Source organism: Cornus florida, unplaced genomic scaffold, assembly GCF_030987335.1.
Source record: "Cornus florida cultivar Cherokee Brave unplaced genomic scaffold, ASM3098733v1 CherokeeBrave_3.0.0_Hap2_Chr10, whole genome shotgun sequence".
Lineage (NCBI taxonomy): Eukaryota > Viridiplantae > Streptophyta > Magnoliopsida > Cornales > Cornaceae > Cornus > Cornus florida.
In genome coordinates this window covers 89,280,405-89,424,583 of record NW_026775580.1, presented here as the reverse complement: position 1 = coordinate 89,424,583, position 144,179 = coordinate 89,280,405, and the positions used below count along the sequence as shown (strand labels likewise).

Here is a 144,179-nt window from a genome sequence, read left to right as displayed (position 1 = left end):
GCAAACTGCAACAAGGGTTAGCCAGAAACGGTTCTACCCAAAATAACACTATTGAATGCAAAGCTATAAAATTGAGATTACGTTGTCATTAGTACTGAAAGTGCTACATTTCCCTTTGAAATATATGTTGCAACATTTGATGCCTGGCCTCCAGGGCAGCAAGAAACCAAAATAAGACCAGTTGCAAGTGGTGCAGATAGTTTTAGAGTCTGCAAATCAAAGATATAAGAGTTAGCAATTTTAGCTTAGGACATTTTCAAAGCAAGACTCTAGAACATTTCATTTTTCATTAAAAAAATTGCATATTAAACTACAATACTGTATTATTAATAACAGAATAATTAAGGTGGAAAAATAATACCATGCCAATAATGGAGGGCTTATTTAAGTATACAAAATCATAACAACTCAAACCAAAGTTCCCCTGGAATCTACCAGTCATGAAGGTTTTCCACTCTATTATTTGTTGGATCACCAGAGATAGAGCATTTAAGGAAGTAATGAAGAAATGAGACATAACAAAGTTAAACAAGTTGATGAAAGCATACCATTGCAATAAAGAAGCCCAAAACTGGTTTTATAATGTATTGAGCAAGAAATCCTACACCAACCTGTGACCAAAAAAAAATTAAATAGCTATGTTAAATATAAAAAAGAGTTCATCATATTAGCAGTTTTATTAGCTTATATATGAATGATTTTCTATTTACAGTCCATGGGTTCCTTAGACATCGTCTGAAATCTTCAAATTTCAATGTCAATCCCATCGAAAGCATCAGGAAACCCAAGCCAACAGTGAAAAGGTCTGTTTCTAACCAAGTTACCTGAAAGAACATCCAAAACTTCAAGTAGTTAAGCAACACTGGATTTGTAGTTCATCAAAATAGCAGAAATAGACTGACAAAGTTACCGCAGCAGGCTTATAGATGCCAATAACGGTACCCAATATGACCTGTAAAAGTAATCAGATTTAAAACATGTAACTTCTCATTAATAGAAAAAAAAGAAAAGAAATTATGGATGCAAATTGAAGTATGCATACAGATAAAGTACAAAAAGGGCAAAAAAAAAAAAAAAAAAATGGACTAGAAAGAAATCCAACTGTTCTAAAGAAACACAAAACATACCCAAACAGGAAAAAGGGTCGTCAATGTTTCAATTATTCTCTCAAATTGGCTCATTCCACTAGGGCTGCTACTGGGAAAATCTCCAGGTACATTTGTTGCTGCCTTGCACAGAACTTCTGAATTCCTAGTTATAGCAGAAAACAAAGGATTGTCATGATTAAAATGGGTGTTTGTGAAAAATTAAAAAGAAGAAAAAAAGAAAAAGAACTGTCATTTTTCTTAGATTGAGGGTATTATGCGAGAAAGAAGCATTTAGGAAGTACAATGCATTGGAGAGACAAAAGGAAAAAAGAAAAGGATCCCACATTCCCACATTTAAAATAAAAATAAATAAAAAAACTCTAAACTGCTTAATAAAGTGAAATTTTAAGAGACAGATAACGTGGATTCATCTACCTCTCTGCTAGAGCAAAACAAACAATTTATTCATACTGTGCAAATAATATCTAGACAAATCATACAAAAATACTGTTAAAAATGCAATCAACCAACCACTGACACTGAGAGAGCTTGGGGACTTCTTTTCTGGGGTTGGGGGAAATTGGTCGTTTTCTAAACACAAAGAATCTATGTATTACATTAGTAACATTACAAAAGAAACAGGAGATGTTCTCCCTTCAATCCTATGCTTCTTCAAAAGTTAACATACATGGACACAGTGGCTCAATTCCATCATTATTTAAGTATGTTATGTGGCCATGATCCAGTGGAAATTGTGGAATAAGATTCTGCCAAAGTTTCTCTTACACAATCAAATTGACAGCACATAAGACTAATTGTGACAATATATACAATTTTATCAGCAAAAAATATATATATATATAAATAAATAAATAAAGTTCTATAAACATGCATAGGTATAATAGAGAAACAACTACACGTGCATGTGTGTATAAGCTTCCTCTAGTGAAGTAGTTGATATAAGAACATACCGAGAGGGTTGAATAATTGGGGATGAGGTTGAGAGAGCAGCAATTGGACTCCGTGGCTTATTTTGGATTGCCAAACGTCTCTCATTCTCGGGCACACAAAACCCACCTCTTATATCTAAGAAATTCGCATAAAACAAAGAAACAGAGTGAGAAAGTGATGAACGCGTCCCTATCTACAATAAATTTCAGATACCTAAAAAGGCAATCAAAGCAGTCCTGAAAACGAATAATTTGAATATTAGAAGGCAAAATAACACGAACCCATATGCCAAAACAAATAAATAAAAGAAACAAAGTAAAAATTAAGTTAAAAAAATTGAAAATTCAATACATACGCAAATCGGTTTGAGACCTTCTTGGTGTAAAACAAGTGTTTGGCCTGTAAATGGCATCACAGGGCCACAATCTACAATCTTTGGCGACAAATCGAGATATAGACGCCATTAAATATGGGATCGAGCAAATGAGTGGATAGGGTTTTTAGTTCAGACAGTATCAAACATAAGTTGGAGATAGAGAGTGAGAAAAGATAAGCAGAAGCTGAGATGGATGTGGTGGTCGTGGAAAACAATGAACCACGCGCCTAATCCAGAATTAAAGAAGCTCCTTCTTCTGCAAATTCATAAATAAAAAGGGTTTGCGTCGTTTCTGAGGACTGAAAATCTGTAATCTATCATAGACCTCCCACACGTCCTCGGCTGTAACCGTCAACCAAGAAATCATAAGTAGGCACCTAAGATTATTCTGATGCATTTGTGATTATAAGTTCCCTTCTGTGCCGTTGGATTTGAATAAAAGGCCAAGGTCAACTACATCTTATTGGATTGTTTATCGTGTGTAATTTGTGAGGTTAAATTCCATAATATTTTACATAAATAAAAATTAATTTTAAAAAAATAATATTTGAGTTCATAAGTTAAATTATGTTAATTCTTAAAATTTTGAACATTATTCAGTAACTTAATTGATAGAATCTCTAATTTTTTAAACAATAAAAACATGATTTTTTTTTTTATTTTATAAATATTTTTGCTTTTTTATTTGTGGTCTTAATATTGAATATATATGCCAAGTCAATTTCAAATTTTTTATTCAATTTTTTCTTTTTCTTTTTTCAAATTTCATGAATCTTTGCAGATTTTTGGGTAATTAATAAACTGAAGTATGAAGAACAAAGGAAAATGACAAGTGGAAGTGAGTTGGACCTATCATTCAATTTCTTTGATAAAGACAGAGAAACCCCGGATTGGCTCTTACTCATTTTCTTATCCTATCCACTATATAATGCTATGGTTGCTCTGAATGGGAGGGTAATGTAAGCTGTGAATGGTCTCAATTTGAAGCTTGTCACACTTCATTTATTCATTCTCAGGTCTCAATTATCATGCTCTGTATATTTATGTGTAATGTGTTTAGGACTTTTCAAGTTCTCTCTTTTCAACTGCCACTAGATCATGACATTGCAACCAACATGGTCTTTATCTTTTTAAAATAGTATAGTAAGATACTAAATTCAGAAGAGGATTAATCTTTTTTAAAATGATGTCATTTATTGTTCCAGTAAGATATCAAATCTCGACTTTTGTTTAAACGGTTGAAGTACAAATAGACTCTAAATCAAATCAACTTATATGGATCGGTTAAAATTGCATCATATTAGTCTTTGATGCATATGCATTGTAAATTTGTGAATTGTTATAATATACTACAATGTAGTGTTAGTACACCAATACAATTCATTTCAAACAAAATCTATATTATTCATGTTATATATTAATGCTACATATTAAATATTAATAAAAAATATATTTTTCAGATATAATGGGATTCGATACAATTTAAAATATAATATGAGTTAATTAGAAAAATAATACAAAACTAAAAATACAAAAATTACAAACGTCTAGTTTTAAGCTCCAAATTAATTATTTTACTCATGATTATATGGATAAAATGACAAAAAAATATTACTTATATATATAATAATTGTATTATATTACTATTTTTTTTACATATTCATGTTGTACTTGTATCTAATTTTTTTTATCTTATCACTGTATTCGTATCGGGTCGTACTTGTGTCCCACATCGTACCTCCTAGATGAGAAATATCTAGAGAGAGAGAGTGGTTGAAATTGTTGTTGTTGTTGTTGTTTATTTATTTATTTATTATATTATTATTTGTGAGAAATAGAAGGAAGAGAGAGTTTTCCCAAGGATAAAACAATAGAGGTTATTTTTGTCTTTAAAATTTACTCTTTTAATGTGCTTACGCGTGGGAAATTTTATATGAATAAGGAAGAATGTACAAAGGAAGAAGCCCAACAGGAAATTAGGCCCAAAAGTAACCGTCAAATACAGTAATGGACCAACCGTTCCAAGAATCAAAGCCCAAATCCAAAATACTCGTATTAAGAGCTCAGAGGAGCGAACCGTATCCATGATGGAGTGCGTCACTAGATGTATATGCAAGCAACCACAGCGTATATATACAGATGATCTTATATACATATATATATATATATATATATATATATATATATCTTATACACGCTCGTCCCAATATACATGTTTGTATGGGAAATGTAACTTTTTATGATAGCGGAGTTTTAATAATTTTTTATTATATAAGAGTGAAGTTTCAAATATGTCCTTACTAAAAGATAAAATAGTGCTTCGTAATTAGTGTAGTTGTTTAATTAAAAGGATAGTTTGAGAATGTTATAAAAAATAGTATATTTAATTTTGGAATGGGCCATATTTTTTGGGATATCTCAAAATAAAAAGATGGAAAACTATTTTGGAATGAAGGGAATATATGTATATATATATATATATATATATATATATATATATGTTTTAATGTTTGATTGAATTTGAAATATGGAGTGTTGAGTGACATCCGAGCTCTCCTTCACTTAGCAAGTAATCCTAACACCTGAAGTAAATAAACTTTTTTGTGACACTCAAACCAGTAACTAAATTACATTGCCAAATGAAACAACTCAACGACAAACATCCAAGAAAGAATGTTCATTCTCATCGTCTTCCAAATACTATCTTCCAAAATTAACCACTCTTATGTGATGAGCCCATAGCTAAATAGAACAAACCACAACAGCCAAATTGTTGTAACATACAAAAGAAAAAACAAGAAGAAAAAAAAAAAAAATGGTGACAAATATTACATCCCCCAAATTTTAAAAATTAATGGCCTCTCATTTTCTTCTTCACTAAAACGAAAAATCAATTTCAGAACAAAATCTAACCAGTGAACTAGTTACCATATGCCACATAGAGTATAAAATTTGAATCCCCATCCCCATCCCCATCCCCATACCCATCAATGGCTATCATGCAGGGGAAGCAATTCTGATGATTGCTTTGAGCGACAAGGTGGACAAACTTAGCCCTACAAAAGGTTTTGTGACGCGTGCGCTCGCTATTAATTGGCTAGTATACATATTGAGTGATGCTATGATGTTTGAATCGATTTTTTTGATGACTCTAATAAACATTATTCAACGTTATGAAATTTTATAATATTCTGGAATACCATGCCTCTGGGTTTTTAGTCGTTGAATCATTTATTGGTGGATCGCAACAATACGTTCTGGAAGATCCGAACTACAGTACTGTACTCGGGTATTCTAGATGGTTGAAATTGTGTGTGGCTGCTCAAATTTATGAGGAGTTGAAAACAGTTGCAAAACCTACATATACCAGCAAAATTAATGCACATATAGCGGTCAAAATGGCAACCATTTGTGCATGATGTAAAAATATTTCAGGACATGGGATAGATTTGGTACAACCACAACTAACTGGCATTTATGTGAGGCTGAAAAGTTGACCACAATTGTTTGTGTACACACTTCCTTACTTCATCTCTCTCCATTCGTTGGTGGCATTTAAATGTGACAGCTAAATAGTTTCATTTTGCAACAACCTTTCTTTTATCTCATCTAAGGGACCAAATTGTACCTATTTGTTGACTTGTAGGAGTACTATAAATGAATAAATATAGTGTCTCCTTCAAATGAACTAATGGAGTCAACAGCCGTGGAAGCCACTGCAATCGCCCTTCAATGCTAGCTCTGGGGAGCATTCAAACCATTGTCTGCCTCTTTCCTTCATTCAGACCTTGATCAAAATATATCATTCGTATATATATATATATATATATACTCACATGTATTTAATATAGTGGACAGAGGCTACAAACCAATAATTGGGTAGAACAATGTGTTTTGGTCTTCTACTTCTACCATATTTTTAAGGAAGTCATTTTGTAGCAAGTTTTTCATTAGGTGAAGACTGATTTTTGGAGGACATAAGTTGACCTGCAAATGAATGGAGTTGGGGCTCGATTATTTAAAGTTTGAACCCCATCCAGGGATGGAGCCGGTGTATGTTTAGAGGGAGCACGTGTCCCCTCTGGCCTAGCCTCGCTTATTATAATATATATATTAAATTTATTCATAAAGTTTTTATTTTCTAAAATTATCTATTAAATTTTGTATTTCTCTCTCTCTTTTTTTTTATTCTTTAAACTCGTTTAGTTTCTTTTTAAAAAAGTTTAAATTTCTTTTTTTGAATCAAACTCTAATTTCTTCCACTTTCAAAATATTCTCATTTTTTTTTCCCTTTTAAATTTTTTGTTAACTATTTATCTTTATTAAATTACTTATTGATTGATATATTATTTTGAGTAATTTTTTTTCTTTGTCTCTTGATTTATAGAATCTATATTTATTTTCGTGATTATTAATTTTTTTTTTTTTTTTCTTCACACTATGCCACCTTGAATTAAATTTCTGGCTCCGCCCCAGACCCCATCCAACTTGTTTGTTAATCAAATGGGTTGAGTTCAAGTTCAATTTTAAATTAAGCTCGTTTAATTAATAAATGGATCAATCTAGTACGATATAAAGTACGGCTTGTACAGTTTTAGGAACATAAACTCGTGTAAGCTCATTTATATTTATAAACATTAGTTCATTTAGCCTTTTATGACTATGAGCTTTAAAAAAACCTACACAATTTCAAGCTGATCCGAATTCAAACTAAATTCACAGATGACCATCAAGCCGAGTTATAACAATCTAAAGATTAGTTGGATTTGATACACCTGCAGGCCAAGGTGCAACACAAATTATGCTCGAACTAAATCATCTATGAATCTCTCTCTCAGTATTTATTTAGCTTGGGCTTAAATCTATAGATTTTTAATCCAATTGACGATGGTTCTTGCTAATTAATGCTCAAAAGTCTCAAAAGATGGTATAAATTATATCACATCACCGCAGCTAACAGAGTTATTTATAGTTGTCTTATCATTCGTGATGATGATGTTTAAAGCCAATTAAGTTGACCTATTCATGTTCATAGCGTGTGGGACATTATATATCTATATCTATATAGCATTGTGATGATAAAGAATAAAATCATGATAGCTTGTTTGTGGTGTACATATATTCAATTTTAGTTTACTTGAAACTTTATAGTAGTCTTTATTTTTTTTTTAGCTTGATGCATGATTGGAATGGGACTACTCTTTCCACCACAGCAGGGACCATTTTTCTTCATTGAAGCTTCTCTCTCAAGCTCCAAAAGCGACCCTTCTTAGATATTATTATCACGCAACATCATAATATATATGTGGAATTTTAATTTGTAACCAAAAAAAAAAAAAAGTGAAAAAGAGAGAAGAAAAATGTGAATACAAACAACCGAGTGAGCGCTTTATATATATATATATATATATATATTTCGGCCATGGAATAATGATGATAAGTCCACCAGGCTAGTTGTCATTCCATGGACCGAGTCTGATACGCAATGGCCGGCTCACCAATTGTTCAATCTCTGACATATATATTGTTCCGGCTTCAAAATTCCTTAGCCTTTTAATTTAATTTAAGATTGTGGATGTGTCAATTCATAATGAATTAATTAATTATTCTATATTCTAATTGTTGCATTTTAATGCAAGAATGAATTACTCAACCTCCTTTCGGTTTCCTAACTATTTTATGGTTTTAAAATCGAAAGTAATGTGTTTTATTTCAATGGTTGACTGTGTAATTCAGTAGTATTTTGTTCAGCTCCCGTCAATAGTGAATGTTAAAAAAAAAAAAATAAAGCACATAAATATGAACAAAATGACCAGATTCTTTTTACATCATCAATCTTGTGGTCAAAAGTAAACTCAAATTCATGTTACATTATTCACACTCAAACTTGGTTGGGGTATTCAAAAAAAATTTAACTTATTCAAGTGTATTGAATTTAAAAATATTTTCAGTGTCGTTAATTGACTTCTTGCAATTTTTTATTTTTTATTTTAACTGAAATGCTTTTGACGGGTCCAGAAAAACACATGCTGTAATAGTGTGGGGGAGATAAAAGACAAAGAAGAAGAAAATGAATGAAGATCCTACCTACCCAGCTAATAAAAAAAAGGAAAATTTTAATACGCAAAATGATGGGGAGCCACTAAAAAGGAACAGAAGATAAATACAAATTAAACAGAAAAAATGTTAAATCTGACACTAATTCTTGACGGATTGTGCTATTCATTTGATAAAATTATAGAAGTTTTATTTAGTTTGTAATTCTGAAAACAGTTTTTTATTTTTAAAAAATTAAAAATAGACTACTCTATAAAAAAAAAATTCTATTTGATTCAATTTTTTAAAAGTTCAGTTGTAAAAAAACCTAATTTTTCTTTAAAAATTATTTTTTATTCTCTAAATTCTTAAGAACTGTTTTTAAAATTATAAACCAAACAAATCCTAAAAATCTCAATGTTCTTCACTTTCTCCACTTGCCAACTCGTGAATGTGGTGTATATATTCAACCAAATTTAACCCCGCATTGCCATATGTAACTACATTCTGATGACATTGTTAGCAGTCAAAGTTGTATAAAGTTGTTCTTTAGACTAATATTTTAAAGCTTGTTTACCCAAAATAATTATAATAATAAATAAATAAATTTCAAACCATTGGTAGGGTAAATACATATATAGATATATATATATGGTAGAAAACTTGAATAAAAAAGTTTTTAGCTATTTAAATCACAACCAATCTCACATGGTTTCGCCAAATAATGATGTGAACAACACTGTAGGAGGTACCGTCTGATAGAATCATTGGCCCAATTTTGACGATAGGGGATATATTTTCATTTGAATATGTAGCCGTTTCATATATATATATATTTTTGAAGGCTCATTTTAAACAAAATTCATGTTATTCATACTTTATAATAATGCTACATATTAAATAGGAATTAAAAATATATTTGTAATAGTTTAAATGAATTTTTTAGACCAAAATATTTTTGATTTGTTGTATGTTTTATTTTATTTTATATAATGTTGATAAACTATTATGCAATAGATATTTATATTATTATATACCATGTCTATTGACTCTATATTACATTATATGAAAATATTATATTACAATTAATTTATAAAGTTATATTATAATTAATATATAACTTTATAATACATTATATATTTTATTACATAAAAATATACTATTTAACATTTATCTATTTATAATAATATACTACTCCTTATATGTTAAATATAAGATAATAATGTTGTCCATATTGGTGAAAGCATTTTTATTATAGTATATTTTATTTTTGTACTTATGTATTAAGTATTATTAAGATTTGTGATTTTAAATTGAATATTGCATTTTATTATGATGTATTGGAGATTGTTAATATTTGTAAAATTAATGAATTGTATAAATTGTCCATATCTCAAGACTTTTTGGTACTAATGATAAAACTAAAAATGAAATAGAATTTTAAAAACTATTGTGCACATATTACAACAAATATTCATATGTTCTATTAAACACTGTTGTCTATTTACTTTCGCTTTACTTTTTCAAAAGTTACCAAATACAATATACACTTTTAACTTTCTATTTAGGACTAAGAGATGAGACCATCTTTGTCCATGTCTATTGATAGCTATTAGCTAATTAAGAGATTCACAGTCTACTATTATTATTTTAAATTGACCATCCTTGGTACAAAAAAATAAAATAAAATAAAATAAAAAATAAAAAATGACCATCCAAATGTTTTTGCTCAAACTTGATGAACCTAATTTCTGTGTGGGCGTTACTGTGGTATTCAAAGGAGCAAGAATTATTCTAGTAAGCACACTTATGGTAGAAGATAAGTATATATATAATAAATATTTAATACTCTCTTCCTCTCATAATAAATTTCTAGATTTAAATAATTGTTTCAATTCAAAATTTATTATACTATATTTTATAATATTATTAATTTAAGTTTTGAACCAACATAAAAATAATTAAATGTAAAACATCACATTATGTGAATTCACTATAAATAGATTTGGTAATTCATTTATTATTAATATAATAAAAAATATTAAAACTTACATTTTAAAAATTTAAATTTATAAAAAGTGACATTTAAAAAGCAAGGAGGGGGAGTTGTATCAGCCTTTTCTTATAAAAACTTGTTTTTCTCTATATTTAGGAAAAAAATTATTTACAATATTTTAAAGACCTTTAAATAAATGTATGCATATAAATATTTAAATCAGAAAAACGTTTTCAGCCAGCACAACAGCACAAGAGCTTCTGTTTTTTCAGCTTTTTCACTTTTTGAGTGACCTCGTGATACCATCATCGATCTCTTACAAAACCTATCGTCTTTCTCTCTCCCACTCACAGTACCCTCAACCTCTTTCTCTCTCTAAAATCCCTCCCCCCCCCCCCCCCCCCCCCTCTCTCATGGCTTCTCACGGCCCGACTACTTTTGGGTCCGTCCGAAATCGCCACCACAAAGCACCACCCCAAGCCCACAAATAGAAACAAAGTTAGGGAGTACAAAATACATCAATGGCAGTGTTTTTAAAATCTGAGATTCTTGTTTCTGCTTTGTTCTCAGTTACACTTCTGTTGCTATTGAATCAGCGGGTCAACTCGGAGCCGACTGACGACAAGCGAGCCCTCCTTGCGTTTATCTCACAGACCCCTCACGAGAATCGCATCCAATGGAACGCCTCCGACTCGGCTTGCAATTGGGTCGGTGTCGAATGCGACGCCAATCGCTCCTTTGTCTACTCACTCCGGCTTCCGGGCGTTGGCCTTGTGGGTCAGATTCCGGCGAACACAATTGGAAAACTCACTCAGCTCCGAGTACTTAGTCTACGCTCTAACCGTCTAATCGGTCAGATTCCCTCTGATTTCTCCAATCTAAAGCTTCTCCGTAGTCTCTACCTCCAGAACAACCAGTTATCCGGCGAGTTCCCAACCACCGTCACCGAGTTAACTCGGTTGGCCCGTCTAGATCTCTCCACCAACAACTTCACCGGAACAATACCATTCGCCGTCAACAATCTAACCCAGTTAACCAAACTTTTCCTGGAAAACAATGGGTTTTCCGGTCAGCTGCCGAGCATCAATCAACAAAGCTTAGTGGACTTCAATGTCTCAAACAACCATCTCAACGGTTCAATCCCTGGAACCCTATCGAAATTCCCTGCATCTGCATTCACCGGAAACTTCAATCTCTGCGGCGCACCATTGCCGCCGTGTAATCCGTTCTTTCCTTCACCAGCCCCGTCACCGTCTTCAATTGCGCCACCACAAAAACCAACAAGCAAGAAATCCAAAAAGCTTTCGACGGCGGCCATTATAGGTATCTCCGTCGGTTCAGCTTTCATACTACTCCTGTTATTACTAATTCTCATCCTCTTCTTGCGAAAGAAGCAACGCCGGCGAACGACTTCAAAATCCCCTAAGCCGCCGGCGACGGCGCGGTCCGTAGCGGCGGCGACGGAAATGGGGACATCGTCGTCGAAGGAAGACATCACGGGGTCAGCAGAAGCAGAGAGAAACAAATTGGTGTTCTTCAATGGTGGGGTTTACAGTTTCGATTTGGAGGATCTGTTGAGGGCTTCGGCGGAAGTGTTGGGCAAAGGGAGCGTTGGGACGTCGTACAAGGCGGTGTTGGAGGAGGGCACGACGGTGGTGGTGAAGAGACTGAAGGATGTGGTTGTGGGCAAGAAAGAGTTCGAAAGCCAAATGGATGTTTTGGGGAAAATTAAGCATGAAAATGTAGTGCCTTTGAGAGCATTCTACTACTCCAAGGATGAGAAGTTACTTGTCTGTGATTTCATGCCTGCTGGTAGCTTATCTGCTCTTCTTCACGGTATGATTCTCTTCTAAATATATATATATATATATGTATGGCGTTTTTATGTGAATTGTTGCAACATTTTTTAGGTTTGTTATTGAATTTTTTACAATAATGAAACTTTAGAATTTATGAATTTGTAGTATATGTTGAAGCTTGTTATATTTTAGTAGAGTATGGTAAGGCCAGATGTTACTAACCAGGGCAGAATGCCCAAGCTCCTCTGTTAATTGTTGAAGCTGAACACTCAAAAGGGCGTGAAATGCGCACTCTGGCGCATGAAATTGGATGGAGTATATTTATACACAGAACACCAACATATCACAATGATTCACTGCCGACATTATTTTTTTGTTCCTTTTTGAGTTTTGAATGATGGAGATGAAACAACTTTTCCAATTAATCTTAAGCTATTGCTGCTAATACCTAGCTCTCTATTTGTTTTGTTTTTCCTAATTTACCCGTCAGTTGTTCGGCAATTATCTACTTTAAAACCAAGCAACTGTTCTTTTCAGACCTCTTTGATGATTATTTTGACTTTTCACAAAAGATTTTATTTATGTATTGCCATTTTTTAGTATAGTATAATAGTGGTGACCGGAATTGGCGGTGAATGTTTGCAGGGAGCAGAGGATCAGGCCGTACACCACTAGACTGGGACAACCGGATGAGAATAGCTTTGAGCGCCGCAAGGGGTTTGGCTCACCTACACGTGTCTGGAAAAGTGGTCCACGGCGACATAAAATCTTCCAACGTCCTCCTCCGCCAGCAGGACCACGACGCCTGCGTATCGGACTTCGGCCTCAACGCGCTCTTCGGCGCGTCCACGTCAACCAACCGCGTCGCCGGCTACCGTGCGCCGGAGGTGGTGGAAACCCGTAAGGTGACCTTCAAGTCGGACGTGTACAGTTTCGGCGTGTTGTTGTTGGAGTTGTTGACCGGTAAGGCGCCGAATCAGGCGTCCCTGGGTGAGGAAGGGATTGATCTGCCGAGGTGGGTCCAGTCGGTGGTGCGAGAGGAATGGACGGCTGAGGTTTTTGATGTGGAGCTGATGAGGTATCAGAACATTGAGGAAGAGATGGTGCAGCTGTTGCAGATCGCCATGGCGTGTGTCTCCACCGTCCCGGATCAGAGACCCGCCATGCCGGACGTGGTCCGAATGATCGAAGACATGAATAGGGGTGAGACTGATGATGGTCTACGGCAGTCGTCTGATGAGCCGTCAAAAGGATCGGACGGCCATACGCCGCCCCAGGAGTCAAGGACCCCACCTCGTGCAAGCACATAGTAGAGAAAATTCATTTTAATAAAATAAAAGAAAAAGAGAAGAAAATTTGATGGGTCCTCCTTAAAGTTCGCAAATGGAAAAAAATGCTGGCTAATTGAAGGGGTCCTGTCATTTTTTTAAAAAAAAATTTCATTTCATTTTATTTATTTTTGTTTTTATTTATTTAAACAGTGCAGTGATTTTTTTTAGCGGGTTGCATTGGGTTTTGAATTTTTTGTTTTGGGGGGAGTTGTATGGGGAAGGAGAAGAGAGTTCCATGAACTTATTGGAATTTGACTAATTGAAGGATTTAGTTTTGTTTATTTAATTATTTATAGATATAGATATAGATATTTTATTAGTTAGGATACAAATCTCTTGTGTTTGGCTTATCTTTGTATCAAATCAGTAGGTATGATATTTATAATCAGAAACGGCCAAGTCTAAATTAAAAATTCGGAGGACTTGTCTTTATTATGATTCTCAGATCATGAGGAAGGTAGGTGTTGCAAGGAATTTGTTACCTTTGATATTAGTAGACTCAGTGGAGAGGAAGTTCAGATGCGTTCCGAAGTAGGACAGAGTGGTCCACAACAAATTTTGGATGACTCAAATTTAGTGAGTGTAATTTGTCTTATATTTGTACACCCATTACCTGTAATTTCCTCCTTTCATAAGACAATATGAGATGAAGAAGATGAAGATATGGTAATAAGTAACAAATGTAGGGGCATTTGAGGGAATAAATTCGTCAGTTTGTAGAGAGAGAGAGAGAGAGAGAGAGAATGGGAAACAGGCTGGGCGGCTTTTTGGGTGAGTAATAGCTTTCATATATGTAAGGGACAAATAAAGGGGGCAGAGTCCTTTGACTGATGTCAGTCATGTGGATGTGTGTCAGGCCCCGGATTCTGTGCCTCTGCTTTACGACTCTCTAGACCCTTCCATTTGTGCTCCCAGCCCCGGTAATTACAAGACACATGTTTGTTCGTGTATTTTTTTTATATATTTTTTCTTGTTAAACTTACAACACAAACTGCATCCGTTTTATTTCGGGAAATTATTAAATAATCTTAGTTGATTCATATTTGATAGACCAATTAAATTTTAGATTATGTATAATTTTTCCTTTTACTCCCTCTATTCTAATATATATGTCCTGCTTTGGGAATTTAATTTTTTATGATAGTGAAATTTTAATAATTTTTTATATTGATAAGAGTGAAATTTCGAATATACTTTTTCTAAAAAATAAAATAGTGTTTTTTGATTACAGTTGTTTAGTTAAAAAGATAATTTGAAAATGTTCTAAAAAATAATACATTCTATTTTGAAATGGGATATGTTTTTTGGAAATATTCTAAAATGAAAAGATGAACAACTATTTTGAGATGGAGGGAGTAACTAAAATTAAAAAAATTATTACATTTCAAATTCTAATCGACTCCAACCATATGCTTTAGTCCAAAATCATGAATATCTTTTGAATTGAACTATTTTTTTGGAAATAGATTACTCCAGCATGTAAGCACTCATGTATTCTAAATTAATATTGAATTGAGTAATGACATAAGATATGACTAAACAAATTGATTTTATAAAACATTTAAATAATAAACATTGGATATGTTTGTGAAGTGCAGCTGATATCACTCTTGTTCTGTTTTTTTTTCCTTCCTATTTCCTTTGGTAATTTTTTAATGTCATCCGAAACACCATTTTCTTATTAATAATCCCCTCAAGACTACGACAATATAAACTCTATGTAATCACATTTAATTTTCAAGATTATACATATATGATGTTATATTTATGTATTTGTTACATAAAAAAAAAATATTTTTTTTTAGTAGATCATATCGATATTTGTCAAAGTCTAATATACGGCGTTACAAATACAACAGTGCAATTAAGCTTCCTTTTGAAGATTTTATGTGGAACAGTGGTAGTGTAAGAGGATGTTTCTGAAGGTTTTTTATTTTGTGCCATAATGGGGCTTGTACTACGTGGCTTCAGTTCCATTGTCAAAAGACAAATTCACCCTTTATATTCGACTACTGCATATGATATAGGTTTTGGTGCACCGAAAGTGAACTGTAGTAACACTTTTGGTCGGACTCAAATTGGGGTTGTGATATTTAGCTAATTAATTAAGGCCCTTAAAACCAACCGTCTCATTCACTTGACTGAGAAATCCTAATTCAATCAACATCCTCCTCACCGTCTAAAACCTTTGGATCCATAGACATATTATTAGCTTTTCAACCTTTATTAATTACTACTATCTCTTTCTTTGGTGGGACTTTTGATAGCACAAGCTTTAGATATATGGGAATGTCTTAAAAATAAACACACTCAAATTGACAATATCTATAATGGCCCACCCACCCACATGTAGCCCACTATATATATATGGATTTATGTCCTGCCATTCATATAATACAACCTATTGATGCAATTAAAGAAAGTTCTGAAAATTATTGGATGACGAAAAATAAATAAAAAACCCAAAAAAGGCAATGATGTTACTGGCATTGGCAGCTCAAATTAATCATTTGGTGGTCCATCAAAGATACGGGTTTAGCATTGGATGCTCCAATTGATTCTTGGTATCTTCTTTTGAAGTGTGTTTTCTATGTTAAAAAAGGTTATGAACTTCCTATGTGGTTTCAACTTTCAACTACTAACATTATTTCCAAGAACAATTGAACCAAACTTTACCCTTTTTAAAGTTCAGTTCTTTAATCAACTCTTGTCGGTTAGATTTATATATGCTTTTCATGCATGAGCATAATGGTCATTTCATAATATGGGCTTGGGCTTTGAGGATTGGATGGTTCTCCTTTTGGGCTCACACTTGTACGATTTGATGCTTTGTTGTTAAGCTTTTTTTGGGCTTCTGTACGTTCCACATCTGTTGGTGTCATCCACCTCATACAAAATTTTAGTCATATGAGAAAACAGTTGACAAGCTTATAGTTCAGACAGCTTTAGTCTTGTTTGCTTTCCTTCTAAGTTTGGATTTCAATTTATATAATTATGCTTATAATTAATCGCGTGGTTATAAATTAGAATTCAATCTTGGAAGGAAAGATGGTTATAAATTATATATATACATCATCAATACCTTGAAGAATTTTCAGATTGATATTGTTAATCATGTATTGTTTGCGTTGGATCTGATATTTTGATATTCGGATAAAGCCATTTTATATGAACTTGTGAGGGATATTATCAACACCAGCCAGATGATTTGATTGGAAGAGGTTATATGTTGGAGCCTGATTGGAGACCAATTGAAGTTCCATCATGTCATGTCTTTGATTGCGTCAATTCAAATAATTCATGTGTCTCATTTCATGATATCAACTTTTGTAAATTTCAATTGCAATTCTTCATGTTTGAACAGATGAATGTAGTTTATCCTACATTCAATTTTACTTAAAAGATTAAACTTTTTAACAACTTGCGTTTGTAGTCCAACGGTTAGGATAATTGCCTTCCAAGCAATAGACCCGGGTTCGACTCCCGGCAAACGCAAATCATAATTTTTTAAGATATTTTTGGAAGTGCAATTTCAAGTTGTCAACTGAATCCTTTATTAAGCTTAGAACACAATTTTACAACCACAAACTAAAGAGAGCTACAAATGCCAACTACATTACTTTTGCAAACAAACACATTACACCTTCGAGTCATTGGATCACTCGAAAAGCAGCCTTTCATGCAAGTCGGACTTCAGGACCAGATCCTCACACTCCTCCGGCTTCACTGTCTTGTGGAAACATTTCTGATTGTTGCATTTCTGCTGAAAATATACTTTCACTGCAAGTACTAACATCGTGGTTGCAACTGTAATGTGACCAAGCTTAGAGTACAAGTCCAAACTCAAGTATTGAAATTCGTTGTCATTGTTTTGAGAATTTGGAATAGGATCTCTCACATAGTCGTACACGTGTAACAAGACTCTCACCATTTTGAAGCCCAAGTAGTATGATTTTCTCAGTGGCTTACCTTGGATGTGCCACAAAATGTTACCTACAATTTGTGGAAGTAAGAAGAAATCCTGAACTAGGCCAGAATAGTTGTCCAACACTATTGACCATTTTAGCGGCTTCTTGATATTATTATCTGCATACCAATAGTTTTTAAATGCTTGACTTGCATGCAGTTCACGAATGACACGAAAAATTGAAAAGCCAATTATATGAATTGTGGAGGTGATGAGGAAAACCAGTTTATCACTAGGAATTCGGGTTTTCCCTGTATTATCATGAGCAAGTTGTCTGCTGCGAGATTCCCATACTTTCTGATAAAGTTTGACAGTCATGACCAATGCAACTAGCAGAAGAGTCTCGATAGCATAGTCAAGTACCTAAAACCAATTGAACTTCTCAAAGTTATACGTTTCGGTTCCACAGTAGCAATGCGCTTTCCATTTGAACAGAACTTCATCACCAGTGATAAGTGGAATGATGTAGCTTAGAGCATGGACACCAAGCATGACAAGAGATGTGTAAGCAGTGAGATGTCCCTAGTTTCTGGTGTAAAGTGATTGGCTTAATGTGCAGAGAATTGCAATTGTTAGCAGCAGAATCCGAAGCAAACTCTCAAATCCTTTTCGGAATACTACATCATCCAGCTTCTTTTTGTAAGATACCAGAAAGGTATCAAGGTTGATTGGGCTAAGAAAGAGAGGATCTTCCTCATTCCTTTTGCTGATGATGGAGACTTTGATTTTTGGATTTAATAGCCAACGTGCATTTCTGGGTGGATACTTTATCTTGACTTCAATCAGACAATCCATTCCTCCTTCAAGCTTTGTGGCATTGTATATGAACTTTTGAAAAGATCGGAAATCCCTGCAACCAATTACATACATTTCTCCAACAGTTGCATCATATAAACCCTCGAACCTCACAGAAAGACTGTTGACGTGTTGGCTAGTAATGCTGAGATGCCCTGAAATTTCGATTGGTCCAGCATTAGAATAAACTGGTTTTCCAATCTCATGTTTCTCTTCATGTAGATGGGGCCAGTTACGTCCACATGATGATCCCAAAGAGAGTACCTCTATTTCAACAAATATCATAGATGTCTGAGCATTTAGTAGTGTGTGTGGTACAGCACAAAGATGATAAGAGAGTACATCTGATAGAAAAGAGAAACTGGTTTCACCATTACCCTTTGGTGATGGATACCGAAGAAATGACTTCTTAAACATGGTTCCCAATTTGGAAGGTTTGCTTCTCTTTTGAAACTGACTTGCCTGCATAATCTTTGAATAGTTGTATGAGTATTTTAAGTCTCTGCTCCAATGCAAATTATTCGAAAAATATTTAAGACTTGCTGTTATGTCAAATATTAGAGAAGTATGCGAGTCTGTCTCATTGATGCTAGATATGGTCCCCAACACCATACTTCATTGCTTAATAGAGAAAGTAAGAGGAATTGACAAGCAGATATGATAACTGCATCTTTCTGAAGGAGCACCAACTTGGCCAAGACAACCAACCATGCAGAGTTGCCCATCTGAAGAATGCCATATTCCCTCTGCAGAAAGTGTCATGCTTGACAGACCAGTCCTCTCAGCTTCCCTGTGCCTATATTCGCTTGAACTAAATACTCGAAAAACAGCAGATACACTTGCAGTTTTCATCTCATTTTCATCAATTCCTGCCTCACAATGAAGGTTCTGAATGATTAGCTTGAAGTGGTTGAAGTTCTCATCAGTGGCCTCGATCTTCCTATCAAGAACAAATGGGCCCAGCTTACAATGATAATCTTTCCAGCCAATACATTCCAAATTTGGCATAAAGTTAAAAATATCATTCAACTCCACATCCCTAAGCTTTTCACACAATCCATCTCCTTTAAACATCTTCACCTCTTCATCGACCAAATTGTCTCGATGTGGATATGGACTGCAATCTTTTGAGAGGAGATCTTCAGCCCCAAACTGGTAATTTGAGTAGCTTACCAACTGTGAAGATATGTGGATTTTGTCAAAGTATGTGAGATTCCACTTCTGGTTCAAGCTATGCATTTCACCGCAGATAACTCTAGTGCTTAAAGTGAAGGTCTTGGGGTACCGGAGAACAAGCATGATTTGATCATCTTTTACAAGGGCGGGCTCAAATTTGTACCCATATCTATATTCACCATATTCATTCATAGATTCCAATGAATCAACAAATTGACTTGAAGTAGGCATTGTTGCATTCCCCAACAAACACATCAAGCGCTCTCCTCCATTATCCTCGGTTTCAATATATATCCCTTCGAAGAGAATAGTGAGACGAGAGACCCCTTATGCCAAAGAAAATTTTGGGGACCATTGATAAGGTTTGGATGAATACAAGCTCTTTCTAGTTATAGCAATTTCCAATGCACCACTGACACTAACAGTGTTTTTAGCTCTACGAACTGGATCCACATTCATGACCCAGAAAGAGACTAATTTCAGGGGAGCCCCATACCCAAAAAGGTTTCTTGGCATTTCATGACTATCGAATGGCATCAATGGTGCTCCAGCCGACTCCTGGTACCAATCACCATTCAAGAAGAAGAGCTCTTTTCTTAATCTATCGCCCCTGTTGTCATCAGCTTCCAACTCAGAGGCTGATGATAAAATAAAACCACACTGCTTTTCTATCTCAGCAAAGCGACTATATGTGTATGTTATCGAAGGATCATCTGGAACTTCAAAATCCATGTACGAAGATGCAAGCCTAAAGATGAATACCAGCAACCACAGTGTCCATAGATGAAGCACTAATGGTAGAATTTCCATCACTATTCACTGTGGTGGACCCTTATCCTCTGGAACAATGTTGGCTATGAAAATGATCTTCTATGGCAACAGATAAGCGACTGTAAAAGAAAAAGTGTAATTTTTTTTTCGGAAAAATAAAAATCTGAATACCATGATATATACGGGAAGCAAACTGTAAGTCTGTATAATTTTCATTGAAAATCTTATATAACATCAATCACTATGACTGACCTGGAAGCACCTTTTCTGTTCTGATCTCTGTCTCTTGAGATGAAAGTTGAATTTGCCTACCAAAAAAAAAAAATTGAAAGTTGAATTCGGAACTCTCAAGAAAAATTGTTATGCTGGAACAATTGTATTCATCTCGAGCATAAAAGCGAAATCAAACAGCATGTAAAAAAAAGGAGAGCGCACACACAGAGATAGACACAGAGAGAGAGTTATGATTAAAGTCACAAGAGACTGAGTTTTTTACTCTGAAATGTTACCTGAATAACAAACTAGGGAGAACATGCATGAATTCATTGAATCCTTTTAGATGGTCAAGCATTTCAAGCTATGGTGAATCATTAAATAAAAAAAACAAAACAAAACAAAAAATAGAGAAGAAAAGATGCAGATCACATACTTGCCGTGAAAAAACTCAATCAACATTATCATAATAGCTGAATATGAATTACCTTTAGTAATATCATTTATTATTATTATTATTATATTTCACACGCATCCACCACTATATATTTCCTTCATCCATTTCCAGGCTTTTTGATCTTACAGTAAAATGATTATTTTATTTCCAACATGCTTGGTTACTAAAATGGATTAGTAATAGTGTTGACTATCTGATTCAACAATGATGGGATAATCACTGCATACTAGAGCAAAATTTGGATCATAGGTCATCATAGAATAGTAGTATAATGAAAAGGAATCTGGTGAATTTCAAGGAAACTTGGGTAGGTCAACGGCTGGCCAGCTGGTTGAAACTAACATGGAAGTGTAAGATTATTTATTTAACTGTTGGCCCACATGATTTGGACATGTAACATATTACTTGGTGGATAAGTAAATAGATATCAATTAATATTATTTATTTTTGGTCAACTTATAATTACCTTTTTGGTAATTACTTAATGGAGAAGCGTTTTCCTTTCTTATTCCTTACTTTGATGGAAAGTAGAATTATGTTACTATAAGGAAAACTGGTCCTCTCTCTGCCTTTATAAAAGTGCATATACTCCATCAATTATGTACAATTAATGATACAACACGTAAAAGTTTTAGGTGTACAAAAGGCCAAGAGAGAGAAACCAGTTTCCACCTTTGCCTGTTGATCAGAGTTGCAGATTAGTTCGTGATTAAAGGATCTAGAAGTTGGATTTAATCTCAACAAGGTTTGATATCATGAATCGAGGTATTTATATCTAACTATTTATTTATGCATTATAGATATGTGAACATCATAAAGTTCTAAGATTATGGGATTCATGTTTATTTGTGATGAATGGTTTAATACGAATAATTATAGTTTACATGTGGTATCAGAGCTAACGGTTTAGGAACTCATTATTTTTCATTAAAGTTGCATAAATAATATGTATAATTTTAAAATTAAATGATTATATAATCCATTATTTTAGAATCGTATGTTTAGATCAGTCCGTGTGGTTTTTGGGTTTAGGTACCTCAATTTCTGAGCCAAAATTGAATTATGAAAGTTGGTTACTGATACATAGTTTACATATGTGTAATAGTACAAACGTATGCATAATGTGTGTAAGACAAACAACTTCAATGCTTTAGGTTACTGATTTTCGTGCATGACTAATAAAGAACATTGAATTAAAATAATAATAATAATAATAGCATTTGTCTTGTTATTGTTTTATAGAAACAGTAAGTTGTGAAAGGATTACAAAGACTCATTATTATTATTATTTAAAAATAAATAAATATATAAAGTTTGTGTATTTATTTATTTTATTAAAGAGGCTTAAATTATTGTTATAAGTATTTGTCCAATGATTTGAAGATTCTGATTTTAATTTAAAATAAATTAAAATTAAAGTTATTGAATACATAAAATATATGTATTGATTTATTTATTTTAGGAATTTGAATTTCTAGAATAATTTATGAGTTTAGAAATTTAATCTAATAAATTAGACATGCAAATAACTTGTTGTTTCGTACCCAAACATACATACATATTGTAGAATCAATTTTAAATTGATTCAATTATGATCTTTAAGTCTGAAAATAAAATAATATATTTTATTATGTATATAAAATAAAAAGATATTTTCTATGAAATTTCGGACTATTAAGTTTTTGAGATCGAAGTTGCTTAAACTTTAATCGACAATTATGAGTATGTGTGTATAATGTTAAATGGGTAAATTAATAATTAATTAATTACTAGTTAATTTAATATTCATATTATGTGTGGGTTAGTAGCTACCAAAGTGGCCTAACCATAATGGTCGATGAATATTAATTTTAGTAGTAAATATAACTTAATGATGAATTAATTACTGTCTAATTTAATATTCATATTATGTGAAGATTGGTAGCTACTAAAGTGGCCCAATCATAATGATTGATGAATATTAATTTTTGTAATAGACATAATTAATCATAAATTAGTTACTAACTAATTTAATATTTATATTATGTAAAGGTTGGTAGCTACCAAAGTGGCCTAACTATAATAGTTGATGAATATTAATTTTAGTAGTAAACATAATTGCAATATTTCATGAATTATGATGCTTATAATTTTTTGTGATATTCATGAATATTGATTTTATTTAATTATGAGAAATAATTCCTCAAAGGGAATTGATTTTCAAGTGATTAAATAAAAATTAAAGGGTCGTATGTATTTTTTTTTTAATTAGGTAAATATAGGATATCCAAAGGTAACTTATTTGTTTAATTAAATAATGTATCACCAATAAATGTATACATATAAATACATATAAGCATCATTATTAGTATTTTATAGTTACCACCCAAAGGGGTACTATAGTTATACATTGTATTTATATTTTTAAATTATACATACGTGTTATTAACTCAAAGCATTATTGTTGTTAAGATTTTATCTTATTATATTTGTTTTATTACATCCCTTAATGTGCATGCTACATCTGTTCTGATTCTCAATATGACTAACTTCTCATAATGAAATGAGTAAGTTGAGTTCAAAATTTAGATATGTTAAATCTTGATTTAGCATTTTAAATTGAGAAACCTACTGTTATTACTGATAAAGACAGCGAGTGAGAAATTTTTTTCCATAAAGCTTGGGAGATATTGAACAGATTAAGCATTATAGTTATGCGAATAGTTGTTTTCCATAATTATAGTGCTAAGGAATATTTTGACAAGAAGAATGTTTTCGTATTATAAATAAATATCTAAAACGAAAATTATTAATTGATATCACTACTATGCATTTTTGTTGGTACTCTTACCATGTATGGGTATGTTCTTAGGATGACTAATGTTGCTACCAAATTAAGAACCTTATAGATGATTATGGATAAGAATTTTCTTATTCAATTTATCTCAATTTTTGTCTACTTAGTATGGGTCATTTCGAATTAACACTATTAAGACAAGTGGAAAATAAAATAATTGACCATTATGTTAATTTAGGAGGAGACAAAGCTTAAGCAGCAGGTAATCATTATATTCATCTGATGACTCAAGAAGCTAGAAAGAAATTTGGGAATAAGTCAGAAAAGGCATTAAGTGAGCAATACCCAAAATTACAAGATTTAGGTCAATCTACTAAAAGAAAGTAATGTAATAATGAAAAAGTGTCATTAATGTATTGAACACTTTTAGAAAGATTACTATATAAAGAATGATTCGAAAAAGAAAAGTACGCTTTTGGTTTTTGTATATTGCGAATTACTTGTTGAAATTCTTTTTAATACATGATATGTTGACTTAAGTACTAATATTTATGTTTCTAATAGATGCAAGAATTTTTTATGGCCTAAACCACAAATTCAAATAAGAATTTCTTATTTATGATAATTGGAAAAAAGTTTTGTTAAAACCATTGTGACACTATGTTTAATGTTAGACAATGGATTTTATTTAAATTATTTTAAAATTTTTATGTTTATTCAATTTCCCATAATTTGATTTTATTTCAAAAAACTTTATGTTAATGGTTTTTCATTTAAATTTGGTAATGATATTTATTTAAGAAATTATAATTTGTGAGTTATGGCATTATTGTTGATGATTTCTGTAAATTCAAATTTGATGGTTTATTTATTAAAATCCTTTTGATCTTGTATCATAGTGTTAGAATTAAGCGTAGCTCAATTAATAAAAAATTTATCTTTAGCATAAAAGACTAGGTCAATATCTAGTGAAAGGTTAGGAAAATTAGTAAAGGATGTGATTCTTCTGAATCTAAACTTTACTGATTTTGATGTGTGTGTAAATTGTATTAAGGGTAGACAAACTAAACGCACAAAGAAATGAGTTACAATAAGTACATAGCTTCTTGAAATTATTTGTAAACCTTCTGATGTTCCATTTTTTGGAGGAGAAAAGTATTTTATCGCCTTTATAGTTGATTTTTCACGTTATGGATATATCTATTTGTTGTATGAAAAATCTCAAACAGTGGGTACTCTTGAAATATACATAAATAAGGTTGAAAAACAACTAGATAGAAAGTGAAAATCATAAAATCATATAGAGGTGGTGAATATTATGTAAAGTTTGATGAAACATGTTAATACTTTAACCGTTTGTTAAACTCCTTGAAATGTATGCCATTTGTGTTCAATACACTTTATTATATATGCCACAATAGAAGCATGTAGCTATAAGGCGTAATCGTACTCTTATGGAATTGGTTAGGAGTCTGTTAAGTAATTCCTCGTTACCCATAATTTTGTGGCTATTAAGTAATCTAAAGGGTACAAGTTTTACTATCCGAAATATAGTACGATAATTATTGAAACCGGTAATGTCAGATTCATTAAAAATGGTTAAATCAGTGGGAGTGATAAAAATAAGAATTTGATCATTTCAGAAGTTAGGGTACAAATATCTTTATCCATAACTTATAAGGAAATAATTATTCCTTCAGTTGTTGAACCGTATAACAACGAAGAATAATTAAATGATCAACAACTCTATAATAAGATTGTCACCAATGAATAGATTGTAGAAAAATCATAAGGAATAACATTAAGACGATCTCAAAGAGAAAGAAGATCTGTTATTCCGGATGACTATGTGATACATCTGCAAGAATCTGTGTAATGAATGAAGAGATTATAAAAAAACCTTCTCTCTAGTATTTAAGAAGGAATCTTTTAAAATATCATGGCATTAATAACTTATTATGATTTAGAGTTACATCAAATGGATGTGAATACAATTTTTATGAATAGGAGTTTATAAGAGGAAATCCATATGAAACAACTTGAAGACTTCATATTAGAAGGTAAAGAATTCATGGTCCGTAAACTTAAGATGTCAATATATGGATTTAAACAAACTTCCTAACAATGGTATATTAAGTTTAATGATACCATTTTTTTCTTTTGGTTTTAAGAAAAACACTGTTGATCAGTGTATATACTAGAAGGTTAGTGTGAGTAAGTTTATATTTCTGATTCTATATATTGATGATATTTTAATTGTTAGTAGTTATCTTAATTTATTATATGAAACTAAAAGTTATCTCTAAGAACTTTGAAATGAAATATATGGATGAGGCATCCTATGTGATAGGAATAGAAATATTTCATTATAGATCACATTGATTTGTTTTTAGAATTATCTCATAAAGCATATATTAAAAGAGTTCTAGAAGATTTGGTTGGAGGAACAATATTATGAAAAAGTGCAAAGTAATTTATGATTACTTTGTCTATTATAAAATTTTAATTTGTAGCATGCTTTGAGGCTATAATTTATGATTGCAGAATTTATTTCAGGACTTGGAGTTATGGGTACCGTTTTCAGATTGCTGAAAATTTATGCTGCAATTGTTGATCTTCTTGTATGAAAAATGATAGGTATTCTAAAGTTGAAATACTTTATCATTATAAGCACACAACTTATGATTGCAATCCATTAATGAATGGACTACCATCCAAGACATTTATAGAACATGTTGAAAGAATGGATCTTAAATGTAGTCAATGATGATTATTTTTAAATTGTGGATTGCTTAAATAGTGCTTATATATATTTGACATTTTGCGCTGATTAAATGTGTTTATGATATTTCCTATTAATTAATGTACATGTACGTATTGCTTTAATAAGTGGTAATAGGAATAGTCTTGGAAAAGACATTATTGTTAGATCATTATTGATACTTCTCATTTATAGACTATGTTGAATAGATTACTAGTGTTGTGGTACATGGAAGGGACTGTGTCATTTAAGGATATATAACCGCCCTGACTCGCATTGGTAATTTATTTACCATGGTATTTATGATGACCAATTTAATGAGTTAATCTGATTTATAGTGCACATTAATGATTATTTTACTAAACCACTACAAAAATTATCATATGTGCCAAGTGGGAGAATGTAAGATTATTTATTTAATTGTGGCCCACATGATTTGGACATGTGACATATTACTTGGTGGGTAAGTAAATAGATATCAATTAATATTATTTATTTTTGGTCAACTTATAATTACTTATTGGAGAAGTGTTTTCCTTTCTTATTCCTTATTTTGATGGAAAGTAGAATTATGTTACTATAAGGAAAACTGGTCCTCTCTCTGCCTTTATAAAAGTGCATATATTCCATCAATTATGTACAATTAATGATACAATACGTAAAAGTTTTATGTGTACAAAAGGCCAAGAGAGAGAAACCAGTTTCCACCTTTGCCTGTTGATCAGAGTTGCAGATTAGTTCGTGGTTAAAGGATCTAGATTTTGGATTTAATCTCAACAAGGTTTGACATCATGAATCGAGATATTTATATCTAACTATTTATTTATGCATTATAGATATGTGAACATCATGAAGTTCTAAGATTATGGGATTCATGTTTATTTGTGATGAATGGTTTAACACGAATAATTATAGTTTATAGGAAGATGAGTTGTTCTCTTCTATATAGCTTTACTAATAACTTGGAAGGAATTTCAACTCTATCAGTATGTGAATATGCAATAGGAAATGCATACAAAAGTTATAGTTTATGAGATGAGTTTCTACTAAATATACTTGAGATTTTGGTTCCAAGCAACCACATTTCTTTTGCGCATTGTATCAAACAGTTTAGATACCAGATCATATCTGGAAAAACCAGAATTAAAACAATTCAATTCATCTTCTGTTGAGTAGACACAAATAACGAACATGTTTAAGAGAATATCACACACAATTCTTCTGGGATAGAAATGAAAACATAAAATATTGCAATTCATAGATTTTTGTCTTAAAGTTGCAGAGTTCGTCTCTGGCTTTGAGAGAGGGAGAGAGAGCGTGTACTAAGTAACGAGTGTAACGAGCCCAATATATTTTGGGTAAATTCGAGTTATCTTCATTTATTTCACTTAAACCTCAATATACAAACTTAAAGGTTGACCAGCCATTTTGGTTAAGCTTATTATACCTAAATATCACGAATTCTTTAAAATTATGTTTAATTTTATAATTTTTGACTTTCAGATGTATATGCACAAGGAACCAGAAATTAAATCTAGAGGGGCACAGTTTAAAAATAATAATAATAATAATAAACATGACAATAAATATAAATAGGAAAAAATTAGTTAAAAAATAATACATGGTATAAGAAAGATAAATAGTTGACTAAAATTAAAAAAAGGAAAGAAAAATGAGAGAAAGGGAAAAAAAATGAGAGTTGGTTTCAAAAAGGAAAATGTTACTTTTTTTTTAAGAAAATTAATTGAATTTAAAGAGCAAAAGAGAAAAGAAATAAAAACTTGAGATAATTTTATATGAATCAACTTTTTTAGGAGGGGGCATTATATGAATTAACATTTTTTTAGGAGGGGCATTATATGAATTTTTTTCATTTTAATATAGAAAAAATATATATTTAGTATATATATATATATATATATATATATATATATATATATATATATAATAGGCCCCCGGGTCGCAAAATTTGTTGACAGTATTATGTAAATGACTTGTAAGAATTGAAAACAAGAGTATATGCATATACTAAGGCTCCGTTTGTTTTGATGTAAAATATCTTTTTTTAAAAAATATATATATATTTTTCAACTAAAATATTTTTTTATTTTTACTTTGTCGGTGTTTGGTAAAGGTATACGTCGAGGTTGCGGTCAAGTCCATCGGGTGGGGAATGTAAAATAACTTGTCGAAAATTGATGAATAATTTATTTTTATTAAATTTTAAATTTTTTAAAAATTTTTTTTTTTTTATAAATATTTTACGACAACCAAACACCAAAAAATAAAAAAAATTATTTTTTAAAAAATATTTTACGACAAAACAAACGAAGCCTAAAGACAAACATTTTAAGAAAAACTTACCAATAAGTTGTATATAGTTTCAATACGACCATCAGATCATCTTATCAATTTGGATGGCAATTCTTGGTGTTTTAACACATGAATATTATGCTAAAAAAATACTTCCGTATATAGATCATAGCATTTTCTATAAAACATAAGATTACCTTCCAAGAAAAATACCCGAGTTCGACTCCTGTTAAATGCAACTCCACAACAATCTGCACTACAAGTATAGGGAATGTCAGATACCACAAGACCTTTTGAAATTGTAATTTCGAGTTGTCAACTGAATCCTTTATTAAGCTTAGAACACACACATACAACCACAAACTAAAGAGAACTACAAAGGCCAACTACATTACTAATTTACTAATGCAAACAAACACATTACAAAATGGCCAGAAAATTTTCAAGTAAATAACTAGAATCACTTCACAAAACCATGTTCATGGTTGTAAGCTCAGGCTTCAAGCCATTGGATCACTCGGAGAGAATCCTTCCATTAAAGTTAGACTTAAGGCCCAGATCCTCACATTCCTCCAGTTTCACTGCCTCGCAACATTTCTGATAGTTGGATTTCTGCTGAAAATATACTATCACTGAAAGTACCAACACCATGCTTCCAACTGTAATGTGACCAAGCTTAGAGTAGAAGTCCAAACTCAGGTCCTGAAATTCATCGTCGTTGTTCTGATAATTTGGAATAGGATCTCTCACATAGTCGTTCATGTGTAACAAGACTCTCACCATTGTAAAGCCCAAGTAATATGATTTTCTCAGAGGCTTACCTTGGATGTGCCACAAAGTGTTACCTACAATTTGTGGAAGCAAGAAGAAATCCTGAAGCAGGCCAGAATAGTTGTCCAACACTACTGACCATTTTTGCAGCTTCTTGATATTACCATTCCCGTACCTATAGTTTCCAGACTGAATAAATGCCCGATTTGCAGGCACTTCACAAGTGAGACAGAAAATAGAAAACCCAATCATATGAATGGCAACGGTGACCAGGAAAACCAGTTTATCACTTGGGATTCGGGTTTTCCCTATATTAGCTTGAGCAAATTGTCTGCTGCGAGATTCCCGTACTTTGTTATAAAGTTTGATGGTTATAAGCCATGTAACTAGCCGAAGAATCTCAATAGCAGAGTCAAGTAACTGAAAATAGAACTTCTCAAAGTTAAACACTCCAGTTCCGTAATACTCATACGCCTTCCATTTGAACAGAACTTCATGACCACTGAGCACTGGAATGATGTAGCTGAGAACATGAACACCAAGCATGACAAGAGATGTATAAGCAGTGAGATGCCCCTTGTTTCTGGTGTAAAGTGATTGGCTTAATGTGCAGAGAACTGCAATTGTTAGCAGCAAAATCCGAAGTGCATTCTCAAAACCTTTTCGAAATACAACATCGTCCAGCTTCACAGTATAAGAAACCAGAAAGGTGTCAAGGTTAATTGGGCTAAGATAAAGAGGATCTTCCTCATTCCTTTTGCTGATGATGGAGACTTTGATTTTTGGATTTAATAGCCAACATGCATTTGTGGGTGGATACTTTATCTTGACTTCAATCAGACAATCCATTCCTCCTTCAAGATTTGTGGCATTGTATATGAACTTTTGAAAAGATTGGAAATCCCTACAACCAATTAGATACATTTCTCCAACAAGAGTGTTATATAAACCCTCAAACCTCAGAGAAAGACTGTTGGCGTGTTGGCTAGTAATACTGAGATGCCCTGAAATTTCAATTTCCAGAATTAGAATAGACTGGTTTTTTAATCTCATGTTTCTCTTCATGTAGATGGGGCCAATAACGTCCGCATGATGAACCCAAAGATACTACCTCTATTTTGACAAATGTCCTAGATGTCTGAGCATTTAGTAATGTCTGTGGTACAGCACAAAGACGATTAGAGAGCGCATCTGAGAGAAAAGTGAAACTTGCTTCGTCATTACCCTTTGGTGATGGATACTGAAGAAATGAGTTCCTAAGGATGGTTCCCAATATGGAGGGCTTGCTTCTCTTCTGAAACTGACTTGCCTGCATAATCTTAGAATATCTGTAGGAGCATTTTAAGTTTCTACTCCAATGCAGATTATTTGAAAAATATTTAAGACTTGCTGCTATATCAAACATTAGAGAAGTATGTGAGTCTGTCTCATTGATGCTAGATATGGTCCCAAACACCATACTTCGTTGCTTAATAGAGAAAGTAAGAGGAATGTACAAGCAGATACGATAACTGCATCTTTCTGACCGACCACCAACTTGGCCAAGACAACCAACCATACAGAGTTGCCCATCTGAAGAATGCCATATTCCCTCTGCAGAAAGTGTCATGCTTGACAGACCTGTCCTCTCAGCTTCCCTGTGCCAATATTTGCTTGAACTAAATACTTGAAAAACAGCAGATACCCTTGCAGTTTTCATCTCATTTTCATCAATTCTTGCCTCACAATGAAGGTTCTGAATGATAAGCTTGAACTGGTTGAAGTCCTCATCAGAGGCCTCAATCTTCCTATCAAGAACAAATGGGCCTAGCTTACCATGACAATCTTTCCAGCCAATACATTCCAAATTTGGCATAATGTTAAAAATATCATTCAACTCCACATCCATAAGCTTTTCACACAATCCATCTCCTGTAAACATTTTCACATCTTCCATGACCAAATTGTCTTGATGTGGATATGGACTGCAAGCTTTTGACAGGAGATTTACAGCCCCGAACTGGTAATTCGAGTAGCTTACCAACTGTGAAGATATGTGGATTTTATCGAAGTATGTGAGATTCCATTTCTGGTTCATGCTTTGCATTTCACCACTGATAACTCTAGCGCTTAAAGTGAAGGCCTTGGGGTACCGAAGAACAAGCATGATTTGATCATCTTGTACAAGGGTGGGCTCATATTTGTACCCACGCCTATATTCACCATATTCATGCATAGATTCCAATGAATCAACAAATTGACTTGAAGTAGGCATTGTTGCATTCCCCAACAAACACATCAAGTGCTTTCCTCCATTATCCTCAGTCTCAATATATATCCCTTCAAAGAGAATAGTGAGACTAGAGATCCCTCGTGCCGTATAAAATTTTGGGGACCATTGATAAGGTTTGGACGAGTACAAGCTTCTTCTAGTTTTGGCAATTTCCAATGCACCACTGATACTAATCGCATTTTTAGCTCTACAAACTGGATCCACGTCCATGATCCAGAAAGAGACTAATTTCATGGGAGGCCCTGGCATGTCATGAACACCAAATGGCATAAATGGTGCTCCACCCGACTCCTGGTACCAATCTCCATTCAAGAAGAAGTGCTCTTTTCTTAATCTGTCGCCCCTGTTATCATCAGGTTCTAACTCAGAGGCTGATGATAAAATAGAACCACACTGCTTTTCTATCTCAGCACAGCGATTGTATGTGTACATTATCGAAGGATTATCTGGAGCTTCAAAATCCACGTATGAAGATGCAAGCCTAAAGATGAACATCAGCAACCACAGCGTCTGAAAATGAAGCACAAAAGGTAGAATTTCCATCACTGTGGTGGAGACCCTTATCCTCTGGAACAATGTTGGCTATGAAAATGAACTTCTATGGTAACAAATAAGAAACTGCACAAAGAAAAAGTAGGATTTTTTTTCTCATTAAAAAAAAAAGAAAAAAAAAGAAAAAGAAAAAAAAAAGAGTAGGAATTTTACAAATACAAGAAGCAATGAACTCGAATGGATCCAAATGAACTAGTTTTCTAATGTTCATTCTCAACAGATTACCAGAGGAAATATATGGGTTGCAATCTTTAAGTCTATATAATTTCAATTTAAATTCTGAAATAACTTCAATCATTAAGACAGACCTGGAAGCACTTTTTCTGTTCCGATTTGTGTCTCTTGAGGATGAAAATTGAATGGAACAATTGTTTATATCTTGAGCATAAAAAATAAAAAATAAAAAAACAATAGCATATATAAGGAAGGAAGGAAGGAAGGAAGGAGAGAGAGTAATTACCAAAGTCACAAGAGACTCAGTTTTTTTTTTTTTTTTTTTTACTTTGAAATGTAATCTGAATAACAAACTAGGGAGAACATGCATGAATTCATTGAATTATTTTAGATGGTCAAGCATCTCAAGCTATGGCGAATCAAGCATCTCAAGCTATGGTGAAGAAGAAGAAGAAGAAGAAGAAGAAGAAGAAGAAGAAGAAGAAGAGAAGAAATTAAAAAACGATGCAGATCACATGGCTAAAAAATTACTCAATCAACATTATTATGATAGCTGATGATCTGCCTGTTTTTATCTTACAGTAAAATGAATTTTTTATTTCCAACATGCTTTGGTACTAAAATGGATTATTGTATTACCAATAGAAAAGTGTTGACTATCTGATTCAACAGTGATGGAATATGCACTGCATGCTAGAGCAAAATTTGGATCATGGGTCATCATATAATTGTAGTGTAATGAAAAGGAATCTCTTGGATTTCAAGGAAACTTGGGTATGTCAACGGCTGGCCAGCCGACCGAATAAGTTGGAGACATGCTTTGAATTTTATAATTGGTTGAAACTAACATGGAAGATGAGTTGTTCTGTTCTATATAGCTCTACTAATAACTTGGAATGAATTTCAAACTCTATCAGTGGTATGTGATTTTAACTGAAATGGGAAATGCATACAGAAGTTATATAGCTTATGATATGAGCTTCTACTACTATATTCTTAAAGGGTATTGATTTGCAATAAAAACCTAGATACGATGCATTTTTTTTGAAGATTGTTACATAGTGAAAAATATTAAAAATTGACAAGCAAGAATGGCATATAATGTCTAAGAAGAATTTTCCTTACTAATAAGCGCAATGCAGAAGGAAAAAGACAAAGCAATTTTGGTTCCAAGCCACCACATTTCTTTTGCGCATTTCATCAAACAGTTTAGGTACCAGATATTATATCTGGAAAATTCAGATTTGAAACAATTCAATTAACTTCTGTTGAGATCACAGAAATAGGGGACATGTTTGAGAGTATATGGCACATAATTCCTCTGTGATAGAAATGGAAACGTAAAATCTGGCGCATGGATTTTTCGTCTAAAAGTTTAGAGTTTCGTCTCAGGCATTGAGTGTGTGTGTGTGTAATAAAGTAGCGAGTACAACATAACAAGCCCAAAGAGACTATATTGGATGTTTCTGATCCCGAGTCCAAAGACTAAAACTAGAGCATATTAATGAGTTACTACTGAACCAGATATGGGCTAGGCCCTGCCTTAGAGTGTTTTTTTCTTCTTCTTTTTTTTCTTTCTAGTTTTCATGAATGCTTCTGCTCCCGCTATTATTTAGTTTATTTTTGTTGGCATAATGGCATTTAATGTGTGAATACTTTTTAACTGTGTATTATAAAATGGTGAGCTCAAATATGATTGTTGGCTGCAATTCAAACTTATTTATCTGTGTGAGAGATTTTTTTTTTTTTGGATCAATTAGAGATGTTTTATTTTCTTTTTGGGTAAGAAGAGGTACAAAATCGAAAATATAAAGACCATAACTTGGCATGCATGTCTGAGTTACGTTATTTCAAAATGAAGGAAAAATAAAGTGTTATTTAATTTGAGATTGTCATTTCATAATTTACCTTTTCATGAAAACAGAGAGCACATAGCGATCAACATTTAAAGTAGACTTATCAATAAAACCATGATATCTTCTTATCAATTCCAATGTCAAATCTTCATATGGCAATGGACATTAAAAAAAAAAAAGTTCTTAAAGAATTTTCCTACTTTTATCATATATAAAATTTCCTTCTTTTGTTTCTCAAACTTGTCAGTATAAAGTTGGAACACAAACACATAAGAAAACTACTGAATTCTTTGGAAAAATTACTCCCTCACCTGAATTCTTTGGGAAAATTACTCCCCCTTAATCACCACACACAAATATAAAAGGAGTGATGATAAAGTAAACAAGCACAAATTCACAAGACAATAGTTATACGTGGTTCGGCAAAATACACTTACGTCCACAGAGAGCCAGATTTTCACTAGAGATTGTAAACCGTAAAATAAATCACTCACAAGGAAATACTAATTTCTAAACAACAAATCTCTCACTACACAAAGTGTCCTCTCAAATACAATGAGAGTAAAAAATCTAGAACAAAAGTTTTTTCCACACCCACTAATTTTCTCACCTTAGAGCTCTTTGCACTCTCACACTTTGAGCCTTGAGGCCTCTTGCTATTTATAGGCAGAGGCACTCAACATGTACCGTAACTTGGGCAGAAAATATAGCATACAATCCCTGACTTTACCCCATCTGCTGCCATTTATATTTGTACAGAGGCAGCAGCAATTGGGACAGCAAGCTATAAGCCATAAAAGTAAACTTTTCATTTTGTTGAATTATTAGCCAACAATTCCAACATTCTTTAAGTACTAAGTTTGGCTACCTAGATTCATTGCTTGGTCTTTCCAAGTGTAAAAAACGGAAGCTTTAGTCATGCAAAACTCCTCATTTTTATCTTCTATTTTCCAATCCCTACTTGGAGCCATTGAATCAACAATCTACACTACTAGAATCAGATACCATGAGACCTTTTGAAGTGCAATTTCGAGTTGTCAACTGAATCCTTTATTAAGCTTAGAACATACTCGTACAAGCACAAACTAAAGAGGGCTACAAAAGCCAACTACATTACTAATGCAAACAAATACATTACAAAATGACCACAAGTTATTTGACAACCATGTTGAGGGTTGTAAGCGCAGGCTTCGAGTCAATGGATCACTCGGGGAGCAGACTTTCATGCAAGTCAGACTTCAGGCCCAGATCCTCGCACTCCTCTGGCTTCTCTGTCTGACAGTGCTTCTGATAGTTAGATTTCTGTTGAAAATATACTATCACTGAAAGTACCAACACCATGGTTGCAACCGTAATGTGACCAAGCTTAGAGTACAAGTCCAAACTCAAGTCCTGAAATTCATAGTTGATGTGTTGATCATTTGGAATACGATCTCTCACATAGTCGTACATATGTAACAAGATTCTCACCATCGTAAAGCCCAAGTAGTATGATTTTCTCAGAGGCTTACCTTGGATGTGCCACAAAGTGTTGCCTACAATTTGTGGAAGCAAGAAGAAATCATGAACTAGGCCAGAATACTTGTCCAACAATATTAACCATTTTCGCAACTTTCTGATATTATTTTCAGCGCACATACAGTTTCCAGGCTGAATAAAAGCTTGACTTGCATGCATTTCACAAATGACACAAAAAATGGAAAATCCAATTATATGAATGGCGAAGGTGATGAGGAAAACCAGTTTATCACTTGGGATTCGGGTTTTCCCTATATTACCATGAGCAAGTTATCTGCTGCGAGATTCCAATACTTTCTCATAAAGTTTGACAGTTATGAGCAATGCAATTAGCAGAAGAGTCTTGATAGCAAAGTCAAGTACCTCAAACCAGTAGAACTTCTCAAAGTTGTACACTTCGGTTCCATAATAATACCTGTACGCCTTCCAGTTGAACAGAACTTCAACACTAGTGATCAGTGGAATGGTGTAGCCGAGAGCGTGGACACCAAGCATGACAAGAGATGTATAAGCAGTGTGATGTCCCTTATTTCTGGTGTAAAGTGATTGGCATAATGTGCATAGAATTGCAACTGTTAGCAGCAGAATCCGAAGCACACTCTCAAATCCTTTTCCAAATATTACATCATCCTGCTTTGTTTCATAAGAACCCAGAAAGCTGTCAAGGTTGATTGGGCTAAGATAGAGAGGATCTGCCTCATTCCTTTTGCCGATGACAGAGACTTTGATTTTTGGATTTGATAGCCAACGTGCATTTCTGGGTGGATACTTTATCTTGACTTCAATCAGACAATCCATTCCTCCTTCAAGCTTTGTGGCATTGTTTATGAACTTCTGAAAAGATCGAGAATCCCTGCAACCAATTAGATACATTTCTCCAACAATAGTGTTATATAAACCCTCAAACCTCAGAGAAAGACTGTTGGACTGTTGACTAGTAAAGCTGAGATGCCCTGAAATTTCGATTGTTCCTGCATTAGAATAGACTGGTTTTCCAATCTCATGTTTCTCTTCATGTACATGGGACCAATAACGTCCGCATGATGAACCCAAAGAGAGTACCATTATTTCAACACATGTCTGAGCATTTAGTAGTTTGCGTGATTCAGCACAAAGATGATACGAGAGCACATCTGATAGAAAAGAGAAACTGGCTTCATCATTACCCTTTGGTGATGGATACAGAAGAAACGACTTCCTAAAAATAGTACTCAATTTGGAGGGCTCGCTTCTCTTTTGAAACTGACTTGCCTGCATAATCTTTGAATAATTGTATGAGCATTTTAAGTTTCTGCTCCAATACAAAATATTCGAAAAATGTTTAGGATGCGCTGCTATGTCAAACATTAGAGAAGGATGCAAGTCTGTCTCATTGATGCTAGATATGGTCCCAAACACCATACTTCGGTGCTTAATAGAGAAAGTAAGAGAAATGTACAAGCAGATACGATAATTGCTTCTGTCTGAAGGAGCACCAACTTGGCCAAGACAAACAACCATGCAGAGCTGCCCATCTGACGAATGCCATATTCCCTCTGCAGAAAGTGCCATATTCCCTTTCCCTTTGTTCGCTTGAACTAAATACTCGAAAAACAGCAGCTACCCTTGCAGCTTTCATCTCATTTTCATCATTTTCTGGCTCACAAAGAAGGTTCTGGATGATGAGCTTGAAGTGGTTGAAGTCCCCATTACCGGCCTCAATATTCCTATCTAGAACAAACAGCCCTAGCTTACCATGATAATCTTCCAAGCCAATACATTCCGAATTTGGCATAAGGTTAAAAATCTCATTCAACACCACACCCCTAAGCAATTTACACAATCCATCTCTTTAAACATCTTCACCTTGTCAACAACCAAATTATCTTGATGTGGATATGGACTGCAAGCTTTTGACAAGAGATCTTCAGCCCCAAACTGGTAATGTGAGTTGTTTCCCAACTGAGAAGATATGTGGATTTTATCAAAGTACGTAAGATTCCACTTCTGGTTCAAGCTTTGCATTTCACCATGGATATCTCTGGTTCTTAAAGTGAAGGTTTTGGGGTACTGGAGAACAAGCAAGATTTGATCATCTTTTACAAGGGGGGACTTGTTTTTGTACCCGAAACTATATTCATGACCATATTCATTCATAGATTCCAATGGATCGACAAATTGACTTGAAGTAGGCATTTTTGCATTCCCCAACAAACACATCAAGCGTTCTCCTCCATTATCCTCGGTTTCAATATATATCCCTTCAAAGAGAATAGTAAGGCTAGAGATCCCTTGTGTCATATAGAAATTTGGGGACCATTGATAAGGTTTGGATGAGTACAAGCGACTTCTAGTTATGGCAATTTCCAATGCAGCACTGACACTAACCGTGTGTTTAGCTCTACGAACTGGATCCACATTCATGACCCTGAAAGAGACTTATTTCAGGGGAGACCCATTGCCAAGACTGTTGCTTGGCGTGTCACAGTCATCAAATGGCATCAGTGGTGCTCCGCCTGACTCCTGGTACCAATCTCCATTCAAGAAGAAGAGCTCTTTTTTAATTCTGTCGCCCCTGTTATCATCAGGTTCTAACTCAGAGGCCAATGATAATATAAAACCACACTGCTTTTCTATCTCGGAAAAGCGACTGTATGTGTATGTTATCGAAGGATTATCTGAACCTTTAAAATCCTTGTATGAAGATGCAAGCCCAAAGATGAATACCAGCAACCACAGTGTCCATAGGTAAAGCACTAAAGGTAGATTTTCCATCACTGTGGTGGACCCTTATCCTCTGGAACAATGTTGGCTATGAAAATGAGCTTCAATGGTAACAGATAATCAACTGTGAAAAAGAAAAAGTGGGAATTTAAAAAATTCAGGAAACAATGAACTCCTATTGCTCCAAATGAACTAGTTTTCTAATGTTCTTTCTCAACAGATTACCAGGAAATATACAGGCAGCAAACTGTAATTCTATATAATTTCAATTGAAAATCTGAAATAACTTCAATAATTAAGACTGACCTGGAAGCACCTTTTCTGTTCTGATTTCCCTCTTGCGTTGAAAATTGAATTTGCCTATCGAAAAATAAATAAATAAATTGGAAGTTGAATTTGGAAATGTAAAGAAAAAATTGTTATGCTGGAGCAATTGTATTTATCTTGTGCATTAACGCAAAAACAAATAGCATGTATAATATGGAAAAAGAGAGAGAGTTATTACCGAAGTCACAAGAGACTCTCTGTTTTTTTACTTTGAAATGTTGTCTGAATGACAAACTAGGGAGAGCATGCATGAATTCATTGAATCCTTTTAGAAGGTCAATCAGCTCAAGCTAGCTCTGGCGAATCATTTAACAGAAGAAGAAGAAGAAGAAGAAGAAAAGATGCAGATCACATGGCCAAAAAATTACTCGATCAACATTATCATAATAGCTGATGGTCCTATAGTGATTATGAATTACCTTTAGTAATTCCCTTTTTTTTATTTATTTAAATTATATTTCACACATCCTGCACTGTGAATCTTTGCATGTTCCATTCATACTTTTCCAGTCTGTTTTTATATACAGTAAAATAATTATTTTATTTCCAACCTGCTTGGTTACTCAAATAGTCAAATAGATACTGTAGATGGGATATGTATTAAATACTAGAGCAAGAGTTGGATGATGGGTCATCATAGAATTGTATAATGAAAAAGAATCTGTTGAATTTCAAGGAAACTTGGGTAGGTCAACGGCTGGCCAGCTGGTCGAATACCTTGGAGATCTGCTCTGAATCTTAAGTGGTTAAAACTAACATGGAAGATGAGTTTTTCTATATAGCTCTACTAATAACTAGTACAGAATTTGAACTCTTATCAGTGTGTGATTTTAACGGCAATAGGAAATGCATGCAAAAGTTATAGTTCATAATATGAGTTTCTACTACTAATCTACTATATTCTTAAAGGGTATTGATTTGCAATAAAAACCTAGATAAAAAGAGACAAAAAAGAATGACATTTAATGTTTCAGAATAAATTTCATCACTAATTCTGTAATAATCGCAATGCAGAAGGAAAAAAGACCTGAGATTTTAGTTCCAAGCAACCACATTTCTTTTGCGCATTGTATCGAACAGTTTGGGTACCAGATATCATATCTGAAAAAAAAATAAGAATTTAAACAATTCAATTCATCTTCTGCTAAGCTTACACAAACAGCGAACATGTTTAAGAGCATGATGCACATAATTCTTCTGAAATAGAGATGGAAACGTAAAAAATGGCAGACACAGATTTTCGTCTCAGGCTTTGAGAGAGAGAGAAATACGTACAAGTATGAGAATTAAGAAGCCCAAACCATTTATCTAAAGCTTAATTCTTGGCCCAGTATACGAACCCATTTCAATTTCTTGGGCCTCATGTTTCTGATCCAGAGTCCAAACTAGGGCATTTTGACAAGACGTTGCTGTACCAGATCTGGGCTTCAGCTCTCTCTGGGAATGATTTCATTTTCTGTCTTTTGCCGGTTCAAGCAATTAGGCACCCACTCACAATATGCAAAAACGAGAGATGAAGATGTAAACTATACAATGAGATAAAATTTAAATGGGCCCGTTAAATATTTCTTACAATCTTCTTTTCGGAAAATAAATATCTAACTCACTCCGCTCTAAATTTATCAGAATCTGAACTTTCAATCTTTTACTTGGGGAGGGAAAGAAGATACATGCACTCATATAATGTTCTTGTTTTTTCTTTTAATTATAATAATAATTAATTAATTCTTAATTAGTTGTCTACAATTTATAGAATTTCAACTTGCAATTCAAACTTAAATATCTTCGGAGCTTTGTAAATTATTTATTTGTTTTAATAAAATATCTTGAAAGCCTCCATAGTCCAATGTATCCTATCGATCTTGGAGTGCTATCTAAACTTCGATCATCTGCATTTACTAATCTAACATTTAAATTTTGAAAAATATTTTCTTTATTTATTTTTCTTTTTGTTTTGAGAGATGTTGAGAGTGAACTTTTTCAAATTTTAAAGCGAAAAGTTTGCGAGTATTGGTGTATAAAACAAAATAGTCATCCACGATCAGAAATGGATAGATAAATCATAAATAGAAACTATAGGTCAACAATTATAATAGATAATCATAACATATATTCGACCTTATAATCATAGCAATATGGACCACTAAAAATTAGTACTTGGAACCTAATGGGCTACAATGTTGAAAGATACTGATTTATAAGTATTAGACCAATGTAGTAGTGACGCGTTATGAGTATATATATATGGGGTGAGATTGGTTTAATAATGGATACTATTAGGTCAACAGTGGCATAAACTTAAAGTTTGTAGCTTTCTAAATTCGTGTCTTCAACAATACTCTAAATGTGGTCTTTCTAAGAAGCTATCTTTTACCAAGAGGCCGACCAAAGTGATTCTAATTCCATCCCCACTCTCTCATGCTTCAGATGCTATATGCTTCTTCGAGGTCAAAACTTATTTTATAATTTTTCAAAAAAATTTCGTTGATTTTACTTATATATATATATATATATATATATATATATAGTTAGGAGTGGTACAATAACATATAATTAATTTGGGAGTTTCTCGTAACCAGCTTTGGATTGGATATTTATCAATCGTGCAGTTTCAAATAGGTGCTTTTGATTTAAAATTAGAAATAATTAAGTTGAAGCTAGAAGCAATCGTCTTCATTGGGAGACAATTTTTTTGGATCTTTGGGGATTAGTCAAGATGCGTGAAGAGCTCCTGACACCCTAGATTAATTTAAAAAAAACTTTGAATAAATCCAAATCCAACAAACTGTATCGATGCTCCCAAATGTAACATTAATAAAATTGTTGTCATTCATTAGAAATAATTAAGTTGAAGCTAGACGCAAATTGTCAAGATGCGTGAAGAGCTCCTGACACCCTAGATTAATTTTAAAAAAACCTTTGAATAAATCCAAATCCAACAAACCGTATCGATGCTCCCAAATGAAACATTAATAAAATTGTTGTGGAAATGATCGATAACATTAGATTCAGATTTAAGGGGCTAATTAATAGGGTTTATTTATCATTGATCAATTAATGTGAATTACACAACTACTTATTTATTGTCCTAGGTTTAGTTGGATAAGATCATATAAAGGAGGAACTATGGAATACACAACTAATTTGGTAAAACATTATTTTCTTCAAATTTTCAAATATAATATATACTCTATATATATTTCCTGATCATAGTTTAAAGAGAAGAAGAATATTATAAAAACCATCAACTTTAGAAAAGCTTCACTAAGTAGGATAGGTAGGATAAGCATCCGAATAATTCAAAATTCAAAGCTATATATATATATATACATCAATCATCGACATATAATCAAGTTCTGATGGCAAAGTGCGAATTTATCCTACATGAGTTAGAGGATTTAGTAGAACAATCAGTTCCTCATCATGCATCAAAAAATACTGCCAGTTCATGATTCTCATCAAAAGAAACCTTACTGCCCGTAAATGTACCTATCATTAGCTTTCCGTAAAGCCTAAATTAAGCATATTTCATATCCTGCAAATTAAAGGCCATCCATTTTTTTTCTTCTCACTTTATATATATTAGTCTTTGATTTGATGATCGAGTTGAATGGAATTCTGAAAATAAAAATTCATGGACTTGACCTAATGAGATAGAAGAAGATGGTTTTGGCATTTGGATGGATAAAGAAGAATAGAATCTTGCATTTCTTATCCTTGTTTTTGCAACTTTATTGATTATATTATAAGTATATAAACCTTTTTCAGAGCGTAATTATGCTTACATTATTGGCTTTTTTCTGCATTCATTTGTTTATTCCATGCATATCATATTATATACTAATAGTTCGGGGTATATTATATATATAAACCTACATGTCATGCACCAATTGCTAGCTAGTGGATAATTTTTGTTTCAACTTCAAAATAAATTATGTCAACGAGGTAGTTCACGCAATAAGCTTTTAGGGGTCAATATATTTATTTATTTATTTATTTATTTTATTCTGAATCATATAATGCATTTACCATACGTACTCATTTTGTCTTTTCATTAATGATACCCCACTCAAATGCCTCCATATCTTTGTGAACCAAAACTAATGAGTGTCTAAAAATATTGCATTGCATTTCATGGGCAAACAAACACTAAAATTTTTACATCTACATTAACAAGTAAAGTATCTGCTGCAGCAGTGCCGCCTGCAGCTGCATATATTATATATATATGTATATATATACACACACATACAGACATTCACTATATAAAATATTTACGTGCTATATACTATAAATTTGCCTTTTGGAAATATCCATGAAAAAAGCCATAGGAATATGTAGGCCTTGTGGGGCAATATTTAGAAGGCTAGTGGTCCAAACTTGGGCTTTTCACGTGATGGGCTTGTAAAAAGTATCTGATAGGCTGCTTCTGGCTGGCACTTTTGGACAATCTTACCCAACAACCACAGCCGGAGAAGAAGGTTTATAACATGTAATTGGGCATATATGTATATATATATATATATAACAAATTAATTGGGCATATATATACGTATAAAATAATTCATAGCTGAAAGAAAGGAAATAACTTTCACATTTATCGTTCACTTTGAAAGAAAGAAAATAACACTAGGTACGTTACAAGTTTTAAAGTTCTTACTTCTAATTTTCTTAAATGTAATATACTCAAAGTAAGTAATATATATACATATTATATATGTATATGATTTGTGGACATATTGGTGCAACTGTAATTTGTATAGGAACATTTGCATATGCTTCCGTTTACATATTTTCATAGGGGATAATTTTTTTTGTTTATTTTAAAAAAAATAGAATAAAAAGTACTGCAAACTAGGTGTGTATCAATAAAATAATAAATAATAAATAATAAAAAAATGTTGCCAGAAAAATATCTTAATTACCACCTTATTGAGGGTTGAGCTCATGTTTTTCTATAAAATCAAATATTTCCTCAAAAACATTCAAATATTACAGTAGGTTTTTTTCCATAAAATATTCAAATTGAAAAATGGTTAAGTCTGTATATGGAGGAGCACCAGAATGTCCCCATATAATAGGCGTAGGTTAAAATGATTCTACTGCAGCTCATTGTAGCACACCACCTATTTTCGATATACAACCTTGGTTTCGATTTTGTCACTAGATATATCGTATTATACTGTAATTGGAAGGGAATATTCCCAATATATTTGCACCAGACAAAAGGGATATTCAGAAGGACGATATGGGGAATATTGGGACACGTGTTACGAGGAAAATTGCTTATATAGAGAGAGAGAAGAAAGACGTGTACACAGAATGACATGGAGAGAGAGAAGGAAGAGAATCTGAATAAAAGGTGTGGGTTGGAGTCTTGTTCCAGAAGACTCATTTTAGAAAGCGACCAACTATCATTATTCCGCTCTCAACCCCTCCATTTTCTCTCTTTTTCAGTACACAAACGCTCTCTGTAACCATACTGCAATGCTATTGAATTGACTTGGATCGGGTCAAATAGTTTGGTACCAAACCATTAAACAATAAATATGTTTTTGAGTATGAATTGGGGATTTATAATTGAAGTTGAAAAAAAAAAAAAAATAGTTCAATGTTTAAATATAAAAAAAAAAAAATTATAATGTAAAAACAAATTGCTCTTTATCAATAAAAAATAATAATAGTATCTCATTTTAAAGTGTTTTATTCCCAAGTTTTTTTTTAGTTAAAGTTTTATTCCCAAGTTGGCACATCAGTCCTCACAAATTCTCAAAATCCACATTAATTTATTCCAACTCACAAAGGAAAAAAATGTATAAACAAAAAACTGAAGTAATAGAAATACATACATGCATACACATATATTTACATACACACCTACCTTAATTAATTAAGGTGCAAAAAAATGGTCCGTTATAAAATTAAAATGCATCATTGAGATACAAATTCAAGATATATAACAATAGATTAATAAACAAACATCTCACTTTCATACACATTCACAACATTCCACTTTTATACGCAGTCACTTTTTCTTTCAAATCACAATATTCTTTGAATGTCCTGTCATACTTTATCATTATTTTTAATAGTATTTTTTTAAATCACTTTTGAAGCCTAATTTTGTAATTAATTAGATCATGTAACATTTAGAGCAGCAAATGGGCCGGAGTTAAGGTCATAATATTTTTAGTTCCATTTCGTATCACTCTCTTGTGAGGGAATCAGTGTTGGACTTGTATATATATCATTTTTATTTTATAATTGCTACTCATCTTTAAGGGCATTTTTGATAATTTGAAGACTGCCAGTAGAATTGTGTATAAACTATAAATAGACGCACATAAACAGGTCTTTCCAAACCAGAAAGATGGTGGATCATGACCAGGATCCGAACTTCTCTAGAAGTTCAAAGCCCTTGTTAATAGTATTGCTCTATATATATATATATATATATATAAAGAGAATCTTCCTACCTTCCTACCCACTTCACTAAAGTTAGTAGCAGAGAAGAAGATTCCCATCTCTTAGGCTCCTTTTTTATTCTTTTGGGCTTTGAGCTTTGTGGGTGTATTCCCTTAATTTTAGAGTCGTAGAATTGGAACACAGATATTCCTTTCTTAAGAGCAAATATTATATTCTTATAATGAATGTTTCATTTTAGGTTAACTCTCTCTCTCTCTCTAAACAATTGTTCTACATTTGAGTGAATATTGCAAAGTGCTATACAGTTATATATATATATATATATATATATATATATATATATATATATTCACTCAAATGTAAACAATGATGCAGCTTTTGAAACCAAAAAGAAAGTTGCATGGTGAAATTTGATATTGGGCACCCTTAGAATCTCTCTTTCTTCTTCTCAAGGTGGTAAAAATAAAAATAAAAAAAATGCATACGTTATGTGCTTTTTCCAAAGCCTTTATATTGTTAATTAATCATAATAGAATCATTATTTCATATCTTAAAGATGAATGGATACTTTAATAAGAACATGGGACACTGCCTCATTTTGGTACTTACTGTGCAGGTTTTTCTTTGTTAAACCTGACGAGATCAAATTAATCATAACCATAAACAAATCCAAACAATCCTCTTTCTTAACACCCATTTTGCCACCCAAAGGTACAATTTGGATTGTATTGCACTTTTACACAATTTTAAAATAAATATTAACCCGCACAGCTAGCTTAGTGGATAAGGGGTCTCCTACGACTAATTGGATGTATGTCCTGAGTTTGTTGACAGGAATCGTATTGAAAAATAACCAATTTAGCCCAACGAGGCTTTTTATGAAAACCTTTAAGTATGACAAAGAAATAGGCAGCAAAAAGAGAAGGATGTTAGGATAAAAAGAAAATATTAAACGGGTCATAATTCAAAAAACAAAAAAAAAGAAAAAAAAAATAAAAAGGGAAAAAATAAAAAGAGAGGAGGAACACTAGGAACTAGGAAGGGAAGAAGAATCATCTTTTGTATTGGTGAATGGTGATTTGAATTCCTAGCTATATACTGTAGTATAAAGACGTACTGCATGTTGGAGGGTTCTCTCTCTCTCTCTCACACACACACAGTCTTAGCACATGACCTTCAGGTGTCAGAGAGCTAGCCTCTTGATTCCTTCTGTCAGGTCACATTTTGTTAGCTTTTGCCTTTGTTCTTTGCAAGAAGTTACCATCCTTGTGCTTTATCTATCTCTCCTAATTTAGCTGCTTTTTCTTTTCTCTCTCCCCTTTCTCTCTCTAAAACCCCACTTTATTCTCCCTCGAACTCACCCCTAAAAAGAAGGCGATCCCCCCTCGATCCTCCTTGTGTTCACAAACAACATTCATCCCTTCATCTCCCTCTCTCTCTCTCTCTCTCTCTCTCTCTCACACACACACACACACACACAATGAGTTCAAACCTAGCTAGAAAGAAATAGGCCACCACCCACTTTTCTTGCTCTTCTTTCTTCCCACATACAATTTTAACACTGTGCCTCGATCCTAGATGAGCTTCAACATATATTTGTGATAATTAGAAAGTTGATTGAATAGATTTGTTATTGTTATAAGACACGTACACATATATACATATATACACGTAAATGATGGTGTCTCCCTCAGAACTAAGCCTGGATTACAAACCACATAGCTATCCTATGCTGCCAAAATCTTTTGGAGAGCAGACTGATCAGACTCAAAAGCTTGAAGAGTTCGTTGCTCGTCTCGAGGAAGAACGCCTCAAGATCGATGCTTTCAAGCGAGAGCTTCCCCTCTGCATGCAACTTCTCACCAATGGTACCTTCTCTTTTTTTCCTTTTTCATTTTGATATGCATAATTGTAATCTTTGCGCTGATTTTGCATTCTAAGCTTAATGGTTCAAGTCTCTATTATTATTCATAACTTTACTATATATATGTGCATATGGTAGATATATACAGAACCTAAATCATCTAGCTACCTTAAGATTCAAAAGGCATTCATATATATATACATATATATATATTACTGCCCTAGTGTGGATATTCATGTTCTGCACAATATTAGTGTCTAGCTTTTAATCTTCTCTAGCTTTGTCTTTTACATTAGTAGAAGCAAGAAATAGCTTTTCATGTGCCTAACTTTATATATATTTGAGTTGTCACCAATATTTCTTAGCATTCAAAAAAAAAAAAGTTTGCAGATCATTCTAAATTTCATTTTTAAGAAGAAAGGCTAATTGGTAAACAATTTTTATATATATATCCCCCAAACAGTTTCAATACTGATTTTGTTCTCAATATAGCAATATTCACATCATGTAACAGCTCACTTTATGCTAGCTGTTATATAAACAATTACCATCGATCTGTTTTCTTATTTCGGGCTTATATATATATTCAGCCATGGAGGCTTCAAGACAGCAGCTACAAAGCAACCGGGCAAATCAAGGGCCAAGACCGGTGCTCGAAGAATTCATACCCCTTAAACATTCAAGCTCAGAAGGCTCAGAGAAGGCAACAAACATGTCGGACAAGGCAGATTGGATGACATCTGCACAACTCTGGAGCCAAGCAAGTCATGAGGAAATTAGCAAGCCACCACAAAACACCATAATATCCCCTAAAACTGAAATCTGCTTTGGTGTCAGTGCTAAGCTATCCTTAGATGACAAACAAAGGAGCGGAGGTGCTTTTCATCCATTCTCCAAAGAAAGAAACTCATGTCATAGTCCAATGGCTCTTCCTGATTTGGCTCTGGCGTCTGTCAACAAAGAAATATTGGAGGACAAGAAATTATCTGAAGCCGAAACCGGAATATCTTACTCCAGGATTGACATTTCTTGTAATGGTGGCAATATTGTAACTGCCGGGATCCACCAAGATAAAGGAGCCGAGACTGCGGCAGAAGGTGAAACAGCAACCACCACCAACAGTACCAATACTACTCAAACTCATAGGAAGGCTAGGAGGTGTTGGTCCCCGGAGTTGCACCGACGATTTGTTAATGCTCTTCAGATGTTAGGTGGTTCTCAAGGTACTAAATTGTAATAGAGAATTTTTTTTTTAAAAATAGATATGCATATATAATTATAATTAATCTTATGAATCTATGATGATGATAAATAAATTATTTGTCTTTTTATTTTTTTTTTTTTTGGTACAATAATTACAGTGGCCACACCAAAACAAATCAGGGAACTGATGAAGGTTGACGGTTTGACCAATGATGAAGTTAAAAGCCATCTCCAGGTGCCTTTCTCTCTCTCTCTCTCACACACACTGACATGCATGAGCACCCTTTTTCTTTTCACTGCTGGTTCATTTGGCAAAGTTGTGTACGTACGTGTAACAAAATGCAGAACAACAGTACTGTGCATATTCTCATGCATTGTCCTTAGTTTAACAAATACTGATGACTATATATATGCACACACATATACAGAAATATAGACTGCACACCAGACGACCAAGTCCAAGCCCACAAGCTGCAGGAACACAACCGCCCCGGGTGGTGGTCTTAGGGGGCATATGGGTCCCACAAGATTACTCCACCGCAGCGGCGCACGGTGGTGCACCCACCCTCTACGGCGCACACCCAACTGCCCATGCCTCCCCACTCTACTGTGCGCCACAGGCGCCCCAAGAATATTATCCTACGCCACCACAGCCCCACCACCAGTTGCACCACCATCACGCGCTCCACCACCAGCTCCAAGTGTACAAGGCAACCTCACCTACCCATAGCATGCCAGAATCTGACGGAAGGGGCGCCGGTGACAGGTCCGAGAGCATTGAAGACGGCAGGTCCACGAGTGGAAGCTGGAAGGGTGACAGCTGTGGCAACAATGGTGGTGGAGAGAGAAGAATGCTGGCGATGAGAGAGGAAGGTGATCAAGAGGGCAATGGAAGTCTCAAGTTCTAACTTAACTTTTACTGTAACTAGGGTTAGGGGTAGGGTTAATTTGTATTGTTAAATGTGTTTGTTGTTCTCTATGTTTAATGATGGACAGTAGAGAGGGTAAAAAGGTCATAAGGAAAAAGTGAAGGTTTGTTTTGTTATCCATTCCATTGTATCACGTCTTATTTGATGAAAATTGAAGATTGGATTATATGGTTCTCGGCGTTTTCTGTTACTTTTTGCTTTTTGTTCTTTTGACATGTTTGCCCTTGTTTATGTGGATAATGACACTCACGGCCGTAACCCACCATGTTGAGTGAAAATGGACTTTTTATTTATTTTTATTATTATTATTCTATAACGTTGTAATTAATAAACGAATACTTATTAGAATCAATCCAACCCAATATAGTATAATATTATAAATATATTATCTAACTTTGTAATATGTATTATATAGAGTATCCAAATGTTTTTAGCATTATCTTTTATTCTTTTTCCTTCTTTCTATTTCTCTTTACTCTATTTTTTTCCATTAACATAGAGTTAAATACCAAATTCTCTTTTCTTTTCTTTTTTTTTCTTCATTTATTTTCTATTTTGTGTTTTTTCTAGTAATTGTTTCCGGATCTCTTTTGACATTATATGATGGGTTAGCACAATATTTCTGGAAGGCTGAAATTGACAAATCATAATATTGAGCTACGTACTTTAACCTGTTAATTGCCTCATTAGCACTCCATTTAAAAAGTATACTATATATATATATATATATATATATGAGCAGATCAATGATAATATGAACATTTTAAGAATTGTGTTGTGTATAATTCAATATGTCATAATGTAATAACGGTATTAGGCTCTTACTCCTCAAAAGAATGTCAGAAATTTAAGTCTCAGTAAAAGTGTATGTGATGATAAAAAACATATTATAATGTGATGATAAAAAAGTAACTGCATTTCATAAAATAAAAAAAAGAAGAAGTTGATAATGGAGAAGAGTAATGATACTTGCACCCATTTGTTGCGATGAATTACCTAACCGAATATTTTTTATTAGTTATTTATGTACAATACATGTAAGTGGAGGGCCCCACTTCTTTAATTATACATAAATGGACTAATTAATAGAAATAAGTCTGACAATTCACTACAACGAATGAGATAAACAAAGAAGTAGATCTACCACTTACATGTATTATGCATAAATAACTAATCAGAAACATTCGGTTAGGTAATTCACTGTGACAAATCGATACAAGTATTATTACTCAATGGGGAAAAGCCACATCGTTGGTTTCACAAGTAAATGGCATTAGAATTAGCACTGATTTCGTAGCATAATTTGATGACAGTCCACATATTTATTAAGCAAACTTTAAATGGGTTCCAAAAGACGAAGGCAAGGCACCGAAAGGGTTGTCTAATTGCTTTCCAACCTAGTCTTACAACCTTTCTTAGATCATAATCCTTCTTTTTTTTTTGTTTACTCCAAACGGTACTTTTGACAACAAACTCCAATGCATGTTCACATTCACACCAGTTCTTAATCCTTTTCTTCTGTTTTTTTTTTGGGTCCTGATTATTGTATGAACTATCATTACTTTAAACGGTGCATTTTTGACATATTTATTTATATGTCGAGTTGTGATTAACAAATCTTGAGCCATGTGATAATTTTTTAAGAGTTAATATTTATAATTCTATTTTTCCTTCCAACAAATTTATGTTCTTGCCTTTTATGCTTCTTCAATTCAATTGGAAGAATCTAGGATTGTTTGTTGGTCACCAATTCATGCAGACATAATTCTCCGCGGAGCAAAAGTTCTGCTTCTAAGGTCAATATTTTGCATCATTAAGTTGACAATGTCATCCCGTTGTTCCTGGATTTGGTTGTTCCTTTGCTGACTCTAATGTTATATTTAGTGCCAAAGTTGGGAGAACTTGGGTGCCCGATGGGCACATCAGAACCATTCATTACCGCATTATATATTCATTACCACAAGTATAATGCATGTGCATCACACGAACGGTTTGCTTGGTACATCAGACACACCCAAATTCTTCTCCAAAATCATTTTCGCAAGTATAATGCATGTATATCACACGGACGGTCTTAATGTGCCCAGTGCACCGGGCACACCCAAATTATTCTCCAAAGTTGGGATTGGCATATGCCAGTCATGTAATTTGTGGGTAGTGACCACTCTCTCTCCACCTTGGGGTTTAAAATTAGGCTTCCCTTGTGCATTTCTTGTCTGAAAATTAGCTGCATAATAATATTTAATGTTTTCATTTCCGATAGTAAGAAATTGGAGGCTGAAGTAGGACTACAAATGAATCGAACTGTTCATGGGCTCGGCTCGGCTCTGACTTATTCATTAAATAAATGAGTCGAGCCCGAGCTCGATTTCTAAGCTCGTTTAGTAAACGAGCCGATCTTGAGCAATATTAGGCTCGACTCGTGTAAGCCCGTAAACATAAGTTCGTGTAAATTCGTTTATGTTCATGAACATAAGTTCATGTAAGTTCGTTTATGTTCATGAACCGTAGACTCGTTATAGGACAAGTTTATTATTTTTTTATTTTTAAATAAAATTTTTTAATTTTTGAAAATATAAGATAAATATACAAAAATTTACTAAACGAGTTGACGAGCTCAAAAACGAGCTTGAACAAATTCTGACTATAAAATTAATTTATTTTCTTAAATTAGGCGAGCCCAAGCCCGAGCCCGAGCTCAAATTTTTGAGCTCGTCACGAGCCCAAGCCGAGTCCATGCCGAACTATAAATAAACGAGCCCAAACCCAAACCCGAACAACCTGAGGCTCGGCTCGGTACGGCTCATTTGCAGTCCTAGGCCGAAGGTATTTCATTACCGTCATTCAAAGCGTTGGCCCATGAGAGGTTCTCTTTTCAAACCATGCTTAGAGCCACGTGAGCATCCCATGCAGCATTGGGATGCTTCACGCCCAACACTTCTATTTTCAATTTAGAACTAGAATTAGAATGACTCTTTTTTAACTTAATCGGTTGGAACGGCTCTCTTACAGGAGATGTGGGCCCCACCAGCCGTTGAAATATCACAGCCCGTAGAAATCTAACAAACAAAAACCAATTCAAGGTGAACAATATCCAGAAACATGGTTGTAAAAGATGGAGATTGCACAGGTCATGGCCAGAGCTGTAGCTAAGAGAAATTCCTACCGTATTCATCAAGATGTTGAGATGGCAGTGGTTTGGATATGGTACTCAAAGCATTAGTTATATCTCATAAAAACTAGCACACAAATGTCTAAGATGAATGTGAATTTGTGTTGGAACATTTTTGTTCCACATTGGATCCGAATAAAAAGGTCTAGGGATTGCAAGGGCGAATATGCAGCACTACCTAATAACTTAAGCTTTTGGATTGAATGACAAGCACTAGGTTCTTCATCTACGAGTACGGGAGCTTCTGGTGGGAGAGAATGTTAGAGCATTCTTGTTCCACATCCGATTACCTATATCATAAAAAATTTGGATACACAGCATAAAAAATCCTTGTTCATTAATTGACCATAAATCCCAGCTGAGTTATAGCAAGTCCTAGAGAAGAAGATATAAACCAAGAGGTCATTGTAATAATCAATTAATGACACTTGATTCAAACTAGAAGTATCTACGAAACTAAAATGCCAAAGAGAAAGGAATAATCAAACATAATTAGAGGTGAAAAAACAAGTACGGTGCTAATCTTCCTTTTATTGTGGGGCATTTACAACAACTCAACAAAACAAAAGATATAGCCACTGCTTCAAGAATCGACAAGAAAAATAAAAGGCATAATCAGACATGCTACGGCCATTAGCATGGCCAATATGGTTTTGGCCATCTTTCCTCACCTTTGTAATACTCCTTTCTCTTGCTGCTGCTGCTGCTGCTGCTGCATATGGTGTTAAAACTGAAGGGTCACAACACATATATTACGAACTTGAAAATAGTTGGTGGTAACGCCTGTGGATAGCTAACTTTAGTCAAAAATCTACCACACAACTGTCTATGAAGTCTTCACATTACAGGAGAGAATGAAGGGAACAGATGTAATTCACTCTAATTTAAGAACAGGAGGCTCAAAATTATCTATCAAGCTTTTTGGGATTAACTAAAGGCCCTAAATTGATGATACAAATCATATGGATTTCTACATATAGGAAATGTGAATTAGCTAATCACCTGGGATTCATACTACAATGCTGACAGCTTGTGCACCTTGAGCTAAACTAAAATTCACCATTTTTAATTAATACTCCTTTACATTTGATATAAAGGAATAATCAACAGAATTAGAGAAAAAAAAAAAAAAAACAACAACAACAACAACAACAGTGTTATGGGCCATTTACAGCTGCACAAAACAAAAGATGTAGCCACTGCCTCAAGAATCGACAAGTTGTATAGGAGTCCATGCAAAGAGTGCATTCAAATCATCTCAAGAGAATATATTGTGCATGTCTGATACAGGAAAATATAACTTTTCTCTTTTCCTACAGGAAAATATAACTAAGTCACTAAAAGTGGCATAAAATCTTCAAATACTAGCCTTTTTCACAATGACCAGAACAAGTAAAAAGATCTCATACACCAGTAATTTTACCAGATACGCCCTTTTCCTGATCATCATCACCATAACTATCACCTTTATTTTCAATGTCTATTGGTTTAGACACGGCAGGGGGAGCGCTGCCAACCCCTGTGACTGACTGCTGATAAAATACACCGCCCGCAATGGTTAAGAGGAGGCAAAGCAAGCCAAATGGACTAGCATGTTTATCCCAAATCATCACATTGATGGCAACTGTAAGAAACTTGTTAACTACACCAGTCACTGTAAATGCAGTAGCAGAGATCGCCTTCCTGGCTGCAAACCCAAAGAAACTGATGAGCAACCCGAACACACAAGACAAAGACACTGCCAGAAATGCACCCAGCTCAAACCAATACCCAGAATTTGATCCCACAGCAGCGAACACATCAAGATACTCTCCGGTCACAATCCAAAACACCGGAGAGATCATCAAAGATAACAAATTGTTGTATAACACAAAACCCCATGTGTTCAATCCCAGACTCATAACCATGTGTTTGATATAAACCATCTCTGTCGTAATTGTGACCAAATAAGCAAATGCCCATGAGTATGCAGTGAGGGTAAAACCCGAATCCGTGGCCACATACCCAACAGCACCACCCAAAATAATCACCAGAGATAAAAAAGTTAGCTTTGATGGGCATGGCTGTTTTCGAAACGTGGTATCAGCTATTGCAACCAATAGGGGTGTCAGGGATCGAAAAACTATAAAGGTATCAACATTGGCATGACGCAGCAAGTTGGTGTTTGTGAAAATGGCGAGGAAGAAAACAATTGCCGCAGGCATGAATTTCTTGGCTGTTTGAAATGTGAATGGGTCGTGGTGTAGAAACCCTAATTTGCCCAAAACCCATACCCCTAGAGCTGAAGTTAGGTACTGCAACGCAGTGAGAAGACCTGGGTAGTTGAATTTGGTAATGGCGAATTTGTTAATGACTGCAAGCAAGCTCGAACATAGTGCATAGCCGACAACAAGACTGCTAGTGGCATAATACTGCTTCGATGAATCGAATCGAATTGAAGCCATGGTTTTGTTTTGACGATTATGTTTTTCCCCCAAATTGACTGGTAAATCCAGTGAATCTGAACAAAATTAGGAACTTATGTGGATTGATTTCGAATTGAGAGTCGTATTTGTGTGAAATCTGAAAGGTTCTGAACTAAAAAAAGGACTTCATTGCAAATATTAATGATAATAATGGAGTGATCTGCTAGATTATTGGCGATACAAATATGTGGAGCAGAAAATATAGAAAGCTTATAAGAATTTAGGGTTTGAAGAATGAACCTTTTCCATTGAAATATTGAGAGGGATCTGAAACTTCATTGCCATCCACTGATGAGAGAAAGGGCTTTGCAGAGTCTCCCACACTGCGCTGTTGAATGAATGGTGCAATAATATTGGGGTCGACTCGAGGAAGGGGCAAAGACTTCAAAACTGCTAACACGACGCCGTTTTTTAAAGAAATTTGGAAATCACACTGTTCCCTTGTGCTGCCGTTGTTGAACAGACCTTAAAATTCTTCTTTTTTATATTGAATCGTGTTTGGTAAAAATATGTATATACCTTTTTGAATAAAAAGTTGAAGAATCAATTTTTTTTTTTTTTTAACTTAATAAAATTTTAAATATTAAATCTCCAAATACTATTTAATCCTTTATTATCATTTAAGAAGCATGGATACTTTTATGAAGTAGCCGTACCGTGTCAGACACTGGCACTCTTCGAATACGTGTTCAATACTTTACATAGGTGTTCATAAATAAAGATTAATTTTATTATTTCAGACACTTCACCGACACTTTTCAAACAACCAACACTTTTCAAACACTTCTAACACAAATCTACCTAGTAATTTTGAAAATAATATAAATACTATCATGACAAAGTAGTGAAATAATAGTATATATGATATAAAAATTATTACAACAATGATATAATTTTATTTTCTAATTCATTTCAAAACAACTCTTATGTGCTGTTTGATAAAACTGAAAATTAAATACTGAAAATTTTAAAGATTGAATTTTATGTGCTGAAATTTTTATATATTTTTTTAATTTTCAGTGTTCAGTATTTAGTGATAAGTGATGTCCCAATCACTTAAAATTTTAGCCCATTTTAAGTGATATTTATCATTTTCAGTGGTATTCAAATTTGGTTATCAAACGCCAATTAAAACTTAATTGGATAAGCGTTTAATTAATTCAGAATTAAGCATTGAATTGGATAATCAAATATCACCTTAGTATAGAATTATAAATGAATTAAAGTTAATTTTATAATACTATTACTGTATAATAAAAAAAAATTATATTATTATATAACTGTGTTCACGTCGTACCCGTATAGGGATGTCAATTTCCTCCGACCCGGAGGGTTTTTGCCCCACCCCCGCCCCTAATGGGGTGGATTTAGTGTCTCTTAAATGGTTTTAGGACGAGTATGGTAAAATAATTGAAAATCCGAAGCAGGTTTGGGGTGAGGGCAAATTTAGTAATGACCTCGCCCCGATTATATATGTATCTTTTAATTTTTGTATATATAAAATATACATTTTATATTTTTAAGACTCTCGTTGCTTTACTGAAAGTGTTTGTTAATATATTAATATTCAATACTTAATAATTTAAAAGTTAGGACATCTTATTTATCAGTCCAATTTGAGCACGTTGGGCTAGTAACTTTTTTTTTTTTACTACATAATAAAAGTAGCATAACCTGGCCCATCCCTGCCACACCTCGCAATTAAGATGAGTACATGGGACGAAGTCGGTATTTTGTCTATCGAAATAAGGGTGGAGATAGCATAACAATTACAAACCTGTTCTGAAGTAAGAGCGGAGTTGGTATAATAAATTTTTTAACGTGACGGAGTAGGATTTGGTCAAACCTGCCCCAACTCCGCCCCATTACCATCCCTGTATCTGTATCTTACTTTTTTAAAATTTGACTTGTAGAAATATCTGTGTCCTATCGTATCCGTATCTGTTCTATATATAATATCGTCATTCTTTCATGATAACTCCATAGAAAAATAAACTTAAAAGAATTGTTAAAAATATAAAAAATTAAAGCCGGAGATTTTTCAATGACTTAATTTGTGGGCACAGTGCAACTCAACAATTATGTGGGTGGAAGGAATAATAAAATAATTCATAAAAAAATGAACATTTGATATAATTTTAAGGGAGACATTCATTGTTTTTCCAATGTTGGTTAGAATGTAGACTAATATTGAAGTATAGAGAGAAAGATCTCCAACTGATCAAGGTCATCATATTAACACTCTCTGAATTAATGGATGGCCCCTGAAAAATGGACATAGTGTGACGCACTGCGTGTGAATGATTTCTTCACTTTCTTGTCTTGGGCCTCTCCATTAAATCCTAGCTTTGCAAATGGTGGTGTACACAAGGAATAGATGTAATAATACTTCATCAATAGTGCACTGCTGGTTGTTATCCAATACCTAAGCCCAACAACGTAGTACTATTTTTTTTATTGGGATTTTGTCTTTTGTTGTTGGTGGACCAGAGCCCAGACCATATTTAAATGTAGACTTGTAAACATGTGAGTTGGGTTTTATGAGCATTGACGTACGCATAGGGTACCGTCAAGGATTAATTTGTACTCCATTTAATTAAATGCCACATTTTATGAGATTATTTATATAGAAATAAGACCAATTGTGACACTTTAGTTAAGTAAGATTACATAATCCCAGTCTTTATTTAATATTTAATTTGTTGCTTAGTATTTGGTCCCATTAGAGCACTTAAATTCAAATTTTCAAAGCATTCTTTTTAGCCCATAAACTAACACTAGCGGACAACAAAACATTCTTCCTAGGAACAAAAATTTTGTATGACATGTGCATTGGCTGCAAAAACACATTATTTATTTCTTCCACTAGAAAACAATTAAATAAGGCTTTAATTTAGTAATTGATGTTGTAAATATTAATCATCTTATGACTAACATTATGTCACAGGTCGCATGATGAATAAAGGAGATGACGGCGTAGGAATTTAAATATAAGATGCATAATCATATTATATATCTTCCTCATTTATTATCTTCTACAAAGACACTCTGGATCGAGCAAAGCTCATAGGGCACAAATCAACACCATCAAAATGCGATAACACACACTGATTTGAAGCCTTAAATCATATCATAGCCTACAAAACTATGGGGCTTATATATAAATACCCCATGATTAGGGTCAGAGGTCAAGTTTTGAAGCAAACATATCTAGTACTAATAATACACATATCATGCAGCTGGAGCATAATCATAACCACCGTCGTCGTCGTCGTCATCGTCCCCCTCCATGGATGCGGCGGGAGCATAGTCATAATCTCCGTCGTCGTCATCACCATCCCCTTCCATGCACGCTGCTGGGGCATAATCATAGCCGTCATCTCCGTCATCATCGCCATCGCCATGCCTCTTGTACCATGACCCAATGACCTTGGAAATGAGAGACATTTTCTCAGGAAAATTTGGAGTGGAGGAAGAAAAGTGGTAAGACAACTAGAAGATGAAAATTAGGGTTTTAGTGGTTTGGATTGAGTTTAAACTGGGTGGTCATGGGGGATATATATATGGTCTTATAAAGGGAAGAGAGTGTTGGGCTCGTTTTGGCACTAGCAAGCCACGGAAAGAGTGTGGAGTGAGGCTTGAAGGGTGTGTATGACCCAATGCCAATGAGACGTGGTCCTATGTGTTCCAGCCACATAGGAAATTTGAATGACAGGTCAGCGTACACGTTGGTCTGACCCTCGAGTGGGTCATAAAGCATCATTTTTTGGGTGCATTGTTGGGTCATCTAAAATTGACAATGAGAAAGGCAGTGGATGTTGCGTTTCAGAGGTAGAAAATGTTCGCCACATTATCCTATAGATATGATACGGGTTCCCAATATCCAATTGACCATGACTGTGGGGTAATTTGGTCATTTTATATCCTTCCATTGGTAGTAAAAATGATGGGGCATTCTTCATACATGGCGCAATGTGGCATCCTATATGAAACTAAACTGGCTAATCTCTATTTTTAGGTTTTTTTTTTTTTTTTTAGTCCCATAATTTTATATAGGTTATGATATTAGTCTTATTTTTAAAAAAATTAGAATGATACTACTTTTAAACATTAATAAACAGTCCATTAGAATGATACTACTTTTAAACATTAATAAACAGTCCATTAAATAATGTAAATAACGTTTGGGTTAAGAGTAATTTTTTAGAAAAAAAATTTAAAACTACCCCAATTTATTTTCTACCAAACCACCACCGCATCTAATTCTCTCACTGTTTTGCCTCTTGGTTTGACGGTGCCTAATCGATTCTTATTTGGAAGGAGATTTCAAACAAGATTTCTTTAATTTTTTTTTTTTTACCTATTAACATTACTGTTATTTGGTGAATGTTTGTTTACTAATGGAAAAATTTAAAAATTGAATCAAAAGTGATCAATATCAAAATCTATACAAAATGATGGAATTAGTTTATTCTATTATTCTTCAAGAAATCGTAAATTTCGGAATTGTCTTCTAGACAAAGGTAACCTTCCTTTTTTTAACAATTTAATCCATTTTCTTTATAAATACAATTTTTTATTTCTTACTTATCTGAATCACTATCAGTGTTCTCATTGTATCTGATGAGCCACACAAACACCATATCCTGTGTGTAGAGTGAAAATTCAAATGATAAATTCTATTTTTCAGTTTGACGTGTATTTAAATTAATTTTATAATCACTAACCATGTCATGGTAATCAGCAGTCATGACATGTGAATGAATTATACTTGCATTAATATCACATAACATTATTATTAGTTTATGTCTAACACAGTAAGCTTTAAACAATATTGTTACTAAACAAATTTAAAAGTACTTTCAAAAATGTATTACAAAACCCAACATGTTTTTTACTAATAACAATTTTGTGACAACTCTACTATTAAAAGCTTTTTCATCATTCTAACAACAATCCCAAAATGTTAATTTCTTAGTGATGTACACAGCACAATATTGCAACCCATAATAAATCCAATTAGTTTGCCTCATCCTAGCTTAATTTTTAATACTCCATTTGTCCCATATTAGATATTTCTTTTGTGGAATAGAACTTTTTAAGAGAACATATAATTATTGTATTATTCCCTTTTAAAATTAGTATGTTAACTTTCAAATTTGAATATATATATATATATATATATATAATCAAATTTGAATTTTTTTTTAAGATTTCAAGGTTATTTTATGAAAAAATGTGAAATGTGTTTTTTGAACTTTTTAAGTGGACAAATATTTTGGAACAATTCAAAAATAAAAGATGAACAACGTCCTAATTTGTGACAAAAGGAGTATTTAATTATAGTAGATATATATATTAACCCAACTCACGCTTAGTGAGATAAGTAACAATTTTTAATGACTAAATGATACATCATTCGAAGAATAGGAAATATGTGAGGTATAAATTATACCACATGATATCGGAATGATGTCATATAATAAAGTCCACGTTTCTTATTCACACAACACTCATCAGTATCCTTTGAGTTTGAAGAATGTATTTTATATATATATGCGCGCTTGCATGCATGGATGATTGTGAGCTTGTACATAAGTTCCAAATTTTTCCAAAACGAGGGAACGACTTCATGATGGATTATATTAATTCTTTGATGATACTCTAATGTTAAAAGTTGACACTGACACTGGACAATGGACATCAAACTTTTTTCATTTCCATGTAACATAATGCATGTGTCATGATGTATTCGTGCTATACAATAAAGTATTATTCACGATCATAAAATTCCTCAGAGCAGTATACTATGTAGTATTAATTATTAAGTAGGTTGTTGGAATTATGTATCTAGTGACTATTTAATTTATTCACATAAAACAAAAGATCGACCTCCCATATATAATTAACAACTAGGGATTCAAATTAAATTGGACAATGAAGCATGTCACCACACCAGCGGGGAGTTGCTAGATTTTTATAAGCTGCCAACAACTTGTTCAAGCAGCTGGCATCATAATTGTCATTTTTTTTTATGATGTTTTAGAATATTACGTTGTGAACTGACTGTAATCTCGAATCTAAAATTATCTTAAATAATTCAAAAAAAAAAAAAATTATGCAGGTGGGAATGACGTTAGTATGACATCATCACATAATAATATCATTCTTTATTTACATAAATTTAATGAGATGTGTCCGACTCTAACACCGAGTATCAGTACTCCACGGAAATTGAATCCAGAGTGATTACTAACAAAAAGACTAGGCCCCACGGCATACAGACAGGCATTATACACTTGACGTTGCATATTGGCATGGGCAGGCTTTGTTAACGTTGTAAAAGTAAGGAACGGTGTTCAATTTGATTTGGAAATGGGCTCTTATGTCTCAACTTGTTGGGCCGAAGGGTTAGCTTCCCTAGAGTCCAATTCCATTGTTGGGCTACTTCAGTTTTAATTTTGGGCTTTGCTCCTTGTTTGGACTACCCCTTCTTTGTGCCTTTTTTTTCTATAAATATATTTGCTTCACTTTTCCAAAATAGGCATGAAGTGATATAAAGAGAAAGGATATAACAATATTTTTTTGAGAAACAAATTGTTAATGCACTAATAACTATTTTTTTCCTTGGAGGATAAGAAACTAATACCATTTCGTTAGAATCCTTTGATCCCTTACCTCAACTCTTAAAAAAAGGTTACAGTTTGAAGCAGTGTGCTTCTCCAAAGCAACTTCTTTTCTTTCTTGATGGGAGATTTGCCATCAAATTGATTTCATGTATATGAAATGCATACAGTGTATATATATATATATAATTATAATTTCTGGACTAATTACTAATTATAGGTTGATAATTATAACTTCGGCCTATTTGGTCACATAATGTGGCGAAATTTTTTATTCGGATTGCATCCCCGAAGTAGATTAGATGAAAATCTAGACAAAACAAAAGATTGGGTTAATTAATTAGGTAAACAAGAAGCATTTTATTATACTTGCTATTTTTTTTTTCCAACTTTTAGACTTTGACCAAATAATTCAAAATTTTGTGAAAAGTTGATCAAATAACATAATTCAGGTGATGTTGGTACAACAATCTCTGCTGAAATATTATTTTATTTTTATTTTTTAATAGCAATTCACTCTCAAAATGTTTTTAACAGATTTGAACGTCATAAATTTTATACTCTAAAATCTGAAAAAAAGATTCCAAATCACCAGAGATTATTCTGGGCTTACACCGCCCTATTAAAAAATAAATAAAAAATCAAAAAAGTCGTTCTCCAAACCTAACATTTAGTTACACCTAAAATTGAAAAGAAGAGATGAGACTTTTTGTATTAGATCACGTCTTCCGTTAGAGAGATACTTCTTTGGTTGAATCAAAAAGATAGATTAGCTACTCCTACTCATCGATTTAGAAATATTGTTTTAGCTACTTAGGCGGCTAGTAATGTTTGGAAACTTTCTTCTTTGTTCATTGGATTGGAATAGAGCCCTTGAAAGTAAGGGGCTTTTGGATTGTCCTATTTTGAGTTGTGGGCTAATCTCTCACTTCACCTTCCCATTTCAGTATGTCTTGGGCATTTTGGTTACCATACGCTTATCATACTATCGAAATATTTAATATTTTCTTTTTTAACATGAATGAGAGATGTAATAAGGTATGAATAGCAACGGGAAGAAAATGCTAGTATAAAATTGTCTTTATTTTTATAAGAAAACAAAATCTACCAAAAAGATTCATTAAAATAATTTTTTTTCCTCCTTTTTTTTTTTTTTTTTTTTTTTTCTTATTACTATCATTTTCTTTTCTTTTTCTTTTTCCTTAATCAACTAATACTATAAATAATTAATAATATCATCATCTTTCCTCCTTAATTTTCTTCAACTCACCTGATTATCATTTATTTTCTTTTCTTTTTTACTGACCAAATAAATCATTGAGAGGGGGTGATAATTCGAACCTAAGTCACATAAAATGAAAATGAATATTCCGAAGAGAGAGAATATAGTTCAAACCTAATTCACAATAAAACAAAAACAATAGTTCAAAATGACAAAATCTAAATCGCACTTAATGAAATCAAAAGTATAATGATGCGCAAAAAAAATTGTAGTGAGAATGACACTTGCTTAGAAGCATTATGTGACCGAAGTTACACCACATGTATTGCTATCGTTGGATAAGACGGACCCAAACGGCTGGCAATTATTCCACAGAAGAGAGAGAGACCATAACCATTGATTACCGGACAGAGACCGCTAGTCAAAGCTTTTTAATTTTCAAAACCGGCCTACGCCGCCTGCATCTCTCTCTCTCTCTAAAATATTCAAACCCGAGTTCGCTTGCCATTACAGTGAACTGGCTTCTCAATCATTATTATACTTTTTAAATTTGGCAGGAACTCGTCGCTTGTTGCTCTCATTTCCAGTATAAATAGATCCCCATTACGCTTCACAAATTTTTGGATTATATTTTAATACAGCTTTGACATTTTTGTTTCCCATTTTACTCTTTTCCTCTCTCCCTCGTCTCTCTCTTTGGCTTCTCTTGGAAAATTCAAGCGATCTGAGCTTTGATTCTACCTTAAGGTCAGTTTTATCGATCTGAATTTTGTCCATTTTTTATTGCACTTGATTTCTTTGTGAAGTACACAAAAGTTGAGTTCTTGATGTGATTTCTGATCTGGGTTTTGTATAAATAACGTTTTTTGTGAAAGTAATTCGTTTGTGTGTGTGTGTTTTATGTGAATTATGATGTGGGTGTTGTTTGGTTATCATTTCTCTGCATTTTTATGTGCATTTCAACATCAATTTAGTGAAATTTGACTAATTTTGTTTTAATAACGGTCTTTTGGTAATAAGCTTGTGATGAATAGTATAAATTTCGTTGTCCTGTCTAGATCGGGGTCATTGAATAAAATGGATTATGTTTTCATGGACCTATATTATTATTGGTACTATTTATAACCATATTGGGTGTATGGATCTAGGTCACCACAAGACCCCATATTTTTTGCGTTCTTTTTTACATTGTTGATTTGTTGTTCTAGATAGCCTTAATTATTTGGTTTAGAGAAACTCATTAGCCAAATTATCAATCAAAGGCATGTTTTGATCTAGTTTGACCATAAAAAATGGTATCATGAAACACCCATTTTTTAGAACTTTATTTTCCATGCCTATTTTCTGCTAGTAACTGAGATTTTTTATTTGTTGCATTTATCTAAACCATGTTCTATAATTTTTTATCAGGGAAAATGACAGAACCTAGACTGAAGGCACCCTTAATCTCGCCTTCATCGTTGAAGCTTCCCGATTATAAGAATTCAGTGAAGTTAAAATATGTTAAGCTTGGTTATCATTATCTCATGACTCATGGAATGTTCCTCTTTCTTTCCCCTCTTGTAGTCCTATTTGCCGCACAAATCTCGACATTCTCTCTCCAAGATCTTTATGATCTTTGGGATAATCTTCAATATAACCTAATCTCTGTAGTGCTCTGCTCAACACTTCTAGTGTTTGTATCCACCATTTACTACGTCACTCGTCCTCGCCCTGTATACCTTGTTGACTTCTCATGCTACAAGCCTGATGAAGCTCAAAGATTTTCAAAAAAGATGTTTATGGATCAATCTCGATTAATTGGTGCATTTACGGAGGAAAATCTTGAGTTCCAGCGTAAGATTGTTGAAAGATCTGGGCTTGGGGATTCTACTTACCTTCCTGAGGCTATCACCAATGTACCTCCAAATCCATCAATGAAAGAAGCTAGAAAGGAAGCCGAGACTGTAATGTATGGTGCAATTGATGAGCTTTTTGCCAAGACATCTGTCAAACCCAAAGATATTGGGATCTTGGTAGTGAATTGTAGCTTGTTCAATCCAACCCCATCTTTATCTGCCATGGTCATCAACCATTACAAGCTCAGGGGAAACATAGAAAGCTACAATTTAGGTGGCATGGGTTGCAGCGCGGGTTTAATATCGATAGATCTTGCTCAAAAACTTCTTCAGGTCCATCCCAACTCGTACGCTTTAGTTATCAGCATGGAGAACATCACTTTGAACTGGTACTTTGGGAATGATAGATCGAAGCTTGTTTCAAATTGCTTATTTCGAATGGGAGGTGCTGCGATACTGCTTTCTAACAAACGCTCCGACAGAAGAAGATCCAAATATCAATTGGTGCACGCTGTCAGGACCCACAAGGGTGCCGATGATAAATGCTTTGCCTGCGTGACACAAGAAGAGGACTCCGATGGGAACATTGGGGTTTCTTTGTCGAAGGAGCTAATGGCAGTCGCTGGTGATGCTTTAAAGACCAACATCACTACATTGGGGCCTCTTGTTCTGCCGATGTCTGAACAGTTGCTTTTCTTTGCTACCTTAGTCGGGAGAAAACTTTTCAAGATGAAGAATGTGAAGCCTTACATTCCCAATTTCAAACTAGCTTTTGAACATTTCTGCATTCATGCTGGAGGACGAGCTGTTTTGGATGAATTGGAGAAGAACTTGCAGCTTTCTGATTGGCATATGGAGCCGTCCCGGATGACACTTTATCGATTCGGGAACACTTCAAGCAGTTCCTTGTGGTATGAACTGGCATATTCAGAAGCCAAGGGAAGGGTGAAGAAGGGAGATAGAATATGGCAAATAGCATTTGGTTCAGGGTTTAAGTGTAACAGCTCTGTGTGGAAGGCTTTAAGGACTGTTAGGGCAACAAAGGGGAATAACCCATGGATGGATGAGATTGATCAGTTCCCAGTGGATGTTCCAAAGGTATCAGCCATTTGAACTCCATAACTACAACTTTTCATTCATTTGAACATCCATATTTTAGTGGTGGGAGTCGGCTATTTCTAATCGGGTGGAGGTGGGGAATGATTGTTGGGATTTACTATTTTTGCTTTCCGTTTGAAGAATTGTCCGAATGTAAGCTATAATGCACACGGTGGTAGCTTCAGGAAGAGAGCTAGCCTGGTTGCATCTGATATATCAATAGGGTTAGGAGTAGTCCACAGGGTGTTTCTCCTTTCCTTTTAGAAATGCCCTGAAGTGTCTTAATCTAAAGATTGAATGTCAAATTTTAGCTCCTAAATTATTTTGAAAACTTTCCTAAATTTATAATATAAATTCATTTTCGTTTCAGAATTTTGAAGGGCCGCATATTAAATGCATGCCATATTAAATGGAAAGAGGATCATTTCCTGCACATGTGTAAATATCTTTTCAGCGCATATGCAGCAATACCATTACTTCGAGGATGCCAAACCATTGTAACACCCATTTACTTCAAAGAACAAATGCGACAAATAAAAGACCGGGCTACCAAAGTTGAGAAAAGACTATAACCAAACCGAATCATCTACCTTCTTCCAAAGTGAAAGGTGAGAGTTCGAGTTTTCGTAAGATAAAATGGGTAGTTGACTTACCCCTTACATCAAAACTTCAGTTACATAGAATTGATACTTTGAAATTAGAATAGACCAAACATATTATGAGTTATTGCTTTCTTGCTATTGAGGTTAGATATAATTAAAAAAAAAAAAAGTTTAGATATAATTACACACTCCCTCTTTTTGCCCTCTGTCCAAAAAAGAATGTGTCTCTTGAAAAACTGTGACTCACAAAAGAATGTCTTTTTTGTGAGGTCTTTTTTGTGAGTCATAGTTTCTCAAAATATACATTCTTTTTGGGACAGAGAGAGTATTAGATATGAACGCGATGCATATACCTTGAAGACCCAACAATCCTTTAGCAGCCATTGCAATAATCAAAAACTAGCTTCAAATACAAAGTTTTTCTGAGTAAACTGTAGTCCCAGGGACAACAACGATTCTCTAAAACAAAGATTTCTGGTGACCTAATAGGAAAAAAAAAAATGGTATTCCAGAATAGCCATCGTCACCCTGAGCCTAAATACAATCTCTGCATATCCCTGAAGGCAGCATTAACAAGGAAGATGACAGACATGGGAGGATACGAATAGTATCAAGCTATAAAGATCATTCATCATGAAGTTTCAAATAGCTTCGAACCATCCAAAAAAGGAAAATCAATGGAGACATCTTCTCATGAGCCTGATCCTAACCATCTTCCTCTATACATACTGATGAAAAGAAAAGGTTCAGGTCGCATTTTCAATGGCAAAAGCAATTGAAAATTGTATGAAAAAAAGGTGCATTCTGACATCCGATAAAAAAAGGTATAGCAGTATGCAAGGCAATAAGTTGGACTACATGTTCAATCATATCATGCATTTCCCTCTTCTTTCTCTCCTGTCTTCACCTCATCTGCAATGTGGAAGCCCTCAACCTTGCGTGAAACCTCTTCTGCAGCAACCTTCTCTTTTCCAATCAACCCGTTCGCTGTAACAGTGTCGCTGTCATCGTGAGTCAGAGGCCCCGTCTGCCATATCCTGATAGTCCCATCCTCAGATCCCGATGCATATGATTCCCCTCCTGGCGAAAAACGGAGGCAGTGTACTGGACCATGGTGGCCCTTGTTGCATGCTGCATCAAGCATTAATAAGTAACAGCATCATTTATACTTGGGTACCAAACTGAAGATAAAAAGATGTTTTCAGGACCAGATAGAATATAGTATCTACCCTAAAGTAGTGCAAGTCAAGCTTTTAAAATCTACTAGATTGTTATTTGAGGGGGTCACATGGGAAACAGGCAAGAATCCAAAGAACTATGAGGAAATCCATCCACTAAATATCCTCACAGAAAGGGCGCTTTGATAAATCTAAAATTCATGCATTTAATCCATTCCCAAAAGTCTTAACATCATTCAAAGAGATTTTCCATTAAATCCTATTCATTCTGCAGCACAACATACCGATCTCTTCACCAGTGTAGAAATCAAACACATGAATCCACATATCTTCTCCACCAGCAATAAACTTTACGCCATACTTTGGCTCCAAAGAAGCTGATTCTACAGTGCATGGCATGTTGTAGCTTTTCACCAATCCAAAACTGGAAATGACAAATAATCTTATCATACATTTGCAAAAAAAATTGCTATAAAGCAGTTCATTTTAGCCAGGAACTTACTAGTTTGCATCCCAAAACTTTACAGTGAACCCATCAGCAGTTGTGATATATCGGCCATCTTGGCTCACTTCAGCACTGGTTACAGGAGCTTTAGTTTCAAGCGTCCGGACAATACTACCGGCTCTTACATCCCATAATCTGTATTTGCCAGTACAATTAATGAAGGTTGGTATAAAAATTAAGCAAGCAATGCAATCTGAAAAAATCCAATCCATAATTGATAAAAAAAATATGACTACATTTGAAACAATTTAAGAAATAAAGATTAAAAAATGGTAGCTGCCAGGAATTCTTATATCTGACATTTTCGGGCGTTCATGCATGGCACAGGATAGAAAAATATTAATTGCCGCTGAGCCATGTACAGTAACTACCTCTGACAAAACAGAAGTAATTTCAAGCAGAGTTGGAGATAACAAATAGAATGACACACTCTTGGAAAACAATATAATGAGTTACTCTAGATTAGAAGCAGAAGATGTCGATGGACAATGAAATCCAGGAGACAGGTGACAACTTTAAAGGAAATCTTTGTCAATGCAGCTTGGCATCCTTGATAGTAATTTGGCAAATGTTGTCGAATATGTTATTCCACATGTTTTTATATTATGTATAAGTAAAAAGTACTATAAGCACAGAAAAGTACAATAAGAACAGCAAGCTTACAACCAATGTAGCTTCTTCACTCAAATCCCCATTCGATGGTTATAGCTTCTTGTTGTTTAAATTTTTTTGAGCAAATGACAATATTCTGGCACCTAAGTCAAAAAATTAAGACTTAGATCAAACAGATCTACAGTATAAATGGGAAATGGAACCTAAAGAGATGGCCTTGTTGTGTTGTTTGCTAATTCCTTAATTTTCCTTGCAACTCTCTACTCAAACAAGCCTCTTATCCAATCTCCACCTTAAAGATCATTGTTCAGAATCACTAGCTAATTTGCCAAACTTCTTGAGTTCTTTTTCCTCCTCCCTCATTTTTATCTATGCTACATATAACTCTGCATCAAAAGACATCTCATAAACCACCAAACAAAGTCAAGATCCCCAGATAATAGCATTGAATGTGCCCCAGTAGATTCCTTTTCCAATAAAGCTACTCTACAATTCTTATACTTCTACTCAAGCTAAACTCAAAAACTGTTTGTTAGTGTTCTCACATTAATTAAGTGTAATAACAATTTTCCAGAAAATGTTAATAGGAACCAGCCCTCTTACAATGGTGTTATGAAACTGCCGAAAGCTGAAATAGATAGCCAACTTATCAAAAGGAAAAACTTAAAACTTTTGTTGAATTGGCTCAAATTTATTGGCTCAGTGAAGTGTGTGTTGCAAAATGTTGAACATGATTGTTTTGAATTATGTGGCTAATAGTAAATGTAGGAATTAGTGACCTGTGTGTGGCGATGAAGTGTACATGCATGGAATGTGTATACAGGTGTATGTTATGGTCAACAAGAAATGTTTGCTCAATGTGTCATTTGTGCATTAAATAAGATGGCAGAGCATTGTATTGTGCACTTAATGAGGAAAACTTAAAGAGAGAGAAAGTACGCTTTGAAGTAATCTGGGGACAGCTTTGAGCCTGCTAAGTTGGCGCCGAAATACTTGACGGTCAATGACGGCGGTGAGAATAGAGAGAAGCTAGTGAGGGCCAAGTGTGAGTGTACTCCTTGTATAAGAAGAGTGTGTGTCTTCTTCTAGTGAGTGAGTGTGGAATACCACTAGGTAATCCTTTGAGAGTTGTAATATTCTCCTCTTAAATAAAATTTAGTTGTGTAAACATTGTTCTTTGTTGGGTGTGTCATTTCCATCATATATTCTTTTGTTGTCAATGCATATTTGTTGTGTATGATCTTGAGCAGATTAATTCCTAACAAGTGGTATCAGAGTTAATATGAAAGGGATTAATTCATAACAACTTCATATATGCTATTACTTATATACAAATAAAACCATAATAAAAAAGAGTTCTGACCGCACACAAGGCAAAAAGACAGCACAACAAACCTCGTTAACATTCTAAACTGGAGAAAATTTATCTTCTTGCCACACAAAAAACACATACGAGATGGTGATTCAGTTTCTTTATGAAAGGAAAATGACCAAAAGAGCCTCAGCTAAATAACCAAGTAGACACATTCACAGCATACTATTACACATAAATATAAGAACATGAACTCAAATAAAGAATACATAAGCAGCTTTCAAACCCATAGTTCCATAAGACATTTGTACCTGACACCCCCTGTATCAGTACAAGAACTTAATATTGTTTGATCACTATGGAGCCATGCAACAGTTCTGACGGAGCCCGGAGACTTATCCACTTCTCTTGGAGGTGCATCAGGCCGATTCAAATCATATATACGAAGGAGTTTCTCAACCCCCCCAGTAAGTAAAAGGTGTGTATCCTGACCAGATAAACAAAAAACTAATAAGAACTACAGATAAAGAAAATAAGGAAGTTAAAATAATTTCATGAAGAATTTTCTGAACTCCGATAATTAGTAAGCAAACAGTGTTTAAGAAACATGAGTATTGGAAGGATGCAATAATTAAAGTAATGTCTGGTTTGAGTTTGAATTACTTATCTTGCAGTTGAGAGACATAAAGGTAATTTTCCACTCTCAAGCAAAATAAGTACAATATATAAGCAAATCATAAGAGTGCCAAAAGATATCACCAGACCAACACTAGCTTCTACCAAAATCTACAACAGAAAATGCTATTCCTTGGTAACACTTAATTTTCCAGAAACAATAAGAAAAAACCATATAAATACAAATCTAACAATACAATTAAAACACAGAAAAGATGCCACCAACCGAACACTAATGTCTACCAAAATCTACAACAGAAACTGCTACTCCCTGAAAACACTTAATTTTCCAGCAAGAACTAGATAAGCCATAAAAATACAAATCTAAAAATACAATCTCAGCGATGTAATGATCACACCAATATGATTACTCGTTAGGTAATTCGTTCAAGAACTATTCGAAATCACAACTGCTGACAACTATAATCACAATTGTAGGAATCATAAACTAAAACAAAATATAACCTCGAGATTACCACATAAGTAACTGCAAAAAATGAATGTATCATTCATCACAGTAAGAACACAGTGGTCAATTGGCAACTAAATTGTTGTGCTCATTCAACGTACTGCATGTAGCTTGCAGAAGGGGACATATACCTCTGAGAAAGCACAGGCTCGAACTATGTGCTTGTGCTCAAATGAATGCAGCACATCCCCGGTCAATGCATCCCATATTTTCCTGCATGTGATTTAGGCCAGTAATTGTCGTAGTCAGATAAGTAGAACATAACCACTAATTCAGTCCAAATAAAATAACAGAAGCACGGGGACGAGAAGGTTGGTTACTTAGTGTCTGACCTTTGTTTAAGTTACAATAATTAATGACACATTATTACCATTTATTAAACATTATTATATAAATCACCTGTCACATAAATACAATGCTGGGTGTAATTACCGAAAACCAAGTACCAACTATGATCTGTTTAGTCCACTTGCAAATTTACATATAAACAAACCAACTTAACATTTTCTTTAATTATTTTTAGTTGAGCTAGTCTTAACAAAAAAATAAAAATAAAAATATTAGTTGCAATAGGTAATGCCACTCGCGGACTCATGAAGATGGCCCACTGAGTAATGGATTCATTCATTGTCACATGCTTTGACTCAACAATTCCACATGGTACTAGACTAGACAAAAGACCCACCAATTGGAACGCCTACCGCAAAATTGATTTCATATTCCACTAAACAAAAAAGACTTGACTTGAGAGTAAATTTTAGATTTTTTTTTAGTAATATTATTCTTTTTCTATATCAGTGAGTATTAAATAATATCTTTATGACACCACAGTTCAATTACATATTTACAACATCATGGTGCAAAAAAAAATTTTTTTTTTTTTTTTCCCGAAAGGGAAACCAAGCGCGCGCGCACTCCCAATATTGCCCCTAGCAAGGCTCGAACGCTCAACCTTCCCTTTGGGGAGGAGAGATCATACCATCAGGGTGCAATTTTGATTGACCCAGAAATTGAACAGCAGACCCAGCCACTTTTCCGGTTCAATGAATGGTGAACACTTCGGGATTAAGAACATTGTTTTTAGGATCATAGATTCCACATCCAGTTAATCTCCATAACCCTAGCAGTACCATACAATATCAACATTGTCAAGAGGCCCATTTTAATAGGCTAAACAATTCTTGAACCTCAGAGGAGATTCAGGCCGGAACTCTCAGAATTGGGAGGAGCTTAGAGATGAGATACTGCAGGAAGTAGTGTGTGTGCATGTTGACAGTGGTGGTAGAAAGCATCTAATGATGTTAAATGGACAATACCCATAATATGAACTTGCTTTTGCAATATATGGGTCAACAAAAAAAAGCTAACATGCTGCTGATTCCCATGCTCTAATAGCTTATCATCTAGAATATAGATGTGTGGAAATATCATGGTTATTTTGGGAAAATAAACAGAAAACACGAAGAACTGCCAAAGAAATGCAGCCAAGAAACACAGTATGAAGCATAAAATCATATATTCATATATGGAAACCAATAAGGACGATGTGGGGGATGGGGTCTTGAATAGTTTCCTGAACCAATATTGTGTTTAATCACAAGATTCCCAACATTTACACATAAATTTCATATCATAAACATCTCTATCATGTGGTGGCATAAGAAAAAAACATATAACAGTGATCCACAGCATTATATAGATTATTCAACTTCAGACAAAAAGATAAGTCTCTTCCGTTCGGGGATTTTTTTACCCTTTTCTGTGGAGGGTGAAAGGGGAGAGCATGAAACATACGCAGTGAAGTCCGCAGAACCAGATGCGGCACGTAAAGCATTCGTGTCCAAGCAGCAGCTCCACACTGCACCCTTATGACCTTCAAATGTTCCAATCCAATCTCCACTCTCTCCATTTCTAAGTATGGGACTGGAATCTAGAGCACAAAAAGGAATCTTTCTATTTCAATGGATACAATTTACTTGCTTACAAGAAACAGGATCACATCCATAAACATTTAAAAATATACCATATATATTTTGTTAATCTGCACATGGAACAACTTATGCTAGAAAACATAAAGTAGAAGAAGATTATAAACAACAGCATGCATTAGTAAAAGCAAAAAAAGAATCATACTCCAATTCGCTTACTTTGATATAACAAAGAAGATTATATACCCCAATTCCTTTACTTTGATTTTGACTAATTAGTGTTGCATGTTTTGATTTTCTTTCTATATTTTATATATTAAATATAATTTTTTCAACACACAAACATAACTTTGATCAGGCTCAGAACTTACCTCGCGCCATCTTAGTACTCCTTGAGCCTTTAACAAATATGTCAACAATTAGAATTAGAAATTTTAAAAGAGTTTTGCAATCCATGTAGTTATGTTATAATCCAGTCAACAATAGTTCATACTTCCCCTTCCGGATGTGTATAATTCAAACTGAATGCTTCAAGCCAGATTTTAAGCTCAATATAAGATTTGTAAAAAGAAACCATGATTAAGTGTGATGCATTATAATCTTTCATACCATTATGGAAGTCACCAGCAAGTCTTGCTCAAGAAAATCATCAGCGGCCACTAAGAATGACAAATTAAAAGTGACTCCACATTTAGAAAGAAGAAGTCACAATTTAATAGCGAAGCTGGCAATTATGACCTAGTTATACTGATTAAAGCAAGTGGTTCTCCAGTTACAATATATATATGTAGAGAGAGAGAGAGAGAGAGAGAGAGAGAGAGAACATCCAATAAACCAATGTGCACTTCTAAAAGAAACTTGGAAGGCTGCATTTTATCCCAAAGCAGATTTATTATTATTTTTTTTTCCCGGTCTTTTCGGAAGGTATGCCAAAGCATAAATTGCTTCTAGCATTGAAAACTACTTTAAATTCAGAAATTTTAACTTAGCAAGTGAGAATCATGCCAACATGGAAATTATCAACAACAAAAATAAAAAATAAAAACCAGGCCAACATGGGTAGGATAACAAGGCAAGTCAGTGCATTGGAGCACACTCATGAGTAAACACTAAACCCCTTCGAGTGTAGTTTTGCTGCCTTAAAGGAGTGATTTTTCTAATTTTAGCTATGAAAGCAAAACACTACAAATTTATTTTATTTTCCCCATTTTTCTCTCTACCAGTCTCAAAACATGTAGGGCTTTGAAATTAAGACCCAAAGCCACTAGGACAAAGGTAGACCAGTCACAAAACTATAAAAGTACAAGAAAGTAAATTTCCAATACAAGTTTAAAACCACCCACCACAACACAGGGCCATCAAAATACACGTTTGTATTGCAAAATGAACATACACACATAAAACAAAACTACTGAATTCACATTATATAGGCAAGTGTACACATTCAACAAGAATGATAAAATGAATACCCTTGCTAGCACTGATGAGGAAGAACCCATCTGGAGTAATTGGACTGTAGAACAAATCCACAACCGGCCGTGAATGGCCGTGGCATACAAGCGGAACAGCCACCCTCTTCTTGTCCATTTCTTACAAGTAGCAAAAACTAAAATTCTATCGACTAAATTGTACCACAGATTTTCCTTGCACTCAAATTTTCTATCGACTAAATTGTACCACAGATTTTCCTTGCACTCAAAATTTCAAGTTGCTTGCAGAATTAAATGAAACCGTTTTCTGTAATCATCAACTATTAGATGTTCTAATGTTCAAAAGGTTTCTAAAAACCCTAACCCTAAAAAAAAAAAACCTTTAGCCTAATCAAAAGACGAATATTGACATAAAAGAGTATTAGATTACAAATGTGCATGTGTGTCGATGTATATATGTATATGGCGGTATACAAAACAGGTGGGAATCGTAAAGAATCCACACCTCCTAGCCCTTTCCGAGAAAATATTTTGCAGAGGTTTCCGAGAAACTGATACAGAAATGCAAATGAAATCTAACAATTTTGCTTACTGACAAAGTGCAAGTACTAGGCGCAAAAGAGGCGGTTTGGTATGGTCATGGTCTTATATAGGCGTGTCACTTGACTTGTCGCCACTTTTTTGGCTTTTTTTCTGTAAATGGATTTTGTTAGTGGGGAGTGGGGTGTACTTTCCTCTATGAATTAGGATATTCTCAACTATATACCATTTTATTTTAATAATAACACTTAATAAATTATGCAAATTTTGTCAGGTTAATTTAATTTAACACCATTTAAAGAAGCTGAAATTACAATAATGTAAGCACTTAAATATTGGTGGTATTTGGTGAAAAAATAACTTATACAAAAATAATTTCATATTTGTTAACAAATACACAGATCCAAAATACTCCTCCCGCAATTTTAAGACTTATCACTCGATCTTTCTTTTTTTATTTCTTTCTTTCTATCATGTCCCTCGCTCTCTCTCTTATACTACCACCTCCTCACTAAAATATTATAGAATGTAAAATGTTTACTGCATGATGTAACACCGACAAGAATGACCACTTCATCACAAATAGCCATATTCAAAATAAATTTTTAAATTTTTTTTAAAAAAAAATAGTAATCATTCTTTTTTAAAATGGTATGTTTTTAAAGTAGAAATTTATATCACGCATTAAATGTTTTACATCAGTATAGTGAACGTTTTATATTCTATCATTTTTAGTATATCAGTCTATCATGTTACAATAGGGACTAGATTCGGCTTCAAAATTAGTAAGACAAAAACAAGTCAATTTATTTATTTATTTATTATTATTAGAGTTCTAAGCCAACAAAATTTAGGTCACAACTCAACAACATATTTTTTAAAAAAATAATTTACTGGCAATTGGTCAAACATGCGCTTATAAAATCAAAATTTTAAAAAAAAAATTTACTTCAAGAATGGACATTTATTATTACTAGCAAAGAATAGTCCCCGATGAATTTGTTGTGATGGTGATACTAACAAGAATAGCAACTTTAGATAAATTATTTATAAATGAATATTTTAAATTATCTAAACTTGATATATATATATATATATATATATATATATTAGAATAAATGGATGCAATAATTTGGTCTCATATTAGTTATTTGTAAGATTGTGCGGTTATGGAATACTTAAACACTTAAGTTTTATAGCATAAATTATATACATGGAACCTCAAGTAATATTTATAAAAAATTTCTACAAAAATGTAAGAGTAATATTTATCCACACAATTATAATAATTATTATTAAAACTAATTACACTATAAAAAGTAAAAGTAACATATATCCACCTAATTAATTTTATAAAACTCAAGTGTCTACGTATTTTCTAACCACACAATTTTACAAAAACCGAATATGAGACAAAATTCTTGCTTTCATTTATTCTAAAATAAATTTATATTTATATCTATACTAAGTTAAATAATTTAAAATACAGATTTATAAAAATATATATATCTAGATTATTTAGTTTTTTAATCACGTGCATAGCACGTGCTAGTATGTATTAATATGTTTATATTTTTTAGATATTAAACCCAACATTTATAGTATCAATATATGTGTGCGTGTGTGTGTGTTATCATATCAATATAAAGTTGAATCTCTGAACCTGAGTTGCGTTGGTTGAAAAAAGAATAACAGAGACTTATAACGATGGCTCTTAAGTTTTTTCGCACAGAAGAGAAGATATGAGAGAGTTTTACATTGAGGAAATGTGTTCAGGTACGGCTTAATATAATTTGAGGCTTTAGGCGAAAAAAGTAAAATGGTATTTTAATTGAGTCTACTCATATATTCATCCTACTAATATGCTCATTATTTGTTTTGTGATTTCAAAGCGTAATACTAAATTTTTTTTAATCTCTAGTTCTATCTTTAGTTAATTGACTTTATACTTTCTATAAGACATATTCAACAATATAAATAAAAAAGAAAAAAAAGAAAAAAGAAAAAGAAAAAGAAAAGTTAATAGGTTTCTTACAAAAATATTTATGATTGATGTAATGATAATGAGGATTAATATATATGTATATGTGTGTATACGTTTATGTAATAAGGATGAGAGAGAGATAAAAAAATAAAAAAATAAATAAAAATAAAAATAAAAATATATAAATATTTTGAGCCTAATATTAAATTTCTCTATTAATTGAGGTTTAAAAAAAATTTGGGAGCCCTAAAAAAGAAAGAAAAAAGTGATGAACAATATAAATCTTTTAGGTTACTGTCAAATTCCTCTATTTATTGATATTTAATAATTAACATAATTATTCTAAAAAAGTTATAATATATATATAAAAAAAATGAAAATTTATGAAGCCTTCTTATTGGCTAGGGTCTTAGGCGACCACCTAACTCGCCTAACACTCCAGCCGCACCTAAGTATGTGTCTGAATTCTAAAGACGGTAAAGTTATGTAAGAGAGTTGGTAAAATAGCCGGAATGTTGAATCTTACCGAAAAAAGTAATCATGTTTCTCCATCACAAGTTTTATATATATATACACACACACATGTATAATAACAATATAGATGTGTTTTGCGTTTAATATATGTGTTTTTCTTTTCTTTTTCTTTTTTTCTTTTTTTGTGTAATCTGAATTGGAATTATTTTTTTCTCCAAACAATGATAATAAATTCATATTTCTTGCGATTAAACGTGTGTGTATGTGGGGTTATATATATGTAGGGTCTTGAATTAACCCTCAACCTCCCTTGTTATAATTATAATATTTAATTCATACTCAATTTAGAATTCTAAAACCACAAAATTAATCACACTGCAAAAAGTAAGAACAATATAATCCATATTTATTAAGATTAAATGTGTGGGTGGGTGAATCTATATATGCAAAGTTTTGAATTGAACCATCAATCTCCCTTGTTATAATTATAATAACAATTATTTTAATCACGTAATTATAATTCTACACATTCCCTACTAAATATTTCATACAGAATATAAAAGTAACATTTATCCACATAATTTTACTAATAATTACTAAAATTAATCACATTATAAAAAGTAAAAGTAATATATATCCACGTAATTAATTTTATAAAACGCAAGTGTCTACGTATTTCCTAACTGCACAATTTTACAAATTTTTTATATGAGACCAAATTTTTGCCTTCATTGATTGCAAAATAAATTCATATCTATAATTGTATCAAGTTTAAATAATTTATCTAGATTATTTAGTTTTTTAATCACGTGCATTGCACGTGATGGTATGTATTAATATGTTTATATTTTTAATATGCTAATCCCTTCATTTATAGTTCAAACTATTTTCTTATATATATATATATAAAGTTGAACTTGAGTTGCGCGTTACTTGAGAAAAAATAATTGAAGGGACTTATAATATAATAGTATAAATATAGATAAAAATATAATTTTTTTTTTTTTTTTTTTCATTATATATAGGAAAAGCTCCGCTCTCCCTTAAGTGTGCCCTCATATTAAACTTACTATTTTATTTACAACAACCACCACCACCACCTCTTCATCCTCCTCCTCGATTTAATGATTGTATTCATTCTTCATCTTTTACGACCGTTTGGGGGAAGCTAGACTTGTAGTGTGAATTTTGTTGCTTGCACAAGATATATATATATATATATATATATATATAAACACACACACACACACACACGCTAGGGGTGGGCAATGGCATGGACTGAGTAGACAGAGTGGTCCTATCAGCCCCGACCTAGCAATTTCATATATGGGTAATGGCAAATGACTGATACAATACATCACGGTGGTCCAAACCATAAATTATCCTAATTAAAATTCCGTACTTAATTTAGTTTTTTTTTTTCCAAAGGTCTTAATTTAGATTTTTGATAAAGGGAGTCTGGACCCCTTCTCTTATCATCCCAAATTCCAATCTGAAGGACAAGTTGTTTACCAGTCCAGTTCTCCATTTCTTGTAGGATCAACCATAATTGACTGCTTTACGCAAATTATGCCGGTATTTACGCCTGACCTTATTATTGACTGTATTAATGTGACAACTAATTTCCACATACACTCTGTTAGTACAAGATTTTTTTTTAATGATAACTGTAGTGTGTGCTCCACGAAAGTTGGAAAAAGCAATCTGATTATGAAGGAATATATATATATATATATATATATATATATATATAGTAGATTGCACCAGAATTAATAAAATTTTGAAGGGCTAGCCGAACCTTCTGTCTAATTATTACTATTATTATTTTCGATAAGTTGTCTAATTATATTTCAAGTACATTTATGCAAGTTAAATTGACTCAATAATGTTGTTCCTATAGCAAGCAGAAGTTTCACATCACATTTTTATCTTGGTAATAGTCCGTGATACTTTTTCTCGAGTAACTGGTGATTGTTTTTAATTATAAGCAAGTTTTAATTAAGTGAATTGAAAATAAATGTGCGGTTAGCTCCTCCATTGGAAGTAAAAATGGGTGAAATCGAGTCACTAGGCACTCGTTAAGTAATTGTTGATGGGTGAGACTGCCGATTAAGAACTGAGTTTGATTATACTCCCTCTATCCCAATATACATATCTTGTATGGAGAATTTAATTTTTTTTATAGTAGTGGAGTTTTAATAGTTTTTTTATTATATTTATAAGAGTGAAGTTTCAAATATGCCATTATTAAAGGACAAAATAATGCTCCGTAATTAATACAGTTATTTAGTTAAAATAATAGTTTGGGAATGTTATAAAAAATAGTAAATTCAATTTTAGAATAGGACATGTTTTTTGGAATATCTCAAAATGAAAAGATGTTTAACTATTTTGAAATGGAGGGGGATAATATTTTTGTAACAGATAAAATGCTTAATTTTTTAACCCAAAAATTTAAACGGTTAATTAGTGTCGCATACCCATTCTTATAAATGCACAAGAAAACCTTTGCTTTTGAAAATACCCGTTGGTCTGTCTTTTGTCTTGAAACGGTTTTCCCATGGGCCGTTGTTTATGGACCTGGACCTACAATCTTTTTGTAACAAGACTTACTCTAAGTGGGCCTGTTATAATTAGAGATTTTTACACATAAATGTATTTATGGGCCTATAATATTTTGTAATTAAAGTTTCATTGTTTTTCAAAAACTGAAGTTGATGTGGACATCAACTTTCACTTTCACTTTTTCGCTCTAATTTATTACCATGCTGGCCTCTCACAAAATATACCCTAGTCACTCTCTCCTCACTCGCCCTCATCATCATCACAGAGACTCAATTGGGTTTACACTAGGTGACGGAGGTTGCGTGGTGGACGATTAAATTGTTTGTCTGATATGCTACTGACTTAAGACTATGGGCAGATTTTTTGTGTAAAGAAAAATAATTTTCTCATGTTTTTTCTAATTTGGGTAAGGACACAACAATATCCAAGATCTTATTGGGAGAAAAGAAAAATATATATTTTCTCATGTTTTTCTCATTTGAGGTAAGAATTCAAGACCTGATACGAGGTAATGAAGAAGAGAATGATTGGCAACAGCCTAGTATCAAGTTTTTGCCTTCATAGGAGAGCTCCGTGAATTGTTGGGTTTCTTTGGTCCTGATGAGAGTAGAAAGAGAACGAGAGGAGAGGGAAAGGGGGGCAAAAATGTAATTTGGTATAACAAATTAAAACAAACAGTAAATTTTCATGTCCTTTGACTCAAGTTTATTTTTGTGAAATAAAGTATGAGATTTTGACTATCTAATAGTATAAATATGAGATTATATGTAAAAATTTCATTTGATTATAACTAAGTCTCTCGCAGTCTTCTTCACTTGAATACAAATTATCTTGAAAAAAAAAATTGTGAATGAAAAAGAAAGACTCAGAGGTTGAAATATATGGAATATTATCATGACATAGTCTCTTCTCAGCCTTGTATTTTTTTGTTTTCTTTTTCTTTTCAGTTAGGTCCCTTCTCAACCTCTCTTTCACAATTAATATTCCAAAATGTCTGGGACTCATCAAGTAGTCCTTCAATGGCTACCACTCTTTATCTTCATCGTCACCGTGCTTTTCAATAGCAGCTGTCATGGGGATGTTGGCACCACCGCCCAGTACAGTCCACCATATTTACGTAAGTACCCTTCAAAAATTGTTTCATAATCTATACATATATGTTATATGCTATATATATGCATGTGTCCTTCTTAATTATCATATATATATATAATAATAATAATTAATTTGTGTGGTATATGTAGCGACGGCTTGTTATGGAAATGATCCGTCGCAGTTTCCGTCGAGCAATTTGTTTGGGGCAGCGGGAGAAGGAATATGGGACAATGGAGCATCATGTGGGAGACAATACTTGGTGAGGTGCATAAGTGCAACCCAACCAAGAACATGTTTTGCAGACCAGACCATTCAGATCAAGATTGTTGATTATGCTCCTACTCAGCCCTCCTCTACCAGTACCACCACCATGGTTCTATCTCAGACCGCTTTTGGGACCATTGCAAATTCTTCAGCTCACTTCATCAACATTGAATTTCAACAGTAACTCTCTCAATCTCTCTCTACATCACTCTCTTTTTTATTTTTTTCTATGTAAGTTATGTAAATTTGCAATATATATATATGTCATGCATTGAAAAAGTGTTCTTAGCTTTTACCTGCACTGTGTTGAAGGTTTTTACTGTCACTTGATTAAAAACTGGAATGGCCCAAAATTTATACTTCTTTTGTATATATATACTTATATTTTTTCACCACCAAGTAAGATTGAATGAAACCAAAAAAGCAAACTTATTTATTGTATTCAAATATGTTTCTGGTTTGAATATTTTCTTTGTGCTAAAATTAAGATTGTATCTACTGTGGCCCATGCAGGGTATGACTGAGAAGTTGGTGTTGTGGAAGAGAAGTTTGATTTATCTTGATCAAAGTATGATGATTCCCCGAAATAAGGAAAAAAATCATGACAACATGTTATATGCATATATGTAACTATATATATATATATATATATATATATTTGTTTCTAGAATCCTATGAATAAAATTGCAAAGGATTTTGCCCATTGATTGGTTGCTGGAAAATTCTTTTCTGCATATATTATGTAAGTGTGTACTATTGAAATGAAATTATGTAAAATTGAGGAAATTTCTCACTTGTTTCTTCACCTTAGAAGATTCTACACTTCAACGATCGAGTCTTGACATGACAATATATACCCCACCCTGGTTTTTTATTGGCAGATTCTTTTCACTAGTTTTAAGTGGAATTTATGGTGATGTCATCAAGCATTAAACTATTTCAACAGCTACCTGTCTGTTGGAAATGTCTCTCCAATTAATGTCCTTTCATTACTTGGTTGGAATTTGTTAGCTTCTCGGCATGTTCTGCATTTATACGTGGGATCATCATAATCAGAATGGACTCCGAAAATTATGTAAAGGGGAGGCCTGTGTTGTAGGGGCAATAGTGTAATTTGTTTCATAATTTTAGTAGGACAATTTTAAAATTTTTTAAGTATTTAATACATAAATAATAATAATAAAAAGAAATAATAAGTATAAAATACCATTAAAAAAAAAAAAAAAAAATCAGTTGGAGCAATTGCCTTACTAAATAGGTAAGTTCATGCCTGATCCGTCACGATGTCATTATATTCCCTTTGTTCTAGGAGAAGAAATTATTATTATTATTATTATTTTTTAAGATAGTAGGAGTAGTTGAAAACACTACATTTATGTAAATAAGAAATAACTTTATACACCCTGTTCTAAGAAAAGATTTTTTTTTTTTTTTTAAAGATAGAAGGAGTAGTTGATAACCGAATCCATTCCACTGTATTTATGTAAATAAGAGAAAATATCATTCCCAATCATATAAATAAATAAATAAGTGGAACTTTCTAAATATGTACTAAATTTATATTTGATGATGGGATACATTAAATTTATCATGATTACTTTTCGAGTGCTCAATGTCCGGGACTCTCTTGAACTAGTTATCATTTTTCTTTAGGGAGAGCTATATGGTACCTTCTGTGTAATTTGTAACGGGTGTGTCGTGTATGTGAAAGCTTTGAAATTCCTTGGCTGCATGTGGAATGTAATCAACTTGAAGGTACAATAATGATCTTTTATACAAGACAAGCATTCACGTAATTAACACGCCTTGCTTCAAGTCACATATCTCTATTGAGTCATTTGCCACTTTCCTTGGGTCACTCCAGTACAATTATATGTGTCAGTATGTCGATACAATATTGATTGATACTCCTTTTTTTATTTTTTGGGTAAATCAATATATGTTAAAAAGGAGAAGAAAATTACAAAGAGGGCACAGCCATTTCAGAAGCAATGTTGATACATTACAACATTAATATAATATTAACATATATCACAAATGCAAACAAAATTTATTGTTAAAAATCTAATAATATACTTTAGTCAAGAAAGTCACTTAAAAATGACAGTTCAATATTTGAAATTTTATAATTTCAGAACAATAACAATTTATAAATTATTGTCAATATTATTTCCTCTGCAATGTGAAAGGTTAAAAGTTTTGTCAAGTGCAGAAAACCCTTGTAATATAGGTTTTGTACATAAATAATTCCTCTTTTTTAAAAATGTGCATTTTCGTTCATAAAATTCAAAAAAATGTACAAATAAGCCCCTCTTACCACTCTTTGATCAAAATTGACATAAAGTAAATTTAAAAACCCTAATTTGCCATTTTCTCTTCCTATTATACCTTTTTCTAATAGACTGCTCTCCTACGCCCCTCACCACAACTGGTGGTGCATCACAGCCATAACCACCATCTTTAACCCCACCACCACCACCACCACTATGTTTATTATGGCCATTCAATTCAACCCCATAGCCAAAGTTCGGTGCCGATCTATTATATATGTACATATATCTCCCAACATAAACAAAAGTATTTGAAACAGTGATGCATCACAGCCATAACCACCATCCTCAACCTCCCTGTTAACGTTAAAAATAGGTTGGCTAAAGCCGATTCTAAATTGATCTGTTGCGGGCGAGCCAGAACCAACAATGTGGTTCAAGTGTGTTTAGTCGACAATAGTCTCTTTGAGAATTTTGACTTTCAGGCGATGCGAAGAGAAAGAGAACAAATATACTCCTCTGTGAGTTCAGGATTGCCTTAATTAAAATGACTTTATCAGTGAACAAATATAGTAACAATTTGATAATAGAAATGAAAGAAAATATAGATATAGAAAGTGATAGGGAGAAGAAATAGAAAGAGAAAGATAGAGAGAGAAATAGAACGAGACTGAAATAGAGAGGGAGAGAGATAAAGATAGCAAAGATGCTATATGGGGAAAGGGCTTGAGAAAGCAATAATAATAATTAAATGTTTTTGAGGGTGCTAGACCTCTTACAACTTATGCTTCTATGGGGAGTTGATTGAAAGAATAACATGTAAGAAACTGCAAAGATTGTGGTCTGAAATCTATAATTCCCCTTGTTCCTTTCTAATCTCTTTCTAAAATCACTAAACACGAACTTATAAAAATCCCCAACAAAAAATCATGAAGAACAAGTTATTGTTTTATTTTCGGCAGTCGTCCATGAAACAAAGATAGAGACCAGTGCTTTGATTGTCCCCAAAGGTTATATATATACATATATCTCCCAACATAAACAAAAGTATTTGAACCAAACGAGAGAGATTCGTACATACAGTTGATAGTGCGATGCAATTGTAGAGACGATGATAAGTTTTGATTCACTGTGGTAGAGGAGTACGAAGATGGTGTGAGGTGGGTGTTGACCAAAGAGTCGGTTGGCTACGACTTCGGATTTTTGGTGCCCGATTGCACCGGCGGTGTATAATCACAGCTTAAGTCTCGCCTCTGACGATGATTGTGCTGGCAATCGATTTGTTGATTGCTCGTAAACGAAGCCAACGAGATTATAGAGCTTCGACAACCATGGCTTAGCAATCAGTTCAGGCATATGGTTGCCGACAATGAAAAAGATGGCGAAGGGAGTGCAACAGGTTAATATGGTTACCGAAGGTGAAGGGTATTAGCCACCGGAGATTAGAGTGATAGGCACGTGCAGCGCGTGTATACGCGTTAGGTCTACGCGCAAACAACTACGATGCTATTTTGCCAGAAGATAAAGATGGTGACGCCGTTAACAAAGATCTTGAAGGAATTTTTATCTGACATGATGGTGATGCATCGACCAGGGGCTAGGGTTTCTATCTTGGTGCCCAATGCTTTCTTCAGTGGCGAGAATGATTGTCGTCGAGATGAGGATAGTGGATGTCCGCTGTGGGTTGAGTGGTTAGAGTAGTTATTCGATGCGGGAATGATGATCGGAGCACCTCCACTGAGACAACGGGAGAGGTGGAGGAGATGTGACAGACAATAGAAAAGAGTGGGTTTAGAAATGGAGTTTTATTTGATTTTTATGAAACCCATTTGTGATCATGGCTTAACAATCCATGGCTATGGTCGTCAAAGCCATGTAAGCTTTGTGGTTGTGGCTTTAGGCTCTGCTCTGAACACGGTGAATCAGAAAGAATTGTTTAAAATGGTAATTTTACATTACCTGGTTTTTTAAATATTATTTCATTTTATTGATAAGAGGGTATTAATGTCTTTTTATGCGAAAAGGGGGGTAATTGTACCAAATTAATAGTATAAGGGAGTTTTATACCACACGTGAACTTTTTTGCACTTAAGTCGTTAAAAGTTCAAATCTCCTTATTTGAGGAAGAAAAATAATAGTTTTCTCAAAATTGGATTTTTTATATTTTACAATTTTTTTTCCTCTATAACAGCGATGAACATTATATTAAATAACACCTTTCAACTTATTTCTTTTTTTTTTTTTTTTTCTTTTCGGAAGGTAAATTATATTGAATGAAAGAAAATGTACAAAGGGGTAAATGTGAAACAAGGCCAAAAGCCCAATCAACATCTACCAAACAACCAAGACAAAACCAAGCCAAAACATGTAAACAAAAACAATGGTAGTCTAGAAGCACTAGACTAAGGATGTCTAAGTTAACACCGATCACTCCGGAGACAATACAAGGAGAGGCAAGCAAAGTGCCTCTGTTAGATTGGTCCAGCGGCTCTGCCGGAGGACGAATGAAAGCCTCCGAAGGTCCTATTTAGAAATCAATCTCCTAGCCGACGAGGAATCCTTTGCACGCATAGAAATAAGCCTCTACTTAACCATATCCGTGATTTGCTTCAAAATAGTGGATTGAGAAGAACGTAGCGCTTTGAAGGCCTGATTATTCCGTTCCTTCTAAATACGGTTAATTGCGGTAGAGAGTACAAGTTTATTGGCCGAATTTCTTAGAGATTGATCCCTCCAGTGACGTGAAACCTATTCCACTAGTTCTGTCCAAGAGGCACTCTTATGGCAAATTCCACACTTATTCTGCAGGTGTCTCCAGATTGGCCTAACAAAGGAGCATTCAAAGAACAGATGCGCATGTGATTCGTCGACATTTTGGCATCATAGATGGCACAAGGTTGACCCCAGAATGGATGGTCCGAAGTTCCTATCGATTGTAGGGAGCCAATTCTGCACTGCCAGCCATAAGGTAAATTTGCATCTTGGGATTGAATATGAGTTCCATACCAGGTGAGCCCATTGCCGCAGAAAGAAATTGGGAGAAAGCCACTCTACTATGTGGCTGTTGGAGAATGAACCTGTGGGTGAGGAAACCTAAATGGCAGAGTCAGATTCCTGCGATGGAGTGCATGCATCGATAATTCAAGGAACAGTTCCAAAATGTCAGCAGGAAAATTCCATTCTTCATTGATCACTAGAGTTATAAGTTTCTATGAAGGGGCAATTGACGATTCTCTGATGGTAGGTGATGAAGCTCTCAGAGCTAGAGGGCCTCCCTGAAGCCAATTGTCCTCCCAGAAGTAAGTATGCATTCCATTACCCACTTTCATCCTCACCATGGACCTAACTACCCCCTAAGCTGTAGGAGCTTCCTCTAATTACTTGAGCAAGCTTGTAGGATATTCATAGTCCAGAAGCATCGGCTACGAATAAGCTGAACCTTAACCCATTTTGTTCATAGGCTTTCTCTGCGATTAGATATGAGACTTCATAGGTGCTTGAGTCCTCCAACAACATTCATTGCACTAAGATTTTTGAAGCCAAGACCTTCAAACTCCTTAGGTATGCACACTGCATTCCATGCCACTTTGGCTCTAGTGGACTTGTACTCAGTACCTGCCCACAGGAAATTCTTCAAAATTTTATTCACCTCATAGAGAGCCGCCTTAGGGAAGATGAATAAGCTAGACCAATAGATTATCATGCTGTATAGGATTGATTGGATTAACTGCAGTTGCCCAGCGTAGGAGAGTAATCGAGATGACTAATGGTTAACTCGTCTTGTTATCTTCTTTATTAACCCTCTACAGTCAGAAAGCTTAAGACTTGTGGATATGAGCAGAACGCCAAGATATTTGATAGGTAAATTGCCCCTTTCAAAACCAAGAAGATCTTTGATATCATTAATGAGGTTAGCCTGCATCTTGAGTGATGCTTAAAAGAATGGTTGTCAGCTAGCTATGGACTGATAATGGAAGAGAGAACCTCCATAACAATAACAAATAGTAGGGGTGAGATTGGGTTACCTTGCCTGAGCCCCTTTACACCTTGGAAATAACCCTAAGATTCCCCATTTAAGGAGATTATGAAGGATGGCGTGGTAATGCACGCCTTGATCCAATCAATGAAAGTGGCTAGAAATCCAAGTAGGAGTAGTGAGTCCAGTAGGAAAGGCCACCCTACTGTGTCAAAAGCCTTCATTAGGTCCACTTTAATAGCACGCCTAGGGAGAACAAGCTACCTATGGTACCCCTGAAATAACTCATGAGTAAGCATAACACTATCCCCAATATGCCTTCCTTGTACAACAAAGGCATTTTAACATGGGTCAATAATGGTAGGTAGAGCCTGTTTGAGTTTGTTTGCAAGAAGTTTAGCAATGCATTTATAAATGGTATTACAGCATGATATGGGCTTAAAGTTATGAAGGGTTGTAGGATTAGGTATCTTGGGGACAAGTGCAATATAAGAGTTGTTTATCTCACTGAGAAGTTTGTCATTATGGAAAAAGGCTCTAATGGCCTGAATAATATCATTACCCACAATAGGTCAAGCCATGTGGTAGAAATGTGCATTAAAACCATCCGGACCTGGGGATTTTTCCTTATGGAGTAAGAGGAAAATAGATTGGATTTCTGCATCAGTGGGACTAGCAACCAATGATGGTAAACAGTGTTGAGGGATGGTTTTGTTGATGAAAGGCTATAATGATGATATCCCTGGATAGGATGGGGGAGAGCAGCCCAAAAGATTGTGAAAGTGGGAGACAACTTCTTCCTTGATAAGTCTCTCATTCTCCGAAGTTTCCCATGTGGATGAAGTGAGGCTTGTGATCTTCCTTCTGTTGTTCTTGGAATTGAAAGTCTTGAAGAAGAAGGCAGTGTTACTGTCACCATCTTTGAGCCACCTTACTCTAGATTTCTGCCTAATAAGTTGCTCCTCATTGAGAACCAAACTAGTGTAATTCTACAACAGGTCTTTTTCTTATTTCACTCCACGTCATCAATAGGTTAAAACAAATGATAAATCATATAATTCCTACAAATATTTTGATATTAATGGGATAAATCATAAAACCGAAAGCCAACCCCACCCTGGGCCTGAGGTTTTAGATTTTAACCCAAGCCCAAAACATATGAAAACTTCTACCCAGTCCCATTAATTTGTTTAAAATAAAAACCGGTCCGATAAATCAGTGTTTTATGGTTCGGCCTACATCTAATTCATTTTCCTATCTACATGCAATGTGAACAAGTCCCCCTTTAACATACTACATGTCACCATCACAAAATTATTTTTGTTTGTTGCGACACGCAAGTGTGTGTTACATTACAATAGTCTTCGAAGCTCGCTAATCAAGTCAAAATGAAATAATCTTGGAGAATTAGCCAATGTTTTTTTTTTTTTCTTTTTTAATTGGGACTCATACACACGGCCTCCACTGAGGTTAGAACCCCTGACTTCCCTTTGGGAAGTGGGAGCCTTGTACAGATGGGCCACAGGCCTGTTGGTAATTGGCCAAATTCGCAGGTTTGTTTGTTTTTTTTTTTTTTTTAACAAGAAACTCTAAATCTAGATTATATCTTGTAGCGACTAGAGTGGTTTGTAACTTCTACACAGGTCAGTTACCAGTAAAAAACGCTTCAAAACTGTAGTATGGCCTTCAAGTCAATAAGAGAAAAGTGAAGATAAACCAAGAGGTACTTGGATCAAATTAGGGAAATTAGTATTAAGACAATAAACTTTGTTAGTGTTGATCGCTATTATAGGCACATTATCTTTCCGAGGCCACATCTCAAATGCTCATTTGTATGGTATTCATCTTCCACCAACCATCGCGCCACTTCACGGATGAACAATCTGAGCAACCAATTTTTCAAAAGAATAGGCGACCTGTTACAGGTTTTTTGTAGCAGATCGAACCCAGAAGAACCTCATTTTGTGTTTCAACATGAGGAAACTTAGCAGAAGAAAAAGATGATGGATAAAGATGACACCTAGGCACCATTTCTACCTCAAATCCCCAAGTGTTTGGTGATTGGGTTCTTCCACTCCACCATCACTAACAAAAATGAGATGATCACCATCTCTAATCAGCTCTATAGCATCAAATTCAGCTCCATCTTTGCTTAGGACTTTGGACGGCAGGAACCCGAATTTTTTGACACCAATCTCAAGTACCTCATGGAAGGTCTGAGGAAGTATCACAACCTTTCCTTTAACATCACCCTTTTCTGGGCAACTAACGGTCACTCTGGCTGGGTAATCTCTGTTAGTCTGGGCACAGTTAGTTTCATTTACAGATAAAAGTAAGTCATTTTCCCTGCCACGGGCAGATGACATGATCCCAAATAGTGAATTGTTGAAGGTATTAGACCTACGCCTTTGGCGGTGTTGTCCCCATGACCCGTCTTCCACTGGGAATGCACCTTCCCGGGAAGGAGCACGGATTGTTGGCTCACTTTTAAATCTCCCAAGGTAGCGAGGTCCACGTTGCTCATCAGGGATTGCAACAACAGATTGAGTCTTGGCCTCTTTAATGGATTCGAAAATAACTTTTATATCTTCATGTCCTTGCTGATCAGCTAGAGCTCTTGGGGTCCAACCATCATTGTCTGGTTTGTCAATATCAGCTCCTTCTTCCAAAAGGAATTTAACCATCTCAATGTTGCCCTCACAAACTGCTACATGGAGAGCTGTGGATCCATTGTTCTGGGGACGTGTGACATCCCCTCCATAACGAACAATTTCCTTGAGCAATCCCAAGTTGTTCTGCTCAGCAGCAGTGCGTGCAAATTGAGCCACGTCGCCAGAAGAAATTTTAGCACCATTATCCATCAGCAGTTTAATCACTGGTTCATGATTGGCCAATATGGCCTCCCATAGAGGTACATTTCCTTCTGAATCTGTAAACATAATTCGACTCTTAAAATATATTTAATGAAACAGCGGCAATATAGAGAATAATTTATTCTTGTCAAGTATTTCAATCCAAAAAGAAATTATATTATAATGCTACATTTCAAAAAACATAGTTGTTCTGAAGAGAAGGGCAACTTAAACTCTAAAAAAAGAATGTAAAAAGTCTAGCACTATACAATTCAGCAGAAAAGGTCAGTATTATATTAAATATGACTTAAAATGGTGTCTTCCATCGAAATGAGGAAAAGGTTAACAAATATAAAGAAGAAAGCTTAAATGAATGTCCATGACCGTAAGATGGAGACGGGTGCCAGAGGTGGTATAAGGAGGCAGAATAACCAAACTGATCAACTGCAGATTGACCAAAATGTACGCCCAAGTAAATAAGATAAGATTATCTAATTATTAAATAGCGACACAATCTAATGAGGGGGGAGACACATTATCTCAGTACAGATAGTTTACCAATAAGCTAAAATATAAAATTTGGTCTGAATGAATCTTATATAAGAAATCAACAGACATTAACAATTATTGATCCATACTCAGAAAGGGCAGATTCTGTTGTTTTGACTTGTAATGGCTTTGTACAAAGCTATAACTTATAGAGAACCGACAACTTACTGAAAAAATTGAAAATGAAATAAGAGTCACTTTCTGCATTGTTAAAACCGCTTTTGTTTTTATTAAAAAAATAAAAATTTTGTGATGTGAAGACTGGATCCCCTACCATATGACTCGCATATACAGACCACCAGTGATGATCTATAGAAATGGTACATGACAGTTCTAACGGTTAAGAGTATAGCAAGGTCAATGCAAGACTACTTTACGATAAAGACAACAAATTAAATTTATTATCTAAGGACTAGCCAAAATAGGGAAGAGCAACAGTTACTAAAACTGAAAAATAAAACTGTCAGTGGATAATGGTGCAAGAATTCAACAGAAAGTTATTAAAATATGAACCACCTACAGTTGAGAGAATGAATTAAAATATGAAGAATCAAGTGTGTGGACTCGGGGAAAATGCTAAGGGTATGCAGTAGACTTGCAATAATTGAGCAGTGTAGAGATGCACACAAGTCTGGGAAATACCTAAGCTATTAGGGCCTGCTCCATAATCCAGTAGAAGAAGAACACAGTTCTCATTTCCCTTGGATGCTGCTATGTGCTGTTTTCACAGAAATTTTGGGAAAATATGAAAAAATGAAATTTCAGAAATTGAAGTATAAACAAATGTTTACATTTAACAAATGCATACCAGAGCTGTCCTCCCATTGTTGTCTGATTCATTTGGATCCAGACCACGCCTCAACAGTTGATGCAACAACAAGTCATCCCCTCTAAGTGCTGCAAAGCATAGACTGAGAGGTAGGTCCATTCTACCACGAGCTAGCATTCTCTCTGTCTCCATCAGAACTCCCTCCATAATTGGATCCTTCAGATCTTTCAAATGCTGCCCCAAGCAAAGAAAGAAAAATTCAATTAAGTGCATAACAAGTTTGTCACCCATACAAAGAATGCACGATATGTGTTACCAGTACCACACCCCGAAGTCTGCTTTGCTATGATAATATAAATCCTTAAATGTACTAAATTTAGTTAAAGATTATGTAAGCTGGAAAAGTTTTTTAGCTATGAGATATTTAAGTGTAAAAGCTGAATATATATTATATACTATATAAATAAATTAATATATGTATATATATAAGGAAAAGTACAAAATTTTAATAAATCTTACCCAAAGTTATAAAATTCCTTCCTCCAAATAGGTTTTATTTTTACCCACTTCGTTAAAAGTTAATTGGGTATATCAGGTTTACAGACCTGAAGAAGATTATTCATGATTACTGTTCCATCTCCAACATTGGCCTGAATAATATTCAAGAATGTAGTCCGGTTCAGTCGCAATAGTTGGCTCAATCGTTTGGTCCGCACGGTAAAGAGCTGAGGCCTATAACAGAGAACCCCAATCTCACCACAAACATCACCAGTTTTTGCCTCTCCAACTACCTGTAATCATCAATCATAAAATTCACTCAACATTTTCTTTGTCCAGGAAAAATGCTTCAATCATGGAACCTAGTAATAAAATTATTTAAATAGGAATCCATGGAGTTTGATCATTAGACTTGCCTGTTCGAGTCCGTTTTTGAGAACCAGCAGCTCCTGTCAAGTAACAAGAATATAAGTGGCAATCAATTGCAAACAGACTAGAAGAAAATTCCCAGTTTTCAATTAAGAGATAAACAACATCCATATTATTTCAAGTTCATGATCACAATAGTAGAATTTTCCCCCTTTTTTTTTTCCGTTCAATTCTAACATCAGATGTTGATATCAGAAAAATGAGGAAGTCAAATAATTACCACAGCTCCAGTAACAAGTATGTAGAAGTCTGTGGGTGCTTCATTTTGCAAGATGACATCTTCTTTGGGTGGAAAATACTCAGCTTTCATCTCTGAGACCTTCAATTTTAAAGAGTCAAAAACCCAACATAATGATACGTATATTAGTAGAAAAAACTGGTAGCTGTAAGTTCTTAGTAGTGTAATACCAGCTGGAAGAGCAAGTCATTGGACACCCCTTGAAACAAATACACCTTATCTACGAGAGTGTAGAAAAGAAAATGTGAGATGCTTGAACGGATGGCTTTCGGAAGGGAATCTAGAGACTCTTGCTGCTGCAGACCCTCTGAGTCTGTTCTGAACTTCAAACATAAGTGTGCAAGCATCTGATCTTGCAGTCGAACAGGCAATTGGTTCCTCTGTGCAAAACTTGAGGCTGCTTGAATGGTATCCCTCTGTTGACAGACCATATATTACAGAATTGAATTAATAAATGGGTGACCATTCACAAAGGCAACAAACATTTTTAAAAAAGATTAATAATGACTTCATTCAATTGGAAAAAGACAGAATCATAAGATTATACTCACAAATTTTCTAGTTCTACTGGTGCCATGAACGACCAAGTTGGTCATATTTCCTATCAGATATGATGTCAGTCCAAGGTTGAAGAGCATGTAGAATATGTCAAAGGTCATCTCTCTTGTATTTACAGGGTGCAAATCCCCATAGCCAACAGTTGTGAGAGTAGTGATGGACCAATACATTGATGTAACATATTGGATCCATAGGCTTTGTTTAAGGAAGTCGTCCCCTCCAAACCATGTCTTTTGCGGGTTATGATAACGTGAAGCAATAAGATAATAGAAGCACCCGGCACAATGAACTGCGAACAGGGTGACCTATAAATAGCACCGAAGCAAATAAGGTTGTGTATTACTTGAAAAAATCCATTTCTTTCAAGCACAACCCCCCAAATATCCTCAAATATACTTACACAAATGAGCTTCACACATCGAACCCAAAAGTAGTTGAAGTGCCTATCTTTCTCCAATCTGTTTTAAATATAAATAAATAAATAAAAATAGAGGGGTAATATGACTATATACCTTAAATATTAAGCAAGTACTAATGTTTACTCAGCTAAACAATATTATAAAAAACAGTTATTGGAAGCACTGTTTTGATTTGGAGAATTTAGAAGGAGAATCCAATTTACCTTGCAAAAAGGGCACTAACTCTACGGAGACGCCAGAGACGAAGCATGTTGAACAAGCCATATGACATGACATGGGATGGAACGATCTTCCGAGCAAGTTCAGAAGGGATTGTGGAAATGACATCAAATGCCAACCAAGTACTTCCATACTTCAAAGCAATCTGCTTTGGGTTATCAACAAGAAGGTAGGTAGTTCTGTCAAGGTAAGCTACAAAGAAGGTGAGAATGATATCAATAGCAAAGAATCCATTGACAACATTGTCAACAATGGAGAGTTCTCTTTGCGGCTTTTGAAGGAAACCAAATTCGAATGGTGACACCCATGCAGTATAGAGGACCAGAACAACCAGTAAAGTCTCCCATGCCCTGCAAAAATCAGCTTACCGTGAGGTAATTGTAGCAAAAAGCACCTTCTTCTTCTAATCAGAAAGGTCATAAACCTTTGAAATCCTTCATAGCTACCATAAATTAATCACAATTGCACTGACAAAAATATAAATAAATAAATAAAAGGGGAAAAAACGAAGATCAATTAAAATTGTTACTATTTAACAAAAAATTATTATCAAACAGAAGTTATAACAAGATAAAGAAAAGAAAAGAAGTCAATTTGCCATCACAAAATATGGGAAAACAAAATGAACTGTATTCAAAAAATCGAAAAAAATAGCTGAGACCAGAAAATTTCCACACAAAAAGAGAAATAAAGCATATACTTTTACTGGGAAAGTGTTAGTTGGCAAGACTAAAAGATTCCAACAATAACAAAACATTCTCAACGGAAAAGGTATATACAAAAGAGTAAAAGAAAACAAAAGAAATAAAACATGATTGGTACTTCTATGATACTAAGAAGGCATCACAAGGTTCATTGAATCATTGTTGTGATTTCAATATACAAAGAAAAAATACATTAAAAAAAAAAAAAAAAAAAACAGATAAATTATTTCAACCAAAAATCAATAACAGAACATGAGAGAAGTGAAACGGTTCAATTGTACAACTATACACACGCACACAGATAGAGGGATTGTGTTCCATAAAAGCAGTATCTTTTTGAAAAAGAATTTGTAATAAACCAAGATGTTTCCAGAAAATCTTTTATACATTAAGAGATTGTGTTCCATAAAAGCTATATCCTTTTGAAATATAATTAACAATAAACCTCAAAATTAGAACTTTTATACCAAGGTTTCCAGAAAATCTTTATACATTATTATAAAGAAACAAACTCAAGAAAACTGAAATAACAAGGAAAGGTTGGAACTTGGAATATACGTCACAACTATAAAGAAGCACAGGATCCAATGTCTATATAACCGTATATAAAAAAACACTTTGGAACCGTAATCACGCACACATACACACACACACACACACACACATATATATGTATATATATAACAGAGAGAGAAACAGAGTAGAGATGATAGAGAAATACCTGTAGCGGCGATCATAAGGGGATATAATGAATCTGCGAAGCTTAACTCTGCGGTTACTTCTTGCGCCAAGAGAAGGTAGAATCCCAGTAGAGAGACTATACTGGCTTCCGTCTCTGGACAACTGTTCAATCTCTTGTTCGGCGCCGCACATCGAAACCCGAAGCGCCCCTCTGTTACTGAACATGTCCGCCATTGTTACTTTATCTTTCAAGAACCCCCCAAAACCCAACTCAAAGCTCTCCTTCTTTCCCTATTTATTCTCCTCTCTGTGTTCTACTTTCTCTCGCTATTTATATACGAAACACATCTAGGACTTGTCTCTGTAGGCTAATGGAATCTTTTACACTTTTACCCTTCTACGGAGTATATACAGAATATTATGACACAATAGTTTCCTTCATTTTTTTTTTTTTGTCTATAATTAGAGGAGACAGACATTCACAACGCGTACGAGACACGAACTAAACTTTAATATTACTAGTTCGTTCTTTGTTTCTGTCACTGATGGTCCGATCGATGATTCTTTCTAGTCGGTGCGATCCTCGCAAATTTCTGTTTGCATTTGTAAACCTTTTTTATTTTATTTTTCCTTTTTTAAAAAAAAAAAATTAGCATACTTAAATCTTATTTTAATACATTTATTTTATAATATTTATTATATTTGTTATAAATTTTAACACATATTATTAATTTGTTAAATTTGATATATAAAACAAATATACTGAACTACAATTTAAATGCATCGAGAATGCTACATGTAAATTAAAATTGCATACCGAAACTTTAAGTAAATTAAGATTGCAGTAGTAAGTAGTAAATTCCTTCTGATATTAAATTCAAGAATAATTTATTGGACGTAGCCATAACCAATCCCTATCATTCTTAACTTTTCCTCTCATTAATTTACAGATAAATTAAAAAATAAAAAAAAATTTCTTGTTTACTCTATATTAAATTAATTAATTTCCAAATAAGATAAAAAAAAATAATCCCTCCGTCCCACATTAGATATCCTCGTGTCCATATGTTTAGAAATTGGAATTTTTAAGGAGACATATAATTAATGCATTGTCTTCTTTTAAAATTATCGACTTGTTTTTTTTAGTTTAGATATATATAGTTACCAAATTTAAAAAATTTTCAAAATATAAAGGAGAATGATGAAAAGATAAAGTTTTTTTACTTTCAAGAGTGACAACTAATTTGGGATGTCTAAAATGAGATAATGGACTACTAATATGGGACAGACATAGTAATATTCATTTTTACCCTATATCAAATTAATCATTAATGTCAAATTTAACAACATATGTATGACATAATTATTCATATTCAAAGTCCAAATCATATAATCAATAAAAAGTAGAACACAATTTTTACAAACTGGTTTCCTATTGAGAAAAATATTCAAATAAAAGGGCAAGATACAAGCCCCGGCCCACCCCTTGCAAGGGGAAATGAAAAATTTTGGAATAATTTTTTGTAAGTTTAGTAAAGGAAAATTACTTTACATAATCATTTACTTTACTTCAAATGGCCTTGTAATAAATTTAGAATTTTACCCCTGGCCTCATAGGAAACTTACTCAAGTGATTTGAAATTGTGCCGAGATTGCATGGTTTAATCATTGAATTTTATCTCAAAATGTCTCATATTATTTGGATACGATATTAACATATAGAACTTCATATTCACCTTATCTAGATGATGTGGAATTATGCAACATGTAACTCATTCAGTGTCTCGTATCCGTTCATATCACAATACATAGGTAGCTGCGTAAATACACAATAAAATTTTTATTGACAGTATTTACCTCTTCACCGATGAGTAAGAGCATTTCCAGTGGTCGGTTAAAAAATTCTTGTGTAAAATATAAACTGCCACATGTGATTTGTAAATTTTTTTCATCTCCAGCCGTCTGTTATGATACACTACCACATCACCAATGTGTAAAAGGGTTGTGTATTTTAAGCCGCACATTTACATTGCCATGTAAGCATATTTTCTCTCTCCTCCCCTTTCTCACCCGCGGATCTCTTTCTTCTCTCATTCTTTTACGCCTCTTTGTTTCCCACTTTTCTAGAGTGGAATAGAGAATAATATGTAACTGGTGGTAAGGTAAGAACGGCTCGACCATCTTTTCTTTATTTTTTTTAATAAATATAGTTTGATTCATCACTTTCGAAAAATTCAATCATACTTTAGATTTTAGGATTTTTTTAGATTTTTTAACCTTTTACATTCTATTCTAATGAGATAAATATGTACTAGCAAAAGACTATATATATATTTTAATCATGTAGTTTCTATATACTTAAATCTTATTTTATTATTCCGGTGACGATGACGTAAAAGGTTTGCTATTGGCAGGATGGGAAAATGAAATATAAGGGGAAATTATTATTTTTTTTCTAATTGAGCAAGATTGAGACATGAGGTTTAATTGACAAAAAGTAAATTGAATAAAGTAGGTTTGTAAACGTTATGTAGGATCTTGGGTATGACACGTGGTTGGTTGTTATTAGGGGATAGTTTTTTACATAAAAGGTATAAAACTACCGCTGGAGCTAAAAATAATTAGTACAAATTTTTTGTGTAAATCTACTCTGACACATTAGATTTACAAAAAAAAAATTAGGGTAAAGTATATTAACACCCCCTGAGGTTTGCCAAAAGGACACACAGATGAAAGTTAGTCTATTTTGGGACAAAGACACCCCTTGTAAGAAATTCTGTCCAAATAAGGCCTTAAATCTTCCGAAAATACGAAATTACCCCTTAATATTAAAATTAAATTTATTATAAAATATCAGATATAGTAAAAGACGCAATTACCCTCTTCTCTCTCTCAACCTGTTCTCCTTTCACCTTGACCTTCATCCCTGCCTCCAAACCTAATACCCATGTCGTCACAGGCGCTGGTTCTCCAAAAATTCAAAATGCATCAACTCTGCCCAGATAAATAAAATACAGCACTCCACATATATCCAAACATACAATTAAAAATATATATTTTAAGTAATAATTAATCACCGGCTTTGACCAACAAATTATTGTATTCTAAACCTAGAGTTCAAGAAAAAATTGTCCATAATTTGTTTATTCAACAACCATTAGCGATATAAATTTTGGGTGGTTTAATTTATTTGGGTGTTTTACATATTATACGGTTTGGTAAGTGGCGGATTCCGGCGCTGGAGAGCATGAAAATGGTTGATAGAGGAGGTAAAGGTGGGATGGTGGTGGATTTTGGGACAACGTTCACGATGTTGCCGGCGGCTTGGATAGCTGGAGAGGAGGGACGGCAGATAGTGGTGCTCCGGAAAAGACTGCGCAATCGGCGCCGTCTTGTTGGATGATCCGGATCCCGACGGCGATTGGGCCCACACGCGAGGCTGGAAGAGGCTGAGGAACGGCGATGCAAAGAGTCCAGCAGTGATGAGGACGGTGAAGGACGATGGGAACTGTCTCTTTATGGAGTCGTTAAAGAGGTTGCCGATCAGAAATCTGATGGTTATGGGTTCGTTATGCTTGCACTTGAAATCGTTGCCAGAAAGAAAAATGCACACTATGCGAAAGTGGTGGTCATTGGCGACGGTGAAAGAAACTGTTCCGACATCCTTCATTCAGCATGATCATAAGGTGCAGGGGGCAAAAGTACACATCAGCAGCCATAACTTTGAAAGGGATGGAATAGCTTGTTAATATAGGTAGGTAGTTTATCCAATTGGGATGCCTGCTCGGCGGGTACAGAAGATAATAAGAAATGCTTGCCTGCTTAACCAATAGGGAGAGACAGTGCGGGCATATACAGGGAAGACGAAGAAGGTGAGAGAAGGAAGGGTTGGTGAGCATAGGTTAAAGAGGTCATTTTAACATTTAAATAGGTTAATATTAAAGTTAAAGGATAAAAATATCAATTCATTGCCATTGGGGTGTCCTTGGTAACTTTATTAAACTTGAGGGGGTGTCTTTGTCTCAAAATGGGCTAAGTTTTATCTATGTGTTCTTTTGGTAAACCTCACGGGGTGTTGGTGTACTTTACCCAAAAATTTAACAGACCGCTGGAGATGGAAGTGTTCAATTCTCACAACTGATATGTGGTCCAATCACAAATTCACGCATCTTTTTTAATTACTTTATTTATTTATTATTTTTCTAATTTTGTAATTAAAGACGATGTATGCTTTGTAATTAAACCTTATGAATGGTGAAGGTGGAATACCTGCTCCCTCACCAGTGAGTTGGGAACGGAGTTAGGATTTCATGTGGGGGTAGGGCATAATGTAGTTGGATAAGTGAAGGTGCATCAAGATTTTTACACCTTCAAAAATTTAATGGTTAAAAAAAATTAGATGAAGCACCTCCAGTAATTTTTAAGGGGCACTTTGTAATTTGTAAGAAATATACATATAAAAATGCAAAAAAATAAGAATTTAATTGTCCTTAACTCCCTTCATTATTGACTATTGCTCAAGTTTTATAGTCTGCTTAATTTGTCACTCACAAAACATTTTATTGTTCTCATAGAACTGAAAATTAGAAACTACATAAAAATTTTACTTGGTTCAATTTTTTGAGAGCTGTTTTCTGAAAACTAAGTCATAAAAATTATTATTTTCAAATAACTATATTTTATAATTTTCTAAAATAATTTTCTATTTTCTCAATTCAAGTGATCACTTTTGGATTTTGTAAATTTAGTGTTATCGGTTGATATTATTGGATAAGTTTGACAGAATTCCGTGTACCTTTTTGTTGCACGTTTTCTTCCCCAAAGACATTTTTATGAAGTCGCTTAAAATTATGAAGTTCTTTCATTAAACTCATCCATACAAAGATCATGCAAGGTATTGTGTCGGTTTATTTGTTTTTTTTATATCTATTTTTAAAAAATTCACTCCTAATAAGAAAATTTTAAGGACACATTTAAATGACAGTAGTATTGAAAATGACACAACATTTGGTGTTATTCCCAAATCATTTTTTATATGTTGAATCATTCTTAAGAATTGAATGAAAAAGACTTTATCCATAGCAATAATATTAATATTTTTGTTGTTGTTATAAAATTGTTTGTAGCATGCAGCAGGTAGTGGTCATGATTATAAGAAATGTCCCTTTTACTTGTCTTGATCGATTAGCATATGTATCAAATTTTGTTTCATGTTTTAGCATTTGAAGGACAACTAGTGTTTCAAATGAAATTCGTTACTAAATGCTTTTAGCATGCTACTACTGTAGCCCGATTGGGACCTATCTAATTAAAAGATGCCACGAGTCCTTTTAGCACAACTTAAATGCAAAGACTTTTGGATTTTGTAAATTTAATATCCTATGTTTATATGGAATATTTCTTACTTCTAATGGATGCTTTATACCATCACTCTTTCAAATTGAAGGTATAAGTATAAATGATTTTTTTTTTGTTTGTTTGTTAGTAACTAAATTAATTACTAAACACATACCTACCACATAGTGTAATAAAATCGTGTTAATTTGTTACCTACATTTAATTTGTAAATTAGTAACTATCAAAATCATCCTCTTATATATAAACTGAATCATCTCTTGTTCATGGATGACACCAATGTGATTTGAGTATCAAAAAGATAATTATCAAAAAAAAATTGCCACTAGATTCAATTATCGTCATTATGATTTGGTGTGAATAAATTTTTTAGTCACCAGTTGGTTAAAGATCATTTTCGATATATCTATTTTCACAAAGAATGCCCTAAAGTGGTTTTATTCTTGAATTCCACAAAGAAATTTTTAGCTAATTCACTCAATTGGGCAAATTTTTAGCTAAATTCATTCAATTGGGCAAATTGCAATACTATTTTTTTATAAAGGGTATAGACCAATATGGGTTATAATTTAGTGATATAAAATCGAAATTCAATTCTTCTGTGTTAGACATTTTTTGTGAGAAAATAATAAATAATAATAATCACAAGGCAAGTGGTAATCTAAGTGTATGCATATATATATACTTTCTATGTCTCAAAATAAATGTTCTTTTTGAGAATTTAAGTTTTCAGATAATGATTTTTAAATTTTTTTTTTTTTTTTTTGTATTGGTTAGTGACTGAATTATCAAATATATCATGAGTCCATCTATATGGATATGATGGTTTACTTTTTATTTTATTTTTTATTTCTAAGTTTAATCCAAGAAAGTTAAATTAGTAATGTAATAAAAAAATATTACTCCTTCTGTTCCAAAATAAATGTTATATTTTATTTTTTGTCTGTTCCAAAATAAGTGTCTACTTTCCATTTTCAAACAATATGTTTCACATCTTTTCAAATATATCATTTGAGTTTAAAATTTCAAACTTAAATATTCAAAACTTAAAATGGCAAACTAATAACTTTTCAGAGAAATAATGTATGTCTCACATATTCCCTTAAAAATTATTATTTCCTATGAAGACACTTAAATTAAAATGAAAGGAATACTTTATTAAAATATTTATTTTATAACAAAAAAAAATAAAATTAGATAGATATTTATTTTGGGTGCAGGAAGTCTAATATTATAAGTATTGTGGACCAATGGTCAACTAGTTTTAAAATAGGCAAGTGGTCAACTAGTATCCGTTATAAATACGGACCCACTTAACAGAAGGTCCAGTAACTGAACTTCCCCATTAAATTCCGTGGTCCAGCCCAATTGCAGAATGCACGTCAACAGAAGTGAATCCCTAAGTCCAACTTTTGATTTTCCGTCTGTGTTCAGTATAGGGTGGGAATTCGTGTTCCTAACTTGTAATTGTGTCTCGTGGAGTTTGTCGGTCTAAGAGTATTTTATTAAATAATTTAATTCGAACATAATTTGATCTGTTTATTAAATTAGTTATACATTTAACCTAATAACCTATTTAATAAAACAAAATATTATATTATTTAAATTATTAATAATACTTAGTCAAACAACAAAAACTTAAAAAATGTAAATTTTAATTTAACTAAATTACTAAATAATTTCTAATTTATAAAAGAATAAATTATAAGATATAAGTTTAGACGGATTATAAGGGTTGAACCCCTCAACTCAGACACAACACGATTATTTAAACGAGTTAATTGCGTCGACTTATTTACGATCCAAACTCGTTTAAGGTCAATCCAAATTCGCTTAACTTATCCACCCCTAGTTTAGTGTGCATTGAACTCTGCAACATCTTTAAATTTCCAATAATACCCTCACTCAATAACTGTTTAAGAGCATTAAGTATACTATCTATCTACTTTTAAAATAGTAGAGAGCTAAGTATACATATTTTAATAAAGTGGATAGATAATATGCATTTTAAATTATGTTATACGGTGTGAAACTCATTTTTGCATTGTCTACTTTATTATTATATAATTAATTTAAAAATAATGTGAGAGAAAAAAACAAAAACAAAAATAACTAATGATTAAACAATTCTATCAAAATGGATGGATGTAATCTATAAGCATCTTCTAATTGCGGACAAAACAATAAAAAACAACTAATGAGGTCCACTATTTTATTACTCCACATTTTAACCACACAGATTCTCCTTCTCTCTACTTTCTGAAAATATTCACTATTTTTAGCCCCACCCCCAGTTGCTCTTATATAGACTTAGGAGTACTGTAGGGAAGCGTAGAGGGTTGGCCCACAAGAAGTTCATCCAATCCATTGCACTTGCTACCATGGTAGTTGACTTTGGTCCCCTAGTATTTATTACAGATTCCACTTTGACTTTTTAATTTTTTATGTACATTTATATAGTCTGGTAGCAATTATTAGGTAACAATTTTAAATTTAGCATGGAAGTGTTAGATTTTGGATTTAATAATATTAGAATTAATGTTAAGAATTTTTATGATAAAATATTTTATCTGTAATGTAGCATATTGTATTATTAATTGAAAGTACACTGGTACTGGAGATACGTGTCCACTAAAGAATACGCGACCCACTGAAGTATTGTTGAAATAAAAAACATTAAGTATTAAATATATATTTTTTATTTTAATTTGTATAAAAAATATCTCATCTTTTCTTGTTGATTTTCTTTAGTTTGTCCACTAAGACAGTGTAGCTCTTCTCAAAGTCAACTATAGAAATAAAGTCCTGTTAGAGAGCCTACAGTGATGGGTTAATGGTACCACGCCTTTCACTTACAGCGTAGCATTCAGACTTCAAAGAAATTATTGCATTAATAGGAGATATTTGATGACTGAACATATCATCAAGGCGGCTCAAGCCTTAGGCTTAGGTGGCCGCCTATGGCCCGACAAATGAAAAACTTCAAAATATTATTGTTGTTCAGTATATGATATATTGTAATTATTTTCTTATGTAATATTAATTCTAAAAAATTTATCTCTTTATCATCATTCATGCATTTTATTAAATTTTAATTGAGAGAGAAATTATTTATCTCCTAAAATATCTCATTTTTTATTTATCTCCTAAAATGTTTCATTAATATTTTATTTCTTTGTCTATTTTATACACGTTTTTTTTTTTACCCTAATACTATATATATTTAATATTTTTTCGATAAGTTGCACTACAACTAATATTTTAGCCGTATGGGGAAGTAAAGAAACTTTCCATATTCTCTTTTTTTAGATTTTTTATTTTATTTATTTAATAATTAATATATTACATATTATTATATGAAAAGGCTCTCAAAAAGCAAGAAGGATGATTTTTAATTAATTATTATTTAATAATTAATAAATGGCATATAATGATATAAAAAAGTCATTTTTTATTTTTTGTCTAAGGCCCCGATTTACATTGAGCCGCCCCTATATATCATATTAATCAAATTATTGGTATATTTATTCAATGAACATATTAACAACAGTTATTATATTTAAGTGAGATCAATTTAGTGAAATTGTGCAAATTTATTAGGTTAATATGAATTGTGCAAGTTTATTGAGTAAACAAATCAATAATATTGTATGTTTGGTTCACCCAATTTTGGCAGTGGAATGGTGATGTGGGGCCATTACTTTACTTTACTTTAAGTCCTGAAATATTATTATTATTTTTGTTTGTTGTTTAATAATTCATCTGTCTCATATTATATGTCAATCTTTGATTACAAGAAATTTTTAAGAGGACCTGCGATTAATTTATTTTTCTCTTGTAAGATTATCAATTTATCCTTTTAAGTTTAAATATTCATATTATCAATTTGGAAGATTTTTGAAAATTTAGAGGGCAATAATGAATAGATAGTATTGTTTTGGTTTGATTTTTCAAATGTGATAACTAATTTGTAACATCATAACGGAAAAATGTAAATCTAATATGAGACAAAGCGAGTAACAATTTGTATGGCTTGTTTTAACCAATTATATTAAATGAAGACATTTTAAGTAAAAAACATTAAAAAATAATGCTATTATCGGAGAAATTTTTTTTATTACGAATTCTCAATACCTAATTTTTTGCTAGTCAAAAACCTTAGACTATGTCAACTTTTTGTATACATAATTTTTTACTTGGTCTTTCACTCTATTTATGAAGTGCAAGAAAAAAAAAAAAAAGATCTTTGATCATGAACCATTTTTTTTTTTTTTTTTGGGTAACCTTCACAAGACGTTATTTCAAAACTCAAACCCTCAATCTTTTACAGATAAAAAAATAAATCTTAATATTTATGCGAAATTCACGTGGAGATATGATTAAAGATGGGGTCGCGATAAATTAGAAAATTAAAATTCTGGTAATGAGGACCATGAAAAATGGTGATCGACATCATTACTAAAAAAATCACACTTTGGAATCTAAGTATGCAACTAATAAGAGCCCTTCAAACTGTCCAACCTTTGGGATTTTTTAAGCAGAAAAATGATAATTAATTATATTACTGCGGCTAAGTTCTTGCTTCTACACCGTCGAACATGGAAAGCCAATATAACTAAGAACATTGCATGCACTTAAAGCAGTAAGTTATGATAACAAGCATGATCATATGGTAAAGAAGTTATAGACAATTAAAAGTTAATTTCTGTTTATATATAATATATAAATGCATGAACCAACACAGAACCAGCCATTGTTTAACACGCAAGGTCCATTTAACTAGGATTTTTTTTTTTTTTTTTTGCCACCCCAGACTTTTTAATGACACTAGTGCGCAGTTGAAGCTTAATGTGGATATATAATTTAAAATTAAAAATGGGTGGGCAAAAAATGTTTGGTAGGATGAAAAGTTGGACTTGAGGCTTCATCACAATTATTGATGACTTCCAACAACATGGATGACTCTATGAAAAAGTGCTTTTGCAATAATTAATGTGGTTGTGGCGGAGCATGAGTTAAAAGATAAAATTATAAAGTAATTTAATATATTGTTAATCAAAACGGTTCAATGCATATTTATAATATAAAAATTTAATAGTGTGGGGAAACTTAGGAGAAAAAAAAACACAAGGAAATTAAAAATAAAAGGTAGCCTAAAAATAAATGTTTTCATAAAATATAGTAAGAAACTTAATCGCTAAAATATACTAAATACCAAAAAATAAAAAATTCCGACCACTTCATTTTGACCTCCAATAAAAATTTCTAAATATTCTGCAGTTTCCTGCCGAAGATTTTTAGCTAAAAAAAAAAGAAGAAAACGACATGCCCACCAGCAACTAAGTGAGTTTTGCTCATTGAGTCATTTCTTAAAAAAATAATAATAATAATAATAATAATTAATTAATTATGGTCAAAAACAGACTTAAACTAACAAAAATTCTGTCGTATTTGAGGTTGGTTTTCATCTTGTAATTGTGGACCTTTTGTTCAAAAGCACATCTCTTTTTTTTACAAAATAATTATAATTAAATAATTAACAATCAGTGGGTAGAAAAAGACCGTAGGGTATCAATGAAAACTTGAAGGATGGGTTTCCCTGAATTATTGATGAGTTTCAAAAAGTATGTCTCTCTAAATTTGGACAATAAAGCACATGGAATGTGATTGGTTTTTCAACTTTTGTCTCACATTGTCTTTTGTAAAATTGATATGCCAAACCTTTTTATTTTTTATTTTTTATTTTTTTGAGAATTTTGTAAAATTCACTGTACCCAATTTTCTTCTCTTTCCATTTTTTTTGGGGTAACCTCACAAGACGTTAGTGTGCGCATGCAAACCTAATTTTTTAACCAAAAGCTGTAACTCATATGATCTAAGAATGAAGATGAACTATTGATTTGTTGTAATTAAGGGCAAATTCATTACAAAAGACAATTTTACCCTCTCTTAATAAATTTATTATTTTTTATTAAATTATTTTTATTATATTTTCTCTTATCTAAATATTAATTACACTATTTACCTTAATTTTTTTATTAGTATCAATTTATCATAAAATAATAATAAAAAGATTTGTATACCATTTTTTCAAAATGATTAACTTATTATTAGAATTTATTATTTATAATAAAACTTATTATATCAGGTTTAAACTTTTTTACCATAAAAAAATACCTTCTTTTTTATACAATATATTAATGAAAAATTAATATATTACTTAAATAAAAAATACCTTCTTTTTCATGTAATATATTAATGGAAATTTAAGAAATAAATTAAGTCATTTTAAAATTTTCTACTTAAGATTTTTATTTAAAAAATTAAAGGTTAATTTATACAAATTTAACCAAAAATTTGTAATCAAATTAGTATGAATTTTTTTTTTCATAATTTATTTTAATAAGAAAAATAGATTAATTGTAATTCAATAAGAAATTATATTATTTTCATTTAATAAAATATAGTTTAAGTATTGAGACATTTTGTAATAAAACGTGATACTTCAAAAAGTATTATGCATAAAATATAGTTCAGAAAATATATTTACGAATTCAAATATAGTAAGAGAGAATTTTTTGCACTTTATCCAAAAAGTAATGATTCGAAACTTTTCTAGAATTTGAAAATACGCCACTCATGAGAACACATGAATATTCACGAAGCATTGACATTTAGAGGAACCAGAAAGATAAAAATCCGGTAGAATTAATATTCTTCAAACTAGTTTTATTTTTCCTATCAAACTAGTTTTGTTAAAGCAATGAAAACAAAAGAAGTATAGGTATCTATGGGTGTACATAGATTTTCTTGTCCAAACATGTTGAAAATGTCTGAAAAGCGGTATTCTAAAAACAGTTAGGAGAAGTGTAAAAGATAAAAACATAGTTTTAGATGAGTGAATCGAACATAGTTTTTGTACAATTTTTTGATAGGAAGGAAGGAATGAAAAGGTGTGGAGAGAAAATAGAAAGGAAGGAATCATCTTCATTTATTAGGTAGAGATGATACAATGACAGAAGAAAAATCCCTTACAAATTTCCATCCTTCCAAAAATGAATGGAAGAAAGGAAGGAAGAAAAGTGTATTGTTATAGAAATTTTAAATTAAATATTATCCTAAATTATACAAGTTTTAAATTACAGTACTATCATCTATATATTATAATATTATAAATATTATTAGATAAAGTTGTAAAAACAATTAAAACTTTCATTTTCCTTATCTCTTAATGAATATCCAAAATTATAAACTTATTTTTTTCTTTTCTATCCAATTGAAAAAAAAGAAAAAAAAATACACAATATCTTTGTTATCGAACAGAGCATAAGAGATAATTTGGAAATACTTCACTCACGAGACCACACGAGCATACAGGAAGCATTGACAATTAGGGTAACATAAAGATAAAAATCCAATAATTATGGTGGAATATTCGTTTACTAGCTAGTTTGGTTAAAAGCAATGAAAACAAGGGAAAGGTGTGGACATCGCTGGGTCTACCTAGATTTCTTGGTCCAGCATCTTGAAAATGTCTGCAAAGATGCGCCTTTCCTAGAAGGATCTACTGTATGTGTCTCATTTTTGCATGCGGACTTTGTCCACACACATGATTTTGTGCATGATTTTCTCCTATGCAAATTATACTGGGCACTGCCGACCGATGTGGACAAACTCAGCAACTTTCACATCATAACAGTAAAATTTGAATTATGCATGGGGAATGATTTGTATGTTTTGGTAGAGCGCTTAACTTTCTGAGCGTTTGTATGCATTTGTGTTTGAGTTTTATTTTCTTAATTTATTTACTTATATAATCATTTTATTCATTTGAAAATTCGAACTCTTACAATACACTTTGTAGTTTGAACTTATATAAAAGGATTCTCGTAACACTAAAGAAAAAATAACAATAAGATTTAATATTTTATTAAAACTGATTTTCTACAATTAATAATGAAAGCGTGAGCTTCCTAATTGTGGAGCCACCCAGCCAACTATGTAGGTGAAAATTTCCAATCAAGATGTTAGAAGTAAAGGTAAGTACGTGGTGGAAAATTTCTACTACTCCAATACTAGTTTCAAAGCAGCCTTATCGTCCTTGGTAATTAAAACTCCAGATAACCTTGAAGAAATTAAGTTAGGATGCGACAATTTAGACCAAAGAAAATAGGTTGCATTGATTGGTATCAGGTGAGTGATCTCAGCCATGTTGTATATACACGTCATGTATGTATATGTATGTGGATATATTACACACACACACACACACACACATATATATATATCTCCATTTCTCAATCCATCTAATCAGGCTGGGAATCCGATCTTCAACGTGGTCCAGTTAATTAGGCTTATGCGGGGCAGCTCACATGCATGGTGTTATCAGGAATGACCTACCAATAGACACGGCTATGTATATGATCGCAAATGGCCATTGACGAAGCTTGCTTTGTATGAAACAGAATCTAAATAGAACTTGGGTATCCAGTAAAAAAAAAAAAACAATAATTTAAAAAGATAAGATACATTGTTGGACCATTTATCAGAGGACACACACTAGTATAATCTATGTTGATGATAGAATTGAAGAATTAGATTCTCCTTGTGTCGTCGACACTCACAGCCACCATGTATGTGGTCACAGATTTTGACATGCCATGGACCACCGTGACTGGCAAATGGAGTGCATGCATAGACCAATTGACCAACACATGGGTTCAAAATAGATGGTCTAGTTATGTAGATACCAGTCATTTCGAGTCTGCTTTTATGAGTAATTAGGTGGGTAATGAATTTCCTGCCTATTGCTTCTGCATCTGTACAACCCATATGTCAAACTCAAATGGACTTGGGAACTCAAACTTCCTATTCATCTTTTAGTTGGCGCGCAATGAAGGAACCCTGTTGTATCTACTACTACGTACAATATTGACTAAAAATTTTATGAGGTAGGGGTCTAATTGAGATAACATAATAGATAGGCGGCAAAGTCTATATTCATATAAAAACAAAATAGGGGTTATTGCCCAATTGTCCAACTGCGTAATTTCTAAAAGTACTAGGATATTTAGGTACGCGTGATGAACATTCAATACTCCTTGATTTGATATGGGGTCCCATGATCAACATGATGTGTTCGGTGTGTTGGCATTTGTATTGCCTTTGCCGACGACTGCTCTTGATGGTGGGCCTAGAGGCCCAAATCCAATCGAATGCATCTGCAAAACCTGAAACTTCCGTCCAAAAGAACTGACCCTTTGAAACTTAGGGCCCGATTGATTCACCTAAAAATGAATACATTAGCATTAGTAATATATATATTAGTATAAACTAATACATTCTGTGCAAAATTGGATTGAGTAAAAAAAAAAAAGGCCTGCCACAAAATCTTGAAAATGTTGGGTAGTTTTAGTGGGCTTAGCTACACTGGTCCAATTGAGTTAGTTATACCGGAGATCTCAATTTTCAATTCAGATTTCAGAGTTCCTTTGCAACGTGGCCTTTGGGCAAGCTTGAACTTGTTTGTTGCATGCACCCCATTTATTTCAATCGAGTAATTCATATTTGAAATTGCAATCACCAATTATTGAACAGTTTCTTTAACCTTATAAAATAAAAATCATAAACTAATCCTTCCCTGTTAGATGCCACATCAGCACTGTGTTAACTATGTCATTAATAATATAATGTCAACATATCTCTATAATATCTATATATAATGAAATTTTAAGTCACAGTGAGTGTTGCGACATTCACCTATACAAATAGCAATATTCACGTATACATGAAACAGGTCGAGGACATCCCTATACAAATATACAAGTAACCTAGTGTTTGACAACCCTATTCTTCATATTCTAATAGTATAGAAAATATATAATATTAAGTACCTGGCCAACTAATGGGCCAGTGGCCTAATAGTATCAAGCTCTTACTAAAGGAAGATTAGGAGTTCAAGCTTTTTACCGAGAGTTTTTTTTTTTTTTTTTTTTGTCCAACTAAACAAGGATATCAAGTAGAGATAATATATGTTGTATGTAATATATATTGGTAATGGGCTCCTATGTTTTTGTAAAACATTTTGGGTATTCTTCAAGTATGTAATATATATTGGTAATGGGCTCCTATGTTTTTGTAAAACATTTTGAGTATTCTTCAAGTATGTAATATATAATGGTAATGGGCTCCTATGTTTTTGTAAAACATTTTGAGTATTCTTCAAGTATGTAATATATATTGGTAATGGGCTCCTATGTTTTTGTAAAACATTTTGAGTATTCTTCAAGTATGTAATATATATTGGTAATGGGCTCCTTTTTTTGTAAAATATTTTGGGTTTTCTTCAAAGAGCTCGAAATGCCCAAATTGAAATTTTGGGTCCCATAGTTTCAATGGTGGTCCGCTCCTGCTAGTGATTTGCCAATGTTAGTTCTTGGTTCTTTACACGAAGCATTGCAGAAGATATATATATATATATATATCATTCGTGTTGGGTCATTGCTTGATATCCAATGATAGACTTTAAAACAATTATTTCATACAAAAAATAATTTCAAAGATTTCGATGCGAAACAAGACTCCCGTAACACAAGTTTTCTTCACCTTCCAAGTTCAACGTTGGCGTTCACGAGACGAAAATGCTCTCGTTTGTTTGAAATGCGAATGTGCATTTCAAATCTCAACTCTTTACTATTCAAATCTGACCCACCCCACATAACAAAAGTTACTTGTCCTTCCCATAACTCCAAAACTCTCTCTATCTTCCTATACATATACAGACATGTCAACTGCATCAATTGTTAACATCGAATAGTCCTAAATTGAATTTTCAAGGTATCTAAACACGAGCAAAAATTCTCTGCGTGTACTTATACAAGTTCGGTGGCATGGAATTGAATTGAGATTACTTGTCAACATATGTATTAAAAAAAATAAAAAAATAAAAAAAAAAGACACAGCTTAAACAAGCATAAGACTCTAGAACAAGAGAAAAATTTTATTGCCCTGTTGCTTCGTGCAATGAACGCATTCAACCATTTATTATTGGGCTAGTGTAATATACGCGTGAACATGCATATTACATGAAAAATCTGAATACTTTTGTTGTATGGTGTAACTGACGTAATAAAATTTATCTTGGTAAAAAACAAATGATTATGATCAAGTTAACCTTGGTGTTAGCACTCTCATTACCGCACGTATCATATACTAATATAGTATTACCACTGCTGAGAAAGCAGAGTACCTTTCTGTTTTGCACTTCGCAGTTCTGTACAATAATATGCATGTTGATCATATGTGCATGTCAGAATGTTTATCCAAAACATAAAGATATACGAGCTAGGATTTCAATTCAGGGACATAGCGTAAAAATAAAAAAAATCGAACAAACATGAAAATAAATAAAAAAAATTCAATTCCACAAGACAAAAAATAAAAAAATTATTGCAAAACAATATGCTAAATCAATTAGTAATATAAGAAATATAAGTAGTTGACTATAAGAACTAAATTTTTTTTTAGTAATTAATATTTTCATTGAATATAGTTGTAACTCTTTGTATTTTGAAAATGACGCATGAAAATTTCATCCATTGGTGCAAAAAAAAAGAATTTTAAGTAGAGAAAAAAAAAAGAGAATAAAAAGGAAAGAAAAATATAAAGATATTTGAAAGAAAAAAAAAAAAAAAAAAAGACTGTGTAACTTTTGAAAAAAAAAAAAAAAGGACTGTGGCCAAAGGCCCAAACACAGGCTCAAGCTGGAGGAAAGGCCCAACTAAACAAGAATATCAAGTAGAGATAATATATGTTGTATGTATAATATATCTTGGTAATGGGCTCTTTGGGTTTTCCTCATGGAGGTCGAAAGACCCAAATTAAAAATATGTTTAGTTCCTTTCTTCTTTTCACGAAGCATTGGGCAGAAACATATATCATTCGTGTTGAGTCATTGCTTGATATCCCCAATGATAAACTTTCAAACGATTATTTCATACAAAAAAAAAAAAAACATACTCCTTTCCAATTTAACTGTCACTTATGAGGGGAGTAAATTTTAAAGAAACACATGACCCATGCATTTCTCTCTGAAAAGCTACTAACTTGTTTTTTTAAGTTTTGATTCAACTTTAAAATTTTAAACTAAAAATAATATATATGAAAAAATATGAAATATATTATTTGAAAAAGAAAAGTGGACTACTACCTATTATTTTGGTGCAAATAAAAATAAAAAAAAAATATGACACTTATTTTGAGACAAAAAAAATAACTAACTCGTTATTAGAACCATGAATTTGGTCGGACAGACTTTTTGGGAAACCAACAATTAAATAGTCCGATTCTGAAGAGGCCGGCGGGCCGTCACGAGGCGACTATGCTCGCATTTGTTTGAAATACGAATGATTCTCAATTCTCAAGTCTTTTACTATTCAAAAAACTCATACTGTTCAAATTGGACCCACCCGACAGCCCATGACTAAAGTTTACTTGTCCTTCCCATACCTCCAAAACTCTCTCTATCTTCCCGTACACACACAATAGGAAGAAACAAAAAAAAAAAAATACGAGCCGCCTACGTCAATTGTTAGCACCGAACAATCCTAAATTGAATTTTCAAGGTATATAGACACGAGCAAAATTTCTCTACCGTGCGTTATACTTTTCAATTGACTTATGCTAAGTTTGATTGTATGAAATTGAATAGAGATTACTTGTCAATATATGTATTAGTGAAAATACAAAAAATTAAAAATAAAAAACCAGCTTAAGTGAACATAACTCTAGAACAGGAAATGATTGTAAGAGTTAACCTTGGAATTAGCACCCTCACCACTACACTAATCCATACTACTACCGAGAAAGCAACAGCAACGGTACCTAAACCATTTGCAATTTTCTGTTCTTTAATATTTAGCAGCACACGGTTTGACCAAACCTTTAAATGGGACAACAGCGCAATAGACGGTAAGTAATACACTTACGCGTTTCAATTTTAACCGCCACGTGTACAATCTTATCTTTTTCCCCTCACACGTGACTTAACCTCTTTATAAACTGCACAGTACCTCTCCACGAGAAATCCACCAAAGCTACTTTTCATCATCACTCTAAAACACTACTCTCTCTCTCTCTCTCTCTATCCAGCAGAAAATGGCAGCCAATCTTATAGCATTCAGACCTGTCGGAGTTCAAGCATGCGCAACCTCCAGCCACCGCAAGACTGATCTGCGCGCCAAAAATTCTTCCTCTAATTTCTGGACGCCGCTGTTCGGGTGGTCCTCCGAACCGGACTACATTGATTCCGAGAATAACTGCAACAACGAGGAGGTGCCAGATTTCACAGCGAAAGTTGAGGCCAAGTCGGACTCGGTTGTTGACCCGAAACATCCCAGATCTCGGTTCGCACCGGGTTGTTTCACGGAAGAGAAGGCAAAACAGCTCCGGATGATGACGAAGGACACGGAGTCGTTTCACGACATCATGTATCATTCCGCCATCGCTTCACGCCTTGCTTCCGATTTCTCGAACAGGCCCAATTAATCTGTAATTTTTTGAAACGGCCGTCTCGACAACTATCTCTTTCTTTTATTTTTTTGTCCCCAAAATTTAGAAACTGAGATGTCAATAATCCGATGATGTGATCATCAAATGATGTATGATTTAGTTTTAATTTTGTATATGTAAAATGTGTATGTATAGCAGTACAGATTCATAGCTACTCCTATTTGAGTTTTTGATCTGTGATGATGATCGTGATGGCTTATTCATTCATAATTTTCATCTATTGTTTAATAAAATAATTGAAGACATTGACATAAAGCAGCGTTAGGCGTTGGATGACAGATCAACGACACTAATGTTGCATAACTTCGTATTTAGGGGAACGGTTGGATGATCTGGGTCCCATTACATGTCTACTCCTGGTCGTACCATTTCGACGGTTTTGATGTCTGCAGTATGTGGCATTGGACCATGTGGGTCCACACAGGGAATGGTATGATGAGCATGGAAGCCCATCCATCGACATGCTCAGTTTATATATTTTGGGTTCGGAGTCATTTCTGACTCGGATGCAAGAACTTTTTAGACAAGACAATAATCTAATATCATCACTGGTGTGTTGGCTACGCTTCTTTGTCTGCCCTTGTGGGTCGCTTTTTTTATAGTCACGCTTGGTCAGTATAATGGTGTACCTGGTTTCTCTTTCTGGTCTTTTTCTCTACTCACTTTCATTTTCTTTTTGACCTGTTCCAATCATAAGTTTCTTTATTCTTCTTGGAGTGAGCGGCATCTGGAGTGGTTTCTTGGGTGCTTTTTGTTCTTTTGGTGGGCTATGGAGTGGATGATGGTAATGGATCATACTATCCTTGCTCAGTTTCAAGGTATGACCCTGACTCAACAAGAAGGAGCCAATTGTGTCGTCGGTTGATGATATAGCCCATGCTCATTTCAAGGTATGACCCTGACTCAACAAGAAAAGGAGCCAATTGTGTCGTCGGTTGATGATATAGCCCAGAGTGATCACCTATGCCACTCTAGTCTCTTTGGGAAGGTGTGGGTCTCAAAAATTACTATCTTAGAGCATCTCCAATGGAGCTGCCACATGGGCTACCAATTCAAAATATAGTAAGTTGGTTTAAAAATAGACTCTTCAATGCAATGCTATTTTGGTTGCTATTTTTTAACTTTACTATTTCTTATGTCAATTGCAGCACAAGAAATAGCAGTAGCTATTTCATAGAGAGATAAAGAAAGGGGGGGTTCAGATATATATATATATATATATATATATATATATATATATTGTGTGTGTGTGTGTGTTTATGATCATAAAAAATTTCACCAAATAAGAATTAGTTTGCAAAACAAGAATTACAAACTTTGATTACAGAAAAAAAAAAATAAAAAAAATAAAAAAATTACAGACCTTGATCATAAAATAGAATTATAGAAAAAAAAATTAAAACAAAACCCATACATACAAGTTAGCAGTTGCAGAGAAAGGGGAGAAAGCTTGAGATAGCGGCTGAAGCTTGCGAACGCGAACCCAAATTGGAACAACGGGATATGGAAACTGAAAGATATGGGTTTTGATTTTTTGAACAATCAGAAATGATATGGCCGATATGGGTTTTGATATAGCTAATAGGTTTTGGATTTTTGATTCTCGCAGACAGTAAGATAAAGTTAAATATATGGGTTTAAAACATCTTATTCTTGTAGATTATGTAGTTTGCGGTGGCAGAGGGGAGGGGAGGGGAGGGGGGGGGGGGCAATTTCAGAGTTGTGAACAAGTGAATAGAGATGGAGGCAATTTGTGAGGCTGAAATGATTTGCCCTAAAACTATATATATTTGGGAGGCTGAAATGATTTGCCCTAAATATATATATATATATTTTTAATATTAATATAATCAAATATATATAATATACATATATATATTGTATATATATATATATATATATTTTTTTTTTTTTTTTTGTCTTTTTTTGACCAGATATTTTAGATTTTTGATTCTTTTTAATTAAATTTAATTTTAGTTTCCTTCTAATATCTACAACTTGACTTGGAATGTGCCTAATATTAACATTACTGATGCAAATATGAATGGTGGAAATGGTAGTTGAAAAAGAATAGTGGTTGTGTTAAAAAATAACATTTTCATCGTTGGAGCAGAATTGCTAAAATGTACCATTTTAATACTGTAGCGCTGTCAAAATATAGATTTGGTATCCGAATTTGGCATTTTAGCATTGGAGATGCTCTTAGTGGGGGGCAAAGTTTACCTTCGGTAAACTCTTTAACAAATTACGGCCTAAAGCTCAACAATAGGATGCTCTGTCCAAACGGTTGTAGGTATTCAAAGTCGCACATAACTTGTTTCAGCTGATTATCCCAGATGCTAGTATTCGTCAGCGTATACTTGTTGGGTGTCCATGGCTTTTTGATGGCCATCTTGTGGTTGCTTGGGGATTCTTATCATTTGGGGTCCTCCCAGTCTTTTGCTACTAAGTTAGCTCTGTTTGTGGGTGCTAGTACTCCCATTTTTAATGACAATGTCTAGTCTGTTTGTTGTCCTGATAGTGGTCGTGCTTTAGTAGGGGTGCGTTTGTTTTGGATGGTTTTGTGGTCGTTTTTGCTTTAGTCTATGTCTTAGGGTCTTTATCTACCTATGTTTCTCTTTTGTAGTGGTGGTTGTTCTTCTATAGCTAGCACATTTTCTTTGGATTGTCAAGACTGCTAATCTTGACTATAAGAGGTGCTAGTTAGTTTTCCGGATGGTTTTGTGTATGTTGGTGTTTATTGTTTTAATTCTATGCCTGTGATCGATGTTCTTATTTGTAAATGTCGTATGGCATTTGGCTTGTTTCTTACTAGGGTAAAAAAAAAAAAAAAAAATCCTGTACCATATCGAATAAACATTGATCTTGTTCTCGATCACATAGCACCTTATAGGTTGTGTTTTGTTATTTTAATTCTAATAATTGATTATGGAGAAATTCTTAAAATGGTATGCAATTTGTATTTTTTGTTTTGGTGAGATACTATAATATTGAACAGTGAAAAAAAAAATATTTGGTAAAAAGTGTTTTATTTTGTGACACGTTTAATGAATAATGGTCAAAAATTGAAACACCAATTTGATATGTTACTGCAATATTTTTTTTACGAAAAAAAAAACTCTTAAATGACATTTTTAAACAAACCATTATATTTTCAAACCTGTAATACTTTTATAGCAAATATTTTTTTTGTTTTTAAAAAATTTTGACGTCACCAAACATTCTTCTGTTTACTATTCAAAATAGTTTACAACAAAACACTTGTTTTGTTTTATTTTGGATTAAAAAAAAAAAAAAAATGTATACTAAATAGCCCAAATTAATAATATATTGACACCAATGATTTGGTATCAATATTGCAGTTGAGAGACTTCTAATTATGAAAATGGAGGAGTGGGCAAAAAGATAGGACTGCAACTTCGGTGGGCTAACAGTGAGCTTAGCATGAAAATTTTCAAAATTAACAGCATTTCTTAAATTTCAAAATTGCTTTTTCTATTTGGAATATGTGACAAACCATAACGATGCAACCTTATCACGCCAATGCCAGCTCTCAATAGTTATATTATAAAATTGGTCGCATGCACGAGAATGGGTGCTTCCACAAAGCACCATCTGATCATTTCAAGACAAGCCCCACCAATTAAAATTTTTTATTGTTTTTTCAAAGCAAAAGGCCCACCAATTTAAATCAAAATCTCACTTTCTTAGACCCTAAAACATGAACAAAGCACCATTTGCCGCAAGACTCGAACCCTAATTTCCTCTCTCTCCCCGAGGATTAAATATTTTATATTTTGGATTGAACTCAAGTTGAGTGTTAGAGTTGCTTTAGTTATTCTTGGACTTAAAATCCTCTACCGTAAGTTTTGAAAGTAGAAAGACAACACTAAATCACATATCTAAGTAATTTGTTTGTATTTCTTGAATAAACAAAATTCAAATAAAGTAAAGGTTCAGTTTTATCTCAAGACTATTGACATAATCGAGTGGAAAAAACAAATGTCGCAATGTTTTTGAATTACAACTAAGAATTGTAAGATCAAGTTTGTAATTATTGTGAAACGTACAAATGAATTTGAATGGCCATTGTGTTGCTTTCTGATTTGAATGCATTGGCATTGCAACCATACAAAAATGTTGTGTGAATATTAGTTTTCATATAAAAACTGGTTATATTAATTTATAGAAATATAAATTTATACGCTTTTTCCTGAAATTGTACAGATTTATATACTTCATGAAAAACATTTATATAAACTATAAACACCTCATAAATTAATACTGTCCTTGGTAAAACCTCAAAAATTAATACTGTATGTCTTACAAATAATTCACCTACTCAATTTGCTTCTATTAAGTTATTAACTTTCACTTTGAAAAATAGATAAGATATTACTGAAATATAAGCCTGATTTTCAATAATCAAGATAAAATAATATGAATGGAAAAAAAGTCCTTTTGTTTTTATTTTTATTTTTTATCAACCCATTTGATATTGTTGTCCGAGCATTTGGTACGAGTTGTTTGGTTTAAATTCGAAATTGACCCGTCGCAGCTTGACAGAATTGTACAAGGGCCAAAAATGGAAAAAGAAAAAAAGAAAAACAGGTGCTGAAATATCTGATGGAGAGAGAGAGTGGCGTCAACTTAAAGCTCTCCTGTCTTTATATTAAACCCTCTTACACTTTGCCGCTGTCTCTCTGCAGTGTGCGGAGAAACTCTTGGCAGACAAATAATTAAATCAAATGGTATGTTTCAATTATAGTCTCTCTTCTAGTTTCTTTGCAATTCTCCAGTTTTCAATCGTTTTCTCACTCTACCCTACGATGTTGTTGATATCATGCTCTTTCGCTGAGGATTATGGTCTAGGGTTTGCATTTATTATCTTTGCTCTCGTATTTTGATTTCGATCTGCTTGTTTTGATTGAAAAAATTTCCTTTTATTTTTATATTTTTAATTTTATATATGCATGGGAATGGAGTCTTAGGGTTTATATATTTATTTTTAAAGCAAATGTTCTAGGTTTATGTATTTTTTCCTTATTCTAATTCTTGATTTTTTTTTTTTTGGTTCGCAGGCTTTACCTAATCAACAGACTGTTGATTATCCGAGCTTCAAGCTTGTGATTGTTGGTGATGGAGGAACTGGTAATTGATTTATAGATTATTTATTCTTTCATTTGGAATCTTCATATTTGTTCCCCTAGACAGTGCAGTAGAGACTTTGAGGGAAAAAATTCATGTAAAATTTTAGCATGGACTGCCTTTTCTGTGATATATTCATAGTCAAAGCTACTCACCGAGGAAAAAAAAAAAAAACCTAATTCAGCTAATTGAATACTTTACTTAATCTTCCCAGTAGAATACTTGTTGACATCATTGGAGCGTTAACAATCTGTTTGATTTCCCAAGAAAAATGAGGGAAGCAAGAGGAAAGTGTCAATGTGAAATCATTTTCAAGAAGCGTTTTTTCATCTACCTCAATTTTTGTAGAAATCCAAATGAGTTGAAGGATTATCAATTTTTTTTCAACCCAGAAGAAATTTACATGTTTACTTTCTATTTGGAAACAACTGGGCATTCAGATGTTTGATATATTTGGTTTCGAGACAGTGGTTTAAATGATGCTGAGTGTTTTTAATTATGCAGGGAAAACAACATTTGTGAAGAGGCATCTCACTGGTGAATTTGAGAAGAAATATGAACGTAAGGAATTTGTTGTGCCCTCTTAGTTATGGTCCTGTTGTTAATTGTTTCATTATTTATTCATGGTTGTATTTTTAATTGGAGAAGGAACATAATGATTCTGTCCTCTCCTTTTGAGGGCTTTTTGTTTTTTGTTTTCAACATGCGTGTGTATTGTTTTGATATGTATTTCTTTGGGTGCAGCAACCATTGGCGTTGAAGTGCACCCACTGGACTTCTTCACAAATTGTGGGAAAATTCGATTTTACTGCTGGGATACTGCAGGGCAAGAGAAATTTGGTGGCCTTAGAGATGGTTACTAGTAAGTGGTTTTTGTCAGCGACTACTATTTTACATTTAGATAGCATTTTATTTGTCTATATTTAGCTGTTCCTTATCAATTATCAAAAAACTTGTAAGTGGGTTTTATATGTTTCCCCTAATGATACCTTTTATGGTTTGGTTTGGAGTTATCATGGCTCGAACACCCTCACAACCAACCAAGCTCCATAAGGTGCTTGACTACTGTGGTATTCGAAACCGCGGTGTGTGCCATAACTTACTACCATTTAAGCACCTATTGTGCCATAACATTTTGAAGTCTGACAGTTATATTGCAAAACGAAACATCAATGCCAAACTATGCATTGGTGTTATTATTTATTTGGGTTGCATGTTTATGGTACATGGGATTTAAATTTAGCTCATAATTAGTAGTTGGTTAGGATTTCTTCTTTTTATTTGTTTTTGTTTGTTTGAAGTAATGCAGATTCATCTTGCTTGCTTGACCATGTTATTTACTTCTACTTCTATCTTGCAGTCAATGTTGGGTCTCTATTCTCGAGTACCATTTTGGTCTATTATGAAATGTAAATGGACATTGGGATTTTGGGCATCGACATGGTTTGCTATTATAGCCCAATTTTTATTTTGGGCATCTACAGGGTTTGGTGCCCTAATACCCAATGGCCGCCAAGTGCAAAGCTAAGTAAAATATGGGAACTCCAATTGAAGAAGAGGGCTTGCAAATTTGTTCAGCATCATCATAATCCACATGTTTGATCATGAAAAGCCAAGAGGATAGCGATAACAACACCAAACCCTGATATAACAATAGGGCAATACCTAGTTAGCAGTGTCTCAAGAGCACTATTATAGTGGCATCTTAATATTAACTTATATACATTCACAAACACAAAGGGAAAAGAAAAGAACCGAAGTACAAACAAGGACAGCATGAATGTATAATAACATGGTCAAGCAAGCAAGATGAATCTGCATTACTTTAAACAAACAGAAACAAATAAAAAGAATAAATCCTGACCAAATACTAATTATGAGCTAAATTTAAGTCCTATGTACCATAAACATGCAATCCAGATAAATAATTAAAACAATACATGGTCTGTAGTTGATGTTTCGTTCTGCAGTGTAACTGTAAGACTTCAAAATGTTATGACACACACAGGACCTTAAAAGGTAGTAAGTTATGGCACTCACCGTGGTTTCAAATGTATAATAACTTGGTCAGTATTGTATGTGTGCTAATGATATGCTTGATAAGAAGAAGCTAAGTCATTTTTTTGTTTAGTGTTGAGATCTTGATATTGCTAGTGTTGGACAATCAATGATTAATTGTCAGGGTTTATTTGAGAAAATGTATAAGAGTATGTTAGTTATAAGGGATTCTCTTGCTGCTTTTCTCACATGGACTTATGGGGCAACATTGCTATATGACCTCACCCCACCACCATCTCTTACAAAGGAAAGAATTGTTTCTTCATCTGTATTTGGGAATTGTTCACTCTATTTTAACTTCTACCAAATTTTACAGCTACATTGCCTAGGATTATTGGGATTTTCCTGACTACAAATCTCCTAGGAATTTGAGTGCATTTCAATGTATAAGACGAGTATCACAAGTTACTACAATGTGGTCTTCTACTCTTGTTGAATACCTTGACTATTGCATGTCAATCTTAATGGAGTACATTTCATTCCTTTTGCTCTGGATAAGTGGAATTGATAATCTGTTTTTTAAGTTTGCTAACTGTGCATCATAATATCATGCAGTTGATTCTAAAATCATTGGTATTAGATATAGAACCTTGGCATGTATACGGAGTGAAAATTGGGGTATCAGTGGTTGGGAGGGAGGGAAAGTGTGAATTTAAAATACGATTGCATATTTTGTAAAGAGCTCCAGTTTATCTTTTTGGAGTCTGAACTTTACAATAAATGAAACATTTTATTTTATACATTAAAAGTAACTAATCTTGTGATGCTAGGGAAGCTGTTATTGGCAAAACTTTATTCGATGGTCCGATGAAAATATAGTAAATTCGCGTCGTGGTGGTTGAATTGTGGTTCTCTCTCGAGGCAAATGACAAATTTTGTGTGCTTCTAACTGTTAACATCTGGTAAATAGGGCCAGTTTATCTTTTTGGAATCTGAACTTTACAATAAATGAAACATTTTATTTTATACATTAAAAGTAACTAATCTTGTGATGCTAGGGAAGCTGTTATTGGTAAAACTTTATTCGATGGTCTGATGAACATATAGTAAATTCGCGTCGTGGGTGGTTGAATTGTGGTTCCCTCTCGAGGCAAATGACAAATTTTGTGTGCTTCTAACTGTTAACATCTGGTAAATTGGGTTTCTTGCACCAGGTGTGAAAAAAGCCAAAATCTCAGTTCATCAATTAATTGATCAAATACTGGCCAGTATCTCACTATCTCAGCTCATGAACTGCCATAGCTAATTTATGTATTAATGTTCTTTTCGAAAGAGAAAATATCAGTTGATTTCAACAAAAGTATCTAGATGGAACTCAAATTGCGAGGATCTAATTTACCTTCTTGTGGAATGAGGCCTGTTATGGGTTCTTTTCCCCTTCTCTTTTCGTTTTTGTTTCTTGTTACAAGATATTCGGTCAGGAATGTTCAGACTGATATTTAAAAAGCAATGTTGTAGGTTTAATAGATTAGTGACGAGCAATTGGAAAATGTATTCAAATGGTTGTTAATCATTTAATCATTTCATTGAGAAGCCAAAGAAATGGATTATATGGTATTTCCCTTGCTCTGAATGACTGGAATGGTGATCTAATTGTGGTTTTATATTGGGTTGTCACAATATCATTTTTCTCTGTTGCATGATTCATCCCATCCAAATTTCTGTCTCATGCTGAAATTACTGATGAAGTGGTTACAACTTGGGTAGGACAGTAACTATCCTTCTATTGTTCTATTTTTCATTTGATATTTGGTGTCATAATTGCGATACTGACATACTGTTCTATTGTTTTTTTATGGGTATTATGTGCTGAGAGAAATAAAGCCTAATAATAATAATGTTTATGATTATTATTAGGGTAAATTGCACTCACACCCCCTGAGTTTTCGGTCAACGCTACTCAGTGGACAGTCAACGCGAGTTTACATTGACACCCTTAAGCTTTCAAAATCTTGCATACACACCCCCTCCCGAACTTAAAAAGACTTAAATGCCCATTAGTTAGTGTCAACAATTAGTTTTTAATTATAAAATGACCTAAATGCCCTTTGACTCATTAATCCACCCTTTCCTTCATTCCATCAGCACGATCACCATCACCCCCAAAGTGTCGCGGCGGCACAAAGCCAGTCCGGTGGACTCCCCACCACGGTGTGGCACCAGATTGAACCTTAATGGATTCTTGTTGACATTGTCATCCGTTCGATTCTCAATCGACATATCCAAATCTCCCAGCCGTTCGATGACTGTCAGGCCGCAAGATCAGATCGGAGCCGTTGAAGGATTGAATGCTGCCGATGACGAACTCCTTGGTTCGAATCGGAGCCGTTGAAGGAGATTGGGTGAAGTGTGCACTAGCAACGTTGATTCAACCTTTGTCACATCAACAGAGGCATAGACTGTGGTGGTGTTGGCACCGCCTCCGCTACGGCCACCGTTGGAGGTATACTGCTCGATTGATTTCTTTGATGAGAAATGGGTCATGCATGTGAGCAATGCCTCATTGAAAGGGCTGTGTGACGATGACATAGCAAGCTTCGGCAGATTCGGCGATCTTGGCCTGGTCGGAGTTGGTGACTTCGACAATTGCTCCGTCGCGAAGCATTTGGGCTAGTCCGAAGGCGTGTTTGGTGTGGCGGTGGTTGTGGTGGTGGTGTGTGTGGCGGCGGTGGTGGTGGTTGAGAGCCTGAGAGGGGATTTGTGTGACGATGACACAACAAGCATTTGGGCAAGTCCGGAGGTGTGTTTGGTGTGGCGTCTTTGGCGTGGCGGTGGTTGTGGTGGGTGTGGCGGTGGTTGTGGTGGTGTGTGTGTGGCGGTGGTGGATGAGAGGGGATTACAGAATAATATGATGAGGGTTATTTTTTTACCTGAGGGTAAATATGACTTTTGAAACCTCAGAAGATGTTATTGTAAATTTGTGTGTTGACCGTGCGTTGAGTGGCGTTGACTGAGAGTTCAGGGGGGGTGAGTGCAATTTACCCTTATTATTATTATTATGATTATTATTTCATTTGTGAATTTATTTCCCCATTTCTTATTTCATTTTGAATTTATGTAAATTTCATCAATTTTTTTGAGATGACTACAATTTTATTACCTATTTTAGCTGCATTGTTAAATTGTTTTGATTAAAATTTATTGTAATACTTCCATGTTGTCGCATCAATTTCATGCTCAATTGTGGTGTAGGGTGTTACCGCATGGAAACATTTATTTCCCCTCTTATATCATTGTTCTTTGTGATTATTGATTTAACGCTCCTTTTTCTATTTGCAGCATTCATGGGCAATGTGCAATAATTATGTTTGATGTTACTGCCCGGTTGACCTACAAGAATGTGCCCACATGGCACAGAGATCTTTGCCGGTGTGTGAAATAAAATTTTGAAATGACTTTCTTCTGGATTCTAAGTGTGATGTAGTTGATCTTCCCTTTTGATTCCTAAATAATGATTACGATCGTTGACTTTTTTTTTTTTGTGGCAATCATAGTGTCTGTGAAAATATACCCATTGTTCTTTGCGGAAACAAGGTTGATGTGAAGAACAGGCAGGTTAAGGCAAAGCAGGTTACATTCCACAGGAAGAAAAATCTTCAGTACTATGAGATATCCGCTAAAAGTAACTACAATTTTGAGAAACCTTTCTTGTACCTTGCCAGGAAGCTTGCGGGGTAAGAAAATTATATAGTATTTTGCTTTTGGTTTTCAATTACTCTGGATCATACCAAATGTTGGTAATTGCTTTTGTGCTGTTAGGGATCCCAATCTCCATTTTGTGGAGTCTCCTGCACTCGCTCCTCCAGAAGTACACATAGACATGGCTGCACAACAACAGTAAGAACTTTGTTCCCACAAAATCTGCTATACTTGTTCTTAGATTTTGTAGTCAACTCTAATAATAAGCAGCTGTAATGATCACTGGAAGTCCTTAAACTTGCAGCTGTGTCATATTAAAAAAATTATAAATGGAAAGTAATCATTTGAATTAACTTTATTAGCACAACAAAAGCAAACAACCTGATTCTTTAGAGAGCTCATTCCTAAAACTGCTAACCTTGAAATTGATCAAAATGAAACATGATTGTGCTACTTGTGTAAAGAGTAATCATACTTAAAATCCTGGTATTGAATTTATTTGGAGGGATTGTGATGGGTGATCGATAGCTTTTATATAAAAAAATCACTTATTAAAAACAAAAGCTTTTATATAAAAAATTGACATGAAAATTGTATTACAAAATCACATTTTATTAAATTAGAAGTGGTAGAGATAAATTGTGAAATGTGATCATATATATATATTTTTTGATAAGTGAAATGTGATCATGTATTTGTGCGCAATTAACAATAAATAGTTCAGGAGATGATCAAGAACACTTGGTTCTTGTGATTTGGTCCTTTGAGTCATTAACCTAGTTTTTTGTTGATAAAATGAGCTACAAGTTTATCTTCCTATTTAGTTTATTCAATAACCTATGGAGGAACCACCATGATTCCATTTATAGATAATAAATAATGCATTATTAAGCAATCACTAGGTCTTTTGGAAAAATTAAGTTACTATATTATACTTATTAGAATTATCTGTATATGTATGTAGAACACACGAAAGTGCAAATGTTCACATAAAGAACATTTTCACATTTCATGTATTGGTCAATGAAAGTGTGAGAAAACAAATAGGTGTAGCACCCATTAATGAGAAAATTTGAGAGAGTAAACTTAAATGGTTTGGGTTAATCGGAGACCTAGTTATGCTCTAGTCAAAAGAGGAAGACTAGTTGTAATAGAAGGCAAGAGGCAGAGTGGGCTACCAAAAATAACATGGGATGAGGTTATTAAAAATGATTTTAGTTAAAGCGAATAACAATGTGTTTTGGGTTAGAGAGGAGGAGGGGAAGAAAAAGAAAGGAGAATCTGATGGGTGCCAAGGAGAAAGTGGAAGATGGTTGAGAGGTCATATCTAGACTATAAGAAACAAAACAACGGGACAAGATTGAGATCGTTGATAAACCTGAAAAGGAGGATTAGAAGATGGATCCAATGACTTCGGAGGCAAACGACGATTAGAAGGTGAATCCAATGGTATTGGAAGGGTAAGAGAAGATATGGAATGCTTCCCCTCACAAATGCTAACGAGATGCTGAAAAGAGAGCATGGGACTTAAAAAAGGTAACTTCTGCACTTACACAGTATCACTGAGATTCAGGACTATAACAACGGTACCCTTTTTAAGAATGAGAATATCGAAGAAAAACGCATGTACGAGAACGCGGTGATAGTTTGTCTCGACCACGATCCAAGATATGAACAGAGTCTACACAACCAAGGACACGAGGAATGAGTTGAAAAGGAGAGACACCAGGAAATAAAAGAGAAATAGAAGTTTGGTTATTCACTACTGCAAAGGGCATGCGATTATTATTGAGATAATAAGCAGTTAGAACATCATCATCCCAAAAATGTTTTGGCACTTGCATATTGAATAAAAAAAGTACGAGCAACGTCCAACAAATGGCTATGCTTTTGCTTAGCAACACCATTCTGTTGAGAAGTGTGAGCACAACTGGTCTGATGAATGATACCACGATCAGCACAAAAGGTTTTTATAAAATAAGCCGTGTATATAAGGCATTATTAGATCGAATAATTTTAATGTGCTTACCAAATTGAGTAAGAATTTCATTGTAAAATTTAGCAACAATACAAGGTAACTTAGATATCTCTTTCATAAAAAATGACCATATCATTTGAGAGTAATTGTCAACAAAGATCACAAAATTGAGGAATCTCTTCATACTGGCGGTTCTAGGACCCCAGATGTCCTTGTGGACTAAATCAAAGGACTCGGTTTAACGTCTATGACAACGATTTGGGAAGGAACTACGATGATGCTAGCCCAACTGACAAGCTTCACAGTCGAGAACAGAGATATGAATTACATAAGATTAGCTAACCGCAACTCTGCTAAAAATAGATGACCCAAACGAAAATGCCACTGAAGAGGAGAGACTGTATGATGTAGGACAAGAGAGCAGCCTTAAATAGCTAAGAACTCAAAGAATTCAGGGTCTGAAAGTTCAAGAACTAGGGCAGAAATTTGGAGTTTGATAGTAGAAATGTAGAAAACCAAAGGAGAAGTGGTTGTTAATTAAAATAAACAGAGCTATGGTTCAAAATATTAGTAGAGAGAACGGATTGAAAACAACAAAAACCTACTGGAATCACACCAACAGGTCCAGGTATCACACCTAGAGAAGGCCTCACACCCTCACAAATTGTGAATCACTGACAAAGAAATCTCAAAGATATTTTTATTCATTCCTTGACTGCCTCAGCAAGTTTACATCATACCCTTCTTATAGCAACTTATGACCCTCAGATTACCCCATGATTGAGGTAATCAAAAGTTGACTCTATAGCATAATAAAAGTAATCACCCCGTAATTGAGGTATTCAATATTTGACTATATAATAAAAGTAATTACTATGGACGGATGTAATTTGATTGAAATTGATGCAAGCTACCATAATTATGCAATTTGACCAAACCCCCCTAATTATGCAAGACTCCAAGTGGACCCATTGTCTAGCATGTGCCAAATTAAGGTTTGAGCCTTAGAACCCTCCTTGCCACGCCTTTTATATACCTTAAAAGGCTGCTGCCACTGTTCTCTATCACTGTCGCACTCAAAGTTGATGGCAAGCCAGGCTAAGGTTCAACTAGGATTCAGATAATGTAACCCATTCTCCTCATGCCTCGAACCAATCACCTTCTTTGCCCCAAGGTTTTGAAAACACGTGAAGTGGGAGAAAAGATTATGGAACAGTGTAATTTTATTGTCAATTGACTTACAAAAAACAAATTAAAAAGAAAATTAGGAACATAAAGACTGGAAGATAATGTTAACGAATTGGTAGGGTGAAGGACACCCTTCCCAAGGATATGGCACGAGGAATCACCAGCTAAAACAATGTGATGATTAATAGGATTTAAATCAGAGAAAAGTGATGATGTACCGACATATGTGAGCTATCTCCAGAGTCAATGACCAAGGTCGGAGAGGATTGAGCCGCACATGCAATGTTACCTGAATTAGTCAAGGTAGCAATAGAAGTGGATGGAAAAGTAGTTTGCAAAGTCTGAATAAGCTTGCTAAGTTGAGTAATGAGTGTATCACGAGAACCAGAATTAGAAACTACAAGTCCAGAAATGCCACAAGGCTGTAGTGGTTTACATTTCTTCTCATGTCGTCCACTAGGATAGCCACCACCACGGGAACCACGAGAACTAGCCCGAAAATAAGATTGTGGTTATTGTCAGCCATGAACAAAATTTAGACAAAAAAAATAAGGTGAACCAGATTGAAAAGCTACTGCCTTAGCACAAGTACTGGTCCAGACTCGAACCAAAAGCCAACAGTGAAGCTGAATTGCAATTTCAAAGGAAAATCCCGAAGCTCCAAGCAACCACAAACAAGTTCAGAATAAATAAAAGAGGTGTCGATTCAGTTTTTTCTTGCATCACGTATCGGTAGTGGATATTATATATAAATATATATATATATATATATATCCTCTTTTTCTTTTTAAAAAAATTGTATGTAAGAAATTGAAAAAGCTTTGGCTGAACGTAATTGGAGAAATACAATGACCTAATAGTTCTATGAATTATTTAATTTTGTATCTCTAATAGTTTTTAATCATTAGATAGTTCATAGTTGAATATATTCTCTTAAAATTTCCTTTTGTAAATTTTTACAGGCATGAGGCTGAGCTTGTGGCAGCGGCTAGTCAACCCCTCCCGGATGACGATGATGATGCATTTGAGTAAAGGGTTTGAACTGGAGAGGCTCCTGACTTTCTGAATTCTTTTTTTGGGCCGTTCACTTTGCCAGGCATTGTCTTATTCCCAAATTTTGAACATTAATTATAGGATTTTGCATATTATAGTTGGGTGCATGTATCAGTGAATGTATCAGTGACCATAGACGGTAGAAGTCATGAACTTCTAACCATTGTTGTTATATGGTTGTGTTTGTTTTGTTCTTAGGCTGTTATATGGTGGTTTGAAGTTTTTCTTTTTTCTTTTTTCTTTCCCTCCCTGATTTTTTACGCCCCACCCCCCCCCCCCCCCCCCACCTCAACACACCACCCACAAACATACTTGTGGAAGCCAGTGGTTAATTCGAAAGAAAGCATGAACATTGGAGAAATCCAACATTTTGCTTTGATCTCTCCCTCTTTGCATTTTTCACTCACTCTCCTATCAACGGACTTGTGCTTCTCTCAAAGGGGCAAGGCTAATTGTATTGAGACTCTTCTCGTCAAGGAGTCTACTAACTGCTACTATGAGTGATGGTACGTATTACCCGAAAAAATGAACATGGTTCCTCCATAATTTTTGGGTTGTGGTGAGCAAACAAAAGGGGCCAATGTCTTCCATTTTTTGTTTCTTGATGTTTGTCTTTATACCAATAGGGTGACTACGACTAGAAAAGTAACACGAACAAAGAAGATATGATCTGTCTGGTTTTGTTCTGTGACTCTAAAACCATACTACACCATTTGTTGATGGTATCAAATTGTGCTCCATACAGCTTTCAGTTTGAGGGTAGAAACACCACAGAAACACTGGAGATATGTGGCGCTCTCTCTCGTCTTTGCAATTGTAGTATTAGAAGACACTTACTCCATTGTTGCCTTACTTGGCCAAAATGACATTTGTTGCAGTCCCTATTCATGTCCGTTTAAATCGCACCTAACTGACCCTTTTGTTGTTGTAGTGCTAGGCTGGGCATCTACATCATTCCAACCAAGAGTTGGGTACGAAATTAAGCTAAAGCGTCTCTGCTACCATGTCAATGTACAAGATGGCAGAGGATGTCTCAAAAGGACAATTTCCAGGGGCCATTGCCACATGCATTTAAGGTATGGGCATTGAGTTGAAGGCATCAGTTATTTTCGCTGTCGGTGGTTGGTGGTTTGATCATCAAAGCCTCTTCTCTTTTCTTTTCGAAAGTCGCCTTCTACGTTACTATCATCCTCTATGAAATCTCTTTCGCTGTGTTTACTTCTTTTCTATGAAATGGCCAGCTATTTGATCATTCTTTCCATTTCCTTTTCGTTGTAGCTGCTCTCTTTTGTTTTTGATGACACACACACACACACACACACCTGTGTTTGTGTATTGATGTATAATGAAATTACGTAAAGTCCCATGGGGGTGTCCATGTAAAAACATGATGTCTAGGTATGATGTGTATGCAACATATATATATGTTGTATTTTTTCATATATATATATAGAGAGAGAGAGAGAGAGAGAGAGAGTGGGGTTAGGGCATTAATAATGAATTGAGATATCTAGCTCACATGGGCCATCACGTGACTGATGTGAAATTAATAGCATAAGGAAAAGCTAGGTGTGAAGAAAGGTCATGGTAGGGTAATGTCCATAATGATGATGAGAGAAGATTAAAGTAGGATAGGAGGGTGAGCCTGAGTTCCATGTAAATTTGTAGCAGGACATGTTGCGGAATAGTAGCATCCATGTGCTTTCGCATAAACAGGAGAATAAATTGGAGGATAGGAAACCAATTGTCATTGTCTGTGCCATATGCATGCATTAATGATTCTTTATAGTAGTAACCTGAATTCATTGCGAGCATTCAAAGTCGTCTGCCTCTCTCTCTCTCTCTCTCTCTGTCTGTCTGCGTGTTTGTGTGTGTGTAACACTCATTATGATTTTACTGTACAATGGTACTTCAAATTTTGGGGCTGCCTTTCTCGTAATCTTTGAACATGGTATATCATTTTGTATTTGATTGTAATATATATTGTTTTATACTATATGTTTGTGTTCTTACCCAGTATGCAATCTTTGAGAACAGGATGCAATTGCAGGCCTTTCTTCAATGTTTTCTGATACTTCGTTAGTAGTGTGTTTTACTGTGATAATTATGGCTGCTGCTGCTGCTTTTTATTTTTTATTTTTAGAAAAAAAAATTACAATCAAATAATTCCAAATCTGATAAAGCTACTTGAAAGTAGTTATATGTATCAAAAAATAAAATTAATATTTTGCAATAAATCTAGAAAGTAATAAAGCTCCCAAATTTGGATTTGCTGGTTTGGAGAGGAGTTATGATGCCGTATTGTCTGCTTGTCCATTTCCTGCTTCTCTTTAATACCCAACTATTTAAGGGTAAAGGTAGAGGTTACTGCTAGTATGTCTGTGTTTTAACCGTATTTACTTTAATTCCAATCCTTCATCTTGAATATATATATATAGATTACACAAATAACCACCAAATGGCTATTTACTGTTTTAAGTTAATGTGCGCTTCCCCCTTTGGTATCAGAGCCATTTGGTGGTTATTTGTGTAATCTATACTGTTTCTTTTCTTTCTTATATTGATCTGTTGATTCAGTTTTAACATTCTATTCACTGTTTCTCACTTTGTTATTCTATTTCCCTTCCTGTGAGTCCGGATCCAAACAGTAAGTCCTAGATCCAAACAGTAAGACCCAAGAGAGGCCTGAGCGGTGCGGCATGAGCGGATGAGCGCGTGGATAGGATTTAGATACCACTAAGAGAGAACCATGAAGATAGTCTGTTTTAACTAGTCAACCTATCAAGCATAGTGAGAGTCAAGCAAACATGAACAGGTTATTTAGATTTTCCTCCTCTATGAGCTCCAGATCCAGAGCCAGTACTAGTCTTCTTCCAATTCCAAACATAGTTAATGAAGAAAATTACTGAGTTGAAGATGTTAGTCTAGATTTTAGTGATTGGAACATCCCCAGGATTCCAACCAGAGAAATTTACAAAACCAGTTTCTTTAAGTCAACCTTCCTTAGTGATTATACAGTCAAAACCGTAGAACAAATTTATTCATTGTCTAAGGAACATGAAAAATGTCAGTTATTCACAGCTCAAGCAATCAAAAGTCACAGAGATCGTGGGTACAACTTTATACACGTAGGTCTAGTCCAAGTGGCAGTCAACCCATTCACTAATGTTGGTCTTAATACCTCGGTCCTCTTAGCCCTTCGTGATGCTAGATTCCTAGATTACAATGATAGTCTTCTGGGAATAGTTGAAACAAGTCTCTGTAATGGTCCAGTTCATTTCAATTGTTACCCTGATGTTACTCTCAGTCTCACTGATCCCCATCTACTAAAAGCTTTAACCCTTAATGTTAAAATTTCTGGTTACAAGATGCTCCCTGGATCACAACCCTTAGGTATGATCTACAGAATCTATTACAAAACCAGAAAAACCAACCTTAATGTCAACACCCTTAAGAAAGATATCAAAGGTCATACCCTACTCATTGAAAGTAGCACTCCAGATGCTAATATTCAATTTAAGAAAACTATAGCCTGGAAAGACATTTCTTTACTCAATAAATGGGTTCTTGAGAATGAAAACCATCCAGTTAAAATACAAAATGATTTTAGTCACCTTGATAGAGTTTAGGAATTTATTGACGGAACAGTCAGAATAAGTTTTGATGAACAACGCCTTCTGACTCGATCTCGCCCCTCTACTTCTTCCATTAGATCTGATGTACATCTAATGGACAGAGAAAGTGAAATTCCTCCTCTAGAAAGAAAAAAATTCTAGATTCCATCCGCAACCACAGGACACGAAGTTAAAAGGAATTCAAATCGAAGAACAAGTTGCTCACCCTTGCTATGTTCCTCCTAAACATAAATCTGAGCCTACCTCTCCTATTCCTTCTGATCTTATAGGCGAATTTAACACAATAAACCCTCAGTTAACTACCATAAGTAAACCTTTTAGATATAATCTTTCAAAATTACATAATGAATACTCTTCCCCTAGTAATAAGAAAATCGAAAATCCTTTCGCAAAAATCATACTGTCAAAGAACAACAACAGGTTCTCCATTATTGGCAAAGATTTATGACAGAATATCAACTAGAAATCAAAATTTTTGATTATCTGGAAAATTGTTATAATCAAGTCAATGTCTTCACCAAAGTTAATTGGAAAACTTCTGATACAACTACAGTTTCCTCTTCCCATCCTCCTTTGGAGAATGTAATTCTTGATCACATGGGAACTGAAATCGCTGCTTCTCCTTTAAAAACCAGTACCTCAGCTAATTCCAATACCAGAAAAATAATTGAACAAAATAATTACACCAACCAATATTTACACACCATTGATAACCAACTTGACAGGATTGAGCTCTCTCTAACTCAGTCTCCAAAACTTGCAGTCAAGCCTCCTATTACTCATCCCATAGAAACACCCATTATTTCCATGCCCACAAACAGGAAAGGTCTTCCACCTGCCTTGCCAGACCCTTATGTAATCAATCAAATTGAATCTATTCTCAAGTCCCTTGAAAAAGGTAAAGCCAAAGTCAAAGAAGAAAAAGATGAGAAAATTCTCACTGTCATGAATGATCCTGATAATTCTGATAGTTCTTCTTCTACTAGTTACCCTTCTGATATTCAGCAAATTAAAACTGCTTTCTCCAATTTTGAACTCAATCGTCTTACCAACATAAGAGTCAAACCTACCAGTCTCACCAAAAATTGGTGTCCTAGACCCACTCCTCCAGACCTCCAATTTGAGGAAAAGAATATTCAAAATCAGTTTTCTGTTTCTTCAGATAAACTCTATGAATGGAATATAGGTGGATTATCTGAACAAGAGATTCTTAATAAACTTAGTCATATATCTATGGTAGCCAATAATTATGTCACTACCTATAATCTAAGTCAACCAGAAATTGTTGATCTGCTCACTTCGGGATTCTCAGGAATGTTGAAGTCCTGGTGGGAAAAACATCTCACTGAAGAATCTCGTAATAACATTAAAAATGCTGTTTAAAGAGATAATAATGCTCTTCCTATCTTTGATGAAACTATAGGACGTGGTATCCCTGATGGAGTTAACACATTAATATATACCATAGTTGACCATTTCATTGGTACTCCAAGTAATATCACCTCCAGAATACATGACCAGCTTACCAATCTCACTTGTCCAACCATGAGTGATTTTCGGTGGTATAAAGATGTATTCTTATCCAGAGTCATGCTTAGAGATGATAGTAACAAACCATTCTGGAAAGAAAAATTCATTAATGGTTTACACAATCTCTTTGCCCATAAGATTAGAGATACTCTAAGTAAAGCCACAGATAGTATTGATTATGATAACCTTACTTATGGTAATATCATCAGCTTAATCCAAAAGGAAGGATTAAGGATGTGTATTAACATAAAAATAAGTAACCAGTTACAAGATGATAGGAAAAGAGCCAAATATGAAATGGGAACCTTTTGTGAACAATATGGTCTTCCCCCTATAGCTCCCTCAAGACAAAACTCCAAACCTCATAAGAAAGGTTATAAAGGTTGTCGTAGACACTACAAAAATAGAAAACCAGTATTCCCCAAAAACGAGTATTATTCTCAAAGGTCTAAACCTAAGAAGAAATCTAATAAAAAGACTTTTAAGAAAAATACCCCCACTACCACAGATGTTAGTAAAGTCAAATGCTACAAATGTGGTCGACTAGGTCACTTTGCAAAAGATTGCTATGCAAAGAAAAAGATCAGTTAGTTACAAATCTCCAATGAAGTTAAAGAATCCATCTACCAAATTCTCCAGTTAAAAGATACTGATGATAGTAGTAGTGATCCTGAAAATAGTTCTTCCTCTCAATCATCTGATAATTCTCTTAGTTCTCCTAACATTACCTTAGGATGTAAAGATAGTTGTTGCAATCCGAATAAGTCAATTAATGTTTTCACAAAAAATGATGAACAAGAACATCTACTTATTGATTTAATCAGTAAAGTAGATGACCCTGAGTTAAAAACCTTATATCTTAAAAACCTTAAGGTATTATTAGGCAACTCAGAACCTGAACCTTCAACAGTAAGTAAACCCAATTTTAGTTTATATAAAACTTTAGAAAAATTCAATAATAAGCCTAAAGAAGTCACTATTCAAGACTTTCAAGCAGAAATTAACGTAATAAAAACTGAGATTAAAAATCTCAAGTTAGAACACCAAGTTATGAAAAATAATATTCAGGAGTTAAACATGAACCCTGCCTTTTCCCTCACAGGAAAAGAATCATCTGATGAAGAAGCCTCTGATCATTCAAAAGCCTCTAAACATTCAAGATGTTCAGAATTTTTTAAAAAACTCCAAACCTTAAGTTACATTTCATTTCAAAAATGGTATGCTAAAGTTACTCTTATTATCAACAAAGATTTCAAACTTGAAGTCGTTACTTTAATTGATACAGGAGTTGATCTTAACTGCATTCAGGAAAGTCTCATACCAACTAAATACTATGAGAAAACCTCTGAAAGACTAAGCTCAGCTAATGGAAGTAAAATGGACATAAAATATAAGTTATCTAAAGCTCATATTTGCCCAAACAATGTATGTTTTAAGACATCCTTTGTCTTGGTAAAAAATATGAGTGATAAGCTAATATTAGGAGTTCCATTCATCTACATCCTCTATCCCTTTACTACTGATAATGAAGGATTAGTTACTTGACCTTTTGGACATGAAGTTCAGTTCAAGTTCCTAAGTCCTCCTTCCAGGAAAGAATTAAAATCTGTAATTGATTCCTCTGTGTCCAAATCCATAAATCTGCTTCAAAGTAAAACTCAGCAGTTAATATTTTTAAAAGAAGAAGTTAATTACAAACGCATTGATGATCAGTTAGTTGATCCAGTGCTCCAAACAAAAATTCAAGATTTTGAACAACAAATTAAAAATACAGTTTGTTCTGATCTTCCAACTGCTTTTTGGCATAGAAAAAGACATTCTGTGAAGTTACCTTACATTAAAGGCTTTAAGAGAAGGCACATTCCCACTAAAGTAAGGCCTATCCAAATGAGCCCTGAAGTCATGGAATTTTGCAAACAGGAAATCTCTGATCTTTTACGTAAAAAGATCATTAGAAAGAACAAGTCTCCTTGGTCATCCAGCTTTCTATGTTAAGAAAAACTCTGAAATAGAAAGAGATGTTCCTCGCTGGTTATCAATTACAAGCCTCTAAACAAAGTCTTAGAATGGATTAGGTACCCTATCCCCAATAAAAAAGATCTTATTAGTCGCCTCAATCAAGCAGTTATTTTCTCCAAATTTGATATGAAGTCAGGATTTTGGCAGATTCGCCTTCGAAAGAAAGATAAGTACAAAACTGCCTTTACTACTCCATTTGGTCATTATGAATGGAAAGTAATGCCCTTTGGATTGAAAAATGCTCATAGTGAATTCCAAAATATAATGAATGATATTTTCAATCCTTATAGTCATTTTTCCATTGTCTATATTGATAATGTTCTTATCTATTCGAAGTCAATTGATGAACACTGGAAACATTTGAAATCGTTTCTGGCAATAATTCAAAAGAATGGTCTCGTCATTTCTGTAACAAAAATCAAGTTATTTCAAACCAATATCAGGTTTCTAGGTTACCATATCTATCAAGGCCAGATCCGTCCTATTGATAGGTCTCTTCAATTTGCAGATAAATTCCCAGACCAGATTTTAGAAAAGTCACAACTCCAACGATTCCTAGGGTCTCTAAATTACATTGCTGATTTTTACAAAGATCTTCGCAAACAATGTAAGCCCCTCTTTGATCGTCTTCAAAATAAACCTCCTCTATGGACCTCTGTCCATACTGATATAGTTAAATTCATTAAGCGTTATGTCAAGTCATTGCCTTGTCTTGGTATTCCTACTACTGATTCTTTCAAAATAATTAAAACTGATGCCTCTGACATTGGTTATGGAGGCATCCTCAAACAACGAGTCAGTCTAAATGCACCTGAACAATTAGTTCGATTCCATTCCAGTATTTGGACAAAAGCACAAAGTAATTATAGTACTATTAAAAAAGAAATTTTATCTATTGTTTTATGTATAAGTAAATTTCATGATGATATTTTAAATCAAAAATTTTTAGTCAGAGTTGATTGTTAAAGTGCAAAATATGTTTTAAAAAAAGATGTTGAAAATATTGCTTCTAAACAGATTTTTGCCCGATGGCAAGCTATTTTAAGTATATTTGATTTTGATATAGAATATATCAAGGGAAGTAACAATTCTATTCCAGATTTTCTTACAAGGGAATTCTTGCAGAAATCTGATTGCAGACCAGCAGCCTCCCCTGAGGCCCCAACTAGTTAAACCATTTGATATTTGCTCCGGCAAAGCCCCAGTCACCAGATCCCAGTCACAAGCACAATCTTCTACACTAGTAGTTACCAACAAATTTCAACCTTTTGCTTCTCCATCAACCTTTAAGTCTGCCCTGGTCAATCCTCCACCAGACCTCTTTCAAGTTCAAGTAAAATTTCAAACCCAATCCCAAGTTCAAGTCACAACAACAAAGAAACCTCTAAGTCCCTATGTCGAAAAAACCCTTAATTCCTTGTTTTATATTGAGCCACACCTAAGTCACATCAAAGACCCAATTGAATTAGCTCGTTCCTATTTCCCAAGTAACCTACACTATGCTCTAAGCCATCCTCTTAAAACTCTTCGGTTTTACAGAGATATCCTGTACAATACCAACTCCGTCACAGTCCAAACTACTTATGATAAACATGATTCCACCAAAGTCATTTACCATTTCCTGTACATCTGTAGGATAATTTCCATGGAAGAATGGGGCAGTCATCCTTCCCTACCACAGCCATTACGTGATCATACTATCCAATTTACCTACTATGATTACATGACAGCCTGATCATTTGTGCTCCTATACCAAAATGAGTCATTTACTTATTCATGGTTTTTTTTTTAAATTTTGATAGTCAATTCAAAAGTCAGATTCCTACCTGGTTCCTGAGATGGTGGTCTCTTCATGGTGCTATTCCTGAGATCCTCCCTCTCTCCCTTACAGAAGAAGTCAAATACTTTTTCACTGTCCACAAAGTTAGCAAACATGGTTCCCAATTTCCAGTCCTTCTCTGTTATTTTGCAGCAAATACAAAGTTCCATGGATATTCAAATGGCAATATGATATCCAGGATAACATAATCATCCGTTGTCATTATGTCAAATGGTGGGACATTTTCAAATTTGATAGGATTATTGGGTATGTTGAAGGTGATTACCCCAAGCAATTCACAGTCCAAGTTACTTCACAAACACAAGTCATTCCTCCTGCAAAGCTAGTTATTCAACAGAAACAGTTTTCCCCTACTAGTTCTGCTGTTTCCACAAAGTCACGAAAAACTACATCCAATTCCGAACTTGAAGAACTCAAGAAGATGGCAGCTTCATTAACAGATCGCATTCAAGTGCTATCCAGAGATGAGGAAGTAGTAGAAGAAGCTTCCTCTGCTGTTACTCCCAGTTACCAAGTAAACTTATATGATGACTCTGTCTTTCAAGACAGTCAAAATCCTTTTGAAGACCCTTTCTAAGGATTCATCAAAAAAAGTCAAAGTTACTATTTAGTCAAAGTTACTATTTGCTACAGTTAAAGTCAAGAAAGCCATGTAACCAGTCAAAGTCACTGTTTCAACAGTAAATGTTGACAGAATCACTGTTTCTACAGTACCCTGACAAGATACTGTTCATTCACGATAAAAGTTAATATTCATCTACAGTCAAAAGCAAAAGTCACTTTTCAAAAGCCAAAATTCGCGTTGAAGCAACCTCGAACAGTGACAAAACTCGGTTATAAAGGCAATGCCCAGTCTCATTGCAATTCAGGCTTCATCAGAGAGAATTCAGGCTTTATTATCTTTTCTCAGTTTCATATTGTAATATTCAGTTCAGTTCTAGTTTTATTTTCTGAGTGTAATACAACATCAGTATGCTGTATACTTCAGACATATATCAGTTACATTAATTTGTAAGTTATTTTCAGTTGTAATTTATGTTATTAATTCAAGTTTAATATTCAGTTATTTTAATTGTTATTACTATATATATCTTGGTCGGTTATACACCGCCTTATATATATTTTGATATTTTCAGTTTATATTTTGATATTCACTGTTTTAAGTTAATGTGCGCTTCCCCCTTTGGTATAAGAGCCATTTGGTGGTTATTTGTGTAATATATATATATTCTTTTTAGGGTAGAAGAGATGGGAGAAAAGGGACCGTTGAGATAAATAATAGGATCAGGATGGATTGGGTCTGGGTTGAATAATTAGGATTAAAAATTGGGTTAGAGTTAAACATTTCAATGTTGGGTTGTGCTAATTTTCAACCTTGCGAGGTGCAGCCAGCCATATGCAGCAACAATGCAATGATATTGTGATTTTGATGTTATGGATTCAAAATATGACCAATAAAGACAAACACTAATCTTAAAGCGAAACCAATCTTTAACATACCACATGTGAATTGACGTTCGAATAACAAATGAGTATTTTTGTTAAAACAATGCTCCTCCCCCTTTCACAAAAAAAATAAAATAATATTAAATAAATAAAAAATTGCCCTTTGGATTCACAAGGAGTGGACAAAAGTACGATTGGCCCGTGATTCTGGTCTGTTTTACTGCGGGAAGTTGTTATTTTTTGTACTTACAATCCAGACCTTGGAGCTATTGATTTTTCACTTTTCTGAAAAGCACGTGATGTGGATGTGATTTCCTTTCTTTATTTTCCAATATTGGCCTTGTGATTGTTGTGCCTTGTTAAGATTTAGAGTGATACTTAATTATGGTTAATTTTATATAATTGACTCTTCATTATTGTTTCATTTTTTTTTTTAATGTGATTTCTTTTAGGCTTTGTTTGGCTAGGTGGAAATAGTTAGAAAAGAAAGAAAAGGAAATTTTTTAAAATTTTTTTAGAGTTTATGGAAAATTTAGTTTCTTTTATTGAGTATTTTTTCTCAAAAATTTTTCTCCAGAAAACACGCGAAAATTTTATTTTTACAAGAAAGAAGCGCTTGTTTATTTACCGTTCCTATTTTACACAGTAATTTAATCATGCAAAGTTCGCAAGGCAAATTATACAATTATATTATACAATTATATATATAGAATATCAATGATAATTTGGGTAAAATTGCTCAAAATAGATCTGTTTCTAAATATAATTTTTTATTTTTTTTAATTGTTTGTTCTATGTCGCAATTCTAATCACTCATAATTTGGTATATATATATATATATATGGTGAAATATTTGATTTTTCTTCCAAATAGTTGTATTGCATGTTCATCTCTAATATATATTTTTTAATTTGTTTATCTTAAACTAATAATTAGTTTTACTAAAGGAAATATTATGAAGCCTTGTTCTAATATAAATAATAAGAATGAATATACACAATTATGTATTTGAATTTAATAATCAATTATTTTACTTCATAAGGAAGTTTTGATATGCATAATCATATTTTTTTAACTTTCATGCTATCCAAACTAACAAATTAATATTTTTTTACAATTTTCTTTCATAAATTTTCATACTAACCAAATGTATGTTAGAAAATCTCTTTTCTTTTCATTCACTTTACTCTTCCTTCACTTTCTATTTCTCTTCTTTTTTACCTTATTTCCATCTAACCAAACGAAACCTTAGGCTCAATTTAGTTATACTGAAAACATGTTGGACTTTGTTGAGTTGAGAAATTAAAGTAAAAGACAAAGGGAAAAATAATTACCATACGATAAATACATATGTAATTATATATATTTTTAACCTTGGCAAGTGAAAATTCACATATTCACTCTGCCTCTATAAGAAACTAAATTCTTGCCCTTCAACTTTGAAAAACGATAACATTAGCTGGTTATATAAACTTATATATTGGAAAATGATGCCGTTAGGTAGAATTTCTTAACCGAATGGCTATGAAAAAAAAAAAAAAACCAATGGTTTTAATTGGTCTATGTATGCTAAATATAAAAAATGCGGGATTCTCCAATTCTTTTATCTTTTGTATTAATGACCAATTAATTGTATTTAGTCTAAGAATTTTGAACTCTTCGATTCAAATGTACATATCTATTAAGTTTTAACATCATGTGGTGTTACTGTGTTAGTAGACTATCTAAAAATATATTTTTAGTGAAATAGTATACTTGAAGTATGAAAGATTGAGTAAAGTAAAGAGTAAATCATTAAAAAAAGAAAAGAAAAAGAAATCATGTCAATTTGTTTACATAGTATCACTGACCAATTAAATGTTGAAATGTGGTTTAAAATTTACCTAAACGCGTACATGCATATATACTTTAAGAAAATATATATATACACATTGCATACATGCATTTGAATTAAATACGTAGTATCATATAACCAACAACTTATACTGTGTAATTTTTATAAATTGATAGAGCCAAAAAGAAAAGAAAAAAAAGAAAAGAAAGGGTAATTTGGTAATTGTGAAAAAAAACAAGGAATATCTGTAACTAAGTTGAAATGAGTTGACGTGTGCATAGAAGCTTTGTGAGAAAGGAAGAATAGTTAGATGACACGTGGCACAAATTGATTTGATATCTGTCTGGATTTATCGAAAAAGACAACGGAAGACCCGTCACACCATTGATTACGTGGACGAAAACTCGCTATTGTGTTATGCAAGTCGTTAAAATCAAAGACTGATATGGTAAAGTTGAGGACAGTACTATCCATATTCCATACACACATATATGTGTAAAGCTTTTATTGGTCACGAAGAGTAATCATTGACCATGATTGTTATGTATTTTTGATAATTATTATTAATTTTTTACACTTAGATTACATTTAACAGTCGTTATGCTTATTATTATGTGTTTTTTTTATAATAATAAATAATTAAACAACATTCAACTATTATTATGCTTGGTTGGTGTGATTATATATATAAACATAAAATTCATTAAACAACTCTCTAATTATTGGGTTGATGCAACTTCCAAACAGATAATTTAATGGCCAAACACGCCCCCCATTTTCTCAATAATTTCATGTTATATATATATATATATTAACATTGGCAATGAGTATATTTATTATTATAAGAGATATTTGTCCCACATCGGATCTGGATGAAAAAATGATTGGATATAAATGGGTGGATATGTAGCATTACCCAATAACTTGAACTTTTAGGTAAATGGTCAAATGCTTATCCGTTATAATTGGTATTAGAGTTAGATCCAATTCTTGATTCGATGCTACACCAAGGGCCCGACCCAGCCCAGAAGGCGTTATACACTCTTCTTTGCTTTACTTTAGAAGTTAGAAGGTGAAAACTATATAATATGAGACAAAGGGAGTATGTACATGTTTTAATGGAATTCATTCATCTTAGAATCAAACATATTAATAATGACACAATGAAATATGATCATATAAAATCATTATAATGATATGACCATCTAGAATCGTTTGGCTATTGTTTTCATCATCAAAAATCATTGTGATTGATGAAGACTACTTGAAGATTACCACTCATTTGGTGTGATTCCACATTGAGAACTTGATGATGCAGATAAAGATCACTCGTGACAAGTATATAAATGGTGTTGGATGTTTGTAAAAAGTGTCGAGTGGGGGTAGTTTTTTCTTGCAAGCTAGCAATAGGTGTTCTTGGTATAGTTTGGTTGGGTTAGGTAGATTCATGCTCTATGGATGGTTCAAAAGAGTGTGGGGTTGCTACAAATCCATGTTTGAGGCATGTATTTGAGGAAAGGAAAGGGTAATCACTAGCAAAAGATATGGAATGGTGGGGTTGGGATTTGCTAGATCATCATATGGTGATGCATATCCCTTATCTTCCTCTTGTTTGCTTGTCTTCACCAACTAAATCTTTTTTATCACTCCCAAGTTTCTTCCTCACTTCAATAAATTGAAAATTCAAGTTATTTGATCCAATTATTTCATACCATGTAGGCCCAACTTTATCATCGAATCTCAACTATATGCTTTCATAAAGCTCTCTCATAAGATTATTTCCTCTTGTAATTCTTAGTTTTTCTTCAAATAATTGAATAATTTTATGGAAATGAATGTCCTCTGTGCACACAGTTGAATACATTGAAATTGAATTCCTTTGTTTTTTGTTATGTATTAGGATCACTTTTGGGGTTATTATATTAAGCCACACCCTTATAATTAGGTTAATCATTGAATGTTTTTGCCTTTTCCATAGGTACATGTTTCAAGCAAATTAATGTATGATACCGGATTACACATGTCATTTCATCATTTTTATCAATATAGAGGACATATTTTCAGCCAAATTTTGAAGAACAAAGTTTAATGATTTCATTTTTATCAATATAGGTGTATATATTTTAATTTTAGTTTTGAATTACCAAATTACGAAGTTAAGTAAATTCATCACTCCTCATGTCAATTCGGTAGGCACTTCAAACTCTGGCGGCATGAAAAGCTTTTATATATATATATATATATATATATATATATATGCAAAGTACAAA

The 144,179-nt window shown here is 33.6% G+C and overlaps 12 protein-coding genes and 1 non-coding gene across 13 annotated transcripts in view; 7 read left to right on the top strand and 6 right to left on the bottom strand.

The window, feature by feature from the left end:
- Positions 1 to 2,765, bottom strand: part of LOC132279989 (sodium/pyruvate cotransporter BASS2, chloroplastic) — a 5,721-nt gene extending 2,956 nt beyond the window's left edge. Inside the window, exons 1-7 of the mRNA XM_059782075.1 lie at positions 2,395 to 2,765; positions 2,060 to 2,174; positions 1,128 to 1,251; positions 911 to 952; positions 711 to 824; positions 549 to 611; positions 82 to 209 (exon numbers count right to left, since the gene is read on the bottom strand). Of these exons, the coding sequence (XP_059638058.1) occupies positions 82 to 209; positions 549 to 611; positions 711 to 824; positions 911 to 952; positions 1,128 to 1,251; positions 2,060 to 2,174; positions 2,395 to 2,503 (695 nt within the window). The 5' untranslated portion in view covers positions 2,504 to 2,765. The remainder of the gene's footprint in view (positions 1 to 81; positions 210 to 548; positions 612 to 710; positions 825 to 910; positions 953 to 1,127; positions 1,252 to 2,059; positions 2,175 to 2,394) is intronic.
- An 8,074-nt stretch (positions 2,766 to 10,839) lies between these two features.
- Positions 10,840 to 13,909, top strand: LOC132279986 (probable inactive receptor kinase At2g26730). The gene is made up of 2 exons (XM_059782074.1): positions 10,840 to 12,283; positions 12,892 to 13,909. Exons 1-2 carry the CDS (start codon positions 10,969 to 10,971, stop codon positions 13,554 to 13,556), a joined length of 1,980 nt encoding a protein of 659 aa, XP_059638057.1. The 5' UTR covers positions 10,840 to 10,968; the 3' UTR covers positions 13,557 to 13,909.
- A 3,091-nt stretch (positions 13,910 to 17,000) lies between these two features.
- Positions 17,001 to 17,072, top strand: TRNAG-UCC (transfer RNA glycine (anticodon UCC)). Its single transcript has one exon. It is a non-coding gene; the product is annotated as a tRNA-Gly (tRNA).
- A 13,487-nt stretch (positions 17,073 to 30,559) lies between these two features.
- LOC132279984 (uncharacterized) lies at positions 30,560 to 34,407 on the bottom strand. Its single transcript, XM_059782072.1, has 2 exons — positions 33,701 to 34,407; positions 30,560 to 32,467 (listed from the first exon to the last, which is right to left on the bottom strand). The coding sequence occupies exon 2, from the start codon at positions 32,390 to 32,392 to the stop codon at positions 30,590 to 30,592; it is 1,803 nt and encodes a 600-aa protein (XP_059638055.1). The 5' UTR covers positions 32,393 to 32,467; positions 33,701 to 34,407; the 3' UTR covers positions 30,560 to 30,589.
- A 1,227-nt stretch (positions 34,408 to 35,634) lies between these two features.
- On the bottom strand, positions 35,635 to 37,723 carry LOC132278101 (uncharacterized). The gene is made up of 4 exons (XM_059779924.1): positions 37,388 to 37,723; positions 36,244 to 37,200; positions 35,943 to 35,966; positions 35,635 to 35,823 (listed from the first exon to the last, which is right to left on the bottom strand). Exons 1-4 carry the CDS (start codon positions 37,721 to 37,723, stop codon positions 35,635 to 35,637), a joined length of 1,506 nt encoding a protein of 501 aa, XP_059635907.1.
- Positions 37,724 to 46,792: 9,069 nt separating this feature from the next.
- On the top strand, positions 46,793 to 49,591 carry LOC132279983 (myb family transcription factor EFM-like). Its single transcript, XM_059782071.1, has 4 exons — positions 46,793 to 47,273; positions 47,860 to 48,492; positions 48,631 to 48,707; positions 48,901 to 49,591. The coding sequence occupies exons 1-4, from the start codon at positions 47,081 to 47,083 to the stop codon at positions 49,378 to 49,380; spliced, it is 1,383 nt and encodes a 460-aa protein (XP_059638054.1). The 5' UTR covers positions 46,793 to 47,080; the 3' UTR covers positions 49,381 to 49,591.
- Positions 49,592 to 53,748: 4,157 nt separating this feature from the next.
- LOC132279982 (GDP-fucose transporter 1-like) lies at positions 53,749 to 55,422 on the bottom strand. Its single transcript, XM_059782070.1, has one exon. The coding sequence runs from the start codon at positions 55,015 to 55,017 to the stop codon at positions 53,977 to 53,979; it is 1,041 nt and encodes a 346-aa protein (XP_059638053.1). The 5' UTR covers positions 55,018 to 55,422; the 3' UTR covers positions 53,749 to 53,976.
- A 7,873-nt stretch (positions 55,423 to 63,295) lies between these two features.
- On the top strand, positions 63,296 to 66,194 carry LOC132279980 (3-ketoacyl-CoA synthase 11-like). The gene is made up of 2 exons (XM_059782068.1): positions 63,296 to 63,633; positions 64,297 to 66,194. Exon 2 carries the CDS (start codon positions 64,302 to 64,304, stop codon positions 65,835 to 65,837), a length of 1,536 nt encoding a protein of 511 aa, XP_059638051.1. The 5' UTR covers positions 63,296 to 63,633; positions 64,297 to 64,301; the 3' UTR covers positions 65,838 to 66,194.
- Positions 66,195 to 66,774: 580 nt separating this feature from the next.
- Positions 66,775 to 75,164, bottom strand: LOC132279981 (uncharacterized). Its single transcript, XM_059782069.1, has 7 exons — positions 74,573 to 75,164; positions 72,970 to 73,105; positions 71,307 to 71,388; positions 70,343 to 70,518; positions 68,105 to 68,242; positions 67,887 to 68,026; positions 66,775 to 67,555 (listed from the first exon to the last, which is right to left on the bottom strand). The coding sequence occupies exons 1-7, from the start codon at positions 74,688 to 74,690 to the stop codon at positions 67,296 to 67,298; spliced, it is 1,050 nt and encodes a 349-aa protein (XP_059638052.1). The 5' UTR covers positions 74,691 to 75,164; the 3' UTR covers positions 66,775 to 67,295.
- A 5,823-nt stretch (positions 75,165 to 80,987) lies between these two features.
- Positions 80,988 to 82,241, top strand: LOC132279978 (EG45-like domain containing protein). Its single transcript, XM_059782065.1, has 3 exons — positions 80,988 to 81,213; positions 81,341 to 81,635; positions 81,969 to 82,241. Exons 1-3 carry the CDS (start codon positions 81,087 to 81,089, stop codon positions 81,973 to 81,975), a joined length of 429 nt encoding a protein of 142 aa, XP_059638048.1. The 5' UTR covers positions 80,988 to 81,086; the 3' UTR covers positions 81,976 to 82,241.
- Positions 82,242 to 89,407: 7,166 nt separating this feature from the next.
- Positions 89,408 to 95,930, bottom strand: LOC132279977 (potassium channel AKT1-like). The gene is made up of 11 exons (XM_059782064.1): positions 95,658 to 95,930; positions 94,217 to 94,582; positions 93,995 to 94,052; positions 93,588 to 93,899; positions 93,207 to 93,452; positions 93,019 to 93,117; positions 92,782 to 92,818; positions 92,477 to 92,658; positions 91,911 to 92,105; positions 91,745 to 91,820; positions 89,408 to 90,630 (listed from the first exon to the last, which is right to left on the bottom strand). Exons 1-11 carry the CDS (start codon positions 95,849 to 95,851, stop codon positions 89,735 to 89,737), a joined length of 2,661 nt encoding a protein of 886 aa, XP_059638047.1. The 5' UTR covers positions 95,852 to 95,930; the 3' UTR covers positions 89,408 to 89,734.
- An 18,133-nt stretch (positions 95,931 to 114,063) lies between these two features.
- On the top strand, positions 114,064 to 114,716 carry LOC132278811 (uncharacterized). The gene has a single exon (XM_059780709.1). It carries the CDS (start codon positions 114,128 to 114,130, stop codon positions 114,515 to 114,517), a length of 390 nt encoding a protein of 129 aa, XP_059636692.1. The 5' UTR covers positions 114,064 to 114,127; the 3' UTR covers positions 114,518 to 114,716.
- A 4,422-nt stretch (positions 114,717 to 119,138) lies between these two features.
- Positions 119,139 to 129,802, top strand: LOC132279973 (GTP-binding nuclear protein Ran-3-like). Its single transcript, XM_059782059.1, has 8 exons — positions 119,139 to 119,292; positions 119,623 to 119,692; positions 120,194 to 120,250; positions 120,434 to 120,551; positions 125,027 to 125,116; positions 125,242 to 125,421; positions 125,507 to 125,584; positions 129,515 to 129,802. Exons 1-8 carry the CDS (start codon positions 119,290 to 119,292, stop codon positions 129,582 to 129,584), a joined length of 666 nt encoding a protein of 221 aa, XP_059638042.1. The 5' UTR covers positions 119,139 to 119,289; the 3' UTR covers positions 129,585 to 129,802.
- Positions 129,803 to 144,179: the final 14,377 nt, after the last annotated feature.

Coding starts and splice junctions, on each gene's coding strand:
- LOC132278101 (XM_059779924.1), bottom strand. CDS start 37,723: ATGCCAAATTCGGAATGTATTGGCTTGGAAGATTATCATGGTAAGCTA. Junction 37,201..37,387: donor AGCAATTATCGTATCTGCTT/GTACATTTCTCT, acceptor AAGATTATGCAG/GCAAGTCAGTTTCAAAAGAG. Junction 35,824..35,942: donor CACTTTGTGGCACATCCAAG/GTAAGCCTCTGA, acceptor TATGAATTTCAG/GACTTGAGTTTGGACTTGTA.
- LOC132279986 (XM_059782074.1), top strand. CDS start 10,969: ATGGCAGTGTTTTTAAAATCTGAGATTCTTGTTTCTGCTTTGTTCTCA. Junction 12,284..12,891: donor CTTATCTGCTCTTCTTCACG/GTATGATTCTCT, acceptor GAATGTTTGCAG/GGAGCAGAGGATCAGGCCGT.
- LOC132279981 (XM_059782069.1), bottom strand. CDS start 74,690: ATGGACAAGAAGAGGGTGGCTGTTCCGCTTGTATGCCACGGCCATTCA. Junction 71,389..72,969: donor GGTTCTGCGGACTTCACTGC/GTATGTTTCATG, acceptor AATCACATGCAG/GAAAATATGGGATGCATTGA. Junction 68,027..68,104: donor AAGTTTTGGGATGCAAACTA/GTAAGTTCCTGG, acceptor TGTCATTTCCAG/TTTTGGATTGGTGAAAAGCT.
- LOC132279973 (XM_059782059.1), top strand. Junction 125,422..125,506: donor CTTGCCAGGAAGCTTGCGGG/GTAAGAAAATTA, acceptor TTGTGCTGTTAG/GGATCCCAATCTCCATTTTG. Junction 125,585..129,514: donor GACATGGCTGCACAACAACA/GTAAGAACTTTG, acceptor AAATTTTTACAG/GCATGAGGCTGAGCTTGTGG.
- LOC132278811 (XM_059780709.1), top strand. CDS start 114,128: ATGGCAGCCAATCTTATAGCATTCAGACCTGTCGGAGTTCAAGCATGC.
- LOC132279984 (XM_059782072.1), bottom strand. CDS start 32,392: ATGGAAATTCTACCTTTTGTGCTTCATTTTCAGACGCTGTGGTTGCTG.
- LOC132279983 (XM_059782071.1), top strand. CDS start 47,081: ATGATGGTGTCTCCCTCAGAACTAAGCCTGGATTACAAACCACATAGC. Junction 47,274..47,859: donor CATGCAACTTCTCACCAATG/GTACCTTCTCTT, acceptor ATATATATTCAG/CCATGGAGGCTTCAAGACAG. Junction 48,493..48,630: donor GATGTTAGGTGGTTCTCAAG/GTACTAAATTGT, acceptor CAATAATTACAG/TGGCCACACCAAAACAAATC.
- LOC132279980 (XM_059782068.1), top strand. CDS start 64,302: ATGACAGAACCTAGACTGAAGGCACCCTTAATCTCGCCTTCATCGTTG.
- LOC132279977 (XM_059782064.1), bottom strand. CDS start 95,851: ATGGCGGACATGTTCAGTAACAGAGGGGCGCTTCGGGTTTCGATGTGC. Junction 93,900..93,994: donor GATGTGTGAAGCTCATTTGT/GTAAGTATATTT, acceptor TGCTATTTATAG/GTCACCCTGTTCGCAGTTCA. Junction 91,821..91,910: donor ACAATGGGAGGACAGCTCTG/GTATGCATTTGT, acceptor CTGTGAAAACAG/CACATAGCAGCATCCAAGGG.
- LOC132279982 (XM_059782070.1), bottom strand. CDS start 55,017: ATGGCTTCAATTCGATTCGATTCATCGAAGCAGTATTATGCCACTAGC.
- LOC132279978 (XM_059782065.1), top strand. CDS start 81,087: ATGTCTGGGACTCATCAAGTAGTCCTTCAATGGCTACCACTCTTTATC. Junction 81,214..81,340: donor GTACAGTCCACCATATTTAC/GTAAGTACCCTT, acceptor TGGTATATGTAG/CGACGGCTTGTTATGGAAAT.